The 127,500-nt window shown below is 40.6% G+C and overlaps 5 protein-coding genes across 5 annotated transcripts in view; 4 read left to right on the top strand and 1 right to left on the bottom strand.

Annotated features, from left to right (window-relative positions):
- The window catches only part of tapt1a (transmembrane anterior posterior transformation 1a), a gene marked incomplete at its 5' end in the record, with an annotated part of 42,659 nt that extends 30,130 nt beyond the window's left edge, over positions 1-12,529 (top strand). Inside the window, one exon of the mRNA XM_083915476.1 lies at positions 9,473-12,529. Within this exon, the coding sequence (XP_083771602.1) occupies positions 9,473-9,780 (308 nt within the window). The 3' untranslated portion in view covers positions 9,781-12,529. The remainder of the gene's footprint in view (positions 1-9,472) is intronic.
- A 5,525-nt stretch (positions 12,530-18,054) lies between these two features.
- On the top strand, positions 18,055-99,537 carry prom1a (prominin 1a; the record flags this gene model as incomplete). The annotated part of the gene is made up of 29 exons (XM_083914707.1): positions 18,055-18,286; positions 51,570-51,628; positions 52,351-52,377; positions 58,386-58,591; positions 75,008-75,128; positions 75,779-75,842; positions 76,142-76,231; positions 76,904-76,927; positions 78,798-79,027; positions 79,290-79,364; positions 79,705-79,768; positions 80,212-80,371; positions 80,798-80,950; positions 81,374-81,497; positions 81,856-81,959; positions 82,683-82,767; positions 85,917-86,063; positions 87,374-87,445; positions 87,866-87,958; positions 90,115-90,132; positions 90,675-90,728; positions 90,825-90,905; positions 91,699-91,767; positions 92,616-92,705; positions 93,336-93,451; positions 94,127-94,150; positions 94,548-94,616; positions 97,993-98,095; positions 99,443-99,537. The coding sequence occupies 28 exons, from the start codon at positions 18,055-18,057 to the stop codon at positions 98,060-98,062; spliced, it is 2,721 nt and encodes a 906-aa protein (XP_083770833.1). The 3' UTR covers positions 98,063-98,095; positions 99,443-99,537.
- Positions 99,538-106,271: 6,734 nt separating this feature from the next.
- fgfbp2a (fibroblast growth factor binding protein 2a) lies at positions 106,272-107,578 on the top strand (the record flags this gene model as incomplete). Its single annotated transcript, XM_083914845.1, has 2 exons — positions 106,272-106,864; positions 107,091-107,578. The coding sequence occupies one exon, from the start codon at positions 106,272-106,274 to the stop codon at positions 106,854-106,856; it is 585 nt and encodes a 194-aa protein (XP_083770971.1). The 3' UTR covers positions 106,857-106,864; positions 107,091-107,578.
- Positions 107,579-109,325: 1,747 nt separating this feature from the next.
- Positions 109,326-109,952, top strand: fgfbp1a (fibroblast growth factor binding protein 1a; the record flags this gene model as incomplete). Its single annotated transcript, XM_083915944.1, has 1 exon — positions 109,326-109,952. The coding sequence occupies one exon, from the start codon at positions 109,326-109,328 to the stop codon at positions 109,950-109,952; it is 627 nt and encodes a 208-aa protein (XP_083772070.1).
- A 7,671-nt stretch (positions 109,953-117,623) lies between these two features.
- The window catches only part of anxa5a (annexin A5a), a gene marked incomplete at its 3' end in the record, with an annotated part of 21,702 nt that continues 11,825 nt past the window's right edge, over positions 117,624-127,500 (bottom strand). The window contains exons 7-11 of the mRNA XM_083915918.1: positions 125,902-125,995; positions 123,818-123,913; positions 123,573-123,631; positions 121,465-121,587; positions 117,624-117,683 (exon numbers count right to left, since the gene is read on the bottom strand). Of these exons, the coding sequence (XP_083772044.1) occupies positions 117,624-117,683; positions 121,465-121,587; positions 123,573-123,631; positions 123,818-123,913; positions 125,902-125,995 (432 nt within the window). The remainder of the gene's footprint in view (positions 117,684-121,464; positions 121,588-123,572; positions 123,632-123,817; positions 123,914-125,901; positions 125,996-127,500) is intronic.

Here is a 127,500-nt window from a genome sequence, read left to right as displayed (position 1 = left end):
CTACCCCCCTATTTATGGCCCTGCGCTTTCCATTGGTACCAAGATGGAGTCTCTACGACGGTCCTATCAAAAGTTATGGCCTATTTAAAATAGGGTTAAGGTTTGAGATTAGGGTTAGGGTTAGGGTTAGAATTAGGGTTAGGGTTAATGATTAGGGTTAGGGTTAGGCTTTAGGGGTTAAGGTTGGTTTAGAGACTTGAAACTTGGGCTACCCCCCCTATTTCGTGGTCTCTGAGCGCACTCGTGCTAGTTTCGTTGCGATCGGACGTCAGGAACCCTTTGTTATTAAACAATTGTGTGCCTTTTTTTTTTTCCTTAGGTGCTCATTTGTTGAGACTTTGCCTACCCCCCTATTTATGGCCCTGCACTTTCCATTGGTACCAAGATGGAGTCTCTACGACGTTCCTATCAAAAGTTATGGCCTATTTAAAATAGGGTTAAGGTTTGAGATTAGGGTTAGGGTTAGAATTAGGGTTAGGGTTAATGATTAGGGTTAGAGTTTAGGGGTTAAGGTTGATTTAGAGACTTGAAACTTGGGCTACCCCCCCTATTTCGTGGTCTCTGAGCACACTCGTGCTAGTTTCGTTGCGATCGGACGTCGGGAACCCTTTGATCTTAAACAATTGTGTGCCTATTTTTTTTTCCTTAGGTGCTCATTTATTGAGACTTTGCCTACCCCCCTATTTATGGCCCTGCACTTTCCATTGGTACCAAGATGGAGTCTCTACGACGTTCCTATCAAAAGTTATGGCCTATTTAAAATAGGGTTAAGGTTTGAGATTAGGGTTAGGGTTAGAATTAGGGTTAGGGTTAATGATTAGGGTTAGGGTTAGGGTTTAGGGTTAGGGTTTAGGGGTTAAGGTTGGTTTAGAGACTTGAAACTTGGAATACCCCCCTATTTCGTGGTCTCTGAGCGCACTCGTGCTAGTTTCGTTGCGATCGGACGTCAGGAACCCTTTGTTATTAAATAATTGTGTGCCTTTTTTTTTCCTTAGGTGCTCATTTGTTGAGACTTTGCCTACCCCCCTATTTATGGCCCTGCACTTTCCATTGGTACCAAGATGGAGTCTCTACGACGTTCCTATCAAAAGTTATGGCCTATTTAAAATAGGGTTAAGGTTTGAGATTAGGGTTAGGGTTAGGGTTAGAATTAGGGTTAGGGTTAATGATTAGGGTTAGGGTTGAGGGGTTAAGGTTGGTTTAGAGACTTGAAACTTGGGCTACCCCCCCTATTTCGTGGTCTCTGAGCACACTCGTGCTAGTTTCGTTGCGATCGGACGTCGGGAACCCTTTGATCTTCAACAATTGTGTGCCTATTTTTTTTTCCTTAGGAGCTCATTTATTGAGACTTTGCCTACCCCCCTATTTATGGCCCTGCGCTTTCCATTGGTACCAAGATGGAGTCTCTACGACGGTCCTATCAAAAGTTATGGCCTATTTAAAATAGGGTTAAGGTTTGAGATTAGGGTTAGGGTTAGAATTAGGGTTAGGGTTAATGATTAGGGTTAGGGTTAGGGTTTAGGGGTTAAGGTTGGTTTAGAGACTTGAAACTTGGGCTACCCCCCCTATTTCGTGGTCTCTGAGCGCACTCGTGCTAGTTTCGTTGCGATCGGACGTCAGGAACCCTTTGTTATTAAACAATTGTGTGCCTTTTTTTTTTTCCTTAGGTGCTCATTTGTTGAGACTTTGCCTACCCCCCTATTTATGGCCCTGCACTTTCCATTGGTACCAAGATGGAGTCTCTACGACGTTCCTATCAAAAGTTATGGCCTATTTAAAATAGGGTTAAGGTTTGAGATTAGGGTTAGGGTTAGAATTAGGGTTAGGGTTAATGATTAGGGTTAGAGTTTAGGGGTTAAGGTTGGTTTAGAGACTTGAAACTTGGGCTACCCCCCCTATTTCGTGGTCTCTGAGCACACTCGTGCTAGTTTCGTTGCGATCGGACGTCGGGAACCCTTTGATCTTAAACAATTGTGTGCCTATTTTTTTTTCCTTAGGTGCTCATTTATTGAGACTTTGCCTACCCCCCTATTTATGGCCCTGCACTTTCCATTGGTACCAAGATGGAGTCTCTACGACGTTCCTATCAAAAGTTATGGCCTATTTAAAATAGGGTTAAGGTTTGAGATTAGGGTTAGGGTTAGGGTTAGAATTAGGGTTAGGGTTAATGATTAGGGTTAGGGTTAGGGTTTAGGGGTTAAGGTTGGTTTAGAGACTTGAAACTTGGGCTACCCCCCCTATTTCGTGGTCTCTGAGCGCACTCGTGCTAGTTTCGTTGCGATCGGACGTCAGGAACCCTTTGTTATTAAACAATTGTGTGCCTTTTTTTTTTTCCTTAGGTGCTCATTTGTTGAGACTTTGCCTACCCCCCTATTTATGGCCCTGCACTTTCCATTGGTACCAAGATGGAGTCTCTACGACGTTCCTATCAAAAGTTATGGCCTATTTAAAATAGGGTTAAGGTTTGAGATTAGGGTTAGGGTTAGAATTAGGGTTAGGGTTAATGATTAGGGTTAGAGTTTAGGGGTTAAGGTTGGTTTAGAGACTTGAAACTTGGGCTACCCCCCCTATTTCGTGGTCTCTGAGCACACTCGTGCTAGTTTCGTTGCGATCGGACGTCGGGAACCCTTTGATCTTAAACAATTGTGTGCCTATTTTTTTTTCCTTAGGTGCTCATTTATTGAGACTTTGCCTACCCCCCTATTTATGGCCCTGCACTTTCCATTGGTACCAAGATGGAGTCTCTACGACGTTCCTATCAAAAGTTATGGCCTATTTAAAATAGGGTTAAGGTTTGAGATTAGGGTTAGGGTTAGGGTTAGAATTAGGGTTAGGGTTAATGATTAGGGTTAGGGTTAGGGTTTAGGGGTTAAGGTTGGTTTAGAGACTTGAAACTTGGGCTACCCCCCCTATTTCGTGGTCTCTGAGCGCACTCGTGCTAGTTTCGTTGCGATCGGACGTCAGGAACCCTTTGTTATTAAACAATTGTGTGCCTTTTTTTTTTTCCTTAGGTGCTCATTTGTTGAGACTTTGCCTACCCCCCTATTTATGGCCCTGCACTTTCCATTGGTACCAAGATGGAGTCTCTACGACGTTCCTATCAAAAGTTATGGCCTATTTAAAATAGGGTTAAGGTTTGAGATTAGGGTTAGGGTTAGAATTAGGGTTAGGGTTAATGATTAGGGTTAGAGTTTAGGGGTTAAGGTTGGTTTAGAGACTTGAAACTTGGGCTACCCCCCCTATTTCGTGGTCTCTGAGCACACTCGTGCTAGTTTCGTTGCGATCGGACGTCGGGAACCCTTTGATCTTAAACAATTGTGTGCCTATTTTTTTTTCCTTAGGTGCTCATTTATTGAGACTTTGCCTACCCCCCTATTTATGGCCCTGCACTTTCCATTGGTACCAAGATGGAGTCTCTACGACGTTCCTATCAAAAGTTATGGCCTATTTAAAATAGGGTTAAGGTTTGAGATTAGGGTTAGGGTTAGGGTTAGAATTAGGGTTAGGGTTAATGATTAGGGTTAGGGTTAGGGTTTAGGGTTAGGGTTTAGGGGTTAAGGTTGGTTTAGAGACTTGAAACTTGGGCTACCCCCCTATTTCGTGGTCTCTGAGCGCACTCGTGCTAGTTTCGTTGCGATCGGACGTCAGGAACCCTTTGTTATTAAATAATTGTGTGCCTTTTTTTTTCCTTAGGTGCTCATTTGTTGAGACTTTGCCTACCCCCCTATTTATGGCCCTGCACTTTCCATTGGTACCAAGATGGAGTCTCTACGACGTTCCTATCAAAAGTTATGGCCTATTTAAAATAGGGTTAAGGTTTGAGGTTAGGGTTAGAATTAGGGTTAGGGTTAATGATTAGGGTTAGGGTTTAGGGTTAGGGTTTAGGGGTTAAGGTTGGTTTAGAGACTTGAAACTTGGGCTACCCCCCCTATTTCGTGGTCTCTGAGCACACTCGTGCTAGTTTCGTTGCGATCGGACGTCGGGAACCCTTTGATCTTAAACAATTGTGTGCCTATTTTTTTTTTCCTTAGGTGCTCATTTATTGAGACTTTGCCTACCCCCCTATTTATGGCCCTGCACTTTCCATTGGTACCAAGATGGAGTCTCTACGACATTCCTATCAAAAGTTATGGCCTATTTAAAATAGGGTTAAGGTTTGAGATTAGGGTTAGGGTTAGGGTTAATGATTAGGGTTAGGGTTAGAATTAGGGTTAGGGTTAATGATTAGGGTTAGGGTTTAGGGGTTAAGGTTGGTTTAGAGACTTGAAACTTGGGCTACCCCCCCCCTATTTCGTGGTCTCTGAGCACACTGGAGTCTCTACGACACTGGAGTCTCTACGACGTTCCTATCAAAAGTTATGGCCTATTTAAAATAGGGTTAAGGTTTGAGATTAGGGTTAGGGTTAGGGTTAGAATTAGGGTTAGGGTTAGGGTTTAGGGGTTAAGGTTGGTTTAGAGACTTGAAACTTGGGCTACCCCCCCTATTTCGTGGTCTCTGAGCGCACTCGTGCTAGTTTCGTTGCGATCGGACGTCAGGAACCCTTTGTTATTAAACAATTGTGTGCCTTTTTTTTTTTCCTTAGGTGCTCATTTGTTGAGACTTTGCCTACCCCCCTATTTATGGCCCTGCACTTTCCATTGGTACCAAGATGGAGTCTCTACGACGTTCCTATCAAAAGTTATGGCCTATTTAAAATAGGGTTAAGGTTTGAGATTAGGGTTAGGGTTAGGGTTAGAATTAGGGTTAGGGTTAATGATTAGGGTTAGGGTTTAGGGGTTAAGGTTGGTTTAGAGACTTGAAACTTGGGCTACCCCCCCCTATTTCGTGGTCTCTGAGCACACTCGTGCTAGTTTCGTTGCGATCGGACGTCGGGAACCCTTTGATCTTCAACAATTGTGTGCCTATTTTTTTTCCTTAGGTGCTCATTTATTGAGACTTTGCCTACCCCCCTATTTATGGCCCTGCACTTTCCATTGGTACCAAGATGGAGTCTCTACGACGTTCCTATCAAAAGTTATGGCCTATTTAAAATAGGGTTAAGGTTTGAGATTAGGGTTAGGGTTAGGCTTAGAATTAGGGTTAGGGTTTAGGGGTTAAGGTTGGTTTAGAGACTTGAAACTTGGGCTACCCCCCCCCCCCCCCCCCCCTATTTTGTGGTCTCTGAGCACACTCGTGCTAGTTTCGTTGCGATCGGACGTCGGGAACCCTTTGATCTTAAACAATTGTGTGCCTATTTTTTTTTTTCCTTAGGTGCTCATTTATTGAGACTTTGCCTACCCCCCTATTTATGGCCCTGCACTTTCCATTGGTAACAAGATGGAGTCTCTACAACGTTCCTTTCAAAAGTTATGGCCTATTTAAAATAGGGTTAAGGTTTGAGATTAGGGTTAGGGTTAGGGTTAGAATTAGGGTTAGGGTTAGGGTTTAGGGGTTAAGGTTGGTTTAGAGACTTGAAACTTGGGCTACCCCCCCTATTTCGTGGTCTCTGAGCGCACTCGTGCTAGTTTCGTTGCGATCGGACGTCAGGAACCCTTTGTTATTAAACAATTGTGTGCCTTTTTTTTTTTCCTTAGGTGCTCATTTGTTGAGACTTTGCCTACCCCCCTATTTATGGCCCTGCACTTTCCATTGGTACCAAGATGGAGTCTCTACGACGTTCCTATCAAAAGTTATGGCCTATTTAAAATAGGGTTAAGGTTTGAGATTAGGGTTAGGGTTAGGGTTAGAATTAGGGTTAGGGTTAATGATTAGGGTTAGGGTTTAGGGGTTAAGGTTGGTTTAGAGACTTGAAACTTGGGCTACCCCCCCTATTTCGTGGTCTCTGAGCACACTCGTGCTAGTTTCGTTGCGATCGGACGTCGGGAACCCTTTGATCTTCAACAATTGTGTGCCTATTTTTTTTCCTTAGGTGCTCATTTATTGAGACTTTGCCTACCCCCCTATTTATGGCCCTGCACTTTCCATTGGTACCAAGATGGAGTCTCTACGACGTTCCTATCAAAAGTTATGGCCTATTTAAAATAGGGTTAAGGTTTGAGATTAGGGTTAGGGTTAGGCTTAGAATTAGGGTTAGGGTTTAGGGGTTAAGGTTGGTTTAGAGACTTGAAACTTGGGCTACCCCCCCCCCCCTATTTTGTGGTCTCTGAGCACACTCGTGCTAGTTTCGTTGCGATCGGACGTCGGGAACCCTTTGATCTTAAACAATTGTGTGCCTATTTTTTTTTTTCCTTAGGTGCTCATTTATTGAGACTTTGCCTACCCCCCTATTTATGGCCCTGCACTTTCCATTGGTAACAAGATGGAGTCTCTACAACGTTCCTTTCAAAAGTTATGGCCTATTTAAAATAGGGTTAAGGTTTGAGATTAGGGTTAGGGTTAGGGTTAGAATTAGGGTTAGGGGTTAGGTTTTGTTTAGAGAGTTGAAACTTGGGCTACCCCCCCCCTATTTCGTGGGTAAAACATAAATAGGGTAAACATATTTACTAATCGATATCACCATGAAACTTCATCTGCTGGCTGCTTATATTAAGGCAATACTTTTTTATAGTACAGGTTTTCTAAAATAGTATGTTTAAATATATAAATGAGGCATCATCTAATGCATATTCGCTGACTTTAAGGTAAATCTACACTGCAAATAGACACAGTGTAATAAAGTAACTAACCCAAGGTGTTTTTAGGTTGTTTGCCTCTAGTCTGAAACAAGATGTGTTAAGGAAGCAAAATAGCACACAATTTCAAAATTGACCAGTGCATGATACAATGATGTTTTAGTGTCTCCCTTTAATACATTTTGCAGGGCTTTCTTCTAAACCATCACAGGATATTTTATAGACCAAAAGATTAATCAAGAAAATAATGCCCTCATCCTATATGACAAACAGCCATTACAACATTCAAATATTTACATATGAAGCTTCTCATTAACATGCATATAAATATCCTGAAAAACTGTGAAACGGCCCCGTACCACACACACACATACGTACGATCAGACACACAGATTTGGAGGTGGCAGTATCCTCCTGTCATCCGTGGCCAAATCCCCGCAGATCTTTTCTCCGTTGTGCCACAGGAGCCAGCTGCTCTGATCCAGGAGCTTTAAAATGACAAAGATCCCGATGGTGCATCGTGTCATATCAAACATCAAAGCTCCTACCAGCGCTTGTGTTTCCCAGAAAGCAGCTGCTACAAGGCTTAAGGCGGCACACTCCAACATATAGACTGTAATAATAACTACTTTGAGGTTGTGGGAAATTAGCGTGAGTCTCCTTCTGCTTCCCGCACATTTGCCTGCTGGGATTTGAACCAGCTACCTCACAGCACATGCTCACTTAACATTACGCTGCGTCGGTCCGTGCCTTCAGCTTTACCTGCTGCTCCAGTGGAATCACTGCACAATTACGTCCACGTGCGTGTCTTTGTCTTTACAATGATCAGGATTCACATAACATCAGATATTCCATCTGTCTATACTGTGTGCTTTTGTCCAGAGGGCAGAAACGGCTAATGAGCGGTTTCACATCAGCCATTTCAAGCCCCAAATGGTCGTTAACTTTCATTAAAAGAAGGGAAAAAGTAACATTTATTCTAAATCTTTAGTATTGTGCACCCTCAAGGACGTACAACAGTTTATTTACACATGTAAATGATCAAACTCAGGCGGAAAGGAGTGTAATTAAAAGAAAAACAACTTTCAAAATAACAAATGTAATTCGAAAAAACAAACAAAAAAAGACTTTCTGCTGACATACCTGCAATAATTGATTTATTTTGGTCACGTGGGAATAAACAGTTGATTATTTTGATTTCCCATGGAGTATAGCCACAGCGGAAGACAAACGCAGCAGGTTTATGGACGCTTCACAACATCCCAACAAAATATCGTGCTTTCCAAATTGTTTTCACTGTTTTTATGGCGTGTTTTGTGATGTTGTTAACATGATCAAGTAAAAGAAAATGTTACCACTTACTGACATGGCGTCCTTTTTAAGCTGGAATGAAAACTGACCTTTTCTATGTGGACGTTAGATGCTTAGAAGGCTGCTTTCCTAAACAAATAACTTCATTAAAGACTGTGTGACATCACATAATGTAATATTGTCAACCAAGTCTTGGAGTGACTTTTGAGAAAATGAAGAATAAATCTAAAATAAAATGGCCGTGTGGCACCATTTATAAATCACCCTAACCATTAATGAATTAATGACTGAATGCATTAACATATAGTCTGTGAAGTCTTTTGACAAAGTCACATCAAAGGAGCAAAATATTGTGTTGCCTGTTCCTGCCATTAGCAAACAAACAACGAAAGAAAGAAAGTAAAGAGGAGAGTGAGAGCTGTGTGCACTTTATTGACTATCAACAGGCAGGACTTATTATAATTTCATAACCACTGAATTATTTATGGCCCAAAGGTAATATAATAGCAAAACCTGACATTTTCTAATATTGAGTTGGCCTACAATGTGTGTTTTGAAGGCCTCGATCATGTTTGAAATTCGTGTTAATGCCGTGCTCCAACACTGTGGACAGTGTGTGCTCAGCGGGCTGCAGCCTGACTGCACTGTAAAGCTTCAGTAACATTTAGGAGTCTGCTGCAGCCAGAGAGCCCGCGGCGGGGCTGGCTGTCTCTGCGGACGGCCTTGTTAATATCCAACGCTGCTTCACTCGATTCTCTCTAATATGATGAATTATTCTGTTTGCTAGATTTTTTTCTAATGGATTTATTCTGTGTGCTCAAAGTTAAGAAGGGTTTGCAGTGTTTTCTCTTAATATAATGCAGTGGAGTCGGGATAACAACAAACACTGCTGTTTCATGTTCCATGCCAGCTTTCTTTCCAGGCTCTTCCCCCGAACGCAAGCTTGACGTTTTCATGACATGTTTTACAGTACACTGTACTACTACTACTATCCTTTTCTGATATTCTATAGTGTGGCTTTTTAAAAAATACTCTACTGTGACTTTTTAACATGCTACAGTATACTATGACGTTTTTCTGACTTTTCCGACATACTTATTCTGACGTTTTATGACTTTTTTGAACATTATGACTTTATTTTACTATTTTTGACATACTATACTGTGAGTTTTTAGTGACTTTTTTGACATAAAATACTTCTTTATGACTTCTTTCAACATACTATACTAGGAATTTTTGTTTTTTACTATTTTTGATTTACTATACTTTGACTTTTTAATGATTTTTTTATACATACTATTCTATGACTTTTTTGGACATGCCATAATATGACTTTTTTCAATATACAATACAATGACTTCTTATGACTTTTTTCCTCATGGTATGGTAAATATATACCTCGTCTATAGAAAATTCATAGTATAGGTTGTTGAAGAAATGTCATAGTAAAAATTAAAAAAAAGAGTCCAATAGCCACACTGGACCAGTGAACAAGCTTCGAAATGTCAAATAAGCTCATGTTTCATTTAAATTTGACCATTCTTTCTAGGTGAATCAAAGATGGAGCAGAACCCTGCTGCGCCCTGCAGCCCACCACCATCCTCCTCCTCTTGCTCTGTGACCACCCAGCCGACTCCCAGGACTGACTTGTTTCCTCCCCCGCCCACCGACCCCTCTCCTGCTGCTCCAGCTAGCCGTCCTCCAACTCCACCACCTGAACCTGAACAACCTGCACCTTCACTCTCAAAAGAAGAGGAGGGCGAGGCACAAGGAGCCTCTGAATTGAAGCACAGGACTCCAAAAAAGGACCTGCTGGAGATCGACCGATTCACAATCTGTGGTAACCGCATCGACTGACCGCTGACGTAGCGATTAACCCCTCAGGAAAGACGGAGAGCAAAGGGCACTTCAGCCCCGCTCTCCTGGCCAACAGCAGCAGAAAGCTGAGTATCTATTGAAGTCAGTAGCAATACAGTGAGTTATTGTGACGACCCTGCTGTTGTTGGAGCCCGAAGTGGAGAAGTTTCACAAAGAAAACTTCAGCAGAGAAAGTTCGACTGGCAGCTCAGTCGTCAGAATGAACTTTCTTGTTAGTGTGCTTGTAAATGTTTGGAGTGAGTGTGCGGGTGTGAGAATGTGTTTGAAACTGCAAATGTGAGAGCACACAAGCACTTCCTGTCTGAGCAGCACTGGGACCAGAAATAAACTTCTCAGTCCGCTCAGCAGCCGGAAACAAACGTCTAAACTTACATTAAAGGTGTTTCCTTTTTCACCTGATTTAAAAAAAGTACAAGGCTTCTTTTTGTAGAATATCGGGTATAATCAGAAATATCAACTACAGAAAATCATCTTTTTATTTCCTTTTACAGCACAGCCTTTATAATCAGGCACTTAAACAGTTCAGATATGGAGTTGGCTAAACAGCAGCCGGTGGTACCAAACCTGAGGCTCGTGACCCTCACAAGGGGTCAGTTCAAGGGCCATGTGCATAAAACTCTGCGCATACACGGTTTTATTTGAGAATCTACAAAAAGACAGAAATATGCATATGTATTCATGTTCGTCAGATAAAGCTGCATGTATGCCTGGTTTAGTCTCATAAATCTCACTCATTGTGGAGCTGGAAGCACGGCCTAACTTCCACATCCACAGTTCTCCATAAATGGATATAGAAACACAACGTTAAAGGGGAATTGAAAGTCCTTTTGACCCGTCAATGACAGATGCAGCAGAGAAAGTGCAGTTTCGGGTCAGTTTCACCAACATTGCTGCTCTCCTTACGCACGGCCGCAGCTATTTGCAGAAACATGAATGAGTCCCACGTATGCTATAAACGATCATCACAGTAAAATCTCAATCCTAATTCTTACTGAACATTGGAAGGATGATCAATGACTCGTGTTGAAACAGACTACAAAATGCTTCAGGATACAACTAAACAACCGTTAATGTGGAGATGAAGCTAAATAGAATGATATAATTCATCACTCGTGTTAATGTAAAATGAAGTAAGTAAATTCATCCTGGATTGACATTTTACAGAACACTATACAGACTGCAAAAATAATCCCACTATCAGTGAAATTAGCCCACAACCTGAAAAAACCCGTCCCTCAACTATTCAGTTTTCTCTTTATCATTTCACCCTTTTTTGAGCGTACGCATCGTTTATACATGTGGCCCCAGAAGTCTGTATCTCAGCGGGGAGTACTCAGCGGGGAGTAGTGAAGCGTTGTTTTAATCATTTGATAGAGTTATGAACAGGACTTTTAATTAGAGCCTTAAGTAAATCTGCTGTTTCTACCAGCCGCTTACGCAGCCAGATGTGTTTCAGACGTTCATTTAAATCTACGAACACAGAGAACTTCATCTCATCTCATCTTCATCCTCTTATCCGGGGTCGGGTCGTGGGGGCAGCAGCTTTAGCAGGGGACCCCAAACTTCCCTTTCCCGGGCCACATTAACCAGCTCTAACTGGGGGATCCTGAGGCGTTCCCAGGCCAGTGTGGAGATCTAATCTCTCAACCTGGTCCTGTAGTCGGTTATTGAATTCTTAAAATAATTATCTCTAATCTTTAGAAAAGGGTTCTCACTTGTCCACAAGGATGAATATCCTTCACCAATAACCAGTCACGTTATTACAAAGGCGGTATTTCATTTTGAATATCTTCAGTCTAAAGAATGTTTGCACTGATGGACCGCGTTGTCTTAAATACGACGGGTCATGTTTCTCATTCGACTCTCAAGTAATGTTCTAATGTTTACGTCGTAGAAAATAGAAGCAATATTTCCACAACAAAATGCCTTTTTTGCATGTGTGTTTTACATTTCGCTGACTGACCGTGTAAAATGATTTGCTATGATTGAAACTCTCATTTTAACTGCAACGACAAACGTACAAATAACAATATGTAATAGACCAGCTTTCATTCGTCAACAATGTATGTAATCGAGTGAAACTATAATATATGATTCTTAACATTATTATATCACTTTTATAATTCATTTGTCAGGTGATAAAGTTCCAGCAGCCAAATATTTAATTTGTGTCAGAACTCGATGATGATTGTTATTTGAACCGTTATTTGTTCAAATCGATGAATAATGGCACGTTATGTAGCACTTGTACTTTGTGCCGTCTTTACAGGGTTACACTTTGTGCAGCAAGCCGAGTAGTTTTAGACAAATACACGACTTGTTCAAGACATAATAACCGGGGCTCTTTGTTTGTTTACTTTCTGTCCTGTCAATAACACAACCTTAACCTATGATACAGAAATATATTTAAAGTTTCACATCGTGACAGGTAGAAACTGTCACGATGTGAAGTGGAGCCTCACATTTTATTTCTACGTCAAGCAGAAGCAAAACATATATAATATAATGTAAACATATCTTCAGTTGTTTGGTTGTTTATAAATATTAATTATTGTAATAAGGAAGAGAGTTCTATTTTTGGAGCTGCAAGTTGTGATATGATATTTTACGTGCATGAAAATCTGACTCTCCTCGGAGCTTCATTTGGCTTTGGGAAATGTCTCGTCTCCACTGAGCCCAGTCTGGTTCTGGTCTGTCTGGCTCAGAGTCCGAGAGTCTCACTGGTCCCAGTCTGCAGTGGAGTTTGACTCTCACTGGTCCCAGTCTGCAGTGGAGTTTGACTCTCACTGGTCCCAGTCTGCAGTGGAGATCCAATCTCACTGGTCCCAGTCTGCAGTGGAGTTCCACTCTCACTGGTCCCAGTCTGCAGTGGAGATCCAATCTCACTGGTCCCAGTCTGCAGTGGAGATCCAATCTCACTGGTCAAAGTCTGCAGTGGAGTTTGACTCTCACTGGTCCCAGTCTGCAGTGGAGATCCACTCTCACTGGTCCCAGTCTGCAGTGGAGTTTGACTCACTGGTCCAAGTCTGCAGTTGAGTTCGACTCTCACTGGTCCCAGTCTGCAGTGGAGTTCGACTCTCGCTGGGCCCAGTCTGCAGTGGAGTTTGACTCTCACTGGTCCCAGTCTGCAGTGGAGTTTGACTCTCACTGGTCCCAGTCTGCAGTGGAGTTTGACTCTCACTGGTCCCAGTCTGCAGTGGAGTTCCACTCTCACTGGTCCCAGTCTGCAGAGGAGTTCGACCATCATTGGTCCCAGTCTGCAGTGGAGTTCCAATCTCACTGGTCCCAGTCTGCAGTGGAGTTTGACTCTCACTGGTCCCAGTCTGCAGTGGAGTTTGACTCTCACTGGTCCCAGTCTGCAGTGGAGTTTGACTCTCACTGGTCCCAGTCTGCAGTGGAGTTCCACTCTCACTGGTCCCAGTCTGCAGTGGAGTTCGACCATCATTGGTCCCAGTTTGCAGTGGAGATCCACTCTCCCTGGTCCCAGTCTGCAGTGGAGTACTCTCACTGGTCCCAGTCTGCAGTGGAGTTCGACTCTTGCTGGGCCCAGTCTGCAGTGGAGTTCCACTCTCACTGGTCCCAGTCTGCAGTGGAGTTCCACTCTCACTGGTCCCGGTCTGCAGTGGAGTTCCACTCTCACTGGTCCCGGTCTGCAGTGGAGTTTGACTCTCACTGGTCCCAGTCTGCAGTGGAGTTTGACTCTCACTGGTCCCAGTCTGCAGTGGAGTTCAACTCACTGGTCCCAGTCTGCAGTGGAGTTCAACTCTCACTGGTCCCAGTCTGCAGTGGAGTTTGACTCTCACTGGTCCCAGTCTGCAGTGGAGTTCAACTCACTGGTCCCAGTCTGCAGTGGAGTTCAACTCTCACTGGTCCCAGTCTGCAGTGGAGTTTGACTCTCACTGGTCCCAGTCTACAGTGGATCTCACCCTGAACCTGACCGAACCTCAACTGGACCCAGTTTTGGTTCAGCCGAGCCAAAGGAGAGGAGGCCAGAGTGTTGTTATGCGAGCTGTGATGGTCCAGTACACTGCCTGCTTTGTTTCATCAGTTTGGTTCCTTATTTAAATCCTACCTCGATACTGTATGAAAACGCCCCTTTTGGATTAATAAAAGTTGGTTTTCTTAATATCAAGTGTGATCATTCGAAGGTCTGTCTGACCTCCTTGTTTCAGTCTCTTCTCTTTATTAACTATTTATTTGGAAACAAGCTCATTTTAACCTTCAGACGTTCTGCTGTTTGATTCAGCTGTGTGATTTGAAATCACGGCGAGACAAACTTACTAAGGATGTGAAAGTTTGACACAGTTTCCGCATGTTTGATTCAACATACATGGTTGTTATTAACAAAAATACTAAATAATAATTATAATAATAAATTGGAAGCAGTAGTTTAATATCCATTGTCCATCAATTTAAAAATCTTTTTTTTAACCTGAAACAGTTAAAAGCTCAGAAAAAGCTTGGGGCCTCATTCAGGAATATATTTTTTCTCAGATTTATTCTTGAAAAATAAGTCTGTTTTAGTTCTACCTGATTGTAATTAGCAGGTAAACTTCCCCTGATCCCCTTAAAAGGGCATGAGACTGCAGGGTTGTGTGCAAACAGCCACACAGAGAAACAGGAAGGAGAGAATCAAGTCAAACATAAGTCTACAGAGAGTGAAGCACTCAACTCCAAACATTTCTAAAGTGGAGGTACTTCTGCAGAAAGTGAATGCCAAAAGAGTTACGTTTGTTTAAACAGCGACAGTAGTGGATATAAAGTGATTTACACAAGCCTCTATAGTCGTTCAGCTCACCTAGTATAGCATGGCCCGGGGTGTAAAGGCTGCGTTCTCACTGCTGCATCAGGGGTTCGAGTCTTTGCTGCATGTTGTCCGGTCTCTCTTCAACTGGACAGTCCAAAAAAGGCTAAAAACAGAAAAAAACAGACTTACTTTGGATAGCATTTATTTATATATAAATGTTAAAATATCATTGATAATAACCCTCTGTTTGGCACAAAGATGTCAGCACTCAAATGTACATAAGAGAGCTCTTGAGTGTGTGTGTAGATTTCCTTCTGAACTAAAAACAAATCCCAAATAAAAAAACATCAGTGAATGTCAGAATCTTGTGAAAACTGGATAAATGGGTTTTAAGAACACATTTCGTCTTAATGGTTTGTGAATGAGACCCGGTGAGTGTGGGTTGTTCTGTCAAACTTAATGAATCTCTGCATTTCCTGCTTTTGGGAGGATATTTAAAAAACGGGATTACACTGATAATAGGAAACTAAGAGGAGCTATGTTTTATAAACACACTAAACACTGCCGGTGGGTAGAGGTTTACACCATCGATGAGCTCACCTGTCCCGAGGTCGAGCGCCTCAGTCTCTGCGGAGGACTTGAGGTCAGGTGGAGTAAATCTGCAGCAGACAGTCTTAGAGGGCTAATCTCCTGAGACGAGCTTCGGCTCCGTCACAGCTAACAGGAAGTTGTCTCAAGACAGAAACACACTGAGTCCAGTACGTCAGGCCGACTTTGAAGATGATGGTAAATTCCGGCGAAGAGCTTAAAGAGATCTCGTTTCGGAAACAGACGTGGCCAAAAAAAAAAGGCAACATGAAATAAATGACAGGGAGGAGGACAGATATCAGCTGCACACAAGACTAATTAAGAAGCAGGGGAAATAAATATAATTACTTTTTAAAGCGATGTGAGGAGGGAGCACTGGCTGAATCTGTATTTTTACATGTGTTTGTAGTTCCTTCTGGTTAAATGGACTAAGGAAGTTCTGCTAACTTTATAATCCAGCCTGTGATTTACAGTTTAAGTGTGTTGTATGAATTAGGTACCAATTAAATGTTTACAGGTTCCAACAGATACAGAGGAAGGAAACAGGACTGCAGGGAGAAATAATCGGCCATTTTAGAGGAAAGGAAAATAAGAAATTATGCTCTATTCATTATTAATTTCAATAACTTTGGAGAACAGTACTGAGAAACAAAAGCATATTATAGCTGTACATAATTACTTGATGGGTTCTGCTGAGTATCAGGTTTGTTCACACCATTTTTCCAAAAACCTCTCGTAGTCCCAAAGCATTTGAGCGTTACATGAGGGGACTCTTAAATAGCACTAAAGGTCCCCGGCTAAGAGTTTCCTCTAAAACCTCTTCACAAAGCTGCTGAGACCAACTTTTACCAAAGAACTGGGAGAACACAGAGCACCTGTGGGCTGGAGACAGTGGACAGTTAGCTGAGGGACGTGTCTGTGAAATAAAGATATAAAGCAAAAGGAAAGAAAGTTGTTATGGATGTTGAAACTGTGATTGTCAGTGAATTATTGATAGTTCTAAGAACCCATCATAATCATCCATCATCTTCAACTGCTTGTGCCTAACCGTGTCGTGGGGGGCTGGAGCCGATCCCAGCTGACATCGGGCGTGAGGCGGGGTCCACCCTGGACAGGACGCCAGTCTATCGCAGGGCACATTGAGACAAACAGAGACAGACAACCATTCACACTCACATCCAAACCTACGGGCAATTTAGAGTCATCAATTAACACCTGCATGTTTTTGGACTGTGGGAGGAAGCGGGAGAACCCTGAGAAAACCCACACAGACATGAGGAGAACATGCAAACTACCTGTATTTTAAAAATACTTTTAGCAGAACTTATTTCTCCTTTCATGCAAAATATCCATTCATATGTCACATGTCATTCCTTTGTCCCATACTCATTTGTTCATTGGAACCTGATTCATACAACAAAATCACACGGCAACTCTCACAAAGTCCTCAACCAATTACATTATTTCCTCAGTCAGTGTATGACTTAAGTGTCTGTCCAGCTCAAAGTCCTTTCCGCAGGTCTAATGAGCGTGCATGTGTGTGTGTGTGTGTGTGTGTGCGTGCGTGCGTGCGTGTGTGTGTGTGTGTGTGTGTGTGTGTGTGTGTGTGTGCTCACAATCACTGATCAAAAGGTTTACAAACAGGAGCCCCCCTTGTCTCCAGGAGGCCGGGGGCCCCCGTGTGCTGCAGAGAGAACAATACGGTTTATTGTGCAAAGAGACAGAAGCAGAACCCACCTGATGCTGCTCCACCAATCACATCCCCTCTGGGCTGTACCTCAGGTATCCTCTGTCCGCCCTCAGGGGGGGTCAAAGGTCGGGGAACACAGAGCACCTGTTGGCTGGAGACAGTGGACAGTTAGCTGAGGGAAGTGAAATAAAGCATCTGAAGAACTGCATGGTTTTACAACATAAGACAGCAAAATACATTATTTCCCCTCTGAGATGTAGTAAAGTTTTACAGCATTAAAGGGAGATACTCACAAAAAGTAGTTTTCTATTGACACTAAAGGATTAAAAAAGGGTCCAAAAGACAAAAAAACCTTACTCAAGAATCATTTTAAAGGTCATTTGGGAGAATATTTTCATTTTGTGCAAGTCCACTACATCTCAAAGGAATATATTGTATTTTTTAAACATGTATCTAACTACTCTGCATATTTAGATTTTACATTTAAAGAAACTAACACTAAACTAATTTAAAATGATCTCCACATAGATTTACGTTGATGAATCAGTGATGAATCAGTGATACAACAGGATCATATACAACACTCTATTCTGTCTTCACAATGAGTGCTTACTTTTGATACTTTTACTTGGGTAACATTTTTAATTAATTAATAATTTTTTTAATATTTTCAGAGGTAATGTGCCTCAAAATTGTATCCTGAAGTATAGTAAATACAGGTTATCTATATTTCCTCTTAAAGATATCAGATATATAAATATAAAATACAAGCTGCTCTTATTCTCTGCCCTCCGCCCTCCTCTCCCCGGCAGGAGGAGCGCTTCCTCCGGTCCTCCCCGTATAGATGTGACGGAGGCGCGCACCCCCCCGCCCGCTCCCGTGACGCGACGCAGCGCAGCTCCGTGCGCACAGATGCTGGAGTGGGGACGACAGGCGCGCTCATCTCGGTGGGACTGAACGTACCGAAGACCGGAGACGGCGGAGAAGATCACCCGGTTTGCGTCCGTCAAGGGAGCCTCAGACCGCGGGGCAAAGATGGTCACAACGAGTCTCTCCGAGGGCGGCAGGACTTAAAAAGCTGCGGTCCATCCATCTGGACACTTTTTACTCTCGCACCTTCCCCTTTGAGAAGAAGGGTAAGAATCCAGGCGGTCATCTTCCGGCGTACAGCCCTCTTTGGGTACCTCACCCCGGTTTGAAGGACCAGTCAAGGTTTCACCTCAGCGCGATGTGGAAGACCGGGATCCTCCTGCTGCCGCTGTCGGTGTTCTCGGCGTCCGGCGAACTCCAACTAGAGACGGAGCCGCGGAGACTGCCACCCCCGGGAAAGTTGGATTTCGGTTACGTGCCTGCGGGAGTTTACGAGACTCTGGCCCATTACGAACCGGGACCGATAGGGATCCTGTTCCACATGGTGCACGCTTTTCTGTACGTCGTGCAACCCAACGCGTTCCCGCAAGGTAAGCGTCCTCATCCGGTCCTCGGTCCCTGAAGGGGATTTCATCTCTCTGTTGCCCTGACAGCAAAAACTGGGTGACATTTCCCGGGAATGTGATGGAAACATTACATTGGTGTGACTGCATTAACTTTAAAACTAAAGTTACAACAGAATAGCAGGATTTAACACTGAAATCTTGAGGATTGTCTCAGGGGACCGGTGGATTTCGGGACTTTTACGAACCCAAGATCCACTGTGCCCCACCGGGTGTGACTGTGAATCAACAGCGCCCGTTGTAACTGATGATCTCCTCCTGTCTCATTGCGTGGAAAGGTGTCCACTGGCGCATTTGTAGCCCCCTTGTGCGTCACGTCCCTCCATGGCGCGCATCTGACGGCGCACTTGGAGGTGGTTGTCCGCCCGCAGCGCACTTTATGTCAGGATAATTACTATTAACGAACCTCGTGCTGACAGTATCACGTGCCGAGTGGCCCTTTCACACACATTTTTTTTTGCAGGAGTGAGTGAGTGAATGTTTGTTTAGCAGCCGGAGAGCCTCAGCGTGCGTGGCTCTACATTTAATACAATTAGAGCTGACTGCTTAACCATACACATGAGGTGTGTGTGTGTTTAATTGGGGCGTGGATGCTCGAAAGATGCAGCTCCCCTCCTTGTGACAGAGTGTCCGTACTCCATCGGAACATTTTGCAGATTAACAGCTCTCCAAGTCACCTTGTTAATTGGGTAATCCCATAAGCTCCCGTGCCATATGTTTATGGCCTTGTAGTTTCCAGTTTGTCACCAGCACTCGGGGCCTAACCCCATGGAGCAGAACACTGCCCAGTGGAGTGAATTCATTCATGGGTGCACACGCCCCATGAGGCATGACAGTGAATGTAAGTCATGTAGAAATTGCTGGTTTGTGACACAGTAATTCAGCGTCAAACACTTTTGCACGTCTGAAGTTGTGTCATTCCTTTGATTAGAAAGCTCCATTGTTATTTCGGTGGTCATTAGTATCTAGATGGTGCATGCAAAGGCCATCTGCTTATTGCAGCAGACAAATCCGGAGATGGTGAATACGGGCTGGTTTGCAGCAAACCTTTGGGACTTGCAGAGATTGGAATTTCTATAACAACACGTAAAATTTAGTCCCTCTGCGCCGCTTGTTGGGAAACATAACTTGGAGTTAAATTAGAATCTGTGTGTGAAGAAAATAATCTGTGAATGGTTTCCACTCCAGTGGTTTGTGACTGGAGATGGTGCAGATGTCAGAGTGGAGCTCTGTGAAGGCTGAGTGGACGTGGGTGCCTCTTCACTTCAGCCTGTGGTGAACCACAACGTTAGCCTTCTTCCAGCAGGCATGTAAAGAATGGAAACTGAATCCTAGAGGGAAAAAAAACAAAAAAGATGGTAGAGATGGTTCTTCAAAGGGGACAGGGAATCAAAGAATGACATTTGGACTCAACAGCGACAGCTCTCTGGAAGTGTAGTGACATGAATACACACATCTCACTGTGAACAGACTCAGAGATTACGGTTGTTCACAATAACATCTGGATTACTGAGATATGAGCAGGGCTGTCCTGGGTAAAGAATTCCCCCTGCAGTGATTCAGGGGGACTCCAAAGCGCAGTATGTGGTCTTAATGCATTTACACCTACTTTCAATTCAACAGTCAATACACACACATTGAAGTGTAAAACAAGAAGGGTCGAGCTAACTTAGCTAAAGAACTAAAAAGTGGGAACATAACAGTTGTAGCGGTTTCCGCAGTTACTTGCTATCCCCTGCGTTTGGCTTGTTAACAGCTCTGTATTGCAAAATGATGGATATTACAACAAACCTAGATATTAGGGCAACAACAAATTATTTTTATTATCGTGTTGTCTATAAAATGTCAGAAGAAAGTTTAAAATGTCCATCAAGACATCACAGCTCAAAGGGACATCTCCAGTTGGACATGCAAGCTCAGTAGCTGTTGATTGATATCATACTAAAGTTTACTTTCACTTAGAGATGAAATTATTATAGTGACCAAAATGATCCTGGTTATCAGTATTATCTCACACACCAAGTTCTATATTGAATTGACATCAATAAAATTAGCAGCAGGGGAGCCTGTAAAACAAACCCCACGTTGCTGCACCAAATTTATCTAAGGCTGAACTGTGTATTGTAAGTTTTTCAAAGTGTACAGTAACAACAGTAATACTTACTGTCAGGAATATTACTGTAGTTTATCATTTTTTTTAAAAGAAAAATTTGTCCCAACTCAAGGTTCCCTGACTTAAAAAAACTCCAAAATTTGGGATTACTTAGCCAAATGACTATTTTCAAGGTCAAGAATGAACTTTAATTAGGCATCCAGTGCTAATTTTGTTGAGTGCTAAGTTTTTGCACCTCTCTCTCCTTACTTCCTAATATTGACAAAAGGTCTTTAAGGGCACACTCACACTGTCCATCCGTACCGGACCCTTGGCTTTAGGGTACTTGTCCCCCCCTCCCTCTCCCCCCGCGGGCCAGGCCCGTTTGTACTCACACTACCTGGGCCTCGGTGAATGCTTCTTGCTGTCTATACGCAATCACGCCGTAACACGTCACACGCATTGATTGATGCCATCGCGATGAACCGCCTTAGGCCTCATGCTTGTACACGTGCACACGCTCATACATGTGCAAACGTGCTTTACAAAAGCCCACCTCTCCCAAACGAACTGTGACCGGCAAGGCGTGGTACGACTTGAATGTCAGCAGATCCATGACAACCGAGCATTTTTAATATTCTGATAAAGACCACATGTTATGGTAGAAAGCCATAACAATCAAACTACAAAGGGTGACCTAGGGTTGGGATTGAGGAGCTCAGTGTTCAGTATCAGCTGCCTGCAGTATTTCTAAATCTCAAAGCTATTTGAATAGAATAAAAGTAAAATAAAAGGTAAAAGGACAAATATTGTTATATAATCAGTAACCAGTGAACATCAACGTCGACCTGACGCATTGGCCCGACCATAGAAACGACACAGTTGCTGTATAATTAACGACACCCCATCATCAAGTCTTCCACAGTCACCGCGCGACATTTTACATTTTAAGACGTCTCTTTAATCTCATGAAGGTTTGATGCAGTCGACTGACACGTTCATTCTCTGCAGCAAACCGTCTCCTAGCTCGTGGGAGGTGTTATTAGCAAAGAAGCAACACGTGTCTATCACATCGACACCCACACGAAGCAAATGCACAGTGGCATATTCTCTTTTACCATTTTCAACGGCTTTTTCGCTGCAGTGTGGAAAACTCACCTCCCTCCCTCACCTCCGCCCACACAAGTGCTACTGTACATGCCAATACACAGGCTGATGTACACATTCATAAGCTGCTTTCAGACATGAAACGCATAACACTGCTGGCTTCAACGAGTTGTTCGAGTGATGGCTTTTTTGTCATCCAGACATGGCCGGCCTTGACTTAAATCTTCTTTACAGCTCTATTCAAATATGACATTAACGGAAAGAGCCGCAGTGCTCGAGAGACAGGTCTCGCTTTAACATGAGAGGAAGCAGTCTGACAGCTGGGTAAGGGCTGGAGAGTTTAATCATATGAAAGAACAAGGGTGTTTTCTTTTTCTCTCTTAGGCCGCATCACCGGTGATATTTAAAATGGTTTAACTGTGAAAGCCTTAATTAATAACAAGTGTTATTTTTTCCTACAGAATCTATTAAAGGTAGATAAAGGTTTTTTTAGTTAAGACACTCTTTTAATTCCTGTTTGCATTTTGCTGGATATGCATAAGTCATCCATTCAGTTGGTTTGGATAAAAGTTAAAAATAAAAGGATGAAGACGGCTCGTCTGATTTGACTGTAAGGCCTGAGAGGAAAAAATACTTTTAACAGACGGATCAAAGACTCAAATATAGAAACAAACTCAGTGTTTTTTTTTCCAGTCTTCGTAGGTCTTAACTTCTTCAGGTTTGTCACACGTTGTCACGTCGTCACGTAGGGGGTGCTTGCATCATTTCATACAGGCTAACATAGTCAAAAGTGTCGTAGTGCTCTCGGTCAGCAGCACAGTGTGAGTGTGATCTACCACCTGATGCACTAGAAGAACTTTTTCTATAGTCAAGCCGGCTCCAGCGGTTGAGCTGTGGTTAGCCTTCTTAGTGTACGCAGTCTTCTAAATCACACTGCAAAATGCCAAATGTCGTGTGCCAGTGTCCCCTCCCTACACTTCTCCTGAGCCCCCACCCTGTTATATTCTTTTACATGCACAAACTGTTGCAATAAACAATGCAGTTATTTGAAATGCACGACACATCAACTCAAATAAAAACAAACCTGGAGGGAGCTTGGAGAGCACAGTCCTCCGCCAAGGCCATGTGCTATCCTGCAATGTTAACGAAAAATGAATTCGTGCATACGCTGCATGATTGGGATACACTACAAGATTTTGCACAGGGAAAAATTTTTGATGATAGTGCCAGTATTTTTTCCGTAATCCTGCTGACAACCAGACAAACAAACAAAAACATTACCGCCTCGCTGAAGGTTAGGAAGTAATCCATTTAAGTAATCTGTTTTTAAAGACAGTAACTGTATTCCCAATTCCATTACATATCTTAAATATATAATCCCATTATTTGTTTCCGGTTACTCCCCGACCCTGGATTTGGGTCCGTCCAGTTTCACATAGAGAGAGAGAGTTAACTGTTGCCGTCTTTTGCTCGAGGACACTTCAGCAGAACACATCACTGTAGGTGGACTCACATCCGCCACTTTTTGCTGCAAGGAATTTGAATTCTTCATCCCCAACTCTCCCAAAACTAATTATTAAAAACTGTGCATTTAAAGTTCATTTTTTCCCTTTTAATTAACCATGGTGTAAGTCATCCCTCTCTTGAGACTAGAGGTGCATTAAGTGGGTGCAGTCTGAACATTTCATTTCACGCCTGTGGGTGAGCGCGGCATGGGAGCCGATGCCAGCGACCGTCATGTAGCAGATCCCTGTTGGAACTGTTTTCTCATTAGTGTCTGTATTCCCTCTCCCCGAGACACCACACCTAAAGATAACAGAGGCCTGGTGACAGTCTGGCGTTAATTCAAGACAAGTAACAGTTGCCAGGGAAACCCATCTGCAGCTATCATGACCGGTGTGTTATGGTTCATCTCGTTGGCTTGAATATTTCTCACTGCGCCAGTGTCATGCGAGGTAAAATAGCTCAGGTAATAGCATCTCAGGCCATGTTTTGTTATTTAACGCTCATCAAAGCCGAGTCCAGTTTTCTCACAGCTCAGAGCCATAAAGGGACTTTGGTGAAGGGCACATAAACATAAAAGGAACTGAAGAGGAACACTTCAAAAGATTCCTAACAAAGGAAGAAGCAGAGATTGAAGCTCTTCGTGTTGCGCATCAGAGATTTACTGGATTATAAAGAAGCAGGCGTTTTGGTTCAATGTCTTTCATGTTCTGGGGAAGAAATAGACAAAGAAGTAGGCTCTTAAAGTTTAACTGCTCATACAGTGGATCTCAATTAGAAAGGTGAATAAGGGGCAAACTTTTGTAAATACAGTATTCTCGCTCTTTCTAGATCTATCCAGATATATCAGCATAAGGTTTGCTGAGATTTACCATGTGGCAAGCTTGAAGGTGCTAAATCTACGCACAAAATATATTTTAAGGTTAGGTAAAAATATGTATTGTGTTAACTATTAAATGTCTTTTCTAGATATTTAACAGTGTACTTCCACAAAGTGTGTGAGACTTGCAAGAGACACATAAAAGAACCAGGGTGATCCCTCTATGTGTTTTATGCTTAAAGCTCCATAAAGCAGTGGTGGCTTAAAGGTTAGAGAAGGTGGGGAAAGAGAGGTTTAGCCGCAGGAAGATAAACAGTCTGTGGCGTGTTAGATCAAGATATCTAAGGGAAGTCAGGAAATGAGCAGCGCCACTGCTCAGTGGCCAGCAGATCTCACTGGACGTCTCCCAGGGCTGTGATAGAATATTGCCCCCAAAGAATGACCTCCTATGTCTTTTCCTAAACACTTCTCCTTGACCTCAATGAAAAACAATAAGAGGCTAAGGGAAGATGTGAAGGAGAATTTTTGGTGCTGAGAGCGTCCTACTGCGCTGACTCGAGGCAACTTAATTGCACAACAGCGGATGACATTGGCGTGGGTGTGTTGTGGTGCCAAGGGATTAGACTAAAAGTGCATGTTAGATACTTCGCCCCGTGCATTCTTACCGAGTTGTTTCATGCAGGCTGTAGAAACGAACAACGTGCCAGAACCCTCTGAGAAGCCGTCATTGGAAACAGTTTGGAACTTTTAAAAAATACTTGGCAGGTGATTGGAAGAACCAAGTGTCTATCAAACTCTTGCTGAAGTCGGGAGATGAGACTTAGCATCTTTCTATCCATCCATGCTCTTCTCTCTCCAGTTCTTATATTCATTTGTTCATCTTCAACCGCTTGTCCCTCTCGGGGTCGCTGGGGGCTGGAGCCGTTCCCAGCTGACATCGGGCATGAGGCGGGGTACACCCTGGACAGGACGCCAGTCTATCGCAGGGCACATAGAGACGAACAGAGACAGACAACCATTCACACCTAAGGGCAATTTTAGAGTCATCAATTAACCGAACATACTGATGCTATTGCAGCATTTTCTCTCATCATCACACACACACCTGAACCACACCCACAGCTGCCAGAACCTCCTCACAAGACTCTAGTTGGATTTTTGCGTGATCTCAGATCCTGTGTTTCCAACATGATCTCATGGTATCTGCTGTGCAAGGTTAATATTAACATGGAAAACCTGGTGAAAAATATATCTTCATTATAAAGGTTAAAATTAAAAAAGGAAATTTTGTCTACAAGTCACAAAAGTGAAACAAATGGTCGTCACATCGAGGATGGCTGCTCACGCTTACCCTCCTGTCCACTCATATTTATCCACATGAATCCCAGTTTGTATGACTGTCTGAAAATAATTCTTAAATGTATGCAAGATAAGCATATTGTTTGTTTTCATGAACGGCCAGATGGTGCATCGCTTTGAATCTCGCTGCTGCAGCCAGCTCTTATCACGACTGCCACTTAAGATCCTTCTGGGTCCGTTCCATCAGTTAGGAATCTTCCTAAGCAAAAAATGTTATTTGATCACAGCCGAGGTGTTAATGTTTTTAACAGATCCTATCAAAGACAGGTTGACGCTGAAGTGAAGTAGTGTAAATAACGCTTAAAAATAAAGCTGGATCAGCACTGAGAATGCTTCTGATGTGGGTGATAAATGAACATAAACAGAGTATGAGAGCAACGCTACAGTCAGTTGACTTAATGTGTTCTCCAAATAAAACCCCAGAACGGCTCGTTTGACTTAAATCTCAGGTGTAATAAAGAATCTAAAAACAATTACACTAATTATTGCTTACACCGACATAGTGCAGTTATCCAAATTTCACCCTGATATTATAATTTTGCTCATCATCTATTCTGAAAGCCTATTAACATCATTAGAGCCCATTAAACTAAACAAGAACCAAATTACAAGCATGGCAAATCACTGTTAGTGGATTAGACTGCACACTGTGCCTTTTAGCATTTTACAGCTGAAGTGGAAATGTCAAGAACTGACAACTGAAAAAAGGCTTTCAAATGAATCCATTTTTAGAATATGGTGCTCTCTGATTTTGACCAGTATTGCACATTTGGTTACACGTTCAATTTAGAGCCAAATTACATTCGTGCAGGTGAGGGGAAGGTTGTCGGGATTTCACTTCAGTTTGGTTGTGGTCTTTTAACCTTGAACACAGCTAAAAACATCGACTCCCCAGAGCTCACGTCGACTGCACCAAAAAGCCAGAATAAAAATCCTTGTGATGGATAATGAGTCGGGTGAGCCCACGGGTCAGTCCTAGTACATGTGGATGACTGATTAATGCCGCAGGAGAAGTTACACCACTCTACAGTGTGGCGATAAAGTGATTAAAGAGAGTGCCCTTCAACGGGAAGGTCGGCGCTCGAGCCCCATGACAGCAAGCATCTGCTCTGCTAAAGTGTCCTTGAGCAACACACTGAGTGCCGGTCTGTTGCTGACCCTGCACTTAAACATCTCTGTGGAGGACAGGGCAATCCATAAGTTGGGAGTGTAGATACAGCGTCTGACAAAATCAGGGAAATGAGTCATGACTCATTTTTTAGTATTTTTCCAGCCGGTTGCAAACATTTTCCTAATTAGAGATTTCTTCAGCAGCAGGCGCATCTGTGGAGATTACCATTAGACGCTGTGATGATTCCCCCAAAAGGGCTTGAATTTGCAATCATAATGTTTGGCAGATCTGACTCACTGCTCCATTTATATCAAAAACAAGCGGATACCAATGACTTGCAGAACGATGTGTGCAGAAATGATGAGCTGGTCTATGTTTATATCTATATTTGTCATTACCAAAGACCTAATTATTCAGTAGGGCAATATATAGCATCATTCACACATGGTAAAGGCTAGTTTTGTATGCTACTGTGTGTATTAAATAGTTGACAAATGAAGTATACAACAAATGAGTTTTGTCCCATTTAATCAAGAAAACGAAGTACTAGGATCAGAAAATGAAATGTTGTCCCAATGATGTAATTATTGCTTTTACACATTTTGGCCGCTGTATTTTTGACATTGTAATAGAAACTATAAAGAAAAATATGTACAATAGACATTTTTATATCATTTTGACTGTGTCTCTCGTTAAATGTCCGAGCCGTAGCCCAGATCATCTTTATGCATAGAAGCGTACCAACACACAAGTATGCATGCATGTCTCGCTAAGCAGAGATCTTCTTCTTGGTGCAGTGGGAGCTCAGATGCTCACAGTGCATGAGGGTTAAAGGGTCAGGCCAATTTGAACTGTGCACACAGACCCTGGCGCTTTGCATGGCAGAGAGCAGTTTGTGGACAGCTTTTCGCAGATGGCACTGGCAGTTTAAGTAGGCTCTAACAGTGCATTCAGACAGACAAAAGCTTTCTGGGGAGAAAAATATTCAAGGGAACGAAGAGACACTGTTTAACTATCTAACTTTAAATAACTGTTTGACTTTTGAGGTGGTATTTTACAAGTTATCATGGCGGCAACAGAGATTCAAAATCCTGATCTGACCACCACACTAGCCTCTTTCCCACGATAGCTTTCACTAACTTAATAAAATCTGTTATTGAGCATGAAAAAGATGAAATGTTAGAGGTTTACTGTCCATAATTAAGCTTTTACTGCAGCACTTGAGCTCTTGCAATAAAAGTTAGTGATTTCAACAAAGTGAAATAACGATTCATTTGTTACCAATCAAAACATTCACCTCCTATTAACATTTCAGCACAACAACGCAGGCACACCAGGTTGTCATCGGCAACCATCATCAGTGGCAACCACTTTTTTAACAAATAATAAATAGGGACAGCAAACAGTAAAACCTGCTCCGCAAGTAAATACAAGTTTTTTAATATTTATTGCATTATTGATATTGAAGTATTGTGGGTTAACTCATGTGTGCACAGACATTTCTTTAAGAGACAGTGACAAAGCAAATTAAGTTGTTTGACTGTGGGGTGAGAAGCTCGACTGACTCGACAACATCCCTTTTGCACAAAAGCAGGATTTAGAAATCCGGGATGAATGAAAAAGCCGGCCTTGATCTAGTCTGGTCTGATCATTCTGGCTTAATAAGTTGCACATACGCCAAGCCTGGATGAAAAGCGGCAAACGCTCATGGTTTTCAAAGGGAAACTGCAAGATCAACGACAAATTCACTGATACACATGGTTAAAATGCTTGCACCATCCTTCTCTGTGCCCGAGCAGCAAGTCTTAATGGAAACTTATGAGGAAGTAAAGCACCGTGTAACTTGTTTAAAAGGAAATTCGCTATTATTATCCGCTAATATTAAACAACGAGACAGGGGGTGACGGGCAGTATCCAACCGACTGAAGGCGCAAGTAGTCAAAAAAAGATACACCTGGGGTGGCTGGTGGCTGAGTGGTCAAAGGCTGAAGAGCATCGAGGCAGCGGCCGCAGGTTCGACTCTGAACTGAGGCCCTTTGCTGCATGCCCCCCCCCCGTCTCTCAGCCCTTTTCCTGCCTGTCCTATGTAATAAGGTTTTGGCAAACTGCCCTGTCATTTGTGTCATTTGTTGTTTTCTCAAAGTAACAGGTGAACACGTCACCCTTAACACTGATGCCTATATATATATATATATATATATATATATATATATATATATATATATATATATATACCCTATATATATGTATATAGGGTATGTAGGAGAGGAGGCCCTTGTTGTCAAGCACGTCATTCAGAAACAGACAGGCCATTGTGAAAGACTAATAACGGGATGAACGGCCGATGCATGTATGTTGCATTCCCACTGCCCATTTCTCACTGTTCTGGGTACCCCCTGCTCTGCTTAATCAATAAAGCAGCAGTTGTGCTTTATACAACAAATCCCCCAAACTAAACTATATATATGTCTATCGTGTCCTCTAAAACAACACATAGATTTTTTTCAGTCATAAATCATTTTTGAAAAATATATATCACTTTTATGATGTGAAAATTATGGGTAAGGTTTAGACAAAAAAAACTATTTGGGAAAAGAAAGTTTGGGTTATAAAGACTTCTTCATTAAGGTTAGGAAATGTTCATTGCCATGGTTACAATAATAACCGTGTGGTTAAGGGTCGGGAACAATCGTGGTCTTGGCCAAAATCAACCAGCATTGACTGGAAGAAGCAGCTTGCTAAAATGCTAAAATTTAATATTAAAACATTCTCAATACATATTTCATATTCATTTTGTCTTCAGGCGGTCTAAAACGTGGCCAGCGTTTGCTGACCCATATAAATATATACATATGCCGTATATTCACCTCCCATTAATTATCCTATTAAGTCCTGCATTTTTTACATTTTACTCTGTATCGTGTCCCAAATGTTTGCTCAGAGACATTGGTAGAAAAATGACTGTTTATTTTAGCCAATTGCGAGTCCTGACACTGAAGAAAATATGCTCCCATTGCTGCTTTCCCATTATTCTGTAGCACTGGAAAGCTGCCCTGAGGCCAACAACACAAACGTGTCCATGTCCTCAATATTTTAAACTTTTCTCAGCTTCCATCTGTTACTGAACGAGAGCAAATGTGATTGTGAGAGGATTCCCTGAAGCACAACGGGCCAGTTAATTTGATGTCATCTAATTATCTGTCATTACAAATCAAACGTGAACTGTATAAACAACTGTGTTTACAATATGATTTGTTTTAATCTAAGAAAACCATCCTTCTATAAATAGATTCATAATTTTGTCTCCTCGTAAGATCCCGTGTCTGAGCCGGTCATACTGTAGCAGCAGCTGCACGACAAAAAGTGATGTATATGGTTCCTCTGCAGTGTTTTTGTGCTGTCACATGCAGTCATGTCACCGCGCTGACAGTGACGGCCCTGGGCACCGGGATGCTCCAGGACACTAAGCAAAGCCTAACTGGCCTACAACATAATGACAGCTGATTACCAGAGGCAATGTGTCACTGCAGCACTGAGGTAGGAAGGCCATTGCAGGTAAAAACTGGCAGAACTGACACATTTCTGAAATACCTTGATATCTTATCTGGCCATGTTTAAAGATATTTTATAATGAGGGTACGCTTTGTCAAAAAAAAGGGAAAAATATAAATCTTTATCCAGGAAATGTTGGCTGAACGCTCCAACGCTCTGCTTATCATGAAAGTTCACGACTGCGGATAAACTGCACCACGCACTAAAGGTTAAACTGATTTCTTCATCTAAGGTATATTTTATTCCGATACTGAAAAGGGAAACATTTAACTTGTTTTTGCAATCTGTCTTTATTCGCCCCACACATCCTGTAGTACTGACTGTACAGAAGCTAGCAACATAGTTCAACCTCTGAAAGCTCATTTCTGCTGGAATACGAAAATGATTAAAGCTCACGCATGTTAAACAACTATTGTCATGGTGAGTCAAAATTCAGTTGAGCTAGTGATTCGAACCTTCGACCTACAGTATAACGTAGTTGTGTTGTTTTTATTTTGTTCTTGTGAATGTTCCTTGTTCTCCGGTCTTTCTAGGAAAATATATTTGAATAAAGATTGAATTTAAACACAAATGATCATTTTAAAGGAGTAAATACAATGCTTGCCTTATTATCTCCTCATTTTGACTCACATCTAGTATTTTTATCATGTCATCTAACTTTGGACTATGATGGGCTTCATAGTCTTGCATAGCTGGACCTCCACATTTGGCTGGATGAGTTCACATTCTGCTATAGGGGAAAAATGTTCTGGTTTGTCTGTATTTCTTTGAACCTATCACAATCAGCTTGGGCGGTGCCAAGCCCTGGATGCACCAACGGGGGTCTTGCGAAATAGATGGCAGAGATCAACAGAAGAGAAGAATGTCGGCTGAAATAGGCGGCCGATGGCAGGCTTTATCCCAACAGTCTACATCCAGCTTCATAAAGCAAGTCAATCAGCAGGACAATTATAACAGCTATTTTAATAATAAAACGTTATTAAAGATGGGAAATACAGCTCTTTGATGGGAGCCGGATCTCATGGCTCTGTTCCTTTCTGAGAGCTGTTAAAAAGAGCGGCTCCTTGTTGTTTTTTAAATACTCTTTTTAGGAGTTGGGGGTCACCATTTATCTGCAAATATCCACCAGACATTGTGCACATGCACCTGCCGGTCACGCATGTCACTTAAAAGCATCGATAAAATCATGTTTGGTGTGTTTTTAGGTGAAATAGCTGTCCATGTATCCTGCAGCGTGCTGCTGCTGACACTGTCACTGGAGGAGTGCTGCGAAGCTCTCGTGTGGGTCCAGGGCAGGCAGGGAAATTCAGGCACAACGATAAAAAGAACAACTCTCAAGTACAGGATCATTCAGTCATTCACAAACGTCATATCCAAGTTATCATGCAAAACTGCCAAACACTCCAGCATCACAAACAGAAGGATTTGGTACTTCTGTCTGTTTTATATCACTGTGGTAGAAACAAAAAATGCAATATGTAATTTTGTAATAATTTTGAAGGACATCTTTCTGTATTCCTGACATTATAACACTTGATAAAACAGATTAATAGATGGAAACAAATAACCATTACTTGAAGCTAGATTATGTATTGTATTTTTTGTTTTTTTTGCCATATAAACCGATTTGTGGTGGAGTACCATAAGTCTCCCATCGTCTGTATTATTGAGCTTTAGGATTAATGTGGCACTGGGTTGTATTTGTCTGTTAGTTGTTGAGGAGAGAAACATTCTTTTCATTTCCACCCAAGAGGTTTTCCAGCAGGTTGAAGCTACAAACTGGTCCGCGCTCCCGTCAGTCAAACACTGGCTTCTGTTACATTTCAGCTGCCACTGCCCCATCTTTGTCAGAGAAGATCATGCTGCATGATGAGAACACACAAAAAAACCCATTGTACAGCACTTTGATTCCTTGCCTGCAGCTACCGGTCCTGTGAAAATGTGTCAGAATAGCCTTTAGCTACATGTTGTTACTCCTGAAATGGATCCACAAATCTGGGATTAGTCTTTCTGAAGGCTCAGTCAGCCAGACTGAGAGGTGGCCAGTTGTAAATGACTCAAGTGCTTCAACCTAAAATGATTACTCAGTCATTTAAATATGTGACAAATCCACAAACACAAATTTTAAATAATACAAAACACTAACAATTCCATGACCACATGAAGGACAAGTTATCGTTTCCTATAATGGGCACAGTGTTACCAAATTGAAAGGACACATCATTCATTCATTCTTTCATCTTCAACCGCTTGTCCCTGTCGGGGCTGGAGCCGATACCAGGTGACTTCGGGCATGAGGCGGGGTACACCCAGGACAGGACGCCAGTCTATCACAGGGCACACAGAGACAGAGAACTATTCACACCTACGGGCAATTTTAGAGTCATCAATGAACCTAACACAGGCATGTCTTTGGAATGTGGGAGGAAACCGGAGAACCCGGACAAAACCCACGCAGACACGGGGAGACCATGCAAACTCCACACAGAAGGGCCCCAGCGAGGGCGTGAACCGGGAACCTTCTCGCTGTGAGGCGACAGTGCTAACCACTACATCACCGTGTCACCTCTTGAAAGGACACATGCCCCGCTTAAAGAAATTAATTTAATAGAGGAGACCGCTTGAGAAATGCAGCAGCTGAACATCAAACAACCCAACTGGAAAGTTAAAGATGGTGGTGCACAGGTAGTTAAAATTCTCCAACAACAAGCAGCTCAACCCCACTTCAGCTCTAAAATAAAGATGTTCCCCGCACCTTCAACTAACTAAAGACCTTACTGAAAGTGCCACATTTTCCAGGAGGAGACAACAGTTTATAGGACATTTAAACCTGCAGCAAACTGGAATCCTTCCAAATTAGGGCTCTGTTAGCTGTAGTTTCAATTAGCTATTACAGTCTTTTAAGCTATTATGGTTCTTTGTATCTCTACTTATGAGTTTTTTTTATTGTTTGTGGGATCATCCAACATGTTGTTAATGAGTGACATGACACTCAAGGCATGCTTAGTAATGAGACCATTAAAGACTTAGAGGGCAGATTTCTGTCACAACAGTGCATGTGTCACTTGTAACATGAACGACATATTGTTTACCTTTATCTAGAATAGGTTGTCACGATACTAGAATTAACCAATACCCAGGAAAATACCTGATACTCAATACCACGGGGAGAAAATTACAAAATGAAGAACAATACAAATGTCTGATAACGTTAGACGGAAAGGACTGATGGCGTTAGTTGCTTAGCTCAGCAGTTTATATTACGAATGTTACGGGTCACCTGGAGGAGGCGGAGGCTGCACTGTTGAAAAAGTATCGTCTACAACTTAGTATCTGATCAGATACAAATTTTTAGCATCAGTTTTTTTGACAACCATAATCTAAAATGAACTTCACGATAAGATGATGGAGTTGTAAAATCCTTCAGCCATATAAAATAATTATTGATTAATATATTAACAGATGCAGTGTCCTGGCATCTCATAAGCCTTCGAAATCATGGAACCATTGCTACTATTACAACTGGACGTCCTGGATTGTTTCCCCTCACACCAATGCAGTCTCTGTTGATGTAAACTATAACTAACAGGCCAGTTGCTCTCAGCCTTCTGCCACTCTGCTAATGTTACCTGCCACATAATGTGTACATTGTGTTGATCACCAGGATATCCCCAGAGGTGGTCTCAGTTTATTCTGACAAAAAGGCAGATTACTAAAACCTACGTCAATCATGTATTTTTGAGCACACATTACATTACACACATTACATGACACAGGAATATTAGCAACACCCAAGTTTAACTTTCCACATACTGAATCTGGTTGTCAGGTCTGTTGACACAGATTTTGTGTAACACAGTAATACTGTATAACTGACTCTGTCACATCAACTCATTAGTTTTGTTTAGCCCTCAAGTGTCTGCCTGAATTGGCATGAAAAGTAGCAATAACTTAAGACAATGCTCTCTTACAATTTAATGTACAAATATTTAAGAGCTTTCAGCAAACTAACCTTTATATTCAAGAAAAAAAACAATACATTTTAATGTACAAATACCACTTAAATGTTCTACTGCCTCAAACTGGAATCTTCAAGCAAGCTTCTTTTTGTATCATTATATTTTTTGTTCTGCAAATGCACATTTTTTTCCTTCAAAAGAGAAGCGAATATAAGCTTTGTTACAGATTCAAAGACCCCCCATTGTGACTTCATTTGTTTTCAAGCAAACCACAAAAATGGTATTAATCTTGTCGGCGCAGTGGTTATGAAGTGTTGGAATTAAAAAAGACTAGTGCTTCAAAGACAGGCTTTTAATTGGATGTGCTTCTTTCATTGATACAGCTTTGGTGAAGTTTTACAAAGACAAAACAAACTGTTGAATTCAAGCAGCACTGCATGACTCCATCACAATGTATTGCCGAAAACATTTCACAGTGAAGGCCATTCGTTGTGTCATTGGGTCTCAGTGTTTAAGTGTGTTCTCACAGTATAAAGGGGAAGAAGACGATCAATAGACTGAACAAGCAGCTCCTAGATTCTGAGAGGAAAGGGATGCATCTATTTTAGACAGCTTGCTTCACCAGGGGCCAGGTAGATAAGAGCTACGGCATTAAGATTGTTGATAGTTTGAGACATTTCAAGGTAATATTATAAAGCCACCATTAGCTTAAGCTCCCAGCTATCTGACAGAGCAGGTGAGAAATGTGGCAAAGCCAGACGGAGTGAAAGCAGAGGTAGAGACGAACATCAAAAGACCACTGGAACAAGAAAGGATGCGAGGAGATCAGCTTATTTGAAGAAGAAAAAAGAAGGAAAGGGCAAAGAAATAAATAGAGGGATTGCGTTGGAGTAAGAGCTGTCACTTCCCCTGGTGCTGCTAAAGCTGTGCCTCATTCGGGGACGTCATATTTGGGTCAGGCCTGGTTAGCCAAGCGGGAGAGGCAAGGGTGAGGCGAGGGTGAGGCGAAGCGAGCGGCTCAGTCCTGCTGAATGGACAGCAAGTCATGCATTCCCTGTCCCCTTGTTCCGCTTCATTGGTGGGTGCAGCGGTGCCCTGCTATGAGTCGACTTTGGGGACATGCTAGGTTGTAATTGCAGATGTGTGGCGGTCAGGGGTCAACCTGCCAACGCCAGGGATGACTACTCTAAACGGCCGTCCTCTTCCAACGTGCCGCTTAGCCTCGGTGCTGCTCGTCACATATCTTCACAAGGTGCTTGTAGCCTTCACTCAGCGGTTCAGAGACTGTTCCCCTGAGTGGGATGTGTCACAGGAACATGGCTGTGACACTTTTTGGGCCTGTAATGTAGCTCTCACTGACAAGCTGTGTGCCAAGTATGCCCGATCCAGAAAGGTAGCATTGATCTTAAGTGGGTTTAGGGTTAATCCCAACCAGCCCTGTTTGACTTTATCACATTAAAAAGGATGAGTATTTTTAGAACTTTATCAATACTGGTACTGCTCTTCAGTATAGATACGTGTCTGCACTCTTAAAGGATTGATACTCCTCCTTAATTTCAAAAGGATCACAACTTAAAACTAATTGCACCAGTGCTCAGTGTGCCCTTAATTATTATACCGTTTTTTGCAGAGTCATCATGACCTACTGTTGTTGTTCACCAGTAGGGAGAGGGAATTACAGTGTAATCCTGCATATCATTTATCTCGGAGGTTGAAACTCTGAGCTGGGAAAAACATCACACCAGAGTTGTCCACGTTCCCAGTTACAAAGTCTGAAAACCATTATATCATATGGGTTAGCCTAGTTATGCATTATTAGCAATACCAGCAGATAACAATGCATCATGCTGTATTTTGCACTTATAAACACTATAGCAACACGTTCACTGATGAAAGATGGACAGTATGTATGATTATTAATGATATATTAAGACAGAAGTGAGAACAAACAGTGTATTCCTACAGCTTTAGCTACTTTAGATGGGGTTGGGAAGCAGCTCCGATTGGAAACTCTGAAATTCGACCTTCAGGCGGCATGCCAGTAGAAATTTCCAACCGGGAACTCGGAAATTCAAGTTAAACTTGAACGCAGCATAAGATCAAGACCAGAGGCCGGCTGCAAGATGCAAATATGTTAGAGTAATAATCGGCTAAATGACTAAAAGGAGCATGAATGGTTTTTTTTTTGTGCAGTCCTCCTGAGTTAGTTCTGTCCCAGACAATTTAATAGCACGTCTCCTTTTCTCATGTTACCTGTCGGCAGGTAGATGTAAGATTGTCTCCTCGGATTGGTCTGCAGGTCACAGTTCCAGTCAGTCATTGTCACCTTCGCAGCTTGGCTTCAGCCTCAATTATCTGATGGTAATCTGGGATGTTGTTCGCAGAGGCAATCCTCTTGGCTGTCTTTCCAGTGGTCAACATGCTGACCAGACTGCTTGGCCTTTTGGCCCTAGACTCGTAAATAACCTCTTAGCCTGAAGGTTAAAGTAGAAAGCTTGTAGCCAGAAGATCACAATTCAATAGTTTGAACCTCAGAAGATTTGGTAAATGTTTGGCTGAGTCGTACGGCTTCAAAAATATGTTGACTTACTGGATTTCTCACTTCTCTTGAGTGTTTGTCTCTTGTTTTTGTAGTTATGACACTACGACTCAAACAAATTAGGATCAGGGCACACACTTTGCTGGTTAATTTAAATAGAGTCGACGGAAGAACCTACTGTATGCATAGTGCCGAGATCTGAGAGATAGAGAAGGTATGTTGTGTCACGATGCATCGCGCAGAACCGTGTATAAACATGTCGCATGAAAAATGTACCTGGGAGAGCTGGATGATGATAGTCTCAATGTTCTACGATGTAACAAATTGTCTAGTCCAGTTAAATTAGCACTGAGTAGCATGAAGCCTCAGAATATAAAGAAATGTTAATGTAGACAAATATGTAAGGAGATGAGAGCATCACTTTAATTTTACTTTTTAAATTGAACAGAATATGTTCTTTAAATTGCTGTTATGGGCAACCATCTGCAGAATACTCATCATCTTGAATGACACACAGTAGACTATACTTGTACGCATCTCTACAGGCATTATCAGTCTACTTTACGTTTATCATTCAGAGCCTGGGACACAGGATTCATATTGCCATTTCTCGAAGTCTGTGGACAAGATTGAAGTCCCTGTGCAATGTAACATTCTTTATTAGTGTCTGTCGCCATGTTGCCCAGATTTATTTTAATCTGTGTGTGTGTTTGTGTGTGTTTGTGTGTGCATCTCCCTCTGTCATGCATTTCTACCCATCGATGTGATTTCCACTCGAGGGGAGTCTGTCAAGTTACATACTGAATGTGCAAACTACTGTGGATTGGATTTACAGACAAACAACACGCATGTACTGGTGCATGTGAGCAGATAAGAGATGTCAGTTTGTTTCCTATGCGTGTGTCTTACTCATGTGCTCATCTGGCTCCTGTGTGAAAACAGGGTTAAGTGGAGTGCGGGACTCCAGCTGTATATGTAGCCAGGAGACTCATCTGTTTACAAAGTGCTCTTCATACACCCACTCTATGTACATTTACTGTATGCATACAGACAGAGAAAAAAAAATCACAGGAACTCCCGTCTTATTTGATGTATAAACGTCAGTAACTAACAAGAGGCTGAGAATAAAACCACAGGGAAATTATTTTTTAATTGAAATGTGAGGGATAACTTTCTCATGGTGGGTTAAGACCAGACCAACTAATACCTTTCTTATTAGTTACACCGACGTGGATACAAAAAGGAGGCTCTCTCTCTCTTAACCTCTCTATTCGGTTCAATCCTGTAAATGTCATCGTTACCAATTCATTAAAATAAAAGATTAACTGTTTTAATTAAAACGCCTTTCCACCTTGTACTTTAACATAGTGTGTGAGTGTGTGTGTGTGTGTGTGTGTGTGTCCTGGTTGTGTAAAGTTAAATCTAATTCCTTCTCCATAGTTACAGGTTCTATGGAAACAGTGTTTACGTTGTGCGGAGGTGTTATTACACTAAGCTCATGGGAAGTCAGCTCTGATACGAACAGTCAGGACACACACACACACGCACACACACACACACACACACACACACACACACACACACACACATGCATAGATGTGTGTGTGTGTTAAATGTCACGTCACTAATGTGCTAACATTCACTAGAACACATTTACCAAAACAGGACTGACTTGAGCAGAGAAAAATCCATCAAATCAGCGTTTACACCACATGGTTATAGTCGTCGGTCAATGTTTCTGTTAGTACACATGAACAAAAGTACACTCAGGTGGATGTAGTTTAAAATTACGGGGTAAAACAACATTAGTTTGTTGTTATTAAGTAGCAGTATGTAAGCCTGTGAATGTTCTCATTCGTCCAGGTCGTCGTTATCCTCAAAGCAATTTCAGTCAAAAGCAGCTGGACTTGGTTATTTGTCTAGGAAGACGTTTCACCTCTCATCCAAGCAGTAGGTGAAGTAGCAATTTACTTCAGTATCGGATCAAAGAGTGAGTTTCCTTCTCAGGTTGTTTAATTTTATTACTTTCTAGGTGCCCTAATCAGTAGCAACAATTCTGTGATACACAATGAAAAAGCAAAGGTTAGAAAGTTTTTCAAAAACCGTGGGAAGAGAAATGTGTGTGTACAGGAACTCTGTTTTTTCATTTCCTGTTAATCATGTCACTACCTCTCAGATTTATCTCATAACCCGCTGAAGGGGTCTCAGGACCTGGGTATGTGAAAACAGGAAAAAAGGAAGTGGAAGGCAGTGTGCATGCAGGTTGTGGTCTTTTGATTTAGGCTACAATCAAACAGGTTGCATTTTGAAATCAAGCTCCTCTCGTCAGTTATATTCCATGTTCACATTTCGACGATGCATCTTGTGTTTTGGATGTGACACATTTTGGGCAAAGTAAAAGAGAGGTGAACAGTAACTTGTCCCCTCCAGTCGTTTGAGTGAGGGGAGGCTGAAGAGGGGAAACGGTTTGGATCAGGTCTGCTGGTTCTCCGTTATGTTAATTGCTGGTCCTCTTGTTTCCCTGCTTTATGCATGTGAGTCTATTGATGGGACTTATTTCATTTGGAAAATACTAGAAGCCGTTTTTTAAAAACACAAAATATTCGGAGTCTACATGCCTTCAAGGTGTCATTCCTAAGCCTGCCTATCATTGTTTGAATCTCAATAAACACAGATAATAACTGAACAGAGTTTCTCCCATTTGTCCAGGACATTAAAAAACGTCCAGGACACAGAAACCCTGCGATACTGAACCTATGGCGTTATCTTCCAGGTGGAAGAAGAAGACATGTTTTAAGATGCTTTGCTTTTTTGGGAAACGCTCTTGAAGGTAGGCTGTTGTCAGGGTGGTTGCCAGGCAGTTAAGAACCCATTTACTGTTAGTCACTTCATGACTCACACAGAATGAAAAAAAAAACAGGTAAAAAATTGATGCAGCAGAGATTAAGATCCTGACATTTAGGCTCCACACCCGCAGTTTGGCTTTCTGTTAAAAATGTGGAGTCTCCAAACCTACAAACACCAAAGGAATTATTTAGACTCAACAAAGCTCCTACAGAACTGCAGAAGACTGACAACTAGCTGGCATCGTGAGTATATTCTCCAAGACTACTGAACTGGCCCTCATCTCTCCTTGGAGAGATGCCTGGTAGCTCAGTTTGTATCGCTGCTATGTCGATGTTTCTAGTGGATATGAATCAGGCTGAGGACTTGCATACAATAATCCTCCTCTCTGTCCAGCTTTGTTATCTTCCTTAACCATCTAGTAAAGACTTTTTTCTATTAAACACACAAACGAGCTGAAGCCATTATCTAAAAATACTAAAAACTTTTTTAGTTGCATAGCAACAAGGGTGGAGAAATGTTCTGTTAGTCGGCATTCACAGCATCACCTTGAGAAAAGCATTGTGTCTTTTCATAGCCTGAGGCCTCGATGGCACCTCCAGAAGGTGTCAAAAGGCATCCTGGGTACCAAACTACTCAACAGCAAAACATATTGGCACAACATATGCAGATTTTAGAGTGGAAATCTTCTGTTTAATTATACTTTCAGTCTGATCGCTGAGCTCTAATTGCTGTAGTGATGTTGTACCGTTTTACCTGCCAAACAGTGTAGGTGGTGCTTTGCTTAATTTCTCTATTTATGAGGTTTAAGTTTCCTTCGCTGGTGCAATTTTCTTTTACTCTTTGTTCTGTTTAGCTACTCTTCTGTTTATACAATCTAGTATTGTTTCTTGTGTTTTCTATTTAAACAGAAGACCTGCCTGACCTTTGTATTAAATATAATGTAAACACTATACTTTGTGTTAGTATCGGTCAGCAATAAAAAACATTTTGAACCTGCATTTATTTATATTTTGGTGACTTAGGCACTGCAGAATAGCACAACATTTAAGTTTATAAGGTGAACTTGTTAGCCAACAGCTGCTTAGGGCGCACTCACACTGTCTGCGCGTGCCGTGCCCCGTGCTTTAGGGTGCTTGTCCCCCCCTCCCTCTCCCCCCGCTGGCCAGCCTGTTTGTACTCACACTACCTGGGCCTCGGTGAATGCTTCCTGCTGTCCATACGTCATCACGCCGTAACACGTCACAAGCATTGATTGACGTCATCGCGATGCGTCACTTTGTTTACAAGTCTTTCCATAGACCTCAGAGTTTTTGTGCGTCTTGTCGACTGTTTTTGAATCTTTTCATCGACCAAATCTGCAGTAAACACTCCACCTCCGCATCACACCAACGTGAACCTTTCACCACCATTGTTGTTGTTGTTAAATGTCCGCGCATGGTCTGTCTTTTTTTTTTTTCTATGTCCGAACAGGTGCACATAAAATTACGTCAGAGCCGCCGTAGACCTCATGCTTGTGCTCTTTCATGTGCAAACGTGCTCTACAAAAGCCCACCTCTCTCAAAAGGGCCGTGGACGGCCAGCTGGCCGCAGCTAGGCGCGGCCTTATATACGCATATACTATGTTCAGCAGATACAGGGCAAAATTAGCAATAATGTAGGGTGTTTTTGTGTCCACCTGATAAATGTAGGTTCATATCCACCTTCTTTTCCCTCTGTTTATTCTTCACCAACTCTCAGGGGGAAATATTTTGCTCCTTAGCTGCTAAATGTTCCTAAATAATGCGGTGGGACGGAACCAAAAGTTGCAGGCTGGAAAACCAAAACAATGAGCTCAAAGAGGCTAAAACTTTGGGACACTGCAGAGGTCAACATAAAATGACTGATTATAGCAGTTAAATAAAATGTGTATGACAATCTCAAGAGTTATTACAAGGGAGCATAAAAAATGAATGCACCAGCAAAAATCCTGGTTTATGTCGCTTAAGTGACGGAAAGGCCAAGCAGAGTTCCCTGTCCGCATTAGTGTTACAACCTCCTGCCAAATGTAATTCTTAATATAAAGCTCCTGTTTGTGTGTGTGTGTCCTCTGATAACTTTGTGAGGGAGACTCCACATACAGAAGTTTGAGACGGCGTCCCTCTGTTCGGGAAAAATCCCGACTGGCTGTCTGCTTTGTCGCACCGTGCGCCTTACAAGCAGAGCAAGGCTGAATGAAGTTTTGTGGTATGGAAGTGTATCTCATGGCCAGGCTTACTTACTTATTTATATATTTTTACAATAAGCCTGTTAGCAACGGGTGTTGTCACAGACAACCGCCGGGGCTTAGGAGGGGGAATATTAGAGTTTTGTTGATTCGGCTGGTGGCTTTAGGAGCAAGTTGATTGGAATTTTTGAGCCCCTTTTTTTTTCTGAGCAGTTCCAGCCACGCTGCACAGCCGGTCATTTTCCATGAGTTTAATCTCTTTATTTTTCCACCTTACTAGCATCTATGCATCTATTAAGCTACGTATCGATTGACCTCTCTATCCATCTATCCTTCCACCTTTCACTTAGTCTCTGGGAAGTATAAAGGGACAGTGTGAATACTTTCTCTGCTCTTTTTATTTGTCCATCTGTCTCAGCCTGCTCCAGATCTGTTTATTTTCCCTTCGGCAGTCTGCCCTTCTGTCTCTGCCTCTTTTACGCTTTCTGCCTTTCCATTTCAGCTGTTTAAGCTTATGTTCTTATGCAGAGCAACTTCAAATGAGTGATGACGTAAAATAAGCTTCAATTCTGACAGCATTGACACTGTCTAGTTACAAGTAGTGCTCATCTCTAAGAAACAGCAGCATTTCTTTGACTTTCTTTCTGTTTCTTCTGTCACATTAAAGTGTCCACAGCACACCTTCTGTACACCTGGTGGATGTGTGAGTTCCACGTCTTACTCAAAAGCAGATAGAATTGCATGCTGCGGACAAGGTAGACTGGTCCGATTATAGCTGTAGTTCTTATCACATTAATGTGTCTTCAAGTGTTTCGTTTTTCTATATTAAATTCCAGAAAAACAGGGTGAAACATTGTGATTGACAGCTGGGATTGACAGTTGTGATTGCCTCGCGATCAGTGAGGTGGATGAATGGGTAAGAATTCGATACCGTGGCTCCACCGCCCAATACGGCTGGACTGACTCTGGCTCCAAGATTACAAGATGACAGCGTCCATATCCAGGATATTTTGGTTTCACTTTTGTACAGTACAAGGAGGTAGAGACATGTCTTGTATCGTTTTTTCCCGAATCAGTACGACATCCAGGTATTTTGGCACACTGCAGATTTTGCTTTTGTTTGCATACTCCATACTGCATACTCCATGTTACATTTTATTCAAAGTAGTATGTACTGTTAGTATAATAGGTGGGGTCAAATACAGTCGATATCTCTGGTTCCCCTGTATCGATTTTTTCTGGCAATTGTATAGACGTGCGATGCTAAATTGGTGGAGTACTCTTTTAGGACGGCATCAATGTTAGTTAATTTAATGTTTTTAAAACATAAACAGTATTAAACATTATTTAAGCTGCTTGATACTGTCTTGAGATCCAGTATCAGTTATCATATCATAAATAAAGTGATGCTCCACACAGCTTACAGTGGATTTAATTTGTTCAATCACCAAAAAAAAATGTATACAAGACTTCTACCAAAATATAACAGTACTATATCTTCACATTGCAGGTATTATGTTGTACTGTCTTAAAATATTGCAGCATAAACGGTTTATCAGATAAAGATACCGTCTGTATGAGCGTCACGCACACAGCCTAACACAAAGCATTTTTGGCATTTATAGTTTTGCAATTTTGCAGAGCTTTTAAAAAATATTGACTTAGAGTGAGTGCAGCAGCAGCAGCGGATGAGGTTTAGATTCCAAGGTTTCAAACATTAAGGCAAGAATGTTGAGAGCAAAAGTCACAAAATTGTTGATATGAAGCAGAAGAGACAAAGTGTGTTTGTCCTTATGCTGGCTTTTAGAGAAGTGAAAGGTTCAAACTAGCTTCAGTACAAATGTAGTTTATTTTCAGTACTATAGTGAGAAAGTGCTTTGCGCTACCTTTGACACTCGTCACTCTCTCTCTCTCTCTCTCTCTCTCTCACCCCCCTCCAGGCAGCTCCATTGTCAATTGGATCCGTTTTGTGTGACATTTATCTGAAAAAGGCTTCAATCTCCCACAGGGACATGGTTATTGGCTTTTCATAGACGGTATGTTACGTGATATTCCTGAATAGTTTATGCAGTTTGAGCCTCAGCGCAGCCTCTACAAAGGTCAGTCATCTCAACAGCCCTGCTTCAATAACAACCACAGGATGTCCTATTGGTTACACAGACCGTCTCATAACAGACAGATCCCTGTTCCCATCCCACACTGTGAAAACTACTGTCATGACAAAAAAAACCTTAGTACAGTTGTACACGGAAGAATTTCTTTCTTTAGTTGAAATCTATCCTTCTGAATGAAATAGAGCGCTATGGGAGCAAAAATCACAAATTAAAGCTGGACTTTTTATGGTTGCTGAGTTTTGCATCTCATTACTTTCTCTGCACTGATTATCAAAAACCATTCAGAGTAATGTATTGTAGTGTAATCAATACTAAAAGCTGCCTGTCATATTGTTTAATAGCTCTGATCAGAAAGTTCCTGATTTAAATAAAACTTTTATCAGTATTAGACAAGTCTGACTCACTGGATGGACAGTGCAGGGATGTGATTGGTTTAAAGAAATACAAACAAGCCAGAGCATTTTTCCCCCCTATCCCAGAACGATAAGACCTCCAGCGCTGACACAACGTTGTAGAGATTTTTTCACATTAATTTGAAACTGTCACTATATCATGACAGCACAATGAGACTGAGATCTTTTCTTCTCTCTGTCTGCTCCCAATGTCATCTGCTAGATCCACTGCACCAACCAGTCAGAGACGAAGAGTCAATGTGTCAATAACTGCTCTGAACCCTGATCAAATGTGAATCCATATTTTCTTCTGTCGAACTGTATTGCATATTTCTTGCATAAAGTGCTTTCAGAAACATATTTTAGTGTACCGTTTAGCTTTAAAATGAGAAAGTTTGCCCGCCTCTTTAACAGGGCTTTGTTTTGGCTCAACTTGGTCACAAACTTTCTAATTTTACAGCTACGTGGTTTAAGCTTTAGACAATATATAATATTTGGCAACTTGGGCTTCCCTGCTTGGGCTTCCCTGCTAAAGCTGCTGCCCCTGCGACCCGACCCCAGATAAGCGGTTGAAGATGAGATGAGATGAACTTGGGCTTCCTTTGTTAAAATAAGTCATTTTGTAAAAAACAAAAAAATCATGTACTTTTCCTACAGTTAAATAATAATAAAAACCCAAATTACATCCAGCCCTATACAAACTACTGTGTAATCTATCACTAATGTGATATCAATATATATGATATAAAAGTAAACCAAGATATTGAACCCCATGCTGCTCACGTTTGGATCAAAATCAACTTCACACAAACAAAGAATCTCAGTTGCTCTCAATATACGTATTCACAGTGCAGGAAAACAAACTGGTGGGGATACAAATATAGATATGAAGTTACACAAAGATAGCAAGCTCAGCCGAAAAAAAGCAAACATAAGCATAAAGTCATTATGTACAGACACGTTGCTTTGGATGGCGGTGTCAAAATAAACAACACCATAAAGTGTCTCTCCATGGATTACTCTGCTGTGATGTAGTTCATCTGATCAATTCTAAAAAAGTTTACGTGTTGAAGAAGTAATCAGGCATCAACTTGACTCTCGCCGGATGAATTTCCTTCTGCCTTGTTTCACTCATACATCTGGGATCACTCCATAGAAAGAGATTTCAGGAGGCTGGGCCTTATCAAAAATCATTGCATGTGATTGGATAAACCACGACTTAAACCACTCATATAGAAACCAACCCGTGACACTGTTGAGAGCGACGCATGGAAAAGCCAAACCCGGTCGGGAGAAGGGCGAAAAAAACATGGTTTCCACCAACAAAAGCCTTCAGAACAGTTCTCTCGTGTACTTTCAAAAAAGAAATATTCGCTAGATTGGACACCACGGATGAAATAGCAGCATCGACTTTGACACCTGCTTCCAAGTTGCGAGCCGCCATCTTTGTCTGAATCACAACAGTCGCTTCTCTGCTACGTCACATCTATAAAAACCCCAACCGGCGGCCCTGATTGGCTCGACCACCTAAAATCCCTTTCCGATGGAGCGAGCCCAGATGGTTGAGTGGAGCTAGGCTGAAACAAGGCGGAAGCAAGGCAAAAAGAAAGTCAACTGGTGACAGTCAGGTTAATCATGCATAGCTGCCACTCCCTATTTTTCCTTAACGTGTGTGGTGTCGATGGTAGTGTAACTAAATACCATTGTGTATGTTTCTGCTGCAAATCCTTCCAGACAATCAATGCATAGATGGACATGTGTGTTTATTGTATTCAGGCACTAAAGGCGTGGGCTTGAACACTTCTGTCAAATCATTTAATCCATGGGACCAATCGCCTTTTTCTCCATGGACACCCAGAAGGGCTGCTGGGAAGATTACCCGTCACACATCTCGTTTTGTTTGCTGTGATGGTTTTGCTCTTGTATCGCTTTAATTAATACATTAAATACAAGCTCTTGTGGTACAATATACGGAAACTATGGATGTTGCATTGTATGCAACATGTAAAGTTCTTTAAACAACTCATATTTCAGTTTTGTAGGAAATAATAAATATTTTCATTACCGATTAATCAAGAAATTCCTAAAGCCCAATGTCAGATTTTCAATATTCTTGTTTTTGTTACATTACATTTGACAAATAACTCACATTTGTTGCATTGGAAATTGAGGATGTTGGACATCTTCCCAACTTTTAATACAATTAGGTGATTATGAGAAGTGCTAATTAAGTGTCTGTCATTTGACTTATTGATTAATCTACAAATTGTTTCAACTCTAAATGTGTGTTTCAACAGTTTCTGGAATATTAAAAACATTTATGATCATAAACATGAAAAATGATGGCACATCTTTCAATATACAGTGATAATTCATTGAAAGGTGGATGTATAAGGATGTGTAAGGAGTGAGATGGAAGCACTGTATTTAGTCACAGTTTGAAACAGAAGGACCTGGAAACTGGTTGCCATTGGATTTACTGACAACCAAAATGAATTCAGTCTTACAAGTATTTGATTTGTCTTTTACCAAGTCTGAACTTTAATCTCAATTGACAGCAGCCTGTCATCATAGCAATGGGTATATACAATTTTCTAAGTACTATTTCTCTCATTTATCTCTGCAGATAAAGCAACAGTAGCTCTGATGGATGTAGTGTTTAATGCTGTTGTCTTAATGCATGTAGGTATCAGTCTATATGAGCTGTGTGTTTGCATGTTTTGAACCAACTACAGGTGGAAAAATATATTTGACATACATATTTTATGAATACAAACAAAAGGATCTTGTTATCTGGCAAACAGCGGGGAAGCCAAGAATAACAAATCAATTAGGAGCAAAGTGCAGTCTAGGCTGATCATATTCACCTTTTTTTCTATGTGTTTGTAGCTGGGGTGAGCAGGTAGGCAGGAAAAAAACAATCAAACCAACTTTACAAATGATGCTGCAAAGACAAATATTCAATTGAAGTTTGAGCCAAAAGAAAAGACCGATGCAGATAATGAAGCCCCCTTGGTGAGAATAAAGTTCTGGTTCAGGAAATCATTCAGCACCCCCTGGAAAACCCACTGTTCATGGCTTTGAAAACAGCTTCTCCCTCTGCCATTCTGAAACCGAGCAGTCAAACTAAGACAGAGAACGGCTGGATTCATCTGAGCGGGTGACTCCCTTCTAGTGAAACTGATGAAAAATTCATCTTGCCAGGTTCTGCTTTATCTTGAGCTCCCTGCAAAGCTTCATTAAATCTGCAGTAAAACCTGTACTTCGATTTGGTTCAGAGCAGAGATGCCACTGGAGCTTGCCTCTGCCATGCCTTTACATTTAAATTAATTCCCTCATACATTTGCATTAACATTTACTATAATGTATACGCATTTTGCTGAGAGAGCAGATTACAAATCATGGAGGATCAGTGGAGACCTCTGAAACGAAGATACTGTGGGCGTGACAGACACCGGGTGAGTTTAGAGGGGTTAAAGGCCACATAATCCTGACAAATACATTTAATGTGCCTTTTAAATGAGGAGTGTCAGCAGAGAGGGAGGGGAGGAGAGAGTTAACGTGGGTGGAAACGAGCAGCAAGTGAGCTTTTTCGTTCATGGAGAGGGATTAGAAGCCTCTCACTAGAAACGGCGGTTGGATCCAATCCAGCCCTCGCTCCTTGATGCTTTTCTCTCTTTCACCTCTCATCTTTTTCTCCTCTCTTATCCCTCTGTCTTTGATCTTTCTTCTCTTTTTTTCCCCTCCTTCCTCTGTCTTATATGCCTCCATCCTATTCCTTATGATTACAGCAGTGACATGTTCATTCATTTGTCAGACATTGGAGTTTTGCTCCTACAGTTATTTCTCACAAGGCAGAGCAAAGCGTCCTCAGTTGAGTAAAACCTGTTGGGTTTTTGTTTTTCAGTTTCTTTGGTAATGTGAGAGCAGAATCTTTTCATTTATTTAATCATTCTTGATTATCACACACACATGCACTCTGATTGTAGTGGCCCTCTCTTTCCACTTAAACTCTGAATTGGGATTACGCTTTGGTTGCTTCTGACAATTAGCCCTTAGTTGATTTTCTGGGTAAGATCTTGATTAAATATGAAATAAATAATAATCAAAACTGACTTCTAAAAAAAGTCTAAAGCCAAAGGCATCTTCTTTGTGTGCTTAGCCAGTGAATCTAATGAATTTGCAATCATTTTGTAATAAGAGCTTTAGTTTGTCCATTGTAAGGATTTGCTGCTGTCGTTTGTCTTTTATAAATTCTCTGACAAAACAAGCAACAAGCAATTTGAAGACGTAAACGTGGGCTCTGGAAAATTGTGACCTTTTTCTGACTTTCTGACAATAAAATAATCAACAGTTGCACTATGTATTCAATACAGTCGAAACATGGTTCAGGCTCAGGCTTAATGACACCAAAAGGCTTGTTCCACTGTTAAAAATGCTGCGTTTAGGGTTAAAGACACAATGAGTGGGGTTTTCCAAAAACAATATAAAAAACTATGTATAGAATCATACAAAAATAATCCCTTACAGGACGCTTCTGGTAGGGATGGGAGTGAGTGATCGATTTCTTCAGTAGTCCTCGTTTCGATTGGTAATTTTTTTTTTTTTGTGTGCACGCGTAGCACCTCTCTTGCTTCTGCGCCTGACCCGAGACACAAAAACCTTTGATTTTTGGAACCGGCTCTACACCTCACCATCCGACAGAAGTTATGTGAACTACATGACGAGTTTACTGTGCAAAGCCCAGACGATATGAAGGGGGAGAGCAGTGACGCTCGGGGCCGCAGACTGTTCTCCACAGTAGCAATGATCATTATCAGAATACGCAAATTTAAAAAGGGTTTGAAGTTTTGTTTGTGAAAAATAAATCCTTCAAGGGTAACTGTGACTGTTTTTTTTGAGAATAGGCTTTAGGTGTCTGGTAGGCTGTATTGCTGTGCATCGTTACTCCTGCAGGAAGATGCATTGCGTTCTAAAAATAGATTTGGAAAAACGAGTACTCGATTGGCTCTTGAGGAATTGATGCGTTCCCTCGATCTTGGAATTAACTACTCGTGCCCCTCCATAGTTTCTGGGCATCAACCTAAAAAGTACTGATCTGGTGTCAGTTTGTGTGCATGCATCAAAGAGGACGCTACAAAAAAGGGGGACAGTGCAGAAAACACAAAAGCGGGAGTGAATGTGGGGTCTGCTTTTACCTTCTGGCAAACACCCTGACCCTTGCTGAGCAGGGGAGGAGGCAACTTTGAATTTTGTGTTTACAAACCGTAACCATCAAATCCTACTCATTCTGCCTTTACACAGTAATTTGCTATCGATCTGTCTCTCTGTGCTTTAATCCTCTTTTGGAGCCAGTGTACTACAAAATTTCAACTGTTCAGTGAGGTCAGCACAAATCTGAAGCAGCATTGCTAATATTTTGTCTTACTACCGCAATGTTTAGGCCTGAGGGCTCACTGTGCAGTTGTGGAGATCTTGTTTACCATCTTTACAGTTTCTATCCTCTGACGAGAAAAATAATTTAAAAATACAAGGTCAGGGGCTTCTTTGAAATGCACACAGAGGGCCTCTACAATAAGAAACGTTGATAGCTGGGCTCGCCTAGCTGTACTTGATTTTCTCTAAAACCATGGCTCATTTTACACCTCAACCCCAAACGCACAATAGTGACTGACAACACCATCTCGGGGTGGAGGAACTGACCTAGAAGCTGAAGAACTACGACTGCATGTTGACCTATAAAGTTGATTTGTGTATCCTAACATGGTGGGAAAATTCTGTCAGGAAAAGTGTATCACAACCTTCAGCTGTCTGCTTACTGTAACAACTGCCCTTAAGCAAAGCACCTGAGCTGCACCTGCTCTAGATCTGTAACAACCCCTACACGCTTGTTGTCGCACCAGGCGGATCAGGTGAGGAACCCAACAAGTGTGAAGAAGACTGACTGAGAAATGAAACGCCCTCTCGGTCAAATAATCCTGCATTATTAAATGATTAAATAAAGGCAATTAGACACAGCTGCTCTGAACCCCTCTCTCCCTAAACAGCCATAATAACTAGAACAGGAGTGTAAGCCTAGAGCAACCTCCTATTGATACGAATCTCATGCTTTGAATAATAGGCAGTGATCAGTCGTTTTTGTGATTAAACAATTATTATCAGCAGTTTATCTGTAGGATATGTTCATCCCGGAGAAAAAAAAAAAAGAAACACTGCATTGCAGAAGATGAAAAAGCCTCTGTGTCTTTGGCATCTTATTTTTGGAAAGCGACTGCCTCTGAGAAGACTTGCTGTCTCTGTCATCATTATGTGATGATGAGTCACGGCTGGCGCTGCTCCAGGTGTAGATATGAAAGAGAACAGAGACGTAGAGACATTTGTAGATGGATTTGTTTGTTTCTCCATAATTTCTGTTTTTTAAGTGGACTGCATGTATTCAAAGTATTGAAAATGATTTACTAGCCTTTATGAACAACTATTATTTGTCCTTGATCCGGTGTTCAAAGGTTATTGACGGTAAATCTTTAATTTCACCATATTATTTAAAGGGCCTGCTCTTATATTGGTTTCTGAAAACAGTAAATATGTATGCAGGTTTGACTGACTTTTAACAGAAAGTGTCAGATAAGTGTGTGTACAGCTCTACAGCTTTCAACATCCGGGTGACCACAACTGTCGGAAATTTAATGTCTTGATAGTCCACCCTATATTTATGACTGTACTGACCATACATGTGTGGGGCGACTGCATATGAACATATGTGACCAGAACCATGTCAACTGCTGGTTCTTGTTTTTTCCCCATCTGCAAGTTTAGGTTAAGATTCTAAGTTTGCAGTATCCATTAGAAATGTTTTACCTTTAACGGCAGCTGAATATTAACCCAATGTTATTGGCTGCTACGTATAAAGTTTTGTACTATCGCCTTTTTCCCAAAAAATTAGATCTGATATCATTTTAACTGTTAGAGGCCCATAACAGTTGTATGACAGAAACAGTCACATTACAAGGACTGGATACATCCAGAATCCCAGTTTACCGAAAAAGTTTCAGCGTGAGTTCTTCTGAGATCCAGAAGAAACCAGAATATCAGTACCACCAACAGGCTAACTAACATGATATCAGGCCATAAATAAATAAAATAAGAGTTCCTCATCCTGTCAGTCTCGCCCGGGTCTACACCCAGAGGGACAGAAATGGGGATGAAGGGACACTGCAATGTCAGAGTTTGGCTCTGGATTTTTTGACACAATGTTGTCAAAAATGACAACTTGCTGCTTCAGCTTGACAGCAATATTTTTGAACATTTGCTATATTCTGCACTGTCCTGCTGTTGGCTGAGGAAAGTTTTAATACCAGGTCCATGACATAAGAGCCAAAAATTGGCATAAATGAGGTTGTAAAAGGAACTTTAGGTACAACAGATATGATTATAGAAATAATAAGTTACTGCTGTAGCTGAGAATTGTTTTTTTTTTTCCATTTTAGATCAAGATCAATGTTTCTGCTTTTACTGCTAGCCCAGTGTCTAGACTGAGGATATACTGTGTGAGCAGAGAAGAAGATGTTGAATGTATAGATCACACTTATGGTCGCGTATAGAACAACAACAGATCTCTTCATGTTGTGTTTGTTTTCTCTTTGTTGTTGCAGATCTAATTGTTAAGCTGGCAAAGGACAAGTTTGGAGCCATTCAGACAGAATACCAAAAGGTAACCGTGTGTGTGTGTGTGTGTGTGTGTGTGTGTGTGTGTGTGTGTGTGCGTGTGTGCTTGTGTGTGTGTGTGTGTGTGTGTGTGTGTGTGTGTGTGTGTGTGTGTGTGTGTGTGTGTGTGTGTGTGTGTGTGTGTGTGTTGTGTGTGTGTGTGTGTGTTTTAAAATGATTTTTATTTTACTTTGCCTTATTTCTGTATGTTCTTCTGTTTAGATGCATTAGATTTCTGAAATAACTGGCAGAATAAATAAATGTACCTCTGAGATACTCTGAAGTCCCTGACTTCTCAGGTGTTAATAGCTTTTACAAGCCAAGGCAAAGCCATCTTTTTACTGACACCCAAGGAAAAAAATGGTAATGGCTTCTGGCACAACCTCTGAATTTAGAGAGATACATCATTTTAGTTTTTATGGGAAACAACTTTGATAACCAAGGACGTTATGTTTTTTTTAATGCTTTGACAGTCTCTTAAATCAAAAAGTTCCCTCTATACCTTTCTCTGAATTATGGGAGTTTTTGCCTTCTGTGTGCAGCGTTACAATAAGCAACTGTATGAATATGCATGCCAGTTTTAAATCCTTTGATTTCTCTTTTTTGTTGTTCTATTTCATCCACATTTTTTTGTTTTGTGGCTTTTCTCTTTCTTTGACACTGCGTTGCCTTTGTCTTCTGCATGCCCTCTTCATCTGATCTGCTCTGCTCTGATCTGGCCTCCCTCAGCCAGAGAACATAGTGCTGACCCTTCAGGTAAAGTCTGCACACTAGAGTTATAGTCCCCCCCCATCCCCTGTCCCTTCACGCTCCACAGTCCAGAGTCACCAGGGTTGCACAATACATTTTTTGTGTCTATTTCAACATCTTTATCATTTGAATTTTCATGGCTAGTTGTGCAGCCCTATGACTCTCCTCCAGCCATCCTATCCACCCTGCAAACACACACGTTAGCTTTGCCAGAAATGGCTCCTGTCTCATTTAAGTCCTGGAGAAGATCATGCAGTAGCAACAATGCTGTCTGGTTCAAAAAGCTCTAGAAGTAAGTTCATACACCTTAATGACCATTTGTAATAGTCCTTTACACCAGTGTCATGACCCCGACTCTCTTACTTTACAGTTCTTGTGAAATTGTATTTTTCTACTTGGCTGCTGAGGACTTTTGGTCCTGTTAGCATGTAACACAAACCAGCCCATTACCAGCTATTTCAAACCAAAGGACAAAATACCAATATGGGCTTGGCAAGTTATAGTTAAAAGCTTTGACATTTTCTACTCATTTGAGGATAATATGAAGTCATTTACCCGATTATAACATTCTAGATTAGCTCATGGATGCAGGAGGCTTATGATAAAGCAATGATGTTGAATATATGTTTACCAGTGGGGAAATATACTGTATACTGTATGTTCAGACAGAATAGCTTTGAAAACGCTGGTTAGCCATCACATTTGCTTTAAACACATCATTCAAGAAATAACCAAAACCAAACCATGTATATCCCATTTCCTCCCTACAATAATAAGAAAAAGATAATCAGTTTTCTCATTATCTTTTTCTGAGTCTCTCCTGAAATGTGTGATTCACAATTAGAATACCTAAAAACATCCAATCATCCAACCAATGCATGATTTTCTTTGCTTCAGTGAGAACTGTTTGGTACTGCTCTTATTCATATTTGACTACACAGTGCGAAGCCATGTGAAATAAAGGAGAAAGAAAAGAGAAGTGTATTAAGTAAAAAGATCATTCTGATCCTGAAAAATCACCTTTTTTTGTTTGCACAAGATGGTCCAATACACTAAGACCACAAAGTATACCTGCACTATTACTTTATTTCTGTAGTGGAGCTTTTATTATAAATCAGATTTATGACTATGTCTGGTTTGTCGAAGACAGTATCTCCAACTCAAAACTGGCACCAAACTTGTTCTTTTAAAAAAAGCCCCCCAAAAAAGAGAGTTGGGGCAGAAACTAAATGGGCTAAATAATAATCACGGTCATTTTGATCATTTTCTGGCCTGGGAACGCCTCAGGATCCCCTAGTTAGAACTGGTTACTGTGGCCTGGGAAAGGGAAGTTTGGGGTCCCCTGCTAGAGCTGCTGCCCCCGGGACCTGAAACTGGATGAGCGGTTAAAGATGAGTGAGTGAGTGAGATTTTTGGTCAATATTGAGATCATGATTATTCATTGCTACTGCTGCTACTGCATTGCTATGCTACTGCAGAGTTTTGGTGTTATTTTGAGCAGTATTAGTTGTTTAAAAAGCCGTTTTAATAGCTTCACCGCAAGGCCCCGAGCTAATCAGTGTTAGCCGCATCCGGCTGTTAGCGACTCTACCGGATTTATCCGTTAATAGGTCATACACGGAAAAAAACTGCCTCGCTTATTTGATGTGTAGTGTCAAAAAAAAAACATGGGATGACTTTACACTAGAATTTCACTTTAATTGCACTCTCACATTTAAATAAACGTAGCACTGATTTAACTTCCCGTTGTGCTCAATTCTTGCTAAGGTACAAACAAAGAGATTTAAAATGGTCATTTTTGCATTTCCTAGAGGCAGCATATAAATAAAATTGTGCCCAAAACGATGTAGCTCCTTTCCTGTTTTTCACAGGCTGCCACCACAGGGTTCGTGTGCAGTGGCATGACAGCTCCCCAAAAATGAAGCCAGAACATCTCGGTTGACCCTGGGGGCTGGCTGTTAGTTTAATTTGATATGCAGCAGTGTTTTTTTAGCACTGCACAGCACACATTTTAATCACCAATATGCAACCCAACCAAACCAAACGCACCTTAATAGTCCAATACTGACCAATTAATAGAGTACTGCAAATAATTGTCCTGATTGTAAAAGGTTAGTGTCAGTAAATTGACCCTGTGTAATCTTGGTTTGTAGTCTCCATACAGTGGATTTCACCAGTCCAGCTGTGATCAAAGGCTCGCTAATGTCCCTTGCAGTTTCCACTATTGTTACCTTAATAAATATTGTGTTTTGAGAGTGGTATCCAATCAAGCAACGGAATCTGAGCCACAATAATGAAGGAAGAAAGCACAGGAGGATATGAAAATTTCATGTCCAAATTATCCTGGCAAAAAAAAATGCGATTCCCAATAATATCCCGATAATCATCAATTTATACTAAAAACTCTTAAAATGGCACTTAAACATAATGGCATCACTTTACCTTACATTTTGTTAGGAAAAACATATTTCTATTGCATCATAGACAGAATACATGTCTTTTTTTTTAAATGACAATCTTTAATAAGGTCATTTGAAATCACGAGGCCCCCCTTATTACAAGAAATGTCATTAAAAACTGCAGTGGAATGGACGGTGAGCATCAAGACATGATCAAACTTATATTTGTTGTTGTTTTGGTTGATAAATAAATACAAACAGTATCCGTGCAACAAACACTTTCACTACTTGATTTGAATCGTTACTCGCGGGCTGTAAGCAAATGAATGTTCTGTTTCGAGGAAAAACCGAAGTAAACTGCAGTGAGTTCGCCAGTCCAGTCACTCATGAGGATATTTACGCTTATCCCAATAATGGAAATCCACAACCACCTTATTGTGATTTCTATCTGAGTCCGTGATAAAATAATTATCGTCCCATCCTTTACAAAAAGCACTAAAGAGAAGAAGAAGAAGCACAATGTTAATTCATTCACAGTCATGGAGCAGTTTAGGGTAACAGCATCTTGCTCGAGGGCACTCCAGCAGGCCATGTGGCTGTTGCTTTGACTTAAATCTGATTAAAAGTTGCACAATTGCCTGTCTTCACCACTCAGACATGATGCCACCTCATCATCCAGTTTGTTCTTATTGGAAGGTCACCTTTTTCTTTTGGGCAATTGCCAAGACAAAGCTACGGTCCAAAAATAGTCAGAGCTGCGGGCTCTTGAAGAGTGGTGGTGAAAAAAAACAACATTTCTGACCTTTTTTTGTGAAGATTCACCCAATAACAAGCAGAACCCAGAAGCAGAATGACAATGCAAGTGTTCATATTTACAAAATATCCTCGACGAATGGGTTGACATTGGTGCCTTCAGATGACGGATCACACATACTCTCACACATGCCCAGTGTCTCTCTTTTTTCTTTCTTTGCCTCTTCGGTTGTTCCCTCTTTTTCTGTGTCCGCTGACTCTGAAATCATTCCTTTTTGTATTACTTTAAGTCAGAAAGGGTGACTGACTGTCTTTTTTCCCCCCTCTTCCATCATGTAAACTATGTTTTTCACATAGCCTGGAGCTTCACTCAGCCAAACACAAGCTTTTAGAGGTTGGATTACGGATCGCCTGAGATCTCCAAGTTTGCGGAGATTAAATAAGAACCAGAGAACAATACTCCTCTGACGAGTTCAGAAGCCAGCTCTTTTCATCGTGCGTGTTGAAACAGCGAAAAGGCGCAGGTCCCTGGAGAAGGCAGGGTCATTGACTTATGAAGGCGATTAAGATTAGTGTGAATCAGCCGGGAGAGCAGTTCGTCCATTCAGGAGCAATGATAGCAGCCCCGCTTTGATCCTTTCAGAACGAGAAGCTATTGAACATCATTGTGACAAGTTACATGCGGTGTGGGAATTGCCAATCCCCTATTCAATTTTTCCAATTTCCAAAGCGTGTGCTGAGTGTGGTTTAGAAAAGGGCAGATTAAGTGGCAGCACTCTGGTACATGACAAGAGGAGGCAGAAGCTCTACTAAGAACTTGCCAACACCAGCAATTTGACTCTCTCAACATATCCGGGGGAATTTGTAAGAAATCATGTTGAGTCACCTTGAATATTTCTAATATTCAATCAAAGTCGAGGATTATCGAGGCTTTGTGGTGAGGGATGTTCAGATTTCACAGCTGATTATTCAGAGGCAAAGCACGATCCTAATTCATACAGCGCAAACTGTCGCTATACGGAGTTATACAACTATATGACCGTCAGCATTCCTATGCACGCTCCTGTGTTAACAGGCTCAGTCCACGCTTCTTAATCTTACTGGTTCTCCACTCCTCTCCACACTCCTACTAACTGTTTAACCCAAACAACTACCCTCCGATCTTAACAGTCTAACGATTTACTGCAGATACTGTATTTCTGTGCATGCTAACTTGTATAACATTGTTTTACAGGTGAAAACGGCATTTCTTCCAAAAAAACAAAACAATTGAAGACACGCCAACTAGACATTTTCTCGTTTATCCAGTCAGGTTTAGTTTTTTTTGAAGGTCCAAAGATAATATACACTCAGTTGTCAATTTATTAGCTGCACCTAAAACTAATGTAGTCTAATAAATCAGTCACACGATAAATGTTCACTTCATGAAGGTTAGAACGTCTTTGGCTTTGTTGAATTCTCAATTAGGTCTCGATAAGGTTTGTTATTTCCGAATAGCAGACTGCTGCCACATCACACCACTGTTGTGTATAACAGGCCGTTGCTATGATCACAGAAAGAAGTCTGGTAGATGTAACGTCAGCTGTGGCAAAAAATAAAAAATGTTAACTGTACATTGAAATTAATATTTTGCGTAAAACCATTGATTTCTTTAGTAGCTAGTCGTGCAAAAAGCAGGATAACGTTGAGCGAACCGTCATTATAGCAAATTAAACCCCTTCAGTGCGGCTTGATCTACATTATTACCTTATTTTACTTACTTAAGAATGGGTTGATTTAACTTTAAACTTAACTTTATTTTGGAAGCTGTTTTTAATGCTTGGTCCAGTCAATTGTTAGAGCCTTTATAAGGTTAGGATCTAAGGCTGTTGTATTAGTTTCATCTGGGTGTGCCAAATGAACTGCTAAAGGTTTTCACCCAACAATGTGTCACTAAAATCCTATCTTGATCCTCAACTGGTAATAAACTGGAACTGGTTATGTTTTGCTTAACTGACACTTTCTGCAGTAAAATTATTAAAAAAAGGGGTGAACTACAGTAGACAGGTGTAATTATCTCGATAAACTGGCACATTTGTAACCTTGTTACAAGAAGAATCTGGATTTTCTGACTCACTTCCAGTTGAAAGTACTTGAAAGTACAGCAGCGATAACGGCCTTGTAGTCTATTCCTATTGAAGCAGGATTTTCATCAGAAATGCCTTCTCTCCGCTTCATTAGAGTGGGAAAAACTCCACCAAAGGGCTACATGGATGGCTCTTTCCCATCATTATGTCGCTCTCCTCTCAGTGCATATTGCAGGTTATTGTAAATTTATGTGAAAAACAACCTTTAGCTCACTGTAAGTCTCAGTGGGGTGCGTGATAAGAGTATTGTTGTCCAAACGATTTTAAGAAAGAGAGTTGTGTAATGATGAAGTTAAGGAGTCGAATTAGCTTCTCCGGCAGCGAGTAGTGTTACACAATGTGTTTATTGTTTATCCACAAATCCCTTTTGGACAAAGAGCGGAGGGAATTTTCAGCGGTGGGATCCTACCAGATATTTTTAGATTTGTTGCTCATTTTATCCTCTGCCTTCTCGTGGGTCCTCCCTTTTCTCCTTTACGACGTTATTAATCTATCCTTTCTTCTCTCCCTCACTCCCCAACTCATTTGCTCACCTCTCCTGATCCAATTCTGTTTTTGCCCAACAACCACCTTCCCATTTCCCCCCTCTTGTTGTTTCATCTCCTCTTTTCTCTCCCCACCTCTGATCCCCCTTCCCTCTTTTGATCTCATTTCCATGTTCACATCCCTTTTCCATTATGTTTTCTAAATAAATTCTCTCCCATTCTTCATCTCATTCCTCCCACGCTGACCCCAGGCCATCTACTACGAGATAGGCTTCCTAATATGCGCAGCAGTGGGCCTGCTGTTCGCTGTTCTGGTGCCGATAGTTGGCCTCTTCTTCTGCATGTGCCGCTGCTGTGACAACTGTGGTGGTGAGATGCACCAACGGCAGAGAAAGAACGCAGATTGCCGACGTGGCCTGCTGGGAACACTACTCTTCGCCACTTCACTGGTCATCACGTGAGTATGACGCACACGCACACACACACACACACACACACATCAGCTTGCAAGCAGACATGTATTTTCTGGTGAAAGCAGTGTGTGCACGCTTGTATGTATGCACACATACGCTGGAAGTAAATGCAACCATCACCTCTGTCTTTTACAGAGCTGTACTCATGCACATGCATTCAGACAAAACACACCGTACACACAAACACCTCTGGTCATCTTGTGAGTTTAACACACGGTCATCAGTTTTCCCCATCCCCCCATGCTGTTGCTATATATAGTAAATTCCTACTGTAGATGTGTGGCAGCACCCTTCATACTTCAGACTATGAACTGGTCATTATAATCTGGAGGGGATTCACGCATACCTTAGATTGATCGCAATAATTATATATGACTGGGTTGGTATCATGGTTTTTAAATAGTTGGCACATCTACGCCATATTATTCTCCTTGGAATTTCTTTATAATACCTATTCTGTGTCTTCAGGCTTTATTATATTACATCACCAGCTGTCATTTCCCCCTATTTAACATGCACATTTGTAAGCATTTGGCTGATGATTTTATCCGGTGGGTAGTGCAGTGAAGCGCTATAATTAATTTCTACATTGCCAATGTTTTAAATTGTAGTTACTTTGATTAACTGTTATGATCTAGGAATTTAATGGATGATACCTCCAGCTATCTTCGGCCTAATGTGATTCTTCTTTACAGTGGGTGACAGACCTTTCATACATGTTTTATACATAAAAACAGGCAGCTGCGGGCCATCAGGGAGGTTGTGACTTTTAATTGTTTCACTGGCATTTACCCTTCAGTTGTTGAAGGTAAATTTCCCTAAACTTGCGGAGCCAAGATTCAGGCAAATGAGAAATAGTAGCAAAGAGAGAGAAACTACAGAAGGTTTAATTGCAGATGATGGAAATTAAGGTAAAATGTGGTTTTTTCCTGGACTGGAAATGTTTCTACCTAGACTCTCTCTTTTCCATCATTTCCAAACATACTAATCAATCAAAATCCTAGTCATCTGATGCTATCAACCCTCTACGGACTTGGTTAACAGTGTTTGGCTCATGCACAGAAAATCGGCTTTTTAAAACACGTATGCAGGCAGCTCCGCGCGAGTTAAAAGCATTCAACAACATTAGTACAACATAGCATTATAACTGTAGCAGAAGATCATAACTCATCAAAGTTTTTAAAACGATTTATATTTGTACAGTTGGAGTGGGGCTGGCGGCGCCCATACAAGTGTTTTTTGAACCCTGTAAACAAATTTAGCTGGTTGAAGGCTTGCTACATGACAGTGATGTCTATCTGTAAAATAACCAAATCAACACTAGAGCGGCAACTTGATTTCACAGCAGGCACACTGATAAGGCTGTCTGTAGAGGTCTGCTGACGCCATCCTGTCTGTGTGTTCTCTTAAATAGCCCACCTGCCCACATTAACTATTTTCTTAGACCCCGCACCTGCATGGACATTTTACTCCCCCTTTACCAGTCCCTGTAGGAGTACGTTCTGCCCCGCGGAGCAGCAGACATCCGCTTTGCAGAGCACTCTGTGCAATTGAGCCACTGAAGAAAGCCAAACCTTGTTCATCTATTTATATGAACGTAGCAGAACTCTGCAATCCACACATCACAACTGTACACTGAAAGCCACAGAGCATCTTCAGAGCAGCCAAGTTTGTAATCCCCATATATTTCTGTCATAAACTAGGAATGTCTTCCGCTGCAGCTCAGCAGTGAAACACAAGTTGTAATTTTAAGCTGAGCCAAGTATTTTTAAAGAAGTATCCACTTGATTGAATGTTTGGGCACCTTACTACTGTTTTAAGCAAAATTATGAAGCAGGCGATTGAGCTGAAAGTGTTTTGGAATAAAGCTTACTTCTTCTATATGAGTCTATCATGTGGATGCCCTGCATCTCGCTGAAACTCATCTCTCTGGAAATGGACTGCGGGAAACTCAATCCACTCCCCACTTTCATAGTCTCAGCAGTAGAAGAAGCAGTAGCCGCTGGGGATGTAGCCACAGTACAAAAGACTTGTGAGAGCTGTGTTTGCCTCTTGTGTTAGTACTGAAGGGATCCAGGAGTGTACTTAGTTTGATGTTCTTTGACTTTTTGTCTTCGTTGGAACGAAGCCCAGCTATTAGAAATTCCAAGGCAATATCCTAGAAGCACAGACGCAAGAGTCTGAGAGCATCCTCAGAGCTCTTATTAAGTCTCCCCAGCTACCAGGCAGAGGGGCTGCAGAGGCTCTAATGAAGCAATTACAGGCAGGATGAGTACCGAGCCCAGGCCGAGACTGCTTTCTACCGCCACTAGAAAGCTGACAGCGAGGCACACAGGAGTGGTAGGGGTGATATTTATTTTCGAAGAAGTGTTAAAATCAGATTAAGGGGTTGCAGACACCCAGGTACTGGTGAGAACAATAAAATGGCAGTATGAAGTATGAGGTAGGAGAGTGAATACGCCAAAAACAAAATCATTTTTACCAGGACATTGTGCAATAGGAGTGTAGGCCATACAGTGCAGCTGGCGATAAACAACCTGTCACTCTGCATGGTAATCCACAAGTTAGGGTTTTACATTTATACAACATATATTTGACAGTAGGCCACAACTGTTGTGGTTTTTCAGCAATTTTCACACAGGACAGTGTTTTTTTCCCCCATGGATTTCCTGTTGATTCAATTTTGTTTCTGTATGTGGCACAAAAATAGTTTTCCGTTTGCAAAATGCTTTTTCTTTTTTAATAGACCTGCTGTTTGTACCCTGGCTTGTTAGATCTCAAAATAGAGTATCTTACAAAAGACCTTGCACAGGATTAATGCAAGTAATCATCACTTCATCCTGACATTAGAACGCCTCAACCTGTTTCTTACCCTAAGGCTCTTGACACCCAATAAAGCCCTTTTATCTAATTTTCTAAATACGTGAACACCAGGCATAACAGTTGGCTGGTTTTAAATCCAACCGTTGCACTTAAGAAATAGATAAATCCCCTATTTATGGTGATCTTAGTGTTCACAACGAAACAGAAGACCAAAGCAAAGTTGCATTGATAATCTAAAAGGTTAGAAAAGTGGGTTTGTGTGCTGACATTGAGGCGGATTTCTACTTTTGGTAATTGTTGTTTATCATAGCTGTTCAGCTCATGGGGTCATGGTCAGTGTCATGATTCATTTACTAAACAGACACATAGGGCTAATTTAACACATTGGAGTCAGATCAGTAGTTCACTATGCATTTAGGAGAAGTCCACTGCAGAGGCATTAAAGCATTTCTTGTTGTATAGATACCTAAAGGTGCCTGGGTAGAATCAGTGCAATAGTTTTATATTTATAATATTTTACATGGGAATTGTGTGGCAGAATCCCAGAGATAAGAAGAAAATCTTACTCTTGCAACACCCCTTTACTTTGAAGGTATTGGGGTCAAATCCAAAAGGAGGTGCCAAAAATCTGTGGTTGTAAACGTGAATGAGTAATGTTCACTGGGTAAGAGAGGTGCTGTAGGGATTTGGTTCACATGGATGCCAGTCATGCTTAAAATACACACACTTCTTCTCCACTGCTCCGGCTGCAAATGTACTGTCTTAGTAACACGGACGAGCCTGTTGTCAGTGTGTAGTTCAGATGTGATGTGTAGCAGATGTGAAGTTCAGGACAGAGTTCATTCTGTATGTTGTGTGCAAGAGGCAGGAAATTGAGCTCAGCTTTGCCGTAATAAATCTGATGTAAATATTTAGTAGATTCAATCAGTATATTTACAAAAACACTACTAATGTCATCAGAACCATATTAAGGCAATACTTTGATGAGGGCAGCTGTCTTATGAACACATTTACCAGGCGAAATAAAGTGAATGAATTGTGAAATATAAATAAATAAACTGATTAATGGGCCTGCATTAATTGTCAATCATCAAATTCTTGTGTCATTTTATTACATTAGAGTTATTTCTTTCATAGCTATGAATCTCGGGCACAGAATGGAAAAAAGGTGATTTACAGAAACAAAGGTGTTTCTACACACAGTCGGAAACACGTTAGTGGAAAATCAAAGTGAACCGTGTTAGCATCAAAAGACAGAGACTGAGATGAATTTGAAAAGCTATAAAGACATTAGTATCAATGCAGTGATAATTAATGAACGTCTGCAGCCTTGTCACAGATATGTTTGGTCTGAGGAAGCTAGCATTACTGAACCAAAATCTTCCAGACATTTAAATGAAAAATAATCAATTCTTTCAAACAAAAAGAATAAATATAAAACCATATCTTTAATATGATAAGTATCGATTAATTCACTTTGCATCTATGATATTGGATAGTTGATCATTCAGTTGATATATCAATAAAGATTGATGTATCGTCACACCCCTGCAGCACCAGTTTGTAATGGCTGTTCCAACTTTATCTTAATCTGGGAAGATTAGTGAGACAAACAAAAGTAAAATGGTCTTTCCAGAAGAACTGTGCACAGCTTTGGCAGAGGATCCATTTAACTTCTCTATGAACAAAAAGAGATCCTATCTCAATATTTGTTAATCATCATGTGAATGTGATCACTGCTGTGATACTTTTGATGAATACCAGATTCTCAACACTTCTCAGTGGTTACATCTGTCTCACCACCAATCCATGTGTGTGTTTGTCTTACTGATGTATCATGTCTTAGCTCATGCAAAAATACATGCATGTTGCCTGCCAGCTATCAATAGGCCACACTGTACATTATTAAATCAACAGCAGGATCTATTTCAGTCTCTACGTACAGGTTTGGATTCCACTTGCATGGAATCATAATGATAAAGTGACAGATAGAAGATCCTTCCCTCTGTTCCAGCCAAGTGAAAGACCCCTGTCTCATGCTGTTACCCAGCATACGTTTCAGCAGACTATTTCAGTCACTAGGTGTCCCACACTTTTAACACAAAAGACTTGCAACATTGCAAGCTCATAAAAAAACATTAGCATGATTTTTCTTGAAATGCCTTCTCAACTTATACTCTTTACAAACAATGGCTGCAGAGTAAACTCAGGCTTCTCAGTGACACAAACAAAAACGTCTCTGTCCATTCTCTGGTGAATTGCCGGTTTTCTTTGTCAACCTTAGAGAGAGACAATGCGGTGGTGATTTAACCACGGATTTAACCAGACTGAAACAATTGAGAACAACAACAGAGCGGAGCTTGGCGAGCTGTTGCCAAGGAGATTCAGAAACCCACGAAGAAGAGCGTACTGTAGCTGGACCGTGCAGAGCGTCGTGGCTGCGCCTCTATATTTTTTGCTTTAGTTCAAATCGGTCTTGGGTCAGTTCTTGAAATAATATAACCTCTTTGGTAGCCAAGACTTTTGTCAGTCAGTGAATTTAGTTTATAAACTGTACTGTATGTGCTTTCTGAGGGGGGGGCTCACAGTAATCTCACTCTTATTTATGTGACAAGAGATATTAGCACACAATTCTACTGAATTATTAATAAAGTGACCCAATTAACTAATTTTCACTGGCCCACTTGTAATTACACTAAAGACACAGCACCAGGAGCTCAGCAGTCACCGCCTGCAGACAAACACTTGTATACAATACTACAGACAAACACATCTAGACATGTTATCTATCCAGGCACACACACTTTCACGCACATGTAAATCTAGAAACTCAAAAGACCACTTGAATCACAGCCTTTTTCCTTTGATGTATCAGCTATTTGAACTATAACATTTCACACATTTTGTCTTTAGTGCTCCTTTTTTTTGCATGCTTACTCTTACGCGGAGCTGCCTTGTGTTCTTTAGCATATCCTGATTGCTGTATCATGGTATTTATCCATTTTGGACACTGAGAACAATAATATCAATATCACATGCAATATAACCTTTCAATATCCCTTTCATATTACTTTCAATATCATGTGCAATATAATCTCTTTAAATCTAGAGATAAATCTAAAGATTTAGGTCAGGGAAGCAATCTTGACCACTCACGTTTGAGCAGGTAAACAGTCCGTGTGGAGAGCAAAATCGTCACAATGCAAATGGCTCAAATGCAATCTCTGAACCAATCGGCTATCGTCTGACAACAATTTAGCTTTTTATTTGCTTTTTGTTGTTATTTACCTGCATTCATGTGCAGATATCTGTTTATAGAGACCTCGCTCTCACATTCTCATGTCTCAAGAACAGGAAGTCTGGATATCCGCTGGCTACACCGGCAGCCCAAAACACGTCAGGCAGAGAGCTGATGGGTTCAGAGATGGTGCGCAATATCACTTTCAATATTATGTGCAGTAGAACTTTTATTACTTTTTCAATATCACTGCCAATATTACTTTTCTCTCTCAGCTTACTTAGTAACTAAATGTGTTTCACTTTTATTATTATTCTGTCACACGCTTGTGTTAATATAACTCCTTATGGACCTTTTTAAAAATGGAAACATAAACACTCCAAAACAGTCCTAGTTTATTTCCTGTTGCAGTGAATGTGAATGACATCAAGTGACAGGAAGTTACCAAGGAACAAGGTTGTTGCCTAGCAATGGAATTCCATTGAATAGGTCTTTACACTTCAAACTTATTACTCTGTTGTTACTGTTTTATTTATACATTTATTACTTTTGTAATGTGTGTTGTTGTAATTTTTAAGCCAGCTCTGGAAGAAGAATTTCCTTCAGGAAGAATAAAGTTCTATCTTATCTTAAATAGCGAGTAATAGCTTTAAATAACTGATATTTATACTTAATCAAACTGTGGTTTTGATAGCAGCTTGATTGCAGGAGTTAACAAGTAATTATAGTGAAACACCTCACAGTCACATACTTACCACTGACACAATCTCTCTCAGGCACAAAAATAAGCGCACAATTCGTAAATTACAGACACACACGACCAAACACACTGTCACATCCTCTGTCTCCTTTAAGCCACACATCTCTCAGGTAACAGCCTCCCTGGAGAGTCATCACATGCAGAGCTATTTTTAGGGGATTCATTAATGGTGAGATGAACCTTGCCGTGTCATGAAGGCAGCCACAATGCCTGAGAAGATGTCACTTGTTGACTAAATAAACAAGCAAAATTTAAGAAGAAGAAGAAGAAGAAGAAGAAGAAGAAGAAGAAGAAGAAGAATTCCTTTATTAGTCCCGCAATGGGAAATTCGATTTTTTCACTCCATTATTGTTATTCACGTTACACACACAGGCCCGAAATACACACATGCACAGACAGGACCTATATACATGATATTAATTGAGAGATGTTAGAGTGAGGGGGCTGCCAGTGACCAGCGCCCCGAGCAGTTGGGGGTTCGGTGCCTTGCTCAACAGCACCTCAGCAGTGCCCAGGAGATGAACTGGCACCTCTCCAGCCACCAGTCCACGCTCCGTCCCATCCAAGTCACCTATGGACTGAGCTACTGTCGCCCCATTTAAGCAGTAAAAGAAAAAAAAATGTAAAGCGAAACTCTACTAAGAGGGCTGCAGTGGCGAGGATTTTGAAATGTTTTATGTATTTCTACAGTTACTGAAGATACTGAGAAGATGCAGTCTGTGTAAATGATTTAGAATAACTTTGACATCAATAGAGGATTTCTCTGTGTGTTGAGTCTTAGGTGGAAACTCTTTCAAAAACACTTTTTTTTTTCCAGAGTTCTTGAATAATTCATATTTTGGAGATGGAAAGTTACTGAATTTATAAATTATAAAAAAATATCCGTCCCTGTCCACAAATCATTACGTCCACGTACACACTTGACCGCTGCACAGGACGCACACACCACACAATGGCGCCTTTACAAAAACCACTGCCAAGCTAATTAAGTGGAGAGGTTGTCGTCAGGATGTGCATCCCATAATTTATCACATCTCCTGGAGAGACCTCACTCTTACAAATCATTCTAATTCTCCTTTTTTTCTGGTTTATTGCTGAAATCCATTTTAATTTCTGCTAATTACTTTTCCCCCCTCATCTTTATGGTTTGTGGGTCTTTGCAGTGTGCACGCTACAAATCAAAACACAAAATAGTCCAACAGGAATTCTACATAGTGAAACTAATTGATGTTCACGGCTCGGTCAGGCTTTCTTTTGAAATTTATTGGAGACATTTGTGTTACAATAGTGACGATATGGCACATTTTTGCACAGGAGAGAGAAAAGATATGGGAAGTCAAAGCTGCAGTGCTCGGTGATGTCATTTACAGCTAAGAGGTGCTGGCTCGGGGGATTTATAACCCAGAAATAGCCACATTTCTGATGCAGATAGAGCTGCTTTTCATGTCTTTGTGCCACTATGTTTTAACTTTGTGGTCAGCAGGGTGAGGAATAAATACTGAGCCACCAGATTTTAAAATAAAGAAAGAAATACAAGTTGTTTACTTTCCTGGCCTGTTGGAAAGCTGCTTTGGATTCTGTACTGGTTCTGTTCACTCGTCTTTAGGATCTCTGGGAATTCTTTTTTCTTATTGGGAGGGTTCTTGTACGTGTCCATGCAGACGCAATCAACCTCATGCTTCTCAGTAAAAGAGTAGCGCTCCGCTGCTGGGATATCGGCAGTCTCCTTCATCCAAAACACTGAGAGCACAGTCGAGACTCATTATGATTTTTAATGCTACTCTGTTTCACTGCAAAGGTAGGGTTAGGGTTAGATCAGTCCAGTTCCAAAACATGGACTTATTGCTGTAATAGGAGCAAATTATATCGAATTACGTTAAACAGAAAAATCTTTTAGTTTAGTGATCTTTTATGAAGACTACAAATAATGTTAAAAACTACATGCATGCATTTTCACACTAGTAAAATAAGTGTTGGTGCTCTTGAAATCCTTCATGACAGATAAAACTAATTTACTGCAACAACGCAAAGCACAATGAAATGAGAAATGGGCAGGCTGTATAAGGTCAATAGTGCAGGATGTAGTCATACCTACAGTTAATTTGATTCAAGTCAAACTGTGATGGAAACATTTACACAAACATGCACACAGTAAGCACAGGGACTTTTTACATGGACATACGTGGCTTGTTTTTACAGAAAACACATGTTGATCTTTTCATCCCTCTTGCTGTAATTTACGTTGCACTTCTGATGTCAACCTGCTCCCTCATAAAACTGCATGTTATGGAGTTTAAATGTTAAAACAGTTAACACACTGTTACTCCCTCCAAACCACACAAAATCCTGTTTATGTGACAAGACTTTGAATGACATCGTTCTCATCTGCCCAAATTAACTGACCTGTTTCACCATGTTTACCTGTGGTTGTGTACAGGTCTGTGTATTTACATGTCTGTCCCCTGAAGGGCCTGTGTCGACTCTGTATTGATCAGGTGATTAGCATGTCGTCTGCTATGGAGCTACTTTTATCCAAATCTCCTTGGATGCCATTGATTCCAGTCATTTTGGGCATTACAGATGCTGTAAATCCAGTGAGAAACAAATCACAGACTAGGGGCCGTACGTATAAACAATGTGCACAGACTAAACACATAAATCAACTGGTATATATGGCATTCTGTAAAAAGTCAATCATTGCTAAACTTTAAATGACGTCTAAGTGACTAAATATTATTATTTTTGTATACATTTGAGCCATCATTTCTCACTTGGTTCGAGTCCTGGCTGGGGCCCTTCTGTGTGGAGTTTGCATGTTCTCCCCGTGTCTGCGTGGGTTTTCTCCAGGTTCTCTGGTTTCCTCCCACAGTCCAAAGATGTGCCTGTGTTCGGTTCATTGATGACTCTAAATTGCCCGTAGGTGTGAATAGTTGTTTGTCTCTATGCGTCCTGCGATAGACTGGCGTCCTGTCCAGGGTGGACACCGTCTCACGCCCAATGTCAGCTGGGATCGGCTCCAGCCCCCCGCTACCCCGACAGGGACAAGCAGTTGAAGATGAATGATTGAATGCATGATATCCTTGACTATCACAATAGCAATATTACTTGCAATGAATAAAACAGTTTGCTTTCGGTAAACTGCTAAAAAGCAATTGATTGATTGTTGGTTTTAAAACTGAAAGGAAATAATTTCCAACATTATTCTATGGAACAAATTGAACTGAACATAAAAGGCACCATTAAAAAAGAAAATGATAGTTAGAGTTTAAAGTGCAAATTTCTATTGATACTCTCTTTCAACTGACTGTCGCAGTCTTTCGTGATGTGTTTATCGCACTCAAAAAAAGTTTTATGTGCAACGCTACACACAATTAAACCAAACACTGTGATTTAAAAAAAACAGACTTTGAGTACTGACGCCAGATACATTTTTAAACTTCAAGTCCTTGCAGTTAGAGACTGACAGCTAAATAATTAAATGCAAATCATAGCTGATTCATTTCAAAGCATAAATACAATTGGTTACGGTCTAATAGAGTGCAAGAAGTCATTTTGAAGTTACTATTTACAGAGTGAATAAGCTGTTCTTCGAATTTCCTCAACAGTCATTCCTCGGCCCGAGTTGCTTTGTTTTGGACAGCTGACATTTATTTTGAATCAAACCGTTAATATTTGCTTAAAAGGTTAATTATTTGTAGAACCTCTTAATCTCTCCGGGGATGGTTTACGGAGTAGAACAAATGTGACACCTTCTGTTTTTGATATTCTCATGTAAAGAGTTGTGTCTGCCTCTCTCCTTCTCAAATTACAGAGCGTGCGGTACTTTAGGATTCAGTGATTTGCCTATAAACACAGATTACTGTTATATTTGTTTGAGCCAGGGGATTTATTTTTGAATGATGGTCTCAAAATTCCTTAACCTGTCCTGTGCTTCAATGTGCACTTTTCATTACTTTTAGAGACATTCATACAGTATGCAGGTGCTCAGACTGATGTTTTAACCAATACCATTTTTGGGGATTTAAGACAGTAATTTAAAACTGTGTTGCATGAAAAAATGAAAGGGTCAAATTCAACCAATCTCAGTACGATTATTGTTATGTGTAACCATGCTTCTAGCTGTTAAATCAATTGTTACGCTGCATCCTCTGACCGGATGTTTTAAAGTTGCATCATAAAATGATATGTACTTCAGAGGACATGTGTTCCCTTTTGGCCCTTGTAGAGTTTTTAAAATATGTATTTCAGTGACCTTCTGTGGCGGTTTGCACAACTCTGAGCCCTACAGGCTGTTTGGCTCAGATTTTAGTATTCATATCATTTCTGCACTGTTTACAGTGGAATTAATGGTCTGTTGTCTCCCATCAAACGACTGCGGACAGTTTTAGATGGAACAGACAGCAACTTACACAGCGTGCTTATGAGTTGAAAAAAAATAGAACAAAATAACACTGTCTTTACTGGGTTGTTGTGCCGAGAGCAAAGGCCCCGGAGTCAGTACTATTCAGTGTCTGGTTAAATTCTTTATAGGACACAATGCTGCACTGGGACGCCGGCGCTGTGACCTGGCAAGCTCTGAGAAGACAAATAAAACAGTGCATAATGGTATAAAAGAGACACTGGCTTGTTAAAAGGGGAATAAATGAAATATAAACAAGCTAACCAGAGGCGTAGCTCAACAAAATTGTGACTACATTAAATATAAGAGGACAAACTGAATATAGCAGTTAATGTTAAACTAGTGAATGAGTATACGAGTGAAAATGGTAGCTACTAGCTGCTGCTGTGACCTCTTTACATTATAAGATGTGTGTGATTGCCACTGGCTGACTGATAATGTTGGCTTTGTACGTTTCTGTGGTTTGCAGAAGCCTGTTGATATGAAACATCTTTGGCACCCTTTAGGCTTTGAACTAACTCCAATGTAAAACCATCCACCAGCCAATATTAGATGCTTAGAGCAAGTGTAAGATATGAGAACGGGCTGCAGAGGATTCAGCATGTCTGTGATTTTCAAAGACGTACAATGCCAATATTTAATACTGGCTAAAGGCTTGGTAGTCCCACATGCATACAAAACACGCTGCTTTGTTGTTACCTGTCTGCTTTCATAAGCTCTTGAATACAGGTCACTGAGGTCAGGCTGGCACAAAACTGAGTGGAAATAATACCACATTTACATGTTCAAAGATGCATATTTGATGTTTTGAATGAGACATGGGCCAATAATTTGTTGAAGTTCTTAATTTTGGGCATTAAAAGCACTGTTCAGCGCTATTCTTTTAACAATTTTTCTATAAATTTCAAAACAGCAACAGTTTTTAAATTGTTAGCAATATTATTTGTTTTGCAATCATTACAATGACTTCAATTATCATTTTATTACTAAGTGTGAGGATAATGGAGATACAGTTCCCGCAGTGTGAAAGCAGGGAGGGGCTGAAGGGCAACTGTCCGAGCCTCGCAACTACAATCACATTGAATGCAGGCCATTGTTGGAGTTTGTAAAAGCTATGGAGCCACCAGACCATGTAACACTCACTACTCAGCCCCCAGTAGTGGCCTAGATACTTGGGCACTGCACTACTTTGATGCCCTTCTTCATTTGCTGTTGTGGGGTTTCCACCCTGAGGGAGAGTTTCATGTGTCATTTGGCTTTCGCTCAAACAGGAATTACAGCCCTTTTACAAAGTTGCTAGAGGTAAATCTTCCTCCCACTGTGTTTGAATTGTCCCCTGTGGTCAATAAGAGACACACTATCAACAAGCAGCCATATGGCCATGCAGTCATTGGCCACAGTTTGAGCTAGGGGGTCAATTTAGGAGTTGCTGATAACAAAGCAGTGTGATATTGCAGCACAACAGCACTATGTCTTACCAAGTGAGCAGCTGAATTTAGAAATGGCTTTTTAAAGGGCATTTGCTACCTGAAAATGACCATCCAATATTTTATAAAGAAGGATGGCTAAGAAAAGTATTTGTATGCCAAAGTTTCAGTATTTTATAGTAGTCATAGCTCTACCTTTATGCCACTATCAGTTTAGAGAAAAGCTATATTTTGAAAGGAAACTCCTCAATTTGTCAGTTGGGGAAACATATTTTATGCATATTAAGCCTGAACTTCACATCCTCCTAAATCTTCTCTAGGCTCCTGTCATGCAAAATTCATTCTTCTTTTTTTCCTTCCTGCATTTAAATTTTACGGCATGGCTTATAAAAACCCATTCAGCTGAATGGGCTGGCGTATTTCACCATCATATGTGATGTAAAAGACATCATTAAATTTAAGGTGAAATGAAGGTGACACCACAGTGTGTCTTTATTGGCCAAAGCATCAGTGAAAAATGGGCTTTGTCTTATATAAATTCACTCCTCTATTTTCTAGTTTTCGGCTCGGGCATGCCTTGCTTGTCATCCAGAGTTTGTTCTTTGTTTGATCACTTTGTACTCCTACGCAAATATGTATGGTTTTCTCCTCTTTCTGTTTTGTCTCCTGATTTAATTTCACAACTTCACAAACTACAACCAAGCAGGATGACCAAACTCAAACTAAACCAAACTTGATTCTGCCGAAGTATAAGATGGACACTCTTGTGCTACACAACTCGTTGGAAAGCGCTTGGCATTTTTCTCAAAGAGTCTTTGTTTGGCTGCAGATTCCAGTGACCTTGCTGGATACCGGCAGAGAGAGGGAGTGAGACAAAGAAAAAGAGAGGGAGGTGGATATAGGGAGAAAGAGAGAGGGAGCTGAGGGCAAAAGAGGAGACAGAGGAAGAGAAGAAAAAGGAAAAAGAAGAGAGGGGTGTCATAGGAATATGAGAACGAAGCATGAACGATATAATAGTGAGAGAGGGAAACAGCAAAAAGTCTAAGCAAAAGAGACTGAGAAATAGAGGTGTAGTGGAAGAGACGTAGATGAAAACAGACGAGTCAGAGCAAAAACACAAATTAAGGATGGCTGGAGAAACCGAAGAGGGGAAAGTATGGGCTTGGGCGTTAAAGACACAGGCAGCCAGAGACAGGAATGGACATGGAAGGTGTATGTGTGTGTGTAAAAGAGAATAGCATGTGTACTTGTGTGTGTGTGTTTGTGAGAGAGAGAGAGAGAGAGAGAGAGAGAGAGAGAGAGATACAGAGAGATACAGAGAGAGATACAGAGAGAGAGAGAAACAGAGAGATACAGAGAGAGATACAGAGAGAGAGAGAGGGCAGAGAAGTGTTTGACAAAAGGCTTTTGTTGTGGAAGTAGCCATTTTGAATCTTCTCCTGGTTCCGGATGGCTCCACTTCACTGTGTCCCAGCCTAGTTGTTTGGCCTAGTTTCTCATTAAGTCTCCACTTACACGATGACGGCGTTTCCTCCGCGTCGGCCTACTCACTATTTATGGCAAACATAATTACAATTCCTTCAGACATGGCGCAGCTTGATGCCACACAGATGAAAAGAGTTTCTCTCTGGAGGGCAGCACATTGTGTTATAACTCATTGTTCTTTGTGCTTATGCATGTTTAAGCCTGTTAACTGCATATGACAAAGAGTTTTGATATGTGCCAATGCTTGTTAAACGGGGACTGTTTTGATGGCTCTACTTCTTTGACTGACATCCAGGTTTTGACTCAGCTGCCAAACAGATCGACTCTAATGAAAGACTAAATATTAATTAATGAATTAATGATTTACCAAGTCTCTCATGAGTTTGGCTTTTTGACAAAATAACGTAAAAATGCTCTGCCGCAGCCATCTCTCAAATCTCAGATGTCGGTGTCTTTGAACACTAAACAATAAAAAAAAAAATGCTTCATCAAGCGAGCAAAAGCAACACTTTCAAAAACTAATGGTTACTTGATTGTTCCCCAAGATCAATTCAACTCAATCGCTGAAGTTATTTATCAAGCACAAATGCCAAATATTTAAGGGCTTCAGCTTTTTCATATTGTAACTTTATGTGGTGGTTCCACCTCATCAGTGTACTTAATAAAGTGTGTAATATTTTGCACATTTTGTGTGTGAAAATAGCGGACAATCCCTAATGTGACAAAATGTCTGCAGCATAATGCAGGTGAAATTGGATTGGATTAGTAGGATCATATCTAAAAGAGAGACTTCTACACCAACGACTGATGATAACAGGACTGTAAAGAAGAGCTACGTTCTAGGTTTGACCTGGAGATGTCAAACCACTATGCTCACGCAGACACCATCTTCTTCATACTTTAACAATAACACTATGAATAGGGCATAACCTCTTCTTACATGCACTGTAGGCACATACACACACACACACACACACAAGCTGTTGTGCATACCTACACATAAACAGAGATAAACAGGCCCATGCAGAGACCTCGGTCTTCTTGTGAAGACAGAAGAAAGTGACAACACCCTGATTCATCTCCGTCGATTTAAACCTTCCCAGTAGCCTCTGAGTCAGTCCTTTTGTTATCCCTTTTGTTTATCATTCACAAAGCTGCTTATTCCACTGAAGTGTTTCCATAAATGAGATTCAATATGGTATACAACTGAACCGTCAGAGTTTGGATGCTTCACAATCCATCCCACAGAAGTTTTTTTTTGACCATCTGTTCTGAAGTTAATCACCCGATGACTACAACCATTGTCACTAGCACACAAGCGGCAATCAAAACAAACTTGGATGCACAGTGCTAGCTGTGAGATGCTGAGCAGAAATTCAGCTGGGATGAGAGTGAGTCATGGAAACGGCTTAGTATTATGGGCTGGCTTTCCCTTGATGTTGCTCAAGCTAATTAAGCCTTGTACTGAGCTACTCAGGTCTGTTTGAAGTAGGCAAGAGGCTTACTTTAATGGCCCTGTTTTATGCAATTCTGTGTTTTCGCATTTAATTTGAACATGTTTACATCCGGGGGACCTCAGATTATACAGATAGGGCCTCAGAGCTCAACATAGGTACACCTCGATTTCCTGCCATGAGTTTCCACATTACTTGGGGAAAACATAGTCCTGAAGTTTATGCACAAAATACAACTAACCACCTGCTGTGAACTATAATAATAATCCCCATCATTTTATGCTTCCACTCATTTTGTATGAACGCTGAGTATGTGTGATTTATTTCAGATGATGTATGATTTTGGAAACACACATTTATATGAGGTATCCAGACTTGTGATGTACCCATTGCCTGATATCATGCTGTATTCCACTCTATTAGAAGACTAACAGTAAATGTAAATGTGTATGTCATCAACAAATTAGACTGGATTAATTGAATCATTTTCATTTGTAATCAATTCATTCCTTTTCATTTGAAATGGAAACATTTTACTTATGTTAATAATCACACAAATGATTATAAGAAGTGTTAAGCGGGCTGTCAAGGACATTAAGTTCATTCTACAGGTGCACTCAGAGGAAGTTGAGAAAGAAAATGTAAAAGTAAGTGTGGTGGTGCACACTGACCCCTGCTGTTGGTCATATGTTATCACCCTACCCTGTAAAACATACCCCTGGGCTTCTGTGATGACTGCGGGGGGAGCAGCAGGATCACTCTGTGGCCCATGGAGACAGAAAGGTCACAGTGTTTGTGTCTGTCGTTTGTTTAGGATCGGAGTACTGTGTGCATATGCTGCCAACCAGAACCTGAGCTCTCAGGTGAAGAACATACGGAGATTGGTCAACAGCAACATGAGGGACCTGCACACCTTCGCTAATGATACACCGATGGTGAGTAGCGACACAGAGTTATCTACAGAACATGTAAATGGATTATCACTGCTTTGTGTCCTGTAGCTCCAAAACAATATTAAACCATGTTATGAGAGCAGAAATGGAGAAAATTCAGATTATGCGCTGTCAATGTAAACCTTTCATTATATTGTGTAGAAATGCTACAAATACAATTGGACAGCAATTACTGTAGTGATAATGTGAGAGGACAGCTACTTGTTACAGAAATTTTAGCAAGAAAACTAATTTGGGTAAAGCATCAGGATCCGAATCTGGTTTATTGTCAAGTAGGTTTTCACATTCATAGACAAGAAACATAAATATATATTTGGAAAAATAAAATAGAATAAAAATACTGTTTCAAAATTAAGAAATGTGTACAACGTAGCTGTTTATACTGAAATGTACACGAAAATATTCTTTCAACTTCTAGATGTTACATTGGAAGTGTTTTGATACAGTAATTTTGTTAAACATTGTATTTTTATGAAGACTGTTTTTATATCTGGTAATGTTCTATGTCATCCTGATGAATAACATTAAACTTTTATGCTTTCAGAGTGCTTGTTGGTGTCTAGGACTAATTAACTCATATTCATCTGCTTCCATTTGTAAGACTCTGATTCCTCTCTGCTTCCTGTTTGCAGCAAATTGATTACCTAATATCCCAGTACGCCACAGCCAAGAACAAAGTCATCTATGACCTAGATAGTAAGTAGAACTTCTCTGGGCCTCTGATAGTGAAGTAGGTGGACGGAAACCATTCACTGAGTTCTTGCTCTTGGTTGTTTATCATGCTTATTACCCCACTGTGTCTCCTTCCCTGACTTGTTGATAGATACAGAAATGACCGTTATAGAGGACCCCTGTTCATTCTAATTTTGTGATGTTATTGCAGGCAGCTCTTTTCTGAAAGTTAATATATATAATATATTCTAATAAAAACATAATAAAGAAAGGGACTGTTTCACTGTTTTTTTTCTGTTGACCTGATGCTGCGTTCTCTACAGATATAGGTCCATTATTAGGTGGAAGGATACATGATCAGTTGGATAAGGAGGTCAATCCTGCCTTGGACAGAGTGCTCAATATGGCTGGAGGTACATCTGCATATTTTTCATTTCCTCTTTAGTTACGATATGATCAGGTTATTGTAAGCTGCAAGCTACTGAATGTGGGCTGCACTACAATATATTATTAAGTGACATACAGAATCCTGCTTTACATGTAAACTTTGGCAATTATTTAAAGAATATGAAAAAAACACAACAATTGGAATTTGAACCCCATTATCAGATGTAAAGTATGCAGTTATATGATTTTAGAGCTCTATTGAAGATTAAGGCCATGTGTCCAGCAAAGCAGAAAGCTGCAGGTACAAGTCCAGCTTGTGTCTGGTTGCTATGATACCAGCGTCTTTGTTCAGCCCCTCCTCCACTTTGATTGGACGGCTGAGTGAAAAGTGACAGTGACGAGCGGCACGTATGCCTTTCTGGGCGACCAAAAAAAGCGCCAAACGTGCAGTGTGCGACACAGAATAGATGCTCAGAGCCTCGTCACGCTGCTGCCGTTTGTAGCAGAGCGTAAATATGTGGCGCAAAAAAAATACGCTGGCTTCTGACAAAAACTTTGTTGGACACATCTCCCTGAAAATATACAGTTACGGTTTCTATTATTTTTATGAAGGTAAATAATAGGTGAATAAAAGTTGTAACTTGCAATAATCACTAGGATTATTTTTTAACCTTTATATTTTATGCTTTTTTATAAAGTGAAAATCGAGAGAGCCGTCAAAGGTAACAGTAACTGTGACTGAACAATGACCCACAATCCTTTGACCCCTGACCTTGTGAACTTTGACACCGGTGTTGCTCCCGTGATCTGTTCCCTTGTGATCTTAAATTAACAACAACCAATAAATATGTGAAAACTGCACAAAGCGACATCTGACTCTGGTGACAACCAATGGCAGATCCTTTTGTGTGATGAACTTGATTTCAGTGATATCTGTTAAGATCTTCCTCACAAAGATTCATGGGGAAAATCTGTTCACAACAGGTTCTGCTGTCTACTGGCTTGGTTTGGATCCAGAAATGTTTTCTTAAGGTCAAATGCACCACCTGCATAATGCACAGGTGGTTTTCCGCTAATGCTGTCACCAGATAAACTGTTTTTATGGGCAAACATATAAATGTAAACTGATATGATTCCCTTTCCAAAAAAAAAGTCTTGCCTAGTGCAGTTTTAAGTTGGTGGCATCACAAGATATTGTCAAAAACCCAACGTAACATCAGCCTGTACCTGGACATCTCCCTTTTGCTCCAACTGTGCCCCCCACCCCCCTCCCAAATGTGAAGTGACCATGAATCGTTGTGTTTGTGTGACCAGTAATATTACTTTAACCAATTTTACCAGACATTACAGCACACTCCATGTAAATCAATCAACCGTTTGAATATTTAACAGATGATGCGACCATTATTATTTGTAACTTACTTTATGTATTACAACAAGCAGCTGTATATGGATGTTGGAATATACAGGCTTGTAGCACAACAGAAACAAAGATGTAATAGCAGTCAGCAAGCATGCCGGCAGTTCAGGTGGTACGATGCTTGACCCCAGGTGACTGTGAATACAGTTTTTGTTTTAATGTTGTGTTCCTACTGGGACTGAGCCAAGTAGTCAGTGGATCTTAGAATCTGGTACCAATATTATGCTTTATTATATGTAAAAACTGTCTGAATGCTAAGGATATGCAAGATTAAATTGGAAAAGAAATTAGTTTAGCACATTGCACCTATCTGTGCTTTCACTCCATCCAGTGCTTCTAAGCATTAAGCTATTCGATAGTAAATACACCAATTCCTCTCATTGCCTCTCCTCTACACTCTTGTATTTTTTTATACCAATGTTCATGGATGCCAACATTCTTTATCCTGTTTAATTTTAAAATTCAGCTTCAGGCTACTGTGATTGTTAACCAGCACTGGCTGTTGTATGATATGCATTCAATTTCTAGGTCAAGGGTCAGCTACTAAAAGCAACCATTTTTTTTAGAAGAATAGAAGAAGCTAACAAATTAACACCGGGCTTGGATCTGAAACTCGGCTCAGGCCTAGTACTTACAATGAGTGCACACTTTGTCCCGTATGAGTCTGTGCTATTGTGTAACATGAGCCAATATTATACAGACTGTCCTTTTGCTGTGTATTTTGATATTAAAAGCCAATTTTCTACAAGTACTAAATCTGTTTGACTGGTAAAACAAAAAGTTAATTTACTGCTCTGAATATAAAAGTGCATTTACATAGTTCCTTTTATATCAAGTTCACAGTATTTCCCAGGACAGAACTAAAAGATTTGAATAAAACATTTTTTATGAGTCATTCTGCAGCCAAGCTCTGCAGCCTGCGGTCTCTTCTGCCAAATAATTAAATATTACCTCAAAATATAAGTTAGGTAATGAGAAGTGTATTTGTTTTAAATGTAGTTGGAGCGGCTGCATCAACAACTCACTTTAAATATTGGAAGAATGCAATGGAAACAACAGAAATTGTCTTACTTAAGAGTCTTTTGTTTTGATGGGCCTTTGCATCCTGGTTTTCCCCTCATACCAACAACACAATCCACGTTCACTCTCATCTGTGGTCTCTTTCAATTCAGCCATGCGAGAAACCAAGGAGGCCCTGGAGAACGTCGGTGTCGGTCTGGAGGTCCTCCAGGTAGGAACAGGGAAACTCAACTTTAACCTGAGCCTGGTCCGGACCAGTATCAACCGCACCCTCAACGACCCAGGCTGTCATGACGAGGAGTCAGACGCCACCTCTGCCCAGCTGTGCCGCAACATCCGCCAGTCTCTTTCCCAGCTGCGGATCGGCGCCAACTTCACACGGGTACAAGACCAAATACGAGATGTGACTTTTTTCTAACTTGAGTTTTCTTGCACGTCCCACTTTTTACTCCATGCCTGCTGAATAACTGCCAATTAGCTCCTTTCCAAAACCATGTTTTTAGCCATTTAACTTAGTAATAAGCACTGAGTCGTAGAAATGGTGTCTCATCACTGCATGTTGATCAAGGATTGCTGAATTTTGATACTTTATCAATGTGAATGTGTATTGTATATCAGTGTCTCATTGTCTGTTTATATTTTAGTTACCCAAAGTGAACGCTCAGCTGGAAAAGATGACCGGTGTATTGAGAACGGACCTCAGTGGTATCGTCCAGAGGGTAAGCCTTGACTGTAAATCTATGGATATTCTTACACGGTTGCCATTGTCAGTCTGTAATGTCAGTGGATCTCTAGGACTTTATTTAATGTGCTAGTGTCAAATTTTCCTTTAGTTTATCTACTTGTGCTCCAATTGAAGACTGAATAAAGCTCAAAATTCCGGCATAATTGAATATCATTATCGTGGTTAACCAATAGTTTGTGGATAATCATGATAATCCCGTCATATCGGCCAACCCTACTTCAAACTGCCATTTCAATAAAATAAAAAATCACTGAAACAACCAATTGGACCACAAAACTCCACGTTCCAACGCTTTCATGCTTTTCCTCTCACAGGGCTACTCCTCTTTGAACGATACGCCACATATGGTGATTGAACAGACCAGAAGTGTTGTGGAGAGTAAGTGACATTTTACATTTCTAAAAAAACGTCCTTGTGAGAACAAATAGAAATAATTCTACTTTATTTGTATAATTATAATATTGTATAATTCCTTAAATGTGTGTGACTACACTAGCTGATTATATACATCACTGGGATGTTTGACTCTTATTGCCTTCTCCATATGTTTTCTTAATGTGACTGAGTCAGATTTTAAGGATCAATACAAACTTAGATTTCAATGTAAAAATATATACAATTCTATTTACAACGCTTGACATCTTTCATTAGTGTAGTGGGGTATCATTTAATATCCAATCAGAAACTAGGCAAACCATTAAGCATGAGCATATTTCTGAGTATTGAATATGACGTCGTACCCTGGCAGCTTTATTAATTCATCTAGCATCTTTACACAGCTCATGTATTGAAACTGATGGAGTGATTGATCTGTCTCTCAGGTGTACAGAGTTTGGTGGACGGCATTGGTAATAACATCAGCAGCTTTTCCAAAGTATTCCCTGTGCAGAGTTGCCTGTCCAACTTCACTATCTCCATTAGCCATGCCCATGCCAAGATTGAGGACCACTACCCTGAAATCGACAGAATGGACTTCTACAGGTACACTGACTTCCTGACACTGACAGAAATAAACATACCTTTCCTATTAGCATCATGCTGTCTGACTGGCCAGACTCTTTTCACAAATTACCGTGAAAGTAATGTGTGCTGTATAAGCTTGCATTAATATTGTGCATTTATGAAATATTCATATCATTTCTACATTAATTCAGTTTAATAGTGCAGTGGAGGGGAACCCAAGATTATATATCAGTTGTCTTAAAAGCTTTGTATTGCTTTTTCTTCCCATTTATCTTGGGCTGTTTTATAATGAGCGAGCAAGTAGACTCGACTCAAAAGACATGAGTAGGACAGATGCTGATAAACACTTTGGCTACAGTGGAAGATGGTATTGCTCTATTGGTATTATTTTAAGGCCACGTTGAGTGGAAGCTCTAACTGTTTAGCTTTGTCTGCTGCCTACAGGTGGATTGGCTGTATTGCTCTGTGCTGCATGGTGGTCCTGGTCCTGGCCTTTAACTACCTGGGTCTCCTGTCTGGCACCTTGGGATACGACAAACACGCCTCACCTACGACACGAGGCTGCATCTCCAACACAGGAGGAACGATGCTCATGGCGTGAGTCAACTGTCTACATGCCAGTCTCTATCGCTGTCAAAATTTAAAATTGATGAAGGCGATGCCATAAAAAAAGGTTTCCAAGTCAATTTGATGATGTTTTTGGTCAAGTGCTAGCAGTCCTCCAAGAATAACAACAACTACTACTTCTACTACAGCATGACTGCCACAACTACTCCTACTTCACTTTTTTACTGTACATGCTTAAGTACACCCCCCCCCCCCGTGTATTTTAAATGTGTTTTTTGTCTTCTGTCATATTTAATTTGAGATACTGATACAGATCCAAAGTAAACTGCTACTACCCTTTTAATTCATCTCTTTCTCCACCTCCAATCCACCCATTCTACTACTGCTACACCTCCATCTCTTATGGTTCCATACTTTATCTGTACCTGAGGGCCTGCCTCTCCTCCTCCACAGTGGTGTTGGATTTAGTATCATCTTCTCCTGGGTGCTGATGGGAGTGGTGACCATCATTTTCCTGGCTGGAGGAAACATGGAGAAACTTTTTTGTGAACCCTTCCACACCAAAGAAGTCTTCAAGGCAAGTCTAAGTCAACCTAAAAAAGTACAAACAGGCACCTTCACTGTGCAGGAATAAAATGTAGAGTGCTTCATATTTAGTTTTGTTTGATTGTGCTTTGGACTGAATTGATATTCTTGCAGCGTTTTGCCCTGTGCCTCTCTTCCTGTCCCTCTCTTCTTTCTGTCTCAGTTCAGAAAATTTCATAAAGGGAGCGACATGACTAGATAAGACAAAATAAATAATAACGCTGCTTTGTTTGGGTCTGTGTGTTGCTCTTGAATTGTAGTCAAGTTTATTTAATTTACTGATTGGTCCTATTTGCTTCCCGTGACAATGATTGATCACATATACTCTTCCTGGCTCTGTGATCAACCAGGTTGTGGACACCCCATATCTGGTAAACCAAGACTGGAAGAACTTCATCCCTGGCTACATGTACAATGACTCAGACCTAGAGCTGACAGCAGAGAGCTTGTACAGGCAAGGACAACTCCTTTTTATGTATTTAGGTGACAGTGTTAAGTGCCACCTTTTGCTTTGGTGATGATTATTCTAAAAGTCTATTACATGTCTGTCTTTTCTACATTTTATATTTACATTGGTGACAAACATTAATAGTTTTTGCAATGAGACAAGTAATTTATTCATAAAAGGCTGAATTTTGTTACATTTAGCTTTTTTGGGGGTCTTGTTTTGGCGCAGGCATTGGGTCAGGCATCAAACATGCAACTGAATATTTTATTTCCATTGATGGGGATGCAAATGAGAAAGAGGATTTCTATTAACCTTGAGATGCTAATTAGCATCATTTTCCTACACTTTCTGTGCTGCTTTTCTTCAGCCTCTTTCCTGGTGGTTACATCAGCTTTCATCATCTCCTTCTAGTGAGAAGCTTCCTGTCCTCCCTAACTAGGACGGCAGACCTGCAGTCATTATATATTTCCAAATAGAGCAGTGTTGCAGGTCAATAGGTCTTTGCTCATTAAAAAGCAAGTAATGCTAGCCCTGTGTGCATTATTTGAGTCTATATGGTATGTAGTTGCCTACATGTTATTTTGGAACATCCATCTTTAAAACGTTAGTAAATATTACACTGTCTTCTATCAGGGGACATGTCAGTGTGTCATGTACTTCCAGTCCGTTTCACTTGGTGGCAGCAAATATTTCAGTCTGAAACTTTAAAGTTGACATTCTCTTTCACAGTGCTTGCAAGGAGAACAAAGGCATCTACTCAGCAATGCGTCTGGACAAAGTCTTCAACATCTCCTTGTTCCTGAACACTACAGTGGTCAGTAAACTCACTAAGACACACCATTAGAAGTAGTATGTCATATGTTGTAGGGACTAAATGATGTATTTGACTGTCCTTGTATTGATTTATTCCTATAGGATGTTCATTAGGCTAGGACATTGGCTATCATGTACTCAAGGGGTATAAGTTACAAACAATGCCCTAAGTTCTGATGCCACTTACTGTATGTGTCATTTACTTTTTTGAAATCTTTATAAAATACTATTATGGGCTATTAATATACAATAAATCAATGCAATGTAATACATACTCAAATCAGGGTTAGAATCCCCTAAGTTTTCATGTATCTCTATCATCTAACAGGGATGAAGTGTCCACAAATCTCCACCCTTGGCTTCAGCATCTAATTAGCATTACCTAATGATTTCTTTGCTGCCAAAGCAAAGTCTGCGCTGACAGCCGATAGCTTTGAATGCCTCGGTCTTTAGCTCAGTGTTTGCCTGAAACATTACACTGATGTAAGTTTCTCTGTCTTCCTGGCCCTGAGCCAGCCACTCCTGCCCGCCTAAGACATTCAGTACTTTCCTGCCAGTTGGCAAGATTGTCTTGGCTGTTTTCAACCAACAGATGATACTGTATGTCCGGTGCTGTGTCTTATTCTGCACATGAGTCATTTGTCTTCATTTAATGCCTGCACCTTTGTGTGTGACACCCTACCAGACATAAGTTCCCCAAAACAATACTTTGTCAGTTATTTTATCAGCTGTGTAAGTTATTGTGACAAATCTTATGAAATAATCAGGCTACCTTAAAACATTAAATAAAACAGACTGTTTAAGTTGAATATTTAATGCCAGACTCTTCTAAAATTGTGAATACATTTTATTCCCATGGTGAAATAAGGTTCTCTGTCAGGTCAGTAATGGATATTGGCCTTATTCTCAGATTGCAATTGACTTTATTGTTAATAAAGTTGGTCAGTTGCCATCAGATATAGTGCATCAGCTTAATGGTACTGTAGTGTCATTAACATTAAATGTGATGTAAAAATCAGACCCACAGCAGCATCATATAATCTTGGTATTTGAGGGAAAACCTTTTGAATTTAGTGACCGTATACCTGAAATACACTGACTTGTTCTAGTGTGTCACTTAATTTTCTGCTCCATAATAGAAAAACTGTGAACACCTATCATGTAATGTTACTTACCAGAAATGCAGAAATGTCCAAAGTCTTGGTAAGAATGATTAATTTGGCCCAGGTGTGTTGTATTTCCACTTACTTAGGTTGAAGTCCTGATATAGTATCCATTTATTTTCCCAATCCATGGCATGGGACAGGGTTGTCTTTATAGAAGACTATTAGAGCACAATACCTACAAAGACAAAGTCATATTAGCTTCATAATACGAAAGCTCCTTAGCAGTAGTATCAAAGTACATTTACTAAAGTACTGTACTTAAGTACACTTCGTCATATTGGTTCTTGAATATTTACATTGTATGCTACTTTATGCTTCTAAAGTTACATTTTAGAAGGAAATGTACTTTTTACTCCACTACATTTATCTGGCTAATTGTAACTAGCAACAGGTACATTACCTGTTGCTAGTTACAATTTGCGTATAACAACATGACGCAGGTGTATACTACTGACATAACACTTTGAAACTTTAACTTTTGATATTTTAAGTACATTTAGCTGAAAACGTGTTTTAAATTTACATTTTGAATACTTGTAACGGAGTATTATGGACTAACGCTGACACTCAGAACGGTTTTATTCATCTGCACAACGCAAAACATCTAAGCTAGCGGCTAACACCAGCCGTCACCTAGCTGACACTGTGCGTTAGCTTACGGCTAACGTTGTGCTAACGTTTATCAGCTAACGAGCTTTCTGTTGCTAGACAACGCCTCCGTTAACTCGGAGGTAACAGCTAAACTAGCTAGCAAGTTTTTAAACTAATATATTCTAACGTATAAATTTGTGATTGCGTTTCACAACCGGTAAAATGTTTATTAATTATTAATTTCATATTATATTTACATATTTTTCTGTTTAACGTTGGTCATTATTCACTTACTACAACCGTTGAGGGCAGCACGAAGGCCATTGGCTAGGGCTTAACCAATCAGATTCCTTGCAGGCACCTCGTGACCCAGATCTGTGAATGACACCAGTGATTCACTGTTTATAGTAAATTATTTGTACATACCATATCCAATTTAGTGTAACCAATAAAGTACTATGCTTCAAAATACTGTAATAAATTCAAGCTAATGTGTGAATTAAATTAATCTCATCTTTCTGACATTTTTACTTGTTTGGAAAACAATACTCAGTACAATACTTATTATGTTGTTTAGTCTTCAGGGAAATCCAACCCATCAACACACAGTGTCACCATGTCAATTTGGGAACAAACAACTCTATTGCCAACGTCTTTGTTGTGTTCTCTTTATAGTGCCGCAAATAATTACACGTTTTACTTTCGTGTTGGTGAAATTACATATTACCATTCTTTGAAAAACATCAGCTTTCAGAACAGACAATACAATAAAACAATATAAACAATATAACAGAGTTCTTTATAGTTAGTTTCATAAGCATGCAAGCACTGGAGAAATGTTGCTCCGTGTTTGTCCGGTGGGAATAGTTTTGCTCTCTCTTGGTTTAACAAGTAAAAAAATGTAAGTTTTGCATCACAATTTGTTTATTTGTACAGTCATTTTCAGAAGCGAGGCAATACAAAGTGCTTTACATAAAACATAAAAGGCCTTCAGACGAGATATAAAAGAAACACAAAATACCAAAGGAAAGTATTGCAATTTATAGCAGAAACTTTCCATACAAACAACATCAAGAAACACTAAGTGAACTTCCATCCAAACCACATCTTTAAGATCTATGGTCACCCTACCTAGTGCCAGCAGTTGTTCTGCAATTTTGTTAGTCTCTCATTATGTTAACAACGTTTCTTACAGTAATTTCCTGTTTATACTGTACACAGACTTACAGTGTGATTAATAACCAAGCTTTTACATGTAGAAGCCTTATTGAATGATGTTTGATGTTAGGTAAAGACTTTTTAAGAATTAACACAACATGTAAAAACCTAACATATACCTTTAAAGCTTTAATATTTAATATTTACCCTCCTGTTGTACCTTTTGTGTTTACAGTTTACTAAGGATGTGGTGAGTCAGCTGGACAGTGTTAAGATCGATCTGAGGGGAATAATCCTGTTAGAGGCGGAGGGGAAGCAGAACCTCCTGGATTTCTCTGAAGCGGGGCTGTCAGAAATCAACTACGCGGACTACCTGGAAGAGGTGACGCACATACACTCACATGCATGCGGAAAACAACAGATGCTGATTGAACAGACCTATAAGTATAAAAGGACAAACCCACAAGCACAAAAAGGACAAACTAAAAACAAAAGTGCACAATGAGAAGAAACTTTGAAGTGACGGGCAGTCACGCAAACACATGACATCAGTTTATTCGTGTTAGCTCTTTACAAATACCAGTTGAGTTGTGAAAGATCAGTGTAAACATTGATAATAGATTGCTCTATACATATACCAATATTATTGCATGACATTATGTACTTAAATGGTGTAGCATGGTACCAGAAATAGCCTGGTTAAACAGCCTCCTCCTCAGCATGTCAGTTAACATACAGCAGGCAGCCATGCTTTACTTAATAGGAGCTGCTACACGCCACAGCACACAGGGTTCTGTTCAGGATCACTGAAGCCCGATAATGCAAAAGTATTCCTGCCAAGGCGAAGTGTGTAGGAACAAGCCGGGACTTGGCATTCCCCGTCTTCTCCAACACTACCTGTCAGCCTCACTTAGATTTATTTCCTGAGAAAGAGACATAGAAAGGAAAAAAAAAAGGTTTAAGGACTCCATTCAAGTGTACCACCTGTCCTGATACACAACTTACTCTCAAGAAGTCAGAATGACAGGCTTTATGTTTGAAAAATGTCACATAAAAGTACAAATATTAGAGCCATTCTGGTAAAAACACAACACAGAAAGCATCAATACAATTATGCAGGTTTCCACTTAACACTTACTTTACTTTTAATTTAGAGCTGCAGCTAAAAATACTCATTTGATCTTGGGTATCAATTAAGGGTGCGCTCACATTTGGCCCACATGATCGTGCCGTGCTTTAATGGATTGTCCCCCCTTCCTCCTCCTTTGCGGACCCAGCGCGGCCTGCACTCACATTACTTTAAAAGATCCGGGTCGCGGCATGATTGCTTCTTGCATATACGTCATCACCCCCCGGAGTTTCTGTTTTGTCTGACTGCTCTTGAATATTTTCATCTGACCAAATCTGCAGTAAACATTCCACATCTGCATCAAACCACCGCGAAACCTTCGGCGCATCTATTTAAATGTTTATCGCGGGGAACAGTCGCACTCATACTGGTCAAACAAACTAGACTTTAGCCGTGATTCATGCTTGGGCACCGTACCAGTGTGAGTGACTCCAATCTACTTGGCAGCTTTATAGAAAGTTGAAAGTTATAGTTTCTTTGATATTTAGATAATACATATTGTCTCTTCATTAAAATGAAATTGTTAAAGTGTCCTTTTTCTCTTTATACCCGCTTATCTTCAGGTCAACAAAGGAGTCACTGTGATGGATCTGCTCTCATTTGCCAGAGAGCTGGAGGCTCAGACGGACCTCATGGTAAAAAAACACATTGATGCTGTTCTTGACAAACATCCACAGTGTTTTCACGCGCACATCATTTGATTAACTTATTTATTTACAATGCCATGGAAGCACTTTGGTGGATTTGGCCGTCCTTTGTCTCCCAACTTGTTGTTTTAGTCCAAAATGTAACAGACCACCTAAATATAGTCTGAGAGAGCAGTCTCTCTGCACTCCCATGCCTTTAGGGTGGTCCAGGAAGACAACACATTTATTACCCTCTAAATGGCGAGTCTGATTCAAAGGAAGCGTCGACACACAGAAGAAATACATGCATTATTTTTGTCCAGAAAGGGAAACAATAAATACTTCCTCTTACATGACTTGTATTGTAGTTTATGTGCTAAAGTTTCCTTAGGGTTCAAATTTCTTTGTTTCTCTCCCTGTGTGTTTCAGCCCAGAGGAGCTCTGCAAACCGCTCTCAAAGGCCACATTGGCACGCTGCGGCAGATACACAGTCAACAGATCATCCCCATGGAGCAGGCCATGGTAATGCCCCTTTGTGTGTCTCTGTTTCCAGGCCAGATATTAATGCATGGCTGGACTCTTGGGTTTTGGGTTAGATCCTCTGTATAATCATTTCCTTAAATGAAACATCCACCCTTAACCACTTTAAAAAACTATTCCAAAGCAGCAACTTGTGCATTTTGCTTTTAAATCTGTTATTTTGTTGTCTGGGATTTAGAAACAGTGAACTGACGTGACATCAGGATAATAATATCGACAGAAAAGCTAGAATTGTGTGTTATAGCCTACATTTTTTGGTTGAGTTTGGTGGTCATACAAACCTACAGCATCAAAGAGGCACAGACAAATGTTCTCACCTAGTGGCCTCAAAAGACCAGAGTGAATGCAGCCGCAGGGCGGGTTGTGTTTTGACTGAGGGATGCTTTTTGTTGTGGACATTTCCAACTCTTGTTCTACTTTTGCTTCAAGTGCAAGTCGATGTAAGACATGCTCCCCTCTTCTTGGCCAGAGCGGGGCTGCATAAAGGCACTCTGGGAAATGACAGGAAATGAAGAAGATGAAGCAGGTAGAAAGGAAAGACAAATGGCAGAAACATCACAACCAAAGAATGCAAAAGTAGATTTTCCCTTTAAGGGCTTATTGGAACTGGAGTCATGTTTTATTTACAGTACAATGGGTTACGTTTTTGTTTGTTTAGCATGTGTTTTTTTCTGCACAAATTTCTGAACTTTAAATAGACTTTAAGCAACTCAAATCAATATTTTATACTAACAATGGATCAATGACTACTTGTAATGTGAAAGGTGCCCCTTATTGTGACAAACTCATAGAATTACAAACCAACTCTGCAGTTCCTCAGCTCTACTTGCAGCTCATTGGTTTGGTTTTATAGCCCGTAACTATGCAGTTTTGGTCGAGTCTCACTGCTGTCATAAAAAAAGCTGTGCTGAAGCTATGATAAAGCCACTGTGAACTACCTGCTCAGCACCAATCAGCAGACAGACAGAGTTAGCAACTTGCTGGTGAACAAAGTGGAGCATTTAGTAGATGAAGGGCCTGATATTTCCCTCAGGAGTTGGTGGAAACCTAGTCTGGCTTATCAGATGTACAGAATGGGGGTAAAGCCAAGCTGTTGATGCTAAACAAGAGGAGACCAATAACAGAGCTGGACAGACAGTGAATATTAAGCCCTTCCGCAACAGCTCCACAATGAAGCAATGCTGCAGCACCAGATTTTTGTTCACTTAAACAGAAACAAGCAATGCAGTTGTGATGTCACACAAAACGCTCTGAAAGTAAAGGAGACGTCGGTGTCTAGTGTGTGCGTGCGTGCGTGCGTGTGTGTGTGTGTGTGTGTGTGTGTGTGTGTGTGTGTGTGTGTGTGTGTGTGTGTACCTTTAATCAACCACACAAACCCGACTAGCATAATTGTCAGTAGAGAGAAGGACACTGCAGTGCTGTGGTAACTGCACATATGCATGCAATGTTTCTGCAAGTTATTAATAACTAATGCTACCTTGAATACTGTTTTGCCACTTTTTGTCCTACCTGTTGGTCGACTTGCATCTCTACTGTGTTGTTCCGCCCTGCCGGCTTTCACATTCACACAGATGTCGGCATTGTTACGGCAGGGGGGCGTTATAATGGTGCAACAGCCCCGCGACAAACTGACTGACTGTGAAAGGAGCTTAAGACTCCCATTCGACACACGGCAACCCAACCGACTCTTAATAACTGATGATGTTGCTTTGTGTGACTCTATTTACAGTATTAATTATAAGCAACTGTTTGATATTAGTGTGTATAACGCTTGTTGCATTGCCACCCCCTCCAAAAATCACCAAATGCAGTTTTAAAGGAAGTCTACTGAAAAATGTACTTCAAGATAATCTGTGCTCGGAAGAAAGGCTGTGATGATATGTGTGTTATCCTTGTGCTAATGCTTATTTAAGATAACAGTATCATCCTTGATGCAGAAAACATAGTGTTTCATTTAATATCATCAAAACCGGGATGTTTTTTTTACCATCAAACATGCGATGTCTTTGAAAAACGAGTTAAATATTCAGTCTTATGTTCTCTGTCAAAGGCAACACCCTTCTTGGGCAGGCAGTGATGTCAACACAGCTTTTACACCAGCTTTTTTTATGTTTCCTTTTTCCACTTTCAACTGCAAGAAATATGTTAGAGCAAGGGTAAGCCGAATGTGTGTTCAGTGTCCCCATTCATTATTGAGAAACATTTAGAGAGATATTGTATCTCTCTCTCACAGCTGACAGTCCGTGATCAGAGAAAATGTGTCTCATTTTGGGTGGCATCGTACGATTGTGTGTGTGCGTATGTTCTTGTACTTACATTTACATAAAGATCACAAGCTCTATGGTGTTAAACATGAAGGTTTTTGTACCGAAATGTTACAAAATATCCATCAATGATACTTGAATTTAGTCTTTTTCCATCGTTGGTGGCAAAACCAAGGAAAAACTGTGTCCAATTGTTACATACAGTGTATGTAAGCAATTGTATTGTGTGAATAAGTGAGTCATTTCTTTCTTTACATTGTGGATATTTCATTTTGTAACAAAATTCTTCAGCATGCCTGTACTGAGAGCAGAATATTGTCCATCAAGTGTTGTTCTCTGGTCTCCCTTTGTGTTATGTATGGTGTAAAATAACTGTGTTGCCTCACTTTTGATATTGCTGTTGTTAATAAATGCTCTTGATTTCCCTTTTAAAGAGCGCATTGAACCAGAGTATGAGGTTCCTGGAGAGGACCGCCTCAGACCTGCCAGTAAGTAAAACAGCCTCTCAGTCTCAATCGGAAATCTACTGTAAACTTATATTTAAGCTAACATTGATTAAAAAAAATCTCACTTCCTCTCTGCAGAACAAAGTTTTAGCAGTTCTTGATGCCATTGAAGCTGCCCAGTACCTCATCTCCCAGAATGCAACACATTTAATCAATCGGGTAACTTGAGGATCCCTCACTTTGTTTATGTTCTCTGATCTGTAACTCACATCATGTCTAATGCAAAAAAAGGGTATCACATCCCTCCACTTGGCTTCCTGTCTGTCAGATAATTGGTTTTTCACTCTGTTATTATTAGTCAGGTAACACACACACAGGCCTGAAATACACACGCATGCACAAACACAAGCTATATACATGCAATTAATGGAGAGATGTTAGAGCTGCCAAATGGATCGGCGCCCTGAGCAGTTGGGGGTTCGGTGCCTTGCTCAACAGCACCTCGGCAGTGCCCAGGAGATGAACTGGCACCTCTCCAGCCACCAGTCCACACTCCATTCATGGTCCACACAGGGACTCAAACTGGCGACCCTACGGTTCCTAGCCGAGTCATCTCTGGACTGAGCTACTGCCGCACCGCAAGCATGAATGTTTTACGGCCGAAATACAATTACGATCATCTGCTACATCATAAATCAACCTCTCAGGTCGCCAGGGATAAATCTGCTTTCTGTCCCCAGAGTCAGAACTAAACATAAAGGAGCAGCGTTTAGTTTTCATGCACCACATATCTGCAACAAACTCCCAGAAAACTGCAACTCTGTCCTTTTAAATAGAAAACGTTTCTGTGTGACGTTGCCTATAATGTAATCAAATAGTTAGCCTACACATTTCTTACACTGCAACTTTCAATCTTGTATTTTATATGCGTCCTATTTCTTATTCTCTTAAATTCCATTTATAATTGCATTTTAATGTTTAATGTAAAGCACTTTGCCTTAATCTTCCACAGGAAACCGGAAAATACACAGCGACCATTATCGGCTACTTCCATCAGTACATAGAATGGGTCAAAACATCTGTAAGTGTTGGTTTGCCAGCTTGTTGAATCTTGAATGTTATGTGGTTCTCACTTCTGCGCAGTTCTTAAATATTCTGTACTTGACATTTAGAGCATTACTATAGCAGCAAAAAAAATTGCTTTCTATGTAAAAAGATATAATGGAGTGATGGCGCCTCAAGCAGAGAATCAAGTCACTCCCTCTGTGTCTTACACTGAGCTTCTCTGTTGTGATAGTCGATACAGCCACGTGTGTATGTTCGTGCCTTGTGCGTCAGTATCAGATCGCGAAGGCCGTAACAAAACATAGGTATTTGACAAGTTGGGGAACGGCCTGTGAGAGCCATGTAGAGGCGATCTCAGCCCAGTGTTTTTTCCAGAATTTGGAGTAGAGCACCTTGAAGTGTTGACTTATATGTTCAGTCCAATATTCATTTAGGTCAAAACCAAACACTGATGGTACACAGAGAGTTATGCAGTGGCAAAAAGACCTTTGCATGTCACAAAAGGTTTTTAGAGTGAACATAGAGAAGACAAATATAACAATTACAACCTCTATAAATTTGAGGAATTTGCTTTGTGGCTCATGGGTTTCTGCTATAGTTAACTTAAGGAATTCAAAACATAAAAAAAAAAAAATGTTTTGAAGCCCGGAGCTGTTTTGTTGATCTCAGAGCCGTCAATAGCACATTTCTATTTCAATCATAATGTTTTTGTTGTTTTCCGAGAGCAATTAAAGCACAATGATCTATTGTGAAATGTGCAGTATTGTAACACAACAGCCTTCATGTTATTAACACGGTGTTACTGTTGATGTTCTGTATATGTTCCTAAATCTGTTGTGTACCGTTATGTCTTGCTCCCTGCAGTTGGCGATGGAGGTTGCACCGTGCAAGCCCTTCAGCAACATGGTGGACACAGTGGAGATCCTTGCTTGCAGTTTCCTGGTCGACTCCATGGTAATGATATCAAGGATTACAGGAAAAACAAATCCCATAGAAACGCAAGTGGGAATATGTTTCATATGGCTTGGGTGATGAGCCGTAACTCACTGGGGTTGCATTTATCACAACAGATTTACTGCAGTTCCTTTGGCTCATACCGTATGTCTCTTATAAATTCATGCAACAGTGGTGGTTAAAACATAGAAACAGTTTATTTTCCAATGGGATATTTAGTTTAGTTTAGTTTACATTTGACACATTGATGAGGCAGATTATATGGGCATAGGAAAGGTTTGTAGGAATGCAACAATTTAATTAATTATCCATAAATCTGCACATTATTTTCTCAATTCATCAATTAATGATTGATCTTTAAATGTCAGACAATAGTACCAAAAAGTGGCATCTTTCAAATTGCTTGTTTTTTCAGTCTAAAGCCCCCAAAATATGTAATTTACAATCACAAAACCAGGGAACCCCGACAATGAATGAAGAACTTGTAACTAGAGAATACTTGGTAAAATTGCTGGGAAATGACTTCAGCGATTAATGGATTATCAAAATACTTGTGTATTAATATTAAGTCGATCGAGTAATCCATTAATGGACTGTTATTTCCGCTCTAATAGCTTGTTTTCTCCACAGAACACATTCTGGATGGGCCTGGGCTGCAGCACTCTCTTCCTGCTGCCGAGCATCATCCTCGCCGTGAAACTAGCCAAGTATTACCGCAGGATGGACACAGAGGACGTTTATGATGAGTGAGTTGCCTACTTGTTATTCTTCTACTTCTTTGCAACTGTATATATACATTCATGTATAGATTATACATTGTAGAATGAGATATATGTTTAATTATACAGGATAGTATGCATATTATAATATTTTATCCATGGCACGACATACTTCTTTCTCTTTAGTGTCCTCATTTTTACCTGTTTTCTGAAGTAATAAGTAGCAATATCTGCAAACCATTAGGAGGAATTTCCCTTTTCTGTTTGTAGTTTGCTAATTCTTTTATTTTTATATTAAGTTTTAGATTGGAAACAAAACCAAGAACCATTTCATAAGTTATTTTAGCTTGTTTGTTGATGTGTTTTCTCCTCCCTTTCTCTTCCTTGTAGTTCCTCTGTTTCTGGGACTTGGCATTTTACTTTGTGATAACCATTTCTACTATTTCCATCTTCCATATCTTTGATTTGATTTGTTTCATTCCTCTCTGTCAAGCACTTGGCACTTTACAAAGAAACATTGACGCCTTCGTCAATTTATTTTCCTCCACTCATTTAATCACGGCTTTACGCAAATACGATGATATGTCTCGATCGTAGGCGTCTCTCGTCACGTGATCTGTGCTGGTTACAACTTTATGGTACATTTCTATCGCTGAACACTTCAGTAACACTTTTATGTTGTTTTTTTGTGTATCCTCATAGCATTGAGACAATTCCCATGAAAACGTAAGACATTTAATCCACCTCCCGCTCCTCTTCAACTCCTCTCACTTTGTGCTTTTCTCTGAATCTTGTACATAGACTTGTTTACTAAATTCTTGGTGCTGGTTTACGTTTTTAAGCTTGGAATTGCTCTTATGGGTGGATGCTGTGGCTTCTTGTCGTGTGCTACCTTTGAAAAGTGCCCCTTACCTTTCATGAAGGGCTCTTGCAATCATTACCTTACAAGTCCACCTGTTTTTGTAAGTTACAGTGTAAATAAAACACGATGGTTTATACTCAAACTATATTTAGCTCTTAACATCCTTCAAAAAGAAAGCGTTTTTACTCTAAAACTTTGATCAGCATGTCTCTCACTTTACATTTTTCATCCCTTCTTTTGTATACGATATTTTGTTTTCAGTATGGAAATTGGTAATAATGGTTATCATAGTGACAGCTCACAGGGTATCCCAAATCCTATGATGACAAGGTAAACATTATAATAATGTTACTGCATGTTATGGGAGGTGAAGGCATGCCTGGGGACGCGGGCTTTTGCTTTCACAAGCATAATGACGTGGACGGACAACTGTGCATGCCTTAGAGGGAGTTGATTCATTGCACAGACACACACACAGACACACACACACACACACACACACACACACACACACTAAGACACAGACACACAAACACACACACACACACAGACACAGGTTGGCAAATTGAGCTATAATGTGAAAGACGACAATGGTAGGTTTTATTTTATAATTATATTTAAAGAATTTCAAGAGAAAAAATCTTTCAGAGAATTGGATGAGAAGATTAGTCCTACTCTCATGTTTGTGTGGTATAAGTATGGAGTTAGAGGCAGGCGGTGATTAGCATAGCTTAGCATTAAGCCTGGGAGAAAGGGGAAACAGCTAGCCTGGCTCTAAAATACCAACACCTCCAAAGCTCATATGTTAACAGAATGTACTGCATCTTGTAAACAACAGCTAGACACAATGACTGTTGTCCTGTTAGCACAAAATTTTACCCTGAAAACAAGCAGCGACCTTTAGGGCTGCTGCTGGCTCTAAAGTGAGTAAATCCCCATAAACCTCCTTGTTAAAAGGCCAAACTTGAAAATGGGAATCCTACTGACTATGGTGGTTCTCTGACTTTTACTCTAGCGCCACCTTGAGGTTCACATCTTTTGTTTTTTTAGTGGGATGTCTGCCCCAAAATTTGGTCCACAAATTCATGTTCCTCTCAATGTGATTTAGAAATAATGACTTTTTATCTAATGCCACTATCAGGACAGTAATTAAGCTCATGACCAACTACCAGGTCCCCAGGAAGTGCGCTGGGCTTTAAAGTAAATTGGACATAGTCGTCATACTGTGGAGTTGAAACTACAGGGTCCGTCACGTGATGCTTTCTGGCCCAATAATTTTACCCATTGACTTAAATGGCGAAAAGAGACGTCTGTAAATCCATGGATACATTTACTCAGGTGTCAAAACTCCCGCGAACTGGTATAAATATTAATATCGGAATTGGATAAATTTGGTCCAATAAAATCATGAAAGTGAAAGAAAAAAAAGAGCCGCACAATTAAATAATTGAATCCCTAACCGAAAACAGAAGTAGTCAGACATCTCTAGTGCACCTTTTTTATAGGTGGCATAGTGCAGAGTGTAATTTGCGCCAATGCTGTATCCAAATTTTCTTTTTACATCCATGCCAAATACCTCCAAAACTATTCCCAGCAGCTTTATGTGACCACATTGACTGAGTCCAAGACAAATATCCCCAAGTATAATAAAGTGTATCTTATCTTAGCTTCATTTTGGGTTTATTGCTAATAAGTGAATGTTAGCGTGCTTACACACCAAACTAAGATGGTGAACATGGTAAATATTACACCTGCGAAAGCCTGTTAGCATGCTGATGTTAAGTATGATGAAGTACAGCTTCACAGAGCTGCCAACATGGCTGGAGAGTCTTGTTAACATTGCTGTTTATTTAAAAACAAATTTAACTTGTATATTAAGTTATAAACAAACAATATACAACATCTTATTAAATGAGTTATAGAGGTGCTGGTAATCTATATTGTTTATCTTTGGAGAGAGCCGGGCTATCTCCTCCCTGCTACCACCGGTCTTTATACTAAGCTAAGCTAACAATGTCCTGAGCCAAGTCCTTTATTTAACACAGAAGTGAGTGATTTCCTGTTGTAATGCTTTTGCTCAGTCTGTCTCATTACTTCTCTTTGTCTTATTGCCAAATATTCTGTTGTGTGGTTTTTAGGAAATCTACCAAATCCCTAACCTACTGCATGCTCTGTGTACACACTGGGGTGTCAAAACTCTTCCTGTTTCCTCTCATTTAGAGTCAGCCAAAGTCCGATGAATGTACACCTGATCATTTTGTTCAGAGAGAGGCAAGCATGTCAAGCTTTGGTGTGACGATGCGAATGATGCTCCTTTGATTTTCTTCCCAACCTAACAAACTGCAAAGTCTAACTGCATGTGGAGTATTTTTAAGTTGCATTTGGATGAGGATGTGTTCACGGTAACCATAGCTGTTACCTACTGGAAAAGCTATTAGGAAGAGAGCAAAACAGCTAGACCAGACATCTTTGTTTCCACGATTATCTTTTAAACTTATTGTACTTAACTTGTCTTTTACATGAGTTTCCAAAATCAGCTATCAAGTGTTTGATTGACTGCTGGAAAGTAAAACCCAAAGAAGAAGAGAGAACAAGATGTTGGAATGAAACTTATAAATCATTGTCTACTACAACAGTATGGTTTTAAAGGGGCACAGAGTAATATATGACCACTATTGACCTTTATCAACGAGCCTTAGCTACTGAAACACTGACACTTTCCCGTCCAGTTTCTCTTTAAACCATGTTAACCTGTTACGTGACACAAGCAATTAAGTCACATGAGCACAGCAGGGGTGTATAAATAACAAATTGAGAGCCAGAAATCTCAGAAACTGGTGATATAATCCTTGAATTACCAGTATCGATCAACAACCCCATTAAATCAGAACAAAGGCTCATTTATGCTCTACGTTAGATACGCATAAGGATACGGACGGAGCCTTCTGTCCATTCCGCGTGGACATTTCGTCCGTATTTCTGCACTTAACCTGCAAGGTTGTGGGTGTGTACCGATACGGACCAAACATTGCAGTACCACCAGAAATCGTGGGAGCAGCGACGGGCATTGTGCACAAAAAGTGCAGTGAATAGCAGAAGCGAGCAATTCCTGACGGACATCCTGAAATATTGAAAGTTACATTAGTCATCAGTTTGTCTCATCTGTAAAATCAATGTCTGTTATTCGCCCTCCACACTCTGGGATGTCTTTAGTGTCCATTGTCAGACCAATGCCGTCTACAACGCCGCCTGCCAAATTGCCTCTTTCTCAATAGACGCAGGATCGTTATGTTTGTTGTTGTCTTAAACGTTTTTTTTTAATTTATTAGAGTAACTTCTAAATTCAAGCGACGGCCTCTAAATGTTTTGCCCAGCGCTCATTCCAACGTAAAGGACGCATGAAAGCATGAGGGCAATGACGATTAGAACGGTGATAACGTACGTCTCTACTAATGTACTAAATGGGAGCATAGATGAGCCTTAATATGAACGTTATCTTGTGTTTTCAGTTAATAACTTTACTCGTTGCCCCTTTAAGTGACCATTACATCTTGATGTCGATGAAGCTGTTCTGCTCTCTGCCTTGTGAACCGCTCGTCCTGCTTCTCTTTGCTGAGTAAAAAAAAAAGCAAAGCAAGCAGCGGTGTGGAGTTTTTGTCCGCGGTGTTTAATGTTTTGCCCTGTGTATGTGTTCCTGTGCCGGTAGCATCCCTACCTATGACACTATGAACAGGTTCCCGCGGGCCTCGGCTCCTCCGAGGCATATCGACTGGTGACAGAGAGCCGGCTCTTGTTCTGGCTCCTGAAAGGTACTGAAAACCTCTGCGTCGGACCTCTACTTCTCTAATGCTGTTTAATTTAATTGCTTCCATCCGATCTTTAATCTTTCTTTTTACACAGCTGTCATCTCGTCTTGTCTGCCGTCACCGCTGTATCTCTCTGTTTTTATTTCTTTGTAAATCTCATGTAACTGGACTCTTTAACACTTCTTTACAGCCTGTTTTAGTGCTTTTCTGCTCATAGTGACTTTGCAGGAACACCCTCATGGTGAGACTTGCTAATTTTGGAATCACTAACGAACCATAAATGTCTCCACTGCATTTATGTCTGACTACTTGTGACTGCTTAGTCAGTGTGCTTTAGAGGAGAGAAGCTGAACGTGCTTATGTGCCTTTTTTTTGCTTTGTTTGACGCTCATTGAAAATAACATCTTCGCCTCTCAAAACCGCCTCATTTAGAAATCAGTTAGTTACAGTCATTTGTAGTTTATACTGAATGTCACATAAGATAATGTTGAGGGTTTTAATACATACAGGGAGATGCTTTATCCCAAGAGCATAGCAGGTCGTATCAGACCATTACAACAATAGTTTGCCATTAGCAAAAAAGCACCATGCAGTCCTTGGAAACACTCCATGCAGCTTCATGAAAGACTCTTATGTCTGATATTTCACAAACCAGAGCTGCATGAATCCCCTGGGCCATTCAAGAGAAAAGAAACAATACAGTAGGTGCTGAATAATTCACTAATATTTCATACCTCTAAATCATTTTTCTCCAATATTTGCCTTCGCAGTTCCCTCCAAAACTGGAACTAAAGTACTCCACAGTAAGTAAGTTTCACATCTTTGCATTTTTAGATTGAAGCCACGTAGTTGAATCTGTCGCAGTCACTCCAACAGCAGAATGAGTTTCACAGATCAGTGGTGAGAAATACAAAGGCTCAGATCCATTGTTGTTGAGTTTTCCTTATAACAAGTAATTTACTCTTGTATCCAAGTCTCCAAAAAACAATTCTGAAGAGGGAAAAGTCTGCCAAATTAGTTTGTAGCAATTTCACCTGAATGGAGACTTTTTAGTTTCAGGAAAAAGGCTGATCAATATTGTCAAGCGCTGAATTGTAAACAAGTGAGATTACTCCATCACACTTTTGTATTGGTTTAACTTCGAGACTCGTCGTGAGAGTTGATTAGTGGAAGTTCATTTGATGAGTCTGCATAGTTTCCTCACAGTTTTAAATAAGAATTGGCACAAAGAGAGTAAGGAAAAGCAGTAGATGTTGTACCCCCCTACTAAAAACGGGTTTTTCTTCAGTTTCTGTCTCATCTAATCTAAAGTTTAATCGAAACCTTTCCTTTGTTGTGTCTACTTTTTAGCTGTTCGCTTCACAAGCCCTCGGACCAGAAGAAGCTCAATAAAAGCTGGTGTCTTTGAAACAGAAAAACACTCAAAGCCCTTTGGGTCTTCAACGATCAACTCAACTTCCTCGACCGGTACGGTTCCCTGCTCCCCACATCCAAGAAGCTCTGCCTGCAGGACATCAAACTCTCTTCTCCCTCAGCATCAATCTGAGCCAGGCTTGTTCTGCATTTCTTTTTCAAAAGGACTGCTGTGTCTGCGTTTACATTTGTTGGGACACAAAAACCACGCTGAAAAATACATTCAGCAAGAGGACGTGACGATAACTGTGATGCCTGTTATATTAACGTACTTGTTTGTACTTAAATAGACGGTGGCTGAAAGGTTGCCCGAAGTTCATGGTAAGCTGCTAGAGGAAAATGTTTCTCCTGCAGTTACAATGGATGTATCACTTTCAACACAAGCTAATATCAACAGTGGAGCAGTCCGTCATTACAACTGCAAGGAAAGGTGCCAATTAACATGAAACTCCATGTGTTAAAAAGCACTCTTTTGTTGAGAATGACACATCCTTTTTAACTGCAGCGTGTGTCTGTGTGTGTGTGTGTGTGTGTGCGTGTGTGTGTTTGTTAATGACTGAGAAAGGAATGATTTGAAGTGGAAGTGGAAAAAATACAGAAACAGGTTGGTCCCAGGTGGATTTTTGTGATTAATATGAAGAAATTTAGCATGACGTTTAAAAAAAACAACTGTTTACAATATTACAAAACATCCAGACATATTTGCTGTTTTTTGGGGCAAATTGAAAGTGACTGGTTGCCTTTCCGAAGTTTCACACTGGATTTTGACATATGCTTCTCCTCAAAATGGAAAATCCACCCACAGATTTTCTTACACTGTAAAAGCAAATGGTCGTGTCGTTTTGTGGTGTACCGCAAAATAACACAACACCATCCATATTGCTTCAAATTGACTCTTTACTTAAGCTTTTTTTCCCCAGCATATCCGTTTTCCCATAACCAGTCTCATCTATCCCCTTCTCAACCACAAAAACTTCCCCCAGGGGCTGAGAACATGGTAAGGAGCTGTGTTTTGAACACAGGGACCAGGGTCTTAAGCTCCAGGGAAAATTTAAAGGTACCTGATCAGAGGATAGTACTTTCTAAAAGTACAGGGACTTTGCGGTTGGGGTTTGCAGGAATGACTATTGCTGATTGGTCAAATACACACAGCACTGCTACTTCAACTCGTCTACTGCTTCATTCATTAAGCAAGGACGTACTCCAGTATCCATTCAGGACCATTAAGTGCAGGCACACTGAACTGCAGATTGTGTTTGCCATCCCCAGCAGCCCTCATGTTACTTTTTCGTACGTCAGTGGACTAATTTGCCTTCACGGGTATTTAGACTGCAGTGGAAACCCAGATAATAATGGGAACTTTGGGTTGAAACGCAGCTTACTTTTGCATCAAGTCTTAATTGCCTAAATTTCCCAGAATGCCCTTAAACAATCCTGAAACTATTATAACAATAATTATAGACATTCAGATAAACCTAGCATTAAAGTTTTACATGGGTTGTTGCTGCATTCTGGACTGATGTCTGCTTCTTTTGAGGGATTGCTTTTTTGTTTTGTTCAACACTGAACAAACTGTCGGTACTAAATCCTGACAATGTTTAAAACTAGTGTTTAAAATTAAGCAATTTATAGTTGAGTAGTAAGACGTTTAACCAAAGAGTTATTTTCCTAACACAAATGAATTTGAATGGTTTTTGACATCACAAAACAAAAAAAATCTGTCAAAAATGGAATCACCAAATCTACTTTTAAGCAGTGTAAGTGTTTGAGGTGGATTTTCCCTTTAATTCACATGAAATCAGAACAGACCTTCTTAATATTCCCCACTGACAAAGGTGACAGACTTTACTGAGAACTTAGAGTTTACTAACATGACATTTTTACTGAGATCTTTCTTGCTTTCGTAGTGATGATACATTTTAAAGTGGAGAAATACTTTCTCAAGCCAAATTGTTTTTTGTTTTTTTACTGTAGGTCTCAGGTCTTTAGTGGTCTTTCAATTAGGTGCTTATTTTATTCTGCTTTCTAAAAAAAATACAACCCATTAGCTATGGATACATTAAAGAAACTATATGGAGCGCGTGAATGTATTCGAGAGCTATTTTTTATTTTGTATGATGGCTGAGAAATATGCTGAACTCTTATCATTAATGCATTTAGGCAAGCCAATCCAGTTATCCCACCCACCGCGCCGCCACGTTTACAGATTAGACTTAGACAATCCATTCATGGGACAATTCTAATATGGAAAACCAGTAGAGAAGGATTTATGGTTCACACGGTTGGTGATGTTGATGCACACTGTAAAAAAATATAATGTCCATCTTAACACTGAAAGTTTGAATTTTACACGTCTAGCTAATTGAACACGCTAATGGCAGAATATGCTAGCCTACAATTACTACTTTGCAGTACCAAATGTAACTTTGCAGTACTAGAAATGTTTGATTTTACATTTAATCAGGTAAAAACAAAATTAAAATACATACTTTCCCACATTTTCACTATATTTTGGTGCTTTTAGGAAAGAACTTACACGATTTTGAAAAAACGTTGCTGCCATCTTTTGAAATGCGACCATTAGCATCAAAGTTCTTCAAACCAACTGACTACCATTTAAAACTACAGAAAATATTTAATCTCCTGTACCTTATTCCCTTTTTATGATCATTCTTAACTAATTAATTTCATGAATCAAAAGGAATATGTTTAATAATTTCAGATGAATGTTTTGGTCACACAAAAACCTAACTAGCTAGTTAGCTACAGCTCGGAAGCTAGCTCTAACTTTCTCACATACAGTAGCTCAAATACTAGATCATACACAGTACTATATACTACAGTATATGTAGTAGTTAGCAATATGACGTAAGTACTATAGCATATACAGAGTTTCCCCCAATGTTCTGAATAAAGTCTTACTGTGGTGTAAATTCAAAATGGCTTCTGTTAGCATAAGGTTAGCAGACAGTGTTTTTGCTTGATTCTTGTTAAGATGGATATTTTTGAAGCATCTGTGTGCTCACTTTGACAGGACCATCATTCTTGTCTGCTAGCATCTAGATGTGAACTATGTTGGGCTTAAAAAAGTATGATTTTTTTCTAAGTGCTTGAACTAGATATTGTGTATCCGAACCCTGGATGATGCAGTCACGACCGATGCAGTGGTGAATGGCTTTTCAACTGTGATGCTCCAAAGTTGGACACAGATGGAGCCACTGACGAGGAACTTTTTATGTGGTGGTGAAAAGAGTGTGTACAAATTGTGAATAAACTTTGAAAGTCAAATTAATGGTTGTCATTTTTCAGTTTCAGTTTTGTTTACATTTTAGTGCCTTTGTAAGATTTAGATCATGTCATTATCAAAACCGTATGTCTTGGGTAGGCCGTTCATTTTTGGTGACGTGCTTTTAATTTCATTTGGGCAAATATTTTGGTTTATTTAATTTATTAATCCAAATGAGAGACAAATTTGAATTTTAATTACTTTTGTTGGTAAGTTATTCTGTGTATATTTAGTTATTCTGTATATAAGGCTATCCGGCTGTTTAGTCTGATGTAACACCCTTTCAAAATAAGATTTCCAGGTCGAAACGCTCCATTGAAACAAAACAGACCTCAACAGCCGAATGAGAACAATTATGATCACTTCTTTCGTCAGTTAGACATTTTTTTCATCGATAAGAAAGCGGTAAAATGACAATAACGTTGTTTTTTAAGAACTCATCTGTTCAAACAACGGGGAACACGGCACTGCTGCGTTGGAGAAATACAAGGCTTATTTTCATAGGATTTATTTCCACTTTTTACTTTATATACCGCTGGGTAGGTTGTGAACTTCCTGGTGATGAGTGAGATTATTAATTTGAATCTATCAATCAAGTGGATCAGCTACCTAAACATTATGTAAGGTGTTGTTTTGTTTTTGTGTGTGTGTGTTTATTTACATTTACTAGCATAAATTCAGGAAGTGAAAATACACACCCTGTTTAAGACACTTGATGAGAAAAAGGGGTGAGGGATACATACGGTTGTTTCTTCTTCCCACTCCTTTTTCAGGCACAAATTGCATTCAAATGTTGCCGGTTTCTGTGCAAATGCTATTGTAATAAATGCTGCCTGAAATAAATGAACAAATGAATGAAAATGAATGAACAAATCTGGAAAGTAAAATAAGTAGTGATGTACAAAAGTACAATATTCCCCTCTGAAATGTAGTTGGGTAGAAGAAGACTAAAGTGTCAGTTAATGGAAAGTACAGTAGTTGAGTAAATGTACTAGTTACATTGCACCCATGGTGACGTGCGACATCTTGCTCATAGTGTATTTTAATTCTTTAACACAAGACTGCACATTCTTATGTGGCGCTGACGAAAGCCCACTGGTTGCTGGTTGGTTACTGGTCTGCTATTTTCAATAGGCGATGATTATCTTCTTCCATAACCTTCGTTCTGAGGTTTTCAGGAACCCCACAGGATGTGAATAAACACCAGCAGCAAGAAACCGCACGCCAGCTCATTCCTTCTTCTAAATAGACTTGTATAAAAGACAGATGAGAACAACAAAAAAATACTGAAAACAGAGGCAGCCGTTCACTGAAAATCTCTTTTTATTGTGTTTACTTGCACATCAAACACTGTGTTTAAACGGTTATTTCCCAGATTCTGCACAAGTTGTACATTACTGTAAGTACAAGCCGTCTTTAGCGTGATGTGTCAAGTCATACGCCAACACTGCCAGCAGGAGCTCCAGTGCTTTAATAGCGTGCACTTTAAGGGGCTCTGGAGAAAATTAAAACCCATAATAGTGTTGACGGTCTGAGGAAGACTGAGGAAGAATCACAAGTCGAGAGCCTGCAAAGAAAATGCTACTTTACAGATGTTTTAAATCTTTTTATTTATTCATTTGTTTATCACTGGAGCTCCACATTCTGTTTATGTTTTTGTTCATCATTTAAATGCGTCTTTTCTTTAGTTGTGTTTTAGTTTATTGTTTTATTGTTGTCATTTCCTGGTTTATCATGTGTTTTGCCTTTTGTTAAGAGCAGCCACACACAACTGCCGCTCACAAAGGATAAATAAAGCTGTATTGAAGTGGATATCATGCACACCAGTGGGCAGCATACTCTGCATTTACACATCAGACAAAGTGAGCTGGTGTATACGCTGCAGTCTCCGGGGAACACAAAAACTCAAAAGCGTAAGGGAGGAAAGACTTAATGAGAAAGACTGCTGATTCAAGTACTTAAATGCAATTTTGAGGTGCTTTTACTTGAGTGTTCGAATGCTATGCTTTGTTATACTTTTACTCCACTACAGAAGGAAATGTTGTACTTGTTACTCCTGCTACATTTGTCTGACACCTTGGGTTACTTTAAAGATTACATGTGATCATTTTATTAAATATTTTAGCTACATTTTGCTGTTAATACTTTAATTGTACTTTTAATTGACATCTTGAATGTAAGATGTTTTACTGATAACGGTATTGTAGCAGAGCGACATATGAGCACTATTTACTTGTTTAAATATTTTAAATGTGAATGGTTGTCTGTCTCTGTGCGTCTCTGTGTGCCCTGTGATAGGCTGTCAAGGGTGGACCCCGCCTCACGCCCGATGTCAGCTGGGATCGTCTCCAGCCCCCCCCCCCCCCCGACAGGGACAAGCGGTTGAAGATGAATGAATGAATGAATGAATGTTTACATTTTTTTTATCAATGTTAATTCATGTAACTTTAACTGAATTGCTTGCAGAAAGCTTAAAGGTTTTGTTATTTCAAAGCTCCCTCAGACGCTGAGCCACGCCGCTGCCCCCTGGCCGTCTCGAGTAGGCACATTTGGACGATTTGGAAATAGAAAGGATTGCCCAACCGTAGGTGACACATTGGGACCGTACACTCCTTGTCACTGCATTAATTAAGCTAAATCTATTCAGGATGTGTTGACTGCTTGTCCTGCGACACTCACAATGGGACCTTTTTCCCCCGATGGGCCTGAGGTTAAGCCACTTCAGACATACCCTACTCCACCCCACACTATCTGACCCACAACAACCCCCCTGGTCTTATGCAGTCATTCCGTCTTCTTTCTTAATTAGTGCAACTACTGGGCACGCTCCACACCGCGCCTGGTCCGTGATTCTCCTCACGTTTCTTTGTGGTTGTGCTGTCTGATTGTGTCAGGGATTTACAGTATATTTGGGAGGGAAATGATAGGCTACCCTGCAAGCTCCAACTGCCTTTTAAAACAAGCAAGAACACGAGGTCTTCAGGGGGCTCATTTACATGAATAAATTCCTAGACGTGCCACATTTCTTTTTAATTGAGATGCACTCGGCATTCACAGGAGAATTATCGAAAACTATGATGTCTGCTGCACGCTTGCATAAACCCTCTGGCAACAGAAATGCGTCTGTTTGCTAAAATTGTTCTAGAAGATGCAATTGGCATATGTTAGTTATTCTACATGTAACAGTTTGTACTCTTTTTACATAACACCTGGATAAACATGATCATCACTGTAAACATCTCTTGTGGCCCTCGCGTTCTCCAGACAGCCATAACTGAAGTAGTCGCTGCTCTCCTCCTCCTCCTCCTCCTCCTCCTCCTCCTCCTCCTCCTCCTCCTCCCATACAAGTTTCATTGAGTCTGGCTTTTTTTTTTTAACATGAATTCCTTCTTTGTCTGCTTAGCCAATAAATAGCAGGAGGGACTGTCAGCTCGAGCAGTCCCTCTCTCCTCCTTTTACACTCAGCATCCATCTGACACCATGCAGACCCAGGACAGCGCTCTGCTGCTACTGCTCGCCTGCTGCCTTTGGTCAGCCGAGGCTCAGAGACAAAGCTGGAATGATCCCATCAAATTCAAGACCAAAGCCAATGACTTGTGCTCCATGACCATCACCGGTCAGCGTGAATACACCAGGATGAGGATGTCGTGCCAAAGCAGCAAGGGCTCCTATTGGTGTGAATACATTGGCACGCCTTACATCTGCCAAAACTACAACAGGAACCCTCGGCACTACTTCCTCCAGATGATGTGGGGCCTCAGAAAGCTCCCGAACGCCTGCCAGGCCCCAAAACAGATCAAACCTCGCATGTGCAGGCGGGCAGCCGATGACTCTCAAATGGTCTTCTCATCTGCTTCCTTCTCCCGGCCACCGGCAGAGACTCCTGCACCCACAAGCGCTGACCCCGCAGAAGTCACGCCACCGGTAAAGAGCACTCCGAGAGCCAGCCCAACACCCGTGACACCTCCTGTGGAGAGCGAAGCTAAGAGGATGGCTCAGCAGTACTGCTGGAGGTCGCTCCAAGGCATCTGCTCCGCCGTTATCGGTTTGTTTCGGACAAAATAACGAGGAAGGTGAGAAGCAGCACCGGCCCTCTTCATGAACACACAGCTTTTAGCATGTTGTTTTATGACTAACCCAAGAGTTCTGTGGTGATATGAGGAATGTGTATCTCCATTTAAAGTTTGCCTCCAGCATTCATGCATAAAAATCTAATTTTCTTTCTTTCCTTGTTTAAACATTACTGATGCACATAATTTACAACTGTATATGCATTTCGCCCTTCTGTTATATTCACAGATTAACAATTCGGATGATGATAACTTCTGATGTCTGATTAAAGCGGCCCTTGGAGGGAAACTCCAGACCAGCAGTTTCTAAAGCTGAAAGAACTTTAGCGCTCTCCTCAGGGGAAGAGGTGCTACTGTTGTGACGTCCTCTGTGAACCTTGCATGTATCATCTTTCAACTGTCACAGCCTGGAAAAACTCACCATTGGTCTTACAGTAACTGGTAATGGTACTTATGAAATAGTACAAGTACTACTTTAACTTATAAGAATGTTTCTGCAGCTGCACAAAACTTAAAAACAATATACGGGCCCGGGAGAAAGGAGAAAGACAACTCATTGGTGTCACTTGTGTTTATTTATGTTGTTTACTTGTATATAATCTACTGGCATCAGTTAATATTACCTTGAATATTAGCTTCATTGTGGGGAAACACCAAGTTTTTTTTTATTTTGGTCTGAAAAAGGAAGTGATTTCTGTGCTGTTGTATTTGACAGAGGAATATAAATTAAATGTGAAAATGATTTTTATTAAATAAATAAACATAATTCTCAATTGTTCTGTGTTGATGTGCTCGATTTTTTTGCTCCTCCTTGATGAAAAACTACAGAAATCATGCAAAAAGGTTGAATCTAGTCAGGTAAGTCAGATTGGATAGAATAAAAGTAGCTATATTGAAAACGACATGTCATAAAATAATCATCATATTATCATGAAATAGTGGAATCAGTTGCTCTATCACATCTGACCACCAGGCGCCACTGTTGCTTCAGCTAAACAGACCAACAAGTTCAATCAGTCATTTTCTGCTGCAGTGACATCTGGCTTGTTTCGAGATATTTCCAGTCATTTTATCTTTGGCACGCTGCACTAACAGATGGTGCGGTGAAGGTATTTATTGGATTTATTTTTTTAATTAATGCCTTAAATGTGAAAATATCGTAAAAGCAGGTGGGATGTCTTTAAGAAGGCAGCAAAATCTGCCAAAACAGATTATTTTCAGTCCCGATGTCTGAACACAAATCTAGTAGGTGTTCATAAAAGTTTCCAGTCTTTTCTTAATTTAAATTGATTTCAACTTAGTACTAAGACAGAGAGATATTAGATGTGTGCATGAACCAGTGAAGAAGAGGAGTCTATGTACTTTTTAAAGCAGAATTATCTCACTGTTATTGGCCGATTTTGGTGTCATTTCATTTCATTTCACAAAATAACTTCATTGATTTGATGGCATTACACGCCTCTATTATGGAAATAATGCGTTTCGAGCTTTATTGAAACAACAAAAATGATTTCACAGAGTGTAATTTGACTCAAATATCTACAAAAGACTAGCCTTTCATCAGCTGTATGAACTCAGCAGACTCTGTAAGCTGTCCAATTATGCAGCAAAGTGTGTGTGTGTGTGTGTGTGTGTGTGTGTGTGTGTGTGTGTGTGTGTGTGTGTGTGCGTGTGTGCGTGTGTGCGTGTGTGTGTGTGCTGATTCTGCAGCAGCGTACTGTAAATACAGGTACAGTAAAGGCGACTCAGCTCTAAGGTGTCAGGACCCTTAACCGAAGTGAAAACCAGGTAAGTTAAGTCATGAGAACTGGTCACTTTGGTATTAATATGGTGTATTTTAGCTTGTTTGTGTGTGTGTAGTAGTGGCTGCTACTTACTCCAGCACTTTACAATATACTACCTTACTCACAACATTCCTACAGTGATTTAAAAAGCTGTATGGTACTTCATTTGTTACATTCCTGGTTATGTTGAGGTGGAGTAGTTGTACAGTATTGTAGTCATTCTCCTTTACTTTCTATGACTGTATTCATGTCACACTTTCAGCTTGTTTCATCTTTTATATCCAGGATTAAATCTTTGTTTGGCTCAGCCTTTTAATAAATTCAGTTTGAGGCCATTTTATTCAGATCTCTTATTGCACTGTAACTTTTTATTCCTCTTTTTATTCTGATGTATTCCTTTATAGCCAGCTTCTATTTGAGGTCGTCCTTTTAAATTCCTATTTATATGTGGCTTTTTATATCGCCTTGTGTTTCTTTTATACCTTGTCTTAATGCATTTTTTGTCTTAAAACAAATCACTTAAGATTGCCATTTCCTATTTAGAATAAAACTAGTTATTTCCATCTAACTCAAAGGGCTAATAGCTGAGTACAATTATATTCAAGAAGAAAAATGAAAGGGATTTGAGGTCAGGTCTCTAAATCCTAATCCCTCCTCACAGGGTGTTTTGTGGTCATTTCATGGCTCTCCTCACCAATGTGGCCATCCTGCTGGTCTTGACGTGCATTTCCCGTCAGCTGATGTTGAGCAGCTGCCAGAAGAGCCATGGACGGAGAGGAGGAAGAGGGGTGGACAGAGGACAGCACAAGGACAGGTCAGGGCTGAGGGTGGGCCGACAATCCAAATCGGTCCTCGCACAGCCCATTATGGGCAAAATGGTCACCAAAGACAAGTCCGAGTGCACCTGGGCAGCAACGGGTGAGGACCTCTTCACCCTCGGTGTCGCCTGCAAGAAGGGGGACAGGAGATTCAGCTGTGAATATGTCGGCAGGCCGGCCGTGTGCCCCCAATACGCTTCTAATGTGAAACTTTACTGGAAGCAAATCGCCAGGGCGCTCAAGAAGCAGAAGAGTTTGTGTCGGGACAGTCGGTCATTGGTCAGGGCAGGTGTGTGCAGAAGAGCTGCCAGAGACGCTCACTTCAGACTCAATAGGAAGACTGATACACCTTCCACTCCACAGCCAGCACCCAGAGCTGTCAAATCCTGTCAACCAGGACACAAGAAGGTCGCCGAGGAGCACTGCCACGACTCCTGGTCCAGTTTTTGCACATTCTTTTTAACTATGGTGCAGGATTACGATTGCTGAGACTGGGAACAATCTCTCTCTTTATGCATCATAGCAATACTTCTTATTATAGACTCATATAGTATTCTCCAAATTGTTAACAGTGACTTTACACCTCAATAAACACTTTTCTAGCTATTCCTTAATGTTCGCTCTATGATTTGTCGATTTAGGTAAGTTTTCTGGGGTGCTAAGTTTGATTGTTTCCTCTGTAAACACATGTAGCCTCTGTTTTTGTGTCTAGACAGCACAAGTATTTATGTAAATTAATTTAAAGGCGTTTGTTTTCAATCATACTTATGTCTAAAACTACTCAAACAAGATAACGCTGTCTTGTCCTTTGTGTCAAAGCTCTTTTATGTCTTTCCCAAACATGTGTGCACAGTCTTGCTGGAGGTATTTGCTGGGAGATTAGGAGTTTGAGCTTGTCGGGCATTGACACAGTAAATTAACCAGAGGGAGTGTGAATTTTAAAAAGCCTCAGCCTGCATACTTTGGCGCTGGCAAGCCTCTGAATCCACAAATGCTCGACTTGCAAAATCACAGTCAAAGGACGGCGGGTCGTGTTATGAGAATCAAATAACACAAGGAACAATACAGGATCATTAGACCTTTTGAATCCATTTCAGTATAGAAGGTACAATTGATTCATGCTCTAAAGTTACAAGTGGGCTTAAGAAATACTTTATAAATGTTGCACATGACATTCAATCAGCAATAGCTAGTTCAGTTGCAAAGTGTTCATGAGTTGAATTCAGTAATGTTCAGTGTTTTCAATTAAATTATTGACTTAAGTAAAAGTACTCAAAATGTCAACCATCTACTGTCAGTGTTGTACTATTATATTACTGTATCATTATTATTGATGTATTCATTTTAAAGCAGTACTTTAATGCTTCTCAGACACCCTGGACTCAGACTGGCGTCCTGTCCAGGGTCTACCCCGCCTCACGCCCAATGTCAGCTGGGATCGGCTCCAGCCCCCCGCGACCCCGACAGGGACAAGTGGTTGAAGATGGATGAATAATGGTACCGATGTTTATCAGTTGTGCTGCATCAATTTTGGCTAAATTGTGTGTTTTTTAGGTTTTAAAAAAAAAACGTTTTGCTAATTGAAAATAGTGTGAAGAAGGGCTGAATGACTTTAAAACAGATCAGTTAGGTCTGTATTTCTAAAATGAAGATTTCTTTTTTCCCCTGACACAGTAGGGGGAATAACTAATAAATATAAAATCATCAACAAAAAACACATATGTAGACCAACACCACTTTCCCCGCCCACGGCAGCTCCAACAGAGCAGAACAGAGCAGCCTCGGGACATGGGAAAAAAGGGGAATGACTCATACTTCATAATGATTTCAGCTTCATCTCCTGCTGTAGCGTCACGTGACATAATGCAGTACCCACAGATGAAATCAATCAAATTCACAGACTCTCAGCAGGTTGCATTGTGGGCCGTGTAAGAGATCCCTTAATGAAGGCAGCAATGTGGCTGCAACATAACAACTGCACTGGATGTAGAAGTGTATTCGAGGGAGGAGTTTTCTTTTCGAGCAAGATTTCAAACCCCAGACTTTGATTCTGCTGAATGAGGTTTGGTAAAAAAACAACTCCCATAAAAATCAGAAACACACTGATGCTGATTGAACAACTTTGCACAAGTAATACTTTGATTAAATAAATTAATAAATAACTCAAAGACCAACTGAAGTGCATCACATTAGGCACCAACTGTCCTTTCAAATGTAGGCCACCCCTGAATTACTATTACTGGGGACATTCAAAGGGAATAAAGGCTCCATTGTCACTCGTGTTTTAAAATGGCACTAAAGCAGTTTTGTGTCCCAGTGATGTGAAATCATTTGAATGCTTCTGCTTTAACTCAAACCCATTTCAGAGAGGATGACCCCCTGCTGTCCTCTGCTCATCACAACAGGCACCATGTCCAGTGAAGAGACAGTAAACGACCCTGTATCCCGGATAATGGGGGTCACCCGTGCACACTGGCGTTTTCAGGTGGTAAAAAAAACTACTTTGGAGAGAATGTGACATTTTACAACATGACATTTAAGCACGTAACGTTACCTGTTCCTCCTCACTAGCTGTTGTAGCCGCTGTCACTTCAGTCACCATGTTGTACCGCTGCTTTCATGTTCGGTAAGCCTCTCAGACTACGAGTCACTGACGTCACCAGTCCTTGACAAATAGCCAATCAGATTGCAGCGAGGCGATCACCTGTGGGCATGCGCACTGTTGTTTTCCACCCCAGTCCCAGGACCTGATGTTATGAGAGGCGTTTAAGCAATAATATCAGCCGCTGCACTGAACTAAACACATTAAGGATGAGTTTTTATGTTATGTTTTTATTATTTTTATTTATTAAATATGTAGACTGCCACTACAACCACTGTTGTTTCTGCTACCAGCAGGTGGCGCTTTCCCTACATGCATTGTGAAACTGGAGGACACTTTTAAAGAGCCCAGTGAAATGAATGTGTTATGTTTGCTATCTGGCTACTTAGATCCTCATTACAGGTTATGTAGATTAATATTTCAAGACACAATAACAACCAAAGGAATTTAGATTTTAAAAATCCCAAATATATGTACCTGCCTAAAGTATTGAATAATTTAGTATGAGCAGATTTAATGCCTCCATTTGATTTTACATGTTGCATTTTGGTACAAAAGCTAAAATAACCACTTCAACTGCTTCAAACCACAATGATCAGTGTGTATTTAATTCTGTTGTGAAAGCCATTTCACAGTCTGCTGGTCCTGTTTAAGAGCTAAAGACCACAATGCCATAGTGTCCCTGGACAGGTGGTGTCACCTGAGAGCCCTCAGCACTGTAGTGAAGAGTGGTTGCATCCCTACCAGTGAAGAATCATCATTCAGATTTATTTGTGTTGGAAATGTTTCCACTGAGCAGCTTTGTTGGCTGTTCCCTTCAGGTTTGGCACCTCACGCTCACATGGTTTTTGTATTGTCTTGTGCTTGTTCTTGTTTCTAATTCCTTTTTTTTCATAACCTGTAAAGAGAAGAATGACAATAAACCTAAACTTGAGCTTGAACTTTAAATCTCTTCATATCCTATTAGAGGCCGGGCCAAAGCATCCTTCCTGAGTGGATTTACAGGTGGCCTGACCGCCTCTGGATCCTGATTGGCTGAGAGATGTGGGCCTTGGTCGAACTGAAAGTAGGGAGAACACACCCTGGCACTACTGACTCTAAGGAGATTTGTGTTTGTTGTGTGTGTGTGTGTGTGTGTGTGTGTGTGTGTGTGTGTGTGTGTGTGTGTGTGTGTGTGTGTGTGTGTGTGTGTGTGTGTGTGTGTGTGTGTGTGTGTGTGTACAACCAGGCTTTGTAGTATGTGTGTGTGAATGAACTTTAATCCTGTTGGAGCCAACAAAGGGCTGAAGGGAATTAACGAAACACCACAAATATTACATTGTTAGTGACATGAGACTGATGTATGCGGTGCTGCTGGCCTGTCTGGACCCCAGCAACCAAGAAACCAGCATCCACCAGGACTCACCGTACACTGGCCTATAACTATAGTCTGTCTGACTGGATGTATAGTGACAGGGTAAAGCTTTATATCCAGGGGTGTTGTAGCAATGCAAGGCGAGCCTCTACCTAACTATAAGACTTAGACTTCTCTGTATTGATCCGTTGGGATGACTCCTGCAAGGAAATTGAGTTTCCAGCAGCTTACAAAAACACAAGGGAGGTATAAAAAAATACAGTATAGGATAACCAATAAACTCTTAGCTAAATAAATACAGAAAGTATAAAAAAACAATAAACAGTAAGCAATAAACTCTTCGTTAAATATATATGAAGTAGATGTAAGAATACAGGTCAAATAAAATTCACAGAAAAGTTAAATCAGATAAGTTACATGTGGAGGAAATGTATAACATAAAATATGTATGACTGTATATTTCAGAAATGAGCAGCAAGATGAAATTATTGCACTTAAGTGGTGGATAAAGTTATTGCACAAAAGAGGAAGATAAGTGTCCAGTTATGAAAGAGAAAGGACATTTTCAAAACAGACACAAGCAGGGATCCTCCTGAAGTCTTTGGTGAGGAAGTCACATTACCATCCTAAACTGTGGAACAATTATACTACATAATTATTTTCTTTTTTAAATTAGCTACTGCAGGCTGGTTTAAAGCATATCCCTGCAGTTGAAATGAAAAACAGAGCCCAAGTGATTTATGACGGTCAGAACTCGCAGCTGCCGGCCCCATAAACGCTGAGTCACTCGCGCTGATTAACAATCGCCCATATTGTAGATATATATTACAGTGATTTTGTATAATAGCAGAGTTAAGATCCAAGCCATTGCACCATTTTAACAACAAACACAGGAATAAAATCATATATTAATTGTTGTGTATACAGTATATTGTATGTTTATTGTAGACTAATCTTGCACTAGATGAGAATTGATGGTGCCTTTGTGCAGTTTATGCTTCAGGGTGTACTTAACAAATACATGCAGGTTATTGGTGAGGTTAAATGTAAGGGTACTGCGATTGCAATAAACACTTCATGAACTGGTCCAGTTGAGCTCCCTCATTTAAGACTTAATGAAAAGTGTCCAATCAGGCAGGCATTAAAACTGCAAAGCATGACTCAGCATGTTTAGCTCATTTAAATGAGAGGACTGCCATCAACAGCCAACAGCTGCCAAAACTACACTTCATTATCTGATCGGTTAAATGTCGCATTCATAAGTCAAGTGGGGTTTTTTTTTGTATCAATGATCAATCATTCATCTTCAACCGGCTGGAGCTGATCCCAGCTGACATTGGGCGTGAGGCTGGGTACACCCTGGACAGGACGCCAGTCTATCGCAGGGCACACAGAGACAAACAGAGACAGACAACCATGCACACCTACCGGCAATTTAGAGTCACCAATTAACCTACCACGTACATCTTTGGACTGTGGGAGGAAGCCGGAGAACCCGGACAAAACCCACGCAGACACGGAAACCAGAACATGCAAACTCCACACAGAAAGGACTGATAGTTCACAATAGATGCGGTCTTCATAGAAAGTGTGACTGATGTTTGAAAAGCATGACAGAGTTTCTGGCATTTTTTTCAGACCAATCCTGAAATGAACTTCTTAACTATGTTTAATGTCTCTTTCATGTGTTATTCTGTATATTTGGTTGAAGACAAAGTTTTATACTGGTATTTCAATTTCTCTGACCTCTTATGTTAAAGTTGTGGTAGACGTTTACGGTTGTGAGCCGCGGTGGAAGACGTTTACGGATCTTTCACTCAAGTTAAAGTACAAAGTATTAGCATATACTTACAGTACCAAAAGTAAATGTACTTGCATGTATGCAGAGAGGCCCATTTCAGAATAACAGGATTATAATTAGGGAAGCTTTTATGTATATTAATAACTTTAATGTTACTGCTGGTAAACGTGGAGCTCATTTTAATTACTTTACAGACTGCTCAGACAGCGGCACATCTTTACCTAAATGACTATAACTACAGAGTAAAGGTAACAGTGATTTGAGAGTCATTCTGCAGTAAAATTGGAAGAGATATGTTTGTGTAAAGAGCACGAGCCTTGCAGGGAAAGCACGCCAATACATAAAAACATTTTACAACTTGAACCTTGAGGTGGTTTTTCAATACACAACAACATCTGGCAGACAGAGATTTGATGTAAGAGACGCAAGTGAGCCAAATATGTAGAACTCAGGTATATTTTCTTACATATAGAGAGCGTTTGAGTGATTATTAGCATAAATGCATGAAACCAAGCTTATGAGTTGTAGTTAAATAAGCTAATTGTTCAAAGATCACCCCGTCTTGAATTAGGCTCTAGAAATCACAAGAAACCGATGCAGTATATCCCACTGGAATCACAAAGATGAACGGGATTAAACAGTATCTTAATATTTTATTCTATTCAACCCCAACAACAGTTCAATGACTACACTATTACTGCAAACCGTTATGAGGACATTGGGCGCGAGGCGGGGTACACCCTGGACAGGACGCCAGTCTATCACAGGACACATAGAGACGAACAGAGACAGACAACCATTCACACCTACGGGCAATTTAGAGTCACTAATTAACCTACCACGTACGTCTTTGGACTGTGGGTGGAAGCCGGAGAACCTGGAGAAAACCCACGCAGACACGGAAACCAGAACATGCAAACTCCACACAGAAGGGCCCCAGCTGGGATTTGAACCAGGAACCCTCTGCTAACCACCACACCACTGTGCTGCCGTGTGTTTTTTTGTATCAATGTTGTTGGAAGGATTTTCTGAAAGTCCATTTAAAAAGATGTTTGAGTAACACTTCCTATGAATACCACATCTATGGTATTATAATGCATTTATAATGCTCCATGACCATGACCATAACATACAATGCTTTCTGATGCTCTATATCAACATCCATAAAACATTATTAGCACAAATGCATGAAACCAAGCGTATGAGTTGTAGGTAAATTACTTCTTGTACCATCTTGTATTAGGCTTTAGAAATCACGAGAAACGGATGCAGTATATCCCACTGGATTCACAAAGATGAACCAGATTAAACAGTGTCTTAATATTTTATTCTCTTCAACCCCAACAACAGTTAAATGACTACACTATTACTGCAAACCCCTGTTGTGAGGACAAGCACTTCTTAAACCCAGAACTTTATAGATATAAAATAAATGTATCTGAATGGGCTGAATCACAGGGATGCAAGCATATAAAGGAGAAGCAAGACAATAAAACAACTAGAAGATTACTTCAATAAAACAGTTTAAAGCTGAAAAACAAATCATCTAAAATCTCATGAGGTAGTGAGTAAATAATACCTAATAAACTCTTTTGAATATCATTTCTGGCTGAATTTTTGAACCCCAAAGATAAATTAGTTTGTTGAAATAGCACAACTTGACATTGAGACCACACAAAGACAGTACGTGTTTTTCAAAATAAAAGTGCTCCAAATTCAGTGGTATTTAAATATCTTCCATCGACTGAATGAAAACAGTGTGGACAACAAACAGTGAGCTCATTTCAGACTCTGCTGCCCCCCTGTGGTGCAAGTCCTCCCCACGTATTGATCCAAGGACCCAATTTGTTTGACATCAGGTCCCTTCACGCAGGGAGACATTTAGGCAGTAGACGTCTTTCAACAAATGTCTAATAGTGTCCCATTACTTATTGATCACTGACGCATTGTAATCCTAGTCCGAATCAACAGATCATTTGTAATTAATGAGAGCATGAGAGCTGTAGACACGTGGAGTTTAATAATTCAGCAGCAGTATTGTATTTTCCAAGTTGCATTTAACACATGTCGTGAGCGCTAAACACAACTGCTAACATCGGGAGTACATTTCTAAAACATGGGGCCACATGACGGAAACAAAACACATCTAAAAAATAAGAATCAAACCAGTATTTTCAAAACTGAACTTTGGTCAATGCACTCTAACTGCTGTTCATGCAAAGGTATATTGTCACAAGTCAAAAATGACAAACGGGTAACTCACACTAATTCAGTTTAAGAGCAAGCTAAAGTCAGAAAGGATCAACAACCCCTGGATCAATAACCTCATCTCACATGTTGCTTTGTCTCGCAGCAACGCGGCCGCTCATCGTTCAGTGCTGCTAAACACATCATAAAGCAGCATTAATCATTCCCACCGCAGAGGTAGAGTAAAGCCTTCTGGTAGTCTCCCGTTGTGTCCTCCTGCAAAATAAAACAACAGACACAAATATTCGATCCATCTTTAAAAGTTCAGAAGGGTCTTCTTTAAATCAACTCTGGCTCGATAGAGACTATTGGAGGTTCTTTCCACTTCATTTGAGCTTCAGGCACTTAGTTTCCTCCGTGGTTATATTTGCTATAATATATATAAAATGCTCTTTTTGTATTTTTTCCAATGACTTTCATGTGTCACAGTATCAGTTTTGTTGTACGTGGGCGGTTGGATCTACTGCTCCTCCTCCCCACATGTCGAAGTGTCCTTGAGCAAGGCGCTGAACGTGTTTTCGCTTTTGACAAAAAATGGGAAATGACTGTAATCTATTATTGCTGTTTTGAGTCTCCGCTCCCTCGCCCTCACCCTTCGGCCGATCACGTTGAGTCCTAAAACCTGGAAATGATTTGGCATTTCTGATTTTCTAGTTCCCTCGTCTCAAAATCACTTTTTTTAAAAATGTGTTTTTGGTTAAATGGCTGAAATAAATCCCCCAAATATCAGACTCTGACTTAGGTGACATGAACAGTTGTTGTTAACTCAGCAGCTGGTAATTTTGGTGCGAATTATACATGATGAAGCACATGAATGGCAAAAAAAGGCAGCTGTGCTAATTAGCCCAAAGGGTCGGGGTGGTTGGAGGGTGGGGGTGCAGGAATTGGTGAAAACAACAGAGCTTTTCCAAAGCAGATATGTTGTTTTATGCTGTGATGTGAGATGGAAAATAGAAGCATTCACAATAAAGCCCTAAATCTACAACAAATATGGATTCAATTACCTTGAATGACAGACTTTGGCTGAATCTATTTGCTGTTTCAGGCACTTCAATGAGTTTATGGTTAATGTGAATGCTCCTCACAAGTCTCCATATTGTGTCCTTAATGCTGTGAAATGTTGCTGTTGTTGTTGATGGTGTTGTTGTCTTCATACTACTTCATTGTTCATTGTCTAAACACACGTTGTACAGATGTAGAGCTGCAATAACCCAATAAAACTATTTTCATCATGAATTCATCATTCATTAAAGTCATTTTTCATGCAAAAAAGAAAGAAAACTGCTGATTTCTGCCTCTCAAATATGGAGATTTCCTGCTTTTCTCTGTTATTTATCATATTTAACGATATTAAAAGACATATCTTTACACTTTGATGAACCTTTTTTCACTATTTTCCGACATATTACAGACCGAGCGATTAATCGATTAATCTAGAAAATCTGCAGATTAATCATAATTAAAACAATTGCTAGTTGCTTCTATAGAGAATCGGTTTATAGATAACACTTGTACGGCTCATTTCAAAGAGCCAGTAAGCCGTGATGATTAAACAATCATGCCGAATGCAGGCGACCTGAGGGAACTGTAGTGCAGGCCTAATTAAAGTCATTAGTTGCCTGTGATTGACAGCTCAACTATTAGCTGTGAGAATCCTCCATTAACAAGAAAAATCAAGAAGTGTTATATAATGGAGTCACTGGGAAAAATAACACCATGAAATATGAATAATTTTGAAGTAATAATTGCTTTGATAATATAAAAATGAACTGGTATTCATCTATTGGGTATCGGCCGTTTCTGCAGGAGGATTGCAACGACTCTTCAGTGCAGGAACATCTGGGCCCCGGGAGAGGAGACTCATTCGCTTCGGCTCGTGTGAAAAGCAGGGAAGCGTCATCTCGTCACACTCTCATCAGGCTGAACAAGGCTTTTAAAAGAGATCGCTAATCTCCACTCCATCACTGCACGGACATGGAGGGTGTAGGAGCAGCATCGCCGTATTAAAATCCAGCTGGTGTTTTAAAGCGTGCAGAGGTAGAGAGGAGCATGTTCACAGCATCAGGGGGGAAACTGTGAAGAGCATCACATCAAATCCAGAGCAAATAAATGTATTTTCTTCTAAAGAATAAGACCAGGGGTGTCAGACTCCTTTCAGTTTATCACCACATACAGAACAGTTTGATCCAAAGTGTGAAGGACCAGTTAAACCAACTCCAATCGTGCGATATTGTCCTTGGATCTGTTCTAAGATTCCTTCTTTTCACTTTAATTTTAATTTAGCTTTATTTTTAGTCTTTATTTTTAACTTAAATTTTATTGTAGCCTTTTTAAAATTCTATTTCTGACACTGTTTAGTTAAATATATATTCTCATTTCATTTTTACTTTCTTTGTGACCAGGGAGACGTGCAAAGTAAGACTTTCATTGTGCAGTGTGACGTCTGTCTTAACTGAACAATGTGACAATAAACATCTTGAATTGAGTTGAATTGAAGCAGGATCCAAAATCTAAATCTGAGTTTCTCGTCGGGCTGATGACGTCTTGTTGCTTGTTGGGGCACACGCTATTTGCAGCCTTCCACGCATCTTGACAAACAGCTTTGATGCTGATGCTATGTTGTAAGCCAGAAGTTGTCTGTCTTTCACTGCTGCATCTCTAATCTCTAATCTCTGGGCTACGACTAAAACCAGAGCAGCTCAAAACCTTCTTAAACCTGCAGATTATATAACTTAACTCTGTTTTCAGGTGTTCTTGCAAGAAGTTGTCTTTTTCTCCATGACGAGTCTGATGGTGGTGCCAAATATTCCATTGGCACTGAAAGCACACTGGCTTCTCACACCCACACACTGTCTACACTTTTCTCCTTTTAGACACAGACATCTTATTCTGCCAGCAGCTCCTGCATGAGCAGTAAGTCTACCCTTATCACACAGCCTGTACGTAAGCAAGCATGTGGGATCTATATTGGAGCTGGGGCAACTACGCCATAGCGCATTCTGAGTGTTTCAGCCAGATGGAATCAAAATGTATTCATAATATGGGGCCATTTGCTCTCAAAATAAAAAAGCAACAGAGACTACTTCCAGACTTTTGAGTCAGCCAGCTGACTCAGGATATTGTGAGCGTTGTAGAGATCACGGGGTTTCTCAAACTGAATATATACCACATATATAAATAATAATCTTCTTTGCTTGCTCAGTCTATTTGCAACTAAGATAGCTGCTGAAAAAAAGCATTTTTTACATGTATAGATTTAAGCAACAGGGACAACTTCCAGTCGCTGATGAGTCAGACGGCCTCGGTCGTGGCCGCATCACTGTCGTGCCAATAATAACGGTAAAGCTCACCCTCTCCTGTTCTAATGCTTAAACAAGATATTGTTGAATAATGATAACATTAGCATTCTGACTATGGTAAATGGTCGTGGTAAATGGACTTGTACTTATATAGCGCCTTTCTAGTCTTCTGACCACTCAAGGTGCTTTCACAGTGTTTGTCACATTCACACTGATGGCAGTGGACATCTACAGACCATCTAATGTAACCATTCACACCACATTTACACACCCATGCGCAGCACAGGGAGCAATTCGGGGTTCAGAGTTCGCTCAAGGACACTTCGACATGTGGACCAGGGGAGGTGGGAATCAAACCGCCAATCTCTCGAATATAGGACGACCCACTCCAACCCTTCTTCTACAAGTCTCTACCATAGTTCCCTGCCTGCTAATCCCAGAATGCATTGTGTTGCTCACTCCTGTTTATGTCACAGTCTCTCTCTATAGTGTATCCATGGGGCGTGCTGCTCTATCAGGACAGCACGACCCCCATAGAGGAATAGCAGTGCATACATTTTTTTTAAAAACTGAAATGATTTCTCTTTACAATTTTCACACTTTGGTCAGCAGTAGACAATTTCTTACACGTCATAAAACAACAGAAACAGGGGGAAGGTTGATAATGACTTTGTAACTCTGTTCGGAGCGAGAAGTACCTGGATGGTGGTGTAAAGAGACGCTCCGTACTTCTTTTTGAAGCTGTCTCTGATGTCCAACATGTCCACCTCGCTCCTCGACACCATTATTCTCATCAGGGTGTCGTCGTCGGTTCCAGCTCGCTAAACATAGAAAGAAATTCAGGGGCCTCAGTTAACAATCCATGAAATTACATCAACCGGCTTTATCGTCCGCCAAACCTCTTTCGTTTTTTTTTTAATTCAGGTGCTGCAGTTTGATTTTCTCTGCTCAGATCCACAGAGTAATATACCATATTTCATATGATCTTGTTTTAAACAGGTGAAGAGTTTAATTCCCTAAAGAGATGTTGCCACTTACAGTAAATAAATACATCAAAAACACAACTGGACATGTTTTCAGAAGGTCCTTCTTATTTTGGGAAATGTGTTTTCTTGCTTAGAGCTAAATGAGAAGCTTAGTACCGCAGTGATAACTGGATTTTATTACCTTTGGACAGGAACAATTCCCCCTGTTTCCAGTCTTTATGCCAAGCTAACTGGCCACTGGCTGTAGCTTCATAACCCCCCATGCAGGATACGCCGAATTTGCTTTTCATTAGCTTTTTGTTTTTATTTATCTGCATTCAAACCTAACTCCATTCTCACATCTCAAGCTGGTATTCGAACTGTAAACAATGACCACCGCTCAGAAGAGCAAGTCTTGGCGTCGGTATCCACTGGCTACACCACAAAAGCGGAAATATTAGCTGTTGCCCCCAGAGGCTAAATCATGAGTCATGAGAAATATAGACGAGGGGTTCCCAAACCTACTACTGAATAGTGTCTTCGGATCTTATATCACCTCCATCTAATCTAAGGGCGCACTAACACTGTCGTTCTGTACCGGGCCAAAACCAGTTTTTCAGCTAAAGCCTAGTGCGTTTGATCAGTGTGAGTGCACCCGTTCCGCGCATAACAGCCGCCCACGGCCCGCTAAAAAGAGGTGGGCTTTAGCAGAGCCGTTTGCACATGTACGAGCAGGAGCGTGCGCACGGGTACGAGCACGAGCACGAGCCCTACGGCGGTAGCGGTATGTGCGCCTGTTCGGACATAGAAAATAGAACGACGGACCATGCGCGGACATTTAACAACAACAACAATGGCGGTGAAAGGTTCACGTTGGTGTGATGCGGAGGTGGAGTGTTTACTGCAGAATTGGTCAAAGAAAATATTCAAAAACAGTCGACAAGACGCACAAAAACTCTGAGGTCTGTGGAAAGATTTGTAAACAAAGCCACACACACGCGATCAATGCGTGTGACGTGTTACGGCGTGATGTCGTATGGACAGCAAGAAGCATTGGCCGAGGCCCAGGCAGTGTGAGTACAAACGGGGCTGGGGCGCGGGGGGAGAGGGAGGGGGGGCAAGTACCCTAAAGCCCGGGTCACGGTGCGGAAGGACAGTGTGAGTGCGCCCTAAGAGGCATGAAGGCAACCAGCACCAATGCTTCTATTATTCCCCACAAACGTACGGGACTTGACCGAATAAGGCAGTAATGTAATTGATTCTCTGTGTTCTCTTTGAATCAGTTTACTTTCTCAACATATTGATATCTGCAAATGATCACAACAAGAGAAGTTGATTTGTCCACATGGGGGACATCAAACATACAATAAGAGTGTTATCAATCTTCTCATCTAATCCTCAGCAAGAAAGTGAATTAAAATGTTCGATAACTCCTTTAAAGTGCATTACCTCACAAATGAATGCAGACCTGATGTTCAATGTGATGGATTATTTAGCTCAAGAAAGTCTGCTAATTAATTGACATAATGTATCAAAATGAACTGAAGGCAGCATCCAAATCTAACAATGTGCCAATCAAAAACACATCAGCACTGATTGCTGTATGTTTAGTTGGGATATAAAGTGTCACTGATACATAAAACATGCAAAAGGATCCAAGGAGGCTGCATTTTAACATGGCGCAGGATTTTATTTTTCCTGCTAGGAAACTTTAAAAGAAAGATTATTTGTTTCCAGTGTTTGAAATGTACTTTTGGAATAACAAACCCCCGCCCCCAGCACAACACACTCATAAGCATCAGAGGAAAACATCTGTTGAGATATGAAGAACTGACACCTACCCTCATAGATTTATAAAGGCTCTCGGCAAAAAACCCCGGGACGCTCCTGGCACATTTCACTGTGGAAAAAAAGCCGTCGTCAAATGCGTGAAACAGAGTTTTTGTCAGGTTAATCTGACATTGTATTGGCATTGATTTCTACTGCAAAGTGTCCTCTCTCTCTGGTGTATTTCTGCCGTAAAAGCCCCTCTCTGTTGCCTGTTTGTGGTCACTTAAGTATCATCCTGATGAATAACAGGTCTTACCAACTGCGACCAGTAAGTTCTCCAAATTCCCAGTGGTCTCTCCTTCAACGCTGTCCTCTATATCAGAGCCAGAGAGCTTCTTGTAGGCGTCAAACACTGCAGGGGACAAAACGACCGCAGCAACACTATTCAGCATTAAAACCGTTGGATCCCTTTGACTTCAGGGCGACTCATTGTGTAATGTGAACAGAAAAATAACATTTTGGCTGCGTTTTATTGCATTGTGTTTTTGCTGTATCCAATCTACTTCATTAGGTTCAACATTATCAGCTAAAAGCACAACCATCACAATATACCTATACTATAGTTGGATGATCAGACACTCAGAGTGCATATCATAGAGATTAAATTGGATAGCAAGGACATTTCACTGATGCAGTTGAGTGATTCATGGCCGAGTAAGTGGCTGAAAGGCAAATTGTTGGAGAAAATATAAGTTCCCAATCAGAAAAACAACAGCAATGCTTGTTTGCTCTAACACCTTTAAACAACCTCCATTTATGTTTTCCCGAAAAGCAACATCTCATCACAACTAGAAATGCAGCTGTAGCAAGTATCTCACTCTCTCTGTCCTCGTTTATATTTTATCAGCTACGAATTATATTCAGCTACGAAAAAAAAGCCTGAAAAATCGGAGGTCAGAACAAAAGTACAGAGAGGCGTTGCTATGGAGATGATACACCGTCTCGTCTCGTCCTATCTCACGGGTGTGAACGGGCAGGTTTCAGAATGTTGCAGACCTGCACGTTGCAAGTAGTTAGAAGTTTCGACTCGTCTCATTGTGAATCTTTGGTCTGAACTGGGCTTTACAGAAAGTTCCTAAATCTGAAATCCTGTCTCATGTTACTTTGAGAATGACATTTAGGACTTTTGTTATTACAGAAACAAGTTTCCTTACTGCATTGAGGAGAAGATTCTGTCCCACCTTAGGATAGGATTTCAGTCATTACAGAACCGTCCATAACTGAACTAATTTAGGATGGCATAGACCCTGTCCTAAATTCAAAATACCCACAATCGCAGCACCACCGTAGGGGAGAGGTGACCAAGGTTCTGCAGGGTACCAAGCTTGCTCAGCTGTTATTGAAGCACAGAGCAAAAAGTTGTGGGACCCTACACATGATACGTGTTAAAAACACTTTGCGGCCGCCGCTCAGTTCTTCTTCTATGGAGGAGGCGGTAGCGCCCAATGCAGCGGCAGCGCCCAATGCAGCGGCAGCGCCCTATGTAGCGGCACGCACCAATGAGATCTGCCTCTCTGCCGCTGCGCTCAATGTTCAAATCAGTTGAACTTTGACCTAGTTGCCGCTGACCTGTCAAAAGCGCAACCAATGAGATATAAGCTTAGTAAACATTGCATTAACATGCTGAATTTCTTTTTTTCCCCATGTACAGCACTTTGTTACTTGTGTTTTGAAAGAAACAATGTGTCACAGGTCATTTTAGAAGGCGACATCATTTCTCATTTAGGAGGACGTGTTGATGCAGACATACGGTGTCTTAATGTGCACTTCCTCTAAGGACCGCTTATTGCCCACTCTCGCCTGTGATCACGTCCTCTTTCACTTTGTCTAACCGTCGACTGACCTGTTTCTCGCTGCTCGAGTCAATCCACTTTAATTTCTCAGTGAGCCGTGTGCTCAGTCGGGCATCTAACTCACTAAGTCTCGACATTTTCCTCTCTGCTGCAGCGAGACACCTTTGTCCTCAGGCCTGCCGACGAGCTTGTGTGTTTTTTTTGTCTCTCACACGTTAATAAACTCTACAAACTGCTGCGTTCTGCTTTTCTGCTCTCACCTTGTGTGATTCAACTGTGTCGGCCTCTTCTGCACCTTAACTGTTAGTGATTTATTATACTTTTTTATTACGATCTAAGTGCATTTCTTTAAAGAGCTGTAATTCCAGGATGTCATTTTCTTCCTGAGATGTTTTCACTCATGTATTTGTCAGCAACAAGTAGTTTAAGTCACTTAAGCACAGACACTGACCCTTTAATTACTGTCTGAATCATTTCGGTGAAGTAATGAAGTAAAGCATGAGAGGGAAGTGAAGGTTTCGTTGTTTGCAAACTTTGTTTTTCTCACCTTTTCTGAGATGTTCTATGCTTCTGTTGCCGAGAATTGTGATGAATTTTTCCTCATCCGTGCCAAACCTGCCCTCACCGGCGGCATACAGGTCCTGCAAAGGCCAGATAAATATGCTTTAATCACCTCCTGTCTGCATGCTCAAGAGTCCTTGAGCAAGACACTGAACCACCACCATCGCTGGATGACTGAGTGAATGGGAGGCAAATTGAAAAGCGCTTTGTCTGGTAAAGTAGAAAGGCGCTAAATAAATGTACCATTCCTTTCACTCACACAGTAAATCTTTTGTAGATGGGACTTATTTAAGCTCACGGTTCAGAGCAGGAACGACAGCACTGATGGACGACCTTGTACTGTGCCATGATAATACGGAAAAAAGTTTTTTGCAGCTTTACGAAAGTTTTCTCATCTCTTACCCAAAGAACCATTTTGCTCAAATTAAGAAATACCAAAAAATGCATACAATTAAAGTAGCTGCACTTGAGATTGAGAACATTTATATAGCAGCGAGCAACATTTCTTTTGTAAAGATGTAGTGCAGTAATGTGTATCTTTGTTGTTTTGCTCTAATCTTTCTTGCTTTCTAATCTTCTGACTACTACTGATGGCAGTGGACATCTACATACCATCTATTCTAACCATTCACACCACATTTACACACCCATGCGTAGCATGAGCAGCAATTCGGGGTTCAGTGTCTTGCCCAAGGACACTTCGACATGTGGACCAGGGGAGCTGGGGATCAAACCGCCAATCTCTGGAATGGAGGACGACCCACTCCCACACTGAGCCACAGCCGTCCGTGTATGTATGTATGTTGACATTTATAGTAAAAAAAATCACATTGATCTCAAGATATTAGCTGTAAGCAGTGAAACCGCAGCAGTTTCATAAGGTGTCACTGTTGGATCTGTTTTTTAAATTGAGCCACCACTGGATGTGCGGGATTGGCAGTTGCCAGGCAACAGACTCTCCCGCTGCAGTGATGGAAGAAGTAATCAGGTAAAAGTAGTAATACCACAGTGTAGAAATACTCTGTTACAAGTAGCCTAAGAGTCACAAGTTTAGCTCTTTACTTAAAGGTATAAATGTAACATTTCTAAATGAAAATGCCTAAAAACGAGGTCTATGTTGTATTTTTTGTTTATTTGTGTCCCAAATGTTTCCAACAATTCATATTTTATTCATTGTTGACTGTATATTGAAGTCTAATGTGTATTGTTTTTCTAAATATCTATATGTTATACATGTATTGTTGTTGCTTCTTATACCTTGTTATTGTTTTCTATTATATTTAATGGCTTTTTAAGTGTACTGTGTTTCCTTTCTCCTTTCTATTTGATTGCATTTTATTTCCCCTTACCTCTCTCACTTACTGTTTGTTATTTTCTCTAACGAGCCTCCCAGCACAAACATTTCACATATTTGTACTTGTATAAGTGACAATAAACGTCTTCAATGTTGAATTTTGTATTATTAATAAGTAGAAAAGTACAATATTGTCTCTGAACTGTAGTGGAGCGGAGGTACAAAGTAGCAGAACATGGAAATACTCAAGTAAAATACAAGTACCTCAAAATGCAGTGCAGTACTTGAGTA

This window comes from Echiichthys vipera (genome assembly GCF_963691815.1).
Source record: "Echiichthys vipera genome assembly, chromosome: 6".
NCBI classification, from domain to species: Eukaryota; Metazoa; Chordata; class Actinopteri; order Perciformes; family Trachinidae; genus Echiichthys; species Echiichthys vipera.
Note: the sequence above shows the minus strand (reverse complement) of the source record. Positions and strands in the feature narration are given on the sequence as shown.